The sequence below is a fragment of the Aquarana catesbeiana genome, linkage group LG02, assembly GCF_042186555.1.
Source record: "Aquarana catesbeiana isolate 2022-GZ linkage group LG02, ASM4218655v1, whole genome shotgun sequence".
Taxonomy (NCBI): Eukaryota; Metazoa; Chordata; class Amphibia; order Anura; family Ranidae; genus Aquarana; species Aquarana catesbeiana.
In genome coordinates this window covers 298787509-298931687 of record NC_133325.1, presented here as the reverse complement: position 1 = coordinate 298931687, position 144179 = coordinate 298787509, and the positions used below count along the sequence as shown (strand labels likewise).

The 144179-nt window shown below is 37.7% G+C and overlaps 1 protein-coding gene across 4 annotated transcripts; it reads left to right on the top strand.

The window, feature by feature from the left end:
• The first annotated feature begins 64514 nt into the window (after positions 1-64514).
• On the top strand, positions 64515-127156 carry LOC141127793 (short stature homeobox protein). Of its 4 annotated transcripts, none has more exons than XM_073614573.1 (6): positions 64545-65136; positions 69223-69431; positions 91526-91583; positions 94000-94088; positions 122483-122547; positions 124808-124978. In XM_073614573.1, exons 1-6 carry the CDS (start codon positions 64869-64871, stop codon positions 124827-124829), a joined length of 711 nt encoding a protein of 236 aa, XP_073470674.1. In that variant the 5' UTR covers positions 64545-64868; the 3' UTR covers positions 124830-124978. The 4 variants fall into 4 exon arrangements, with proteins under 4 accessions (XP_073470672.1, XP_073470671.1, XP_073470674.1 ...); XM_073614572.1 differs by having other exon boundaries at positions 64546-65136; positions 91526-91592; XM_073614571.1 differs by lacking the exon at positions 122483-122547 and having other exon boundaries at positions 64515-65136; positions 124808-127156.
• Positions 127157-144179: the final 17023 nt, after the last annotated feature.

Genomic DNA, 144179 nt, shown 5'->3' with positions numbered 1-144179 from the left:
TGCTGTCGCACTTTGAATGACAATTGCGCGGTCATGCTTCACTGTACCCAAACAAATTTTTTATCATTTAGTTCCCACAAATAGAGATTTACTTTGGTGGTATTTGATCACCTCTGCGATTTTTATTTTTTGCACAACAAATAAAAAAAGACCGAAAATTTTGCAAAAAAAAAGTTTTTCTTTGTTTCTGTTAATTTTTTTGTAAATAAGTATACATTTTCTTCTTCAATGACGGGCACTGATAAGGCTGCACTGACAGGCACTAATAAAGCGGCACTGATGGGCACTGATGAGGTGGCACCAATGAGGTGGCACTGATGAGGTGGCACTGATGGGCACTGATAGGCGGCACTCATGGGCACATATAGGTGGCACTGATGGGCACTGATAGGTGGCACTGGTATGCGGCACTGATGGGCACTCATAGTTGGCACTGATGGGCACTCATAAGTGGCACTAATGGCCACTCATAGGCAGCACTAATGGGTACTTATGGGTGGCACTGATGTGTACTTATGGGTGGCACTGATAGGTGGCATGGATGGGCACTGATGGGCACTGATAGGTGGGCAATGATGGGCACGGATAGTTACTGATAGGTGGCACTGATGGACACTGATGGGTGGCACTGATGACACTGATGGGTGGCATTGCTGGGCATCCCTGTTTTGTCATATAAATATGATGTGCCAGTCAGTGCCCATTTGTGGGCACTGATTGGAATATTTTGGGTATTTTTTTTACATGTGGATGGCCATGGGAGATGTACCTGGCCATCCACATGCTGGGGACTTCCCTGGTGGTCCTGGGGGCTTCCCTGGTGGTCTAGTGTGGGCACCAGAGGGGGGGCTGCGCTGATAAGCAATCAGTGCATACCCCCCTGTCAGGAGAGCCACCAATCTGCTCTCCTCTACTCGCGTCTGTCAGACGCGAGTGAGGAAGAGCCAATCAACGGCTCTTCCTATTTACATCGTGATCAGCTGTGATTAGACACTGCTGATCATGTGGTAAAAAGCCTTTGCCGGAGATCGAGATTGGTGTAGCAAGATCGGTGTAGCGGTGTGTCAAACTGACACACCGCACCACCGATCACCGCAATGCATGCCCCCACGGGTGCGTGCCAGCATGTTATCCTGCTGGACGTCATATGATGCCCAGTCAGGATAACTGAACCACCGCCCGGCCGTCATTCTGCTATAGGCCCGGGCGGGAAGTGGTTAAAGACATGCTACCATCTCTATAATCTTCTTTACAACAGGATTTAACTAATAGCATCATACATATGCAAGGTCAAAGAGAGAAATATGGGGGAAATTGCCCATAATGAGCTTGTGGATTTTCACACTGAACAACTGGATGAGCTGAGATGGCTGAAAGACAAAATTGTAGACCTATAAGATAGAAATAATATAAAAACCTTTGGAGTTCTTCTTATTGTATTGGTGGCAGTGGGCTTCAGCATTCCCTCTGGTACTATTACTTGCTTTATTCTGACAATACAATTATATGCCTAAATGTATCATGACCATAAAAATTACTTCTTTAAATGTTAAAGGTCTAATTAGCCCTTACAAACAACACCTAATGTGGAGAAAGACACTGATGCAAGGGTTCAATATCCTGTGCATTCAGGAAACACCCTTCCAAAATCATAAAGCCCCTAAATTCGCCCGTTCTAAATTGTCCCACATTATTACAGCTTCAGAAATAATTAAATAATGGTGTTTTATTAGCTTTTAGGGACTCAGTTTCTATTCACATCCTGGAGGTTTCTATGGCCCTGGGTGCCATAATATAATTATGGTGGTGGACATAGAATGTACTTATAATGCTGTCCTGTTGTATGCCTAAACGCTGTCGCCAACCACTTTTTTTTTTTACAAAGTTCTAGGGATTGCAAACTATGATCAGAAAGGTAATTATTTCACTAGATATAACCAACACCAACAGACTCCAGAATGGGGCTATAGCAGGACTCCTAAAATATGAGAATCTTTATGATGTGTGGCAATGTCAACATGCAATCTTAAAGGGCCCCACATTCCATTCACAAATTTAAACTGATATAGACTCTTTTGGTGTAATTCTACTAATAGCATTAGTGATTTTGTTTTATAGAACTCTCATAAGGCTTACATGAGGGGAATTTCACTAAAATTAGCTTCACACCAAAAAGAAAACACAGCTTCAGGCAGTGGCTGGGCTGACTTAAGAGACAAAATCTCTACAGCACCTGAATAGGTCCTGGACCACCCAAACCCCTATTAAGTGGTGTTTCAGGTCACTCCGACAGCAGTTTAGTCAAGTGTTGCTGCATCAATTTGACTCCTTAAAACACAAATTTCAGGCCAATAAAGCTGGAACACATATGGCTACATCGATTGAAAATACAGGTCTAAACCAAAAATGTCCTATTTGGTGACCAAATAAGAGTTTATAGCCAAGAGACATTTTCTAAATTAATTTAAGGAACTTTATTCCACACTGTATCTAAAACTGGACAGTCATACTCACCAGCCCATTCCTGTTTAATGGCTTTTTGCCCAAACCGCAGAACAACAATTAAATCTTTCTATATGAAATCCTAAATATTATTAAACATCTTCCCTTAGGGACATTACCTAGAGCAGACAGATTTAGCAGTAAATGTTATAAAACCTTTGAGACAGTTTGTCCCATATTTAGAAAACTGTTTCAGTTGAGCAATACTAGAGGGTAGATTTCCTACCAAGAATTTAAAGGCTATTATAGTGACAATTACCAAGCCACTTAAACCTATAAATGCTCCTGCTAATTTTCATCTTATCTCTCTCTTGAATAAGGACATTAAGCTTTATATTAAGATCCCAGTTTCACATATCTATGAACTCCTCCCACTATTGGTGAAAGAGGATCGGGTAGGCTTTAGACATGTGCATGATGAAAAAATGTGATTAGTTTCGTTTTGAATCGTTAATCTAGTTTTTTTGTTTAGTTCAATTTGGTTGATTCGTTCAATTCGTATTTGGAATACGTATTCGGAATTTGTAGTCAGAATTTTCAAATTTTCTTTGAATTTTCTTCGAATTTACCTATTTTTCAATTCAAAACGTTGAAATCGACAAATTTTCGAATCGGTCGAAATTAAAATGTTATAGTGTTTTCGATTTGAATGCAGCAAAGTAAACAAACAAAAGAAAAATCTTCATCAAATGAGTACAATGACACTTTGAATCACCTTTGGCTTAACAAAAACAGCATTATTTCGGAATCGTACTCTAATAAAACACACAGTCTTTGATTTCAGCAGCATGTGTAGTTAGACTGGAGTTCAATGTAAAATTTGTTTTGAATTTCAGTCCGAATTTCCAAAATTCAGACGAAATTCGTTACGTTATTCGGAGCATTCTGCAAAATTTGTTTATATTGTAATTCGGGTATTCGGATATATCCGAATCTCTGAATAACAAAAAATGTGTTCGAATATATTAATATATAATTCAAAACTAACTGCACATGTCTAGTAGGCTTGCTTGCAATAGATAAGCTCCTGAAGGGGCTCAATGTTTTGTAAACCTGGTACAGCACTTGGAATTGAAAAAAATCCCTTTTCTGCTCTTTGCTTTGGATGCAGAGAAGATATTCTAAAGGGTTTATTGGGGATAGTAATTATTTATCTTACAAAAATTCAGATTTACAGGTATAATAAAAAATGAAATAAGTGGTCTGGTGCCCCCCAGTGGTGCACACCCATCCCTATATGTATGAGCTCGATGTTCGGGTCGAACATATGTTCGACTCGAACATTGGGTGTTTGCACATCTGCAGAACAGCGAACATTATGGGGCATTTGCAGGAAATTTAAGCACCACGGAACACCCCATAATGCATTGCGAGCTCGCAGTGCATTTCTGTATGATGATTGGCCAAAGCATGCCAATCACAGCGCCAATATTTTGCTCTGCTGAGAGAGCCATAATTGGCCAAAGGCAAGGTGCCTTTGCCCAATCATGGCTCAGGGGGACTAATTCCACGCCCCATACTATATAAGGTTGCTTACACGGTGGTCGTGTGTAGTGCTCTTGGCATGGACAGAGAGATAGCTTGAGTTAGATTAAGAAGGCAGGTTATTCAGTTAGTGGCAGTGCATTTGATATATACAGTCAGTCTAATATATATATATATATATATATATATATATATATATATATATATATATATATATATATATCCTATTGAGCATCTGTGGGGCATCCTCAAATGGAAGGTGGAGGAGGGCAAGGTCTCTAACATCCACCAGATCCAAGATGTCGTCACGGAGAAATGGAAGAGGACTCCAGTGGCAACCTGTGAAACTCTGGTGAACTCCATGAAGGTTAAGGCAGTGCTGGGAAATAATGGTAGCCACACAAAATATTGACACTTTGGGCACAATTTGGACATTTTAACTTAGGGGTGTGCTCACTTTTTGTTACCAGCGGTTTAGACATTAATGGCTGTGAGTTATTTTGAGGGGACAGCAAATTTACACTGTTATACAAGCTGTACACTCACTACTTTACATTGTAGCAAAGTGTAATTTCTTCAGTGTTGTCACATGAAAAGATATAATATAATATTTTTAAAAATGTGAGGGGTGTACTCACTTTTGTGAGGAACTGTATATCCATAAAAACAGTATGCCCTGGGACTTTAAATGAGGTAATAGACATGGTTCACACTTTATTAACCACTAAGCCACCGCCCACCGTCATATGACGGCTGGACGAGGCTTCTGTTATTCTGGAAGGACGTCATATGACGTCCTCGCCTTCCCGAGCCACTAGGGGGCGCGCGCGCGCCATCGGCGGCGCGCGCGCCCGCCGTGTCACTCGGGACCCGGTGCACGTGCCCGGCGGCCGCGATGTCCGCCGGGCACCCGCGATTGCCGGGTAACACAGCAGGAGCGTGGATCTGTGCATGTAAACACAGATCCACGTCCTGTCAGAGAGGAGAGGAGACCGATGGCGTGTCCCTTGTACATAGGGACAGCGATCGGTCACCTCCCCCAGTCAGTCCCCTCCCCCCACAGTTAGAATCACCTCCTTAGGTAATACATTAACTCCTCGAGCGCCCCCTAGTGTTAACCCCTTCCCTGCCAGTCACATTTACACAGTAATCAATGCAATTTTATAGCATTGATCGCTGTATAAATGTGAATGGTCCCAAAAATGTGTCAAAAGTGTCCGATGTGTCCGCCGCAATATCGCAGTCACAATAAAAATTGCAGATCGCCGCCATTACTAATAAAAAATAAATAAATAATAAAAATGCTATAAATCTATCCCGTATTTTGTAGACGCTATAACTTTTGCGCAAACCAATCAATATACGCTTATCGCAATTTTTTACTACCAAAAATATGTAGAAGAATACGTATCGGCCTAAACTGAGGAAAAAATTTGTTAAAAAAAAAAAAAAAATTGGATATTTATTATAGCAAAAAGTAAAAAATATTGTGTTTTTTCAAAATTGTCCCTCTTCTTTTGTTTATAGCGCAAGAAATAAAAACCGCAGAGGTGATCAAATACCACCAAAAGAAAGCTCTATTTGTGGGAAAAAAATGATAAAAATTTAATTAAGGTGCAGTGTAACACGACCGCGCAATTGTCATTCAAAGTGCGACAGCGCTGAAAACTGAAAAATGGCTTGGGCAGGAAGGGGGTGTACGTGCCCTGTATTGAGGTGGTTAATGAATAAATACAGTTCTTGTCACATTACACGGATTAAAAATAGTTGGATATTAAGCTGATTTGTAATGATTCCATAAAAGTACATATCATCATACATAGTTAAAAGTTCAATACATCAAAACATGTTTGGATCAAAAATTGCATCTTGAAAACTCAACGTGTTTCATGAGTCAACGCTCACTTCCTCAGGAGTAAATGCAAATAATAATGAATGTTTGTAAAGTAAAACATCAGTATAAGATATATAGGACAATTGATAGAGAATAATGTAATTCAAGCCTCTGGGGCAACCGTAGGGGACCCCATACTTAAAAATCAGCTAAAGTTGGATACACACTGCAATATTTCCAATAAGTGACCTCCAGGGATGTCTGGCTCAGGAGCTGTGGAAGTCAGACCCGCGAAGAAGGTGAATACAGCATGGGTGAAAAGGAAAGTATGTCCATCCACATATATTACCCAGAGGAATCGCTATAAATAAAATATGTGCTTACTTGTTATGTAAATCTGGGTTCGAATGATATAACGTAAACAAAAATAAAGTGATAGCTCCAGGGTGATGGAGAACAAAAGTTGTGCTATTAAAACAATGCATAAATATAGGAAATAAAATAAAGAAAAATAATCCATCTTTGAACAATCAATGAAAAAAAAGGTTGTAAAGGAATATATATGTAAGTCCAATGGTGAAAGAAGAAAAAGAGAACCAAGCCACCATGTCCATAAGACAAGTAAAAAATAGATTAATTGAAAGTTGACAACAAGACCCACCATGGGTGTAACCTGATGAAACTGAGGAGCATATTGTTGCTTTGCAGTCTTTGTAGGTGGAAAAAGAAAAAAAAAGAAAAGCTGCATCCTATCCCTCCCATTTATACCCCAAAGAGGATCACAAAGCCCTCCCAACACAATGTGAGTGCAGCTCCCGAGACAGAATGAGCCCACCAGCCAGTCACAAAAATGGAAATGCCATTAAAAGCTGAATATAGGTCTAATGGTCCATATATAAACATAAATCAAGCATAAATATATTGCATCATAAAAACTTAATAAAGAACCATAAGATAACAGCAGACCACAAGTGGGCAAAGGTATCTTCCATCTAACATTAATACGGCAAAAAATAAAATAAGTGGTCTGGTGCCCCCAGTGGTGCACATCCACCCCTAATATATATTATAGGTATGATAAATACTGCAATCATGGCTCTCTATTCTATGCTTATCTTCAAGGCTTCTGGTTATCCCTCCCAACTGTTTCAGATATCTAATGACGGTCTCCACTTATTTGGGCTCTTAAGATGCAGACTTTAGCTGAGTCCATTAAAACCTATTCAGATATACATGGAATTATTGCCAACAATATAAATTCTCCCTCCAAGCTGCACAATAGGCCCTGTCGAAGGTTGCTGGTAATTATATTATAGAGTTAATTACTCTAAGGCAGTGATGGTGAACCTTGGCACACCAGATGTTTTGGAACTACATTTCCCTTAATGCTTACTACACTGCAGAGTGCATGAGCATCATCAGAAATGTAGCTCCAAAACATCTGGGGTGCCAAGGTTTGCTATCACTGCTCTAAGGTGTTGATTTACAGCAGGGCTGTTTACTTTGCAAGGGAATTAGAACTGGAGCTGACATCTGTCAACCAGTCATGTTCAAATACATTTTTTTTCCTCACAAATAATTGTGTATTTTTGCAAAGTGAAACTTTACCACATTTACTAAGCTCTGGGGCAAATTGCCTTTCAAAGTGAACAGTGTGTTTGCCTTTAGTAAATTCACCCCTATATCTCTGATATTAAATCTAGACTTTACCAATATTGTTATAAAGCAATTGAAAAATGAATTTCTGTATCATTAGGTTGGTGAGTGTGTCTTCTACCTGGGTAATAAAATTGCTTAGATGTCTAAACAATAGAGATGGGTCAAACATCCACCTGTTCGATTCACAACAGAACTCTTGAACAGAGAAAAAGTTCTGACCCGAACTGCAAACCCTATTGAAGTCTATGGGATCCGAACTTGAAAAATCAAAAGTCCCCATTTTGAAGGCTTATATGTCACGAAATGGCCATAAAAAGGATATGGGGATCCGGGTACTGCCCTGGAGGACAAGTATCAATGCAAAAAAAAGTTTTTAAAAAAGAGTGTTTTACAGGAGCAGTGATTTTAATGATGCTTAAAGTGCAACAATAAACTGCACGGGGTGATTAGGGTGTGCCCAGGCACACCTGGCACACCCCCTGTGCACACCTGTGAGTATAGGGTACATAGTACACCTACCCATTTGCAAAAAAAAGGTCAAAAAGTAATAAAAACACAGAGACTTTGGTCTGATGTGGATTTTTTTGGGGACCTCACACTTTTTTTTAGATTTTGGAGGCTTTATCTTCAAAATCCATAACAAACCCAAAGGGTATGGTATACAATTTGGTGAGAACCTCACATGTTTTTTGTTTTTTTATTTGTGTAGGATCCTCCTTAAAATTTTTACCAGACCTAAAGGGCTTGGTATGAACTATAATGTAAACCCTTTTGCCTATTTTTTTTTGGGGCCCCCATTAGCATCTTCATCAGACCCTCATCTAGGGTAAGGGTCTGGAATGGAATCCCCAGATGCTCTGGGAGCTGTAATTTTGCCAACAATTTAAACACACTTTTTCTTTGTAAAGATCAGCTTTGCTATAGTAGGTTGTGGACATTGCATAGATGCCCCACTTCACAAAAAAGGTTAAGGGCAACCCAAACATGTTATTTAAAGGAATTTCGCATTTTTAATGTTTCACTTAAGGAATTACTAAAAATTGCTACTTCCTACCAAATAAATTTACATTTTTGCTTTGGTACATGTCAACCGGGCCAGTCTCCTATTTGTTTGACAACCCCTTTCCTACTGACATAGAAAATAGCCTTTACTCTTTTTTAACAGTTGGCTCCCATTGACTTCACTGAGGTTTGGATTTGGCTCCAAATTTTAGCAATGTTCAAAGAATCTGCCCCAAACTAAATTCATGTATGTTCGGCTTAAAGTTTTTGTTTTTTTCCTTACACATATACAAGCAAAGCACATCACAAATACCTATACAGGTACCTAATACAGGTACAAATACCTATAAAAATACCTATACCTGTGTTCTGTATAGGTATTTGTGATGTGCTTTGTATATGTTCGGCTTTTCACTACTGTCAAAGACTATCTTTCCATTCGGGGGTTTTATCAGGTTAACATGATATATTTGGTTGAGATTTTTCTTTGTGGGCTAGTAGACCATATACTTAACCTGTCCTACCTTTGTTTGACTATGTCATATGGTCCCTAACGTTATGCTAAGGTTGGTTTGGACCAACCTGATCACCAGGTTAAACTCTCTTGCCTTTGGTGTACCGATTTTGCTACCTATTTGAGTTCTTGCACAGAATGCTAATGCCCCCTTATGATGGGCATCATGTCTGCCGTTTGGCCCTGTACTTGGGCAATGTGTTCCATTACGGTCTGATAGAGACTAACCTTTGTTGACACATCTTAATAAACAGATCCATTAGTCCACGGGGGTGTCTTTCATAAACCGATTCAAATGGTGAGAATCCTGTGGCTATCTTGATGGGTCACCTTCTGTATGACAAAAAATAAATTGTGAGGTACCACCAGTTGTTGAATCACTTCACCATTTTCTTAGGTTACTCTGTACAACAGATCATGATTCACAGCAAAATGGGGGAACCCCACATCTGCTTTGGGTTGCTGTGCCTCACCATTTAACACTGTGGCCTGGTCCCTGGTAGGGATCAGAGTGGGGTCCCTCATCTAAATGCTAAGAAATTTTTCTCTGGAGAATTCAAAATCAGGCAGGTTTGGCTAAGAGGAGTAGGTCTCCACTTCTAATTCTGAAAACACCTCTAGGGGACCTGGTCAGTCTCTGCAGAATCGCATTTCTCCATACATACATAAGCCGTACTTTTAAATTAAAGTGTGATATTGGTTACTTCATCAGAGGGATCCTCCTTATTAGGGGATGTCTCTGGACTCTTTGACTTGTCCATATAAGTCCCAAAATATGAGGCAATCTTACCTGATCAACAGGTCCTGTTGCAACCCATCACCCCAACCTTTAGTGAAGCTGTTCCTACTAGGGTGAACACAAGACCACAGGATAGTCTTTTACATCACCATGCATACAGATAATGCTCACTGGTTCACCAAGTATCAGCTTTCCCAAATTCCAAACCAGAGCAGGGTGACCACACTTTAAAGCCCCATACACACAATTGGATTTTCCGACGGAAAATGTTGGATGACAGGCTGTTGGCGGAAAATCCGGCCATGTGTATTCTTCATCGGACATTTGTTGTTGGACTTTCCACCAACATATGTTGACTAGCATGTCTTCAAATTTTCCGACAACACACATTTTTTTTTTTTTTTTGTGCAAGTTACCACAACACCATTATCTCCTAGTTTATAAGCTCAAAGATATAGCTATGTTGGTGTCACTTGTCAATTTTACATTGTATTTTTTAAAATGTAACTGCCTACTCCCAAACTGTCATTTGTAGTAAAACACATAGCCAAGTATTATTCTACACAATTTTTTTATTGTGCATTAAAAAAAAATTAGACATGCTATCTGCCAATAGAACTTAACCAAAAAAGTGCATTATATGCATCCAAAAATATAGAAAATATACCAAATCAAATCATTATTTAACCAAAAATGTCAAAGCAATAACTCCATGGCCAATAATAAAGAACACTTATCTTCTCCGATTCCGCAACATGTCTGGTTGACTTACGGCCGTTCAGAAACGAACTGAAAAGCACGAAATGAAAAGCGCTAAATGAAAAACACGAAAAGAAAAGCGTGAATCAACGCTCACCAAACTTCTACTAACACGAAATTAGCAGAAGGAGCCCAAAGGGTGGCGCTAAAGAGCTGAAAAGCCACGTAGTTTGTCTAATACGTCACTACGTTCGTAATTGTTGGCCAACATTTGTGTGACCGTGTGTATGCAAGACGAGTTTGAGCCAACACCCTTCGGACAAAATTTCACAGTTTTGTTGTTGGAAAATCCAATCGTGTGTACGGGGCTTTAGAGTCAAGGAGTGTGACAACCCCCTGTCCAATAACCCATATGTCCATACAGATTTAAATTTTAGCAGTACAGGCAGTATACCCATACATGGAGTGATACCAGACCAGCATATGTCACATTCCACTGCTATGCCCCATTTTAGAACTAAGCCACAAGAAGACCCAGTTGGAGGAAGGTACAACAATGAACCCCATGGGGTTCTCTATCAACTCACCAGTTCTTGGGAAGATGAAGTACTGGGGTGCTTTTGGAGGGATTATTACATGCTGTGTGGACACACTGTGGTCATTCACTTGCATCTTGGAGCTGGGGTGTCCCTCTTCCCTCTGCACTCTGGAGCAACTCTCTTATTGATAAAAGGCCTCCTAAGAAACTTCTGCACAGTAGTATCATTCTACCACAGAGGCCATCTCAACCAAGGATTGGGGTTTAAGGAAACATGCTCCACAATCTTAGTGGAGGTCAGCTCAACAGGTTGCAGCCAGCCTTACAGCAGGTGCTTCAGGCCATACATCTGTTGATAAGCAGGTTTAGCCTTGTCAAAGTGGCAGGTATGAATGCAACTCACCCTCATGGTAAGAATCACCCTCAGGTTGGCCAGTGTTTCAGGCTTCAACAGCTTGTAGTCTTGTACTGATTCTGGGGCCAAGTTAGAGTATGCCTGCTGGGGACCTGCAATGATAAAAAGATCTAGCTCATCTTCCCAGTTTGTTTCAGGTAGCCCTTCTCTAGTGGTAATCCACTGAAAAAGTGCCAAATAAGTTTCAGCACTGTCTGTGGTAGCTTATTTCATAGAACCCACTGTATGGCCTTCTGTGGGTCAACCAGGATAGCAAAGCCATCTTGGATCCTTTAAGCTTGCTGGGTCACTGCATTTTTTAGAGTCACACACGTTTTTCAGTCACTCAGCAAACAGATAGTCTTTTGTTGGGTTATTTTTTTATAATATTTAGAATATATCTCAGAGTACCTCTGAACACCAGAGACTTTTTTATCAACTTGTGTGTTTAAAAGTGTATTTACTGGCACCTGTGTCTTTCCCTTGCCTAGGATTACTTTTAAATACGCACCTCTGTTGTGCTTTCTACACATTTGCTTTGTATTTAAAAAAAAAGCAAAGTACCAAATAATATACACTTTTGCTGATAATATTTGTATCTGGACAGCTTTCTAGCTGCATTTCCTGATGAAAAAGTATATAAACTGAATAGGAACTATTTTTTTTCTGATTTCCCATTTTTTTTTAAATGTATTGCCTTTTTTTATAATTCTTGAGAGGCTGTGTGGCATAGCAGAAGCATGAGAAGCAGATAATGTGGCCATGGAACTTATTGTAATTAAATAACGTATTGAATGGAGTATTAGCAAGCAGGTAAAGGTTTACTATTATGAAACACAAATCTCCAAAATACAAAATTGTGTACTGGGAAAATGTAAAAAGGCATGAGCCTGGAGAATACCCAGTGAAAAAAATAAGAGACAACGGTATATTTCTCACTTCATTTATTTCTGCAACTAGGGCCTTATTCATGATGGGTCCAGCAATCCAAAGGAGTACAGCTTCAGCCAAAGGGATTAATTTAGTGAGTGGACCACATGAGCAGTAAGCTCAAGATGCAACCAGGATTTTTGTGCAAAGGCTAGGTGAAGTGCAAGGCAGGGCTACATGTAAAAGGGCCGTAGTTTTGTATTTATGTCTGTGGCTCCCACAGGTGGAGGTGGGGATTTAACGGACAGCTTTGCAAAATGTGAAGTTGTCCTTTAGGATATTTGCTGTTATCTAGTGAGGAATAAACCTAAACATTCCTACCTGCACAATCATCAGTGTCATCTCCAATGTTTTGCAACAATATAAGTGAAAGTTTTTAATGAAAATCTAAATTTGTCTACAAAAATAGTAAAATGTGGTACTGTCATGCTTACCCCTAATGCAGGTGGTCAGACACTGTAGCTAGCTGCTGTGTTCTTTAACTATAGCAGCCAGCTTTCCTATAAGGCAAGCAGGCCTACAGGTACTCAGTTGTCCCCAGGCTTTTTACACAACGCTATAGTTCCTGGCCACCACACTGGAATAGGTACAAACTGAGCAGCCCTCAACTATAAATTATGGGCAGACATAGTTGCAGCTGGAACTGCACAACCTGCAATAATTGATAATAATGTATATGTATGTATGGTATAAAAGGAAGTTGATCTCTTTATTACAGGGGGGAAAGCAATCTGTACCTAATATCCCACAGTGGCTGCGAAAGGGTCGATGAGCGCCATCTAATGGAAGAACTAACGTGTAGGAACAAAGGGCTAACCAGAAAATATCCTAAGACATCTGCAAAATGGTTCAAATGTAAGAATACTATATTATACTATGAAATTATTTCAGACTCCAGTGAATATTGTTTTAGAGTATGACATATCAGTTAACATTAATTATTCTTTAACCCTTTGACAGCTTTATTTATTTGTTGCAGGTTCTCTCATTTCCTTTTCTCCCTTTTTTCCTCTTTCACCCTTCCCCTTTTTCCATGGATTTTTTGTTTTCCCCCTCTTAATGTTTTTCTTTCTCTGCTATTCCCTCCATCCTCCCTTTATTTTCCCTTGAAAGGGAGGGGATGGGATTTAAACAATTTAAAATGTATGGTATGTGTTTAACCACTTGCCAACTGGCTCACGCCAATATACATCGGCAAAGTGACACGGGTGCGCAAAACAACATACCCATATGTCGCTGCGTCATCGACGGCTAGCACATCATCAGCGGCTAGCGCACCGTGGGAGCGTGCCGAGTGTCCCCCGGGTCCCGCAGACTCGATTTCTGCAGGTAGCCGCGATAGTGACACGGAGAGGCAGAATGGGGAGATGCCTATGTAAACAAGGCATTTCCCTGTTCTGCCTAGCAACATGACAGGGATCTACTGCTCCCATTGATCGGAAGCAGTGATCTCTGTCATGCTCTAGTGACCCCATCCCCCCTACAGTTAGAACACGCCCAGGGAACACACTTAACCCCTTGATCGCACCCTAGTGTTTAACCCCTTCCCTGCCAGTGATATTTACATAGTAATCAGTGCATTTTTATAGCACTGATCGCTGTATAAATGCCAATGGTCCTAAAATAGTGTCAAAAGTGTCCGATCTGTCCGCCCCAATGTTGCAGTCAGGGTAGAAATTGCAGATCGCCGCCATTACTAATAAAAAAAAAATAATAATAAAAATGCCATAAATCTAGCCCCTATTTTGTAGACGCAATAACTTTTGTGCAAATCAATCAATATATGCTTTTTGCGATTTTTTTTACCAAAAATATGTAGAAGAATACATATCGGCCTAAGCTGAGGAAGACATTTTTTTTTAATATATTTTTTGGGTATATTTATTATAGAAAAAAGTAAAAAATATTGCTTTTTTTCAAAATGTTATCATTTTTTTTGTTTATAGCGCAAAAAATAAAAACCACAGAGGTGATCAAATACCACCAAAAGAAAGCTCTATTTGTGGGAAAAAAAGGAAGTCAATTTTGTTAGGGTACAATGTCGCACAACCACACAATTGTCAGTTAAAGCAATGCAGTCCCGTATCGCAAAAAAGGGCTTGGTCGGAAAGGGGGTAAATCCTTCCGGGGTTGTAGTGGTTAAAGTCAATGTAAGTTATATTTAAGATTGGAACAGCTTGAAGTTTTAACTACACCCATTACAGGGAACAATTTTGTTTGTAATAGGAATATAGGATTTAATGCCTGTTCTGATGGTATCTATGCGACTTGACATACACTATATTGTATTGTTTTTCTATTTAAAATAGCAATAAAAATTATTAAACAAAAAAAAATAAAGATTCCCAGTCTGGAAGAACCAGCAAGGCCATAGATACTGTGTATTAGGAAGTAACAAAGTGATGGATACTGTCTACTGTAATCACAATTACAAAAGAGAATTTTTACCTGGAAAGGACATACTCCTATGCTTCCCTGCAACAAGACTGTATCCCCTCTCTCTAGCGCTAACTGTATCTAATTGCATACTACTTGTATGTGACTTTGAAAAGGTATTGATTCACACCTAGGGTTGATTTGATAAAATTGTAGAGGCTGTTTACTGACCAAAGGGGATGTTAGCGAAGGCAAACCTGTGTTTACTTTGAACATTAATTGTGTGTCAGAAAAAAAATCAGTTTTTGCATTTTCTCTCATGCATGATTGGGTACTTAAAGTAAATACGCAGTTCACCGTATTTACTAACATTCTTTTTGCAATGTTACAATATACTTCAAAATGACTGGTAATTTTGCTAGGTTGACAGTCTCTATTTCTTTAGCAAATTAACCTCATTGGCTGGGTGATATAAAGTGGCATGCCACCAACAGGTAGTAAGGTGGTACACTGGTAAAGGTCAAGGCCAGAAGATTTATGATCAAATGTTTCATTCAAGAGAACATATTAGGGATAAATATTGACATAAATATATTGATAATGATGTTGGTGGTAACATAAAAAAATAAATACATATATAAATAAAGGCTATACCAGGACTCATGTAGCAGGAGCATCCAGTACTTGAATTTTGTGTCTTGCTGCATTGGGTCTCGTCTCAGTTGTCATTTCTAATGAATGTTCCCAAAGCATGGATGTGTCCCCAGGCAAGTGTAGATATAATATTGTTTTGTTTTGCTTCATTTTATTTTGATTCATATAAGCAAAAAATATTTGAAACAAGACCCACATATTTAAATGAGATTCTCAGTACTGATGAAGGGTATTTACAGCATAACTGCACGTGTAAAATACATTAGCACATTGGCTGTATCCAAGGAAACAAAGCAGTTTTGCAAATTGTAATCTTTTACCCTTTTTTTCCTTCTTTTTGAGCTATCATTAAGGACCCAACCTTTTTTTCTTTTATCTTTGTGTCCAAATGTGGGTTATGACATAAGCTCTGTGTGTATTGAGGTACAAAAAGCAAATCATATCAGAATACCTTTGAATACAATTGTAAAGTTTGCTTACAATTGACTGGGAGAGCTCCATTGTGCTTTTCAAAGTTAGCATTTTTTACAGTCCACTGAAGGCATGTGTTGTATAGAAATAACCATTTTACTGTATGACTTCTGGCATTAGAGGCATTGAATTAACCAGGTACAGAGACCAACATAACACTCTATTTTGCATTTATTTCATAAAGCAGTTTTATTCAAAAGTTCATGCATGGAATATTAGCAATGTGGTGGTCCTAGACTTTGTCTTAGATGTTTACCATATCACTAAAGACAGCAGTCAGTATCAAATAGACAAAACCATCCTATCCAGATTTCTGCCTTCACACAGTGTCACAAAAATGTGTTGCAAGTTCTTGTTTGTATAATTTATCCAATCATATCAATTGTATAGCAGTGCTATAATAATGCTAGTTATATTGTCCCTACCTTGTTCTTACTAAGGACTTGCTTCATTATGTGAAATATTATCGTTCATTTAGGAATGAATAAGTCAATCAGATGACATGGCTGAAATTTGTGGAAGCTTTTCCTGGTTCTACTCAAATCAGGAAAAAGAAATTCTATAGTTTGTCAAAATCGAATTTGTACTATTTGATCTTTTTGACCAAATTAGCTTATCTAAAGGGTTGGGTTAGTTTAGTTTATTTTATTTTGTTTTCTTTGTATTCATGTTTGAATGTTATGTGTTGTTTTAATTTTTTTATTTTACATTTTTGTCTGTAAAAAAAATACAAGGATGAAGTTAAATTAGGGGATTTTTTTTAGAACAATAAAAGTTCTGGGATTTATGAAAATGGCTTTTCAGAGTTTTGTACCCATGACACCCTTAAAAACCAACTACCCTAACTTTCTCTTCCTCTAAGTCGCTCTCATTCCTGCTGAAAAATTAAAAAGGCAAATTTGGTTCAGTGTGTATTGTCCATGGTTCATTCTCTGTAATGGGATTGTACCAACATACCTGCTACTTCAACAGACATATACTAAATAAAAAAAACATTTGGGTCTTTCAAGGTACACAAATATCTACATCACAAAATCAAATATTTTATTTTTACATTCTGTTAAAATCATCCATAAATAATAACATATTTCAAAAGGCTGGTAGTATTTTTTACAACATTTTAGCCTTAGTGGGATTACACCCGACAGTAGTTCTTTCTCATATGTCTATAACGCAGATCCACGTAGGTTCTTTCTTGGATATTAGCGACTCACATGCATTTCATGAACAATGTTCACTTTTTCAAGAGTATAAAAAAAGAGTAGGTATCTAAAAGAAATAAACAAAGTTATTAACACGTTAACACATCTCCAGTCTTCCATGTATCATCTTATCTATCTATATATCGATATATACAGTATATATATAACTAATACATCCACAAAGTATTGGGGTACCCCTTTACATGCACATGAACTTTAATGGCTTCCCAGTCTTAGTCTGTAGGGTTCAGTACTGAGATGGCCCAACCTTTGCAGCTATAACAGCTTCAACTTTTCTGGGAAGGCTATCCACACAGTGCATTGGCATCTTATGATTGGCCAAAGCATGCACCTGACCTGCATGCTTTGGCCAATCACAGCGCACTCTGCTGAGAGAGCCATAATTGGACAAAGGCAGGGTGCCTTTGGCCAATCATGGCTCAGGGGGCTAAGTCCACACCCCACACTATATAAGGCTGCTGTTTACACGACAGCCGTATATAGTGTAATGTATAAAGAGAGATTAGGCAGCTTAGTTAGTGGCATGCAGGCAGTGTATTTAATATATATACAGTATCTCACAAAAGTGAGTACACCCCTCACATTTTTGTAAATAATTTATTATATCTTTTCATGTGACAACACTGAAGAAATGACACTTTGCTACGATGTAAAGTAGTGAGTGTACAGCTTGTATAACAGTGTAAATTTGCTGTCCCCTCTAAAAAACCCCTAAGTGAAAATGTCCAAATTGTGCCCAAAGTGTCAATATTTTGTGTGGCAACCATTATTTTCCAGCACTGCCTTAACCCTCTTGGGCATGGAGTTAACCGGAGCTTCACAGGTTGTCACTGGAGTCCTCTTCCACTCCTCCATGATGACATCACAGAGCTGGTGGATGTTAGAGACCTTGCGCTCCTCCACCTTCCATTTGAGGATTCCCCACAGATGCTCAATAAGGTTTAGGTCTAGAGACATGCTTAGCCAGTCCATCATCTTTACCCTCAACTTCTTTAGCAAGGCAGTGGTCATCTCGGAGGTGTGTTTGGGGTCATTATCTTGTTGGAATACTGCCCTGCTGCTCAGTCTTCAAAGGGAGGGATCATGCTCTGCTTCAGTATGTCGCAGCTGTTGGCATTCATGGTTCCCTCAATGAACTGTAGCTCTGCAGTGCTGGCAGCACTCATGCAGCCTCAGACCATGACACTCCCACCACCATGCTTGACTGTAGGCAAGACACACTTGACTTTGTACTCCTCACTTGGTTGCCGCCACACACACTTGACACCATCTGAACCAAATAAGTTTATCTTGGTCTCATCAGACCACAGGACATGGTTCCAGTAATCCATGTCCTTAGTCTGCTTGTCTTCAGTAAACTGGCTTTCTTGTGCATAATCTTTAGAAGAGGCTTCCTTCTAGGATGACAGCCATGCAGACCAATTTGATGCAGTGTGCGGTGTATGGTCTGAGCACTGACAGGCTTACCCCCCACCCCTTCAACCTCTGCAGCAATGCTGGCAGCACTCATACATCTATTTCCCAAAGACAACCTCTGGATAGGATGCTGAGCACATGCACTCAACTTCTTTGGTTGACCATGTCAAGGCCTGTTCTGAGTGGAACCTGTCCTGTTACACCACTGTATGGTCTTGGCCACTGTGCTGCAGCTCAGTTTCAGGGTCTTGGCAATCTTCCTATAGCTTAGGCCATCTTTATGTAGCGCAACAATTCTTTTTTTCAGATCCTCAGAGAGTTCTTTGCCATGAGGTGCCATGTTGAACTTCCAGTGACCAGTATGAGAGAGTGAGAGCGATAACACCAAATTTAACACACATTTTCCCCATTCACACCTGAGACCTTGTAACACTAATGAGTCACATGACACCGGGGAGGGAAAATGGCTAATTGGGCCCAGTTTGGACATTTTCACTTAGGGGTGTACTCACTTTTGTTGCCAGCAGTTTAAACATTAATGGCTATGTGTTGATTTATTTTGAGGGGAGAGCACATTTACACTGCTATACAAGCTGTACACTCACTACTTTACATTGTAGCAAAGTGTCATTTCTTCAGTGTTGTCACATGAAAAGATGAGGGGTGTACTCACTTTTGTGTGATAGTGTGTGTATATATATATATATATATATATATATATATATATATATATATACACTGCATTTAGTATAGATTAGATATTCAGTGTAGAATCTATATTCAGTCAGTACAGGCAGTGTATTTGATATATACACTGAGCAAAATTATAAACGCAACACTTTTGTGTTTGCCCCTACTTATGAGCTGAACTTAAAGATCTAAGACTTTTTCTATGTATACAAAAGGCCTATTTTCCTCATATATTGTTCATAAATCTGTCTAAATCTGTGTTAGTGAGCACTCACTTACCTAAGCATAACGTGTAAGAGAGTTTTTCGAGTGTTGTGTGTTCTTAAGAAATTATAAATACTCATTTTTGAGTTCACCTGTTGTTGCTGCTGAAAACCTCACACCAAAACCACTATTGCCTATGACCTGCATATCCATAAATTTCACTTTACCTAAAACAGTTGTATTCTAGTATCTAATATTTAGATCCGGTGGAAGCAGATTCCCTTATAACGTTCTTAGAAAGAAAATGTTTGTAAAATGATAACGCAAAAGATTAAAAATGAGCTTTGAGTTCACATTGAACATGAGTTTGACTCAAACTCTAGCTGTCCACAAATGAATAAGTTAGTTTGCTGCCATAGCACAACTGTGACGTGACATAGAAGAGCCAATGATGGGGGTTTTCCAATGTGCCATACCTCTCCCTATAAAAGTTAGGTTTCATATTAGCTTCTTGTCAGTGTGTGTTGGAATTGGAGTAGATAGGGACAGCTGAAAGAGTGTTTTCAAATACAGTAATAGTAAAGTTGTTTTTTTTTTTTTTTTCAAAGAGCAATGATTAGAGATTCCTTGCTTCCAGCAACATTTGTAAGTGTTGCTAAGTACAATTTCTGTTAAGGCCACAGACCATGTTAGGGGACGGTGCTTTAACATCAGAGCCAAGACATTTAACTGCACTGGGAGTGTTCAGGAATATACAACTCAGTGCATTCAAGCTCACATGCATCATTCACGGGCTCTCTGAGTGGAGGTGCTAAAGCTTTAACCCCCCCAGAAGACACATTCCATATGCATGATAAACCAGCATTCACTCTACAGTCTCCAGGCTCCTTTCTGAGAGGTTGCTTACACATTTCTAGAAAAGTTCAATGTCTTTAGATTTCTCCAACTACAGAGCAGCACCCTGTGGCAGTAATAAGATATATCAACTTTTCTTGCTATGGCCACAGTTTCACACTGGTTGTTTCCTGTTTGCCAGGTCAAAATATTTTAATCATAATGCACTTCGTGGTTAATGAACTGTAAGCTAGTTATCTGGCTTAGGGGGACCAATAAGGAGGGAATTTTTTTTCTGCCAGCCTACTCACTATAAAATGGTGGAATTTGTTACTGTGCTCTATTGCTCTAATTTGCTGTGGATTGTAGTGTGGTGTACTACATATTCTTATAACCCCCCCCCCCCCATGTTCACAGTTCAGAGACCCAACTGTCCTTTTTAAGACTACATTTTTGTATGTGTCAGCAACAACTGTAGTTGCTGTTTAGCTGGTGTCCCCCTTGCAGTTGTTTTATGTTCATCCAATTATTTTTTACATTTCTGCTAGGTTATAAAAAAATTAGATTGGGGTTTAGCGTTTCAGGATTTTTTTTTCTTTTTTTGAGGGGGGGGGTATATTTTATTTTCTTTTGTTAGGAACTTTTTTTTTCTGGGGTTCATAGCATATACTTGTTGTTGACACAAGCAAACCTGCCCTATGCATACTTGTGTGACAAAGTAGTTTGAATCAAAAAGTAACACATATTTATTCTCTCTATTGCCACAGCTGCCATTAAATGTAGGAAATCCCTTTATTAAATATTGTTGGGCAGATGATATTTCACCGTCCCTTATGATCCTGCTTTCTTTTTCCTATACCACAATTTTATACCAATTTTATACCAAAACGAACATATAAACACTCTTTGATAAGTACCTTGGTGAATACTGCTAAAGCTGGTGTTCCAGTGATGTGGTCTCAGCAAGAGCCCCCTACACTGATGCAATGGTTTGCATGGATGCAAAAAACGGATGGAAGATCTTTCTGCTACGACTGAGGCTAAGGGCAAGGAGGAAGCATTCCATCACCATCATTAGAAGGCTATTCTCTTTTCTGACTAATACATTCAACTCTTAAAATTCCTTAATCCTATGGATTTAAACAGATTAATTTCTGCCTGGAATAACCGAGACTCGAGCCTTCCTCCCCTTATTGTTTTTACAATTTTTCTACTTTCCTTAATCAAACCCTTCCACCATTGCCTTTCTTACTAATTCTTACCTTTTCTTTACTTCTCCGCTCTGGTGTTATATAGTCCACTTAAAATGATTAGAAGAGCACAAAGCTATCTTTGTCAAGGGAAGCTCAATCCACTTTTAATCCTACCTGGTTGCCTGAATTGTTTCCTATTTTATTTTCTACTTTATATTCTTAAAATGTTTTGCAATTTTGCGATTCTATCAGCTGTATTGCACATTTTGGTTTTGCCAGATTGCCTCTGGGAACAATCTGTATACTTAGCTGTTGTTTGTAAAATCTGGTTGTATATTAGTGATTTTAATTGTGACAACCATCCAGCGAAGATGAATGCTTTAGACAAATTACCTACATTATCCATGTATGAAATTGCTATTGTCCTGTATGTCATGCTTCATTGCAACTCTTAAATAACCAAAATATACAAAAAAATGTCAGGAAGGCCTAAATTCAGAGGCAAAGGTTCTTCATGTGGTGGTATTAGGGAGCAAACAGGTTTTGCAGGGCAAAAGCAGTGGTTAGGTCACACCATCTAGAAGCAAGATATATCTGCATTTTCCATCTCAGAGTGGCTATGCTATGCAGCCACAGCACATGCAGGGGTAATTGAATAGCTAACAAAGTCTTCCTCTTCTTCTTCCTCCCAGGTGCAGAGCAGCCAGTAATCTCCAACTTCTGCTATATCTAATCTAACCATAGCACCAACAAACTTGTAACAAGGAGCCAGTGGAATCATTTGATCTCACAATCACTGACTTCCTGCAGGAAGATCAGCCTGGTCATGTGCAAGCATTCCTCATTTTAGATATTGAGGATGAGGAAGATAGCACCAGGACCATAGAGAGAAGGGACATCAGACAAGAAGCAGCAGAAGCTTGTAATGTTTCAGCAGCTAGAGATTTCTACCAAGTGGGTTCCAGCAATGAGCAGGGGGTGGATGATAAGGTGGCTGAACATTTGTGGGTGCCAGGAACTGGAGAGGAGGAAAGTTCTGAAGGAGAGGCAGAAAAGTAGTGAGGGAGGATTTTTTACAGGGACAGCTGGCAGAGGACTGAAGTGAGCAGCCTTGCTAATCTATCTGGTGGCACTGCCCTACAGGAACAGGTCACTGCTATCCCAGAACTGGTCAAGACATTTATGCAGTGTGGGTCTTTTTCATTGTATGTCAAGTAGCACCATTGTGACCTGCAGCCTCTGCCTGCACTGTGCCAGCTATATTGGTACCATGTGTATGAGGAAGCACATGACTCTGTACCAGAGAGCTAGATGGGAGCATCACCTGAGTGAACAAAAGATTATAGCGCACACATACAAAAATGTCATTTAAAATCCTACATGGCTATTTAAAGCACCTAAACATAATAAGGAAATAAGCAAATATGGGGATTTGGTCTCAATATATGGCCATACAGTGCTTAAGCCCAGTACTGCGTCAAAGTACCCCATTTTCAGTGGGTCCTACACTATTCATAGAATGAAAGATCCCACTTCTCAACAATGGGAAAAATACACTCCTCTTTATGGGAGAACTAAAAGGACTCCTCCTATAACTCAGGTGGACACTGATTAGAAGTACTGGTGGGGGGTGATGGGGTGCTCCATGCCAAGGGGTCTGGTCAGGACCCATAAAACAGACAACCAAAGACTTGGGGGGCACATCCTAACTATGCATCACATTAAAGATGGTGCTGCTATAAGACCTTAAAAACAGAACAAAAGATTATAGCACACACAAAAATGTCAATAAAAACCTACAGTATATTTAAAGCACCTTAACATAATAAGCAAATATGAGGATTTGGTCACATCATATGGCCATACAGTGCTTAAGCCCACTACTGCATCAAAGTACCCCATTTTCAGCGGGTCAGCACCTCAGTAAGACACATCCGCAACAAAAGGTCCACACTTCTCTTCCATTATTGCTCACTTTCTGCATCTCCCTACTACAACAGTATCCTGCTACATCTGCTGCAACATCTGTGGCTACTAGTGACAGGGAGGAAGTCTAGGAAATTTAGGATATGCCATGCAGGGAAGGGGGTCATTGGTCTATATGGGGGAAGGTCAAGTGAAACTTGAACCTCTGCAGAATTCTCCTACATCCACCCCACCATCTCCAGTAACATCCTTCTTAAAGCAAATGTCTCTTCTGCTGGAGAAGAAGAAAAAAAATGTCCAAAAATCACCCTGATCCCCAGTATCTTATAACCAGCTTGGCAACATTACTGACTTTGCAACCTCCCTAGTTTCAGCTCATGGAATCAGCCCCAATTTGTGCATTTATGAGCTGTGTGACGCCACTGTGGAAGATACCAAACTGCCATTCCTTTGCCCAGAAGGCAATCCCTCCCCAGCATGTGGAATATGATGTGTCTGTATTGCTCTGCCATTATATCAGCAGAAGGGCACACATGACTGACACAGATCAGTAGTCTAATAAGCAAGGAAAGCATGTTACATATCCTTCATGGCACACTAGGTCAATCTTCAGGCAACTGAGAAAAATTCAGGATGAGGGACACTACTGGAGCTTGTGGTGCCACCATGTGTTGTGTTCAGTGGTGACAGCATAGTCACCTGTATCCCTTCCTTCTCATTGGCCTCATCTTTTGACTCCTTTAGAACCAGCATTCCCCCTCAAGCACCCCATATCATATGTAACATACCAGGTTTAATGCTGCCAAGCTGTGTTGCAGCTTGTATGCCTATGGGACAGGAACCACACTGGTCCAGAGCTGTTTGCAGCTCTCTAGGCCCAGACTAAGAGCTACCTGACCCCACACCATATTCAGTCAAGCAAAGTAATTTGCAACAAAGGCCTTAAAATTCTGACTGCTCTTTGCCAGCCAAACCTCAATTTCACCCATGTATTTTGCCTGGTGGGGCAGCAGCTTATCATGAAGTATCCTTGCTTCCAGGAAGAAGAGGAGAAAAATAATAAGAAGAGGGGGTTTGGGGTACTGGTAGTGAGGAAGAGGAGAAAATTGGGAAGGTTTCAAGGGGGATATTTCTTCCACACAAAGTCCAGGTGTCATACAAAGGTGAGGTGAGTTTGTTAGGGACAGTGCTGTGCTCATCAACAACGAGGACTCAAAGGTCTCTGCTGCAGGCAATTTGTGAGGAATAGTGTCTTTTATGCTCAGATGTCTGCACAAGGACCTCAGGATTTAGGTATTAGATATAGGGTCATTGGATGGCATTCTGAGGAGATGCTGCATAAGAACCTCTTTGATGCATTTCCTGTTGGTAGCAGGATCCCCTCTGATGCCACTGATCCCTCATAGATGCTTTTAAAAATTGTTTTGAACAACAATGGGCAGATATGGCTGCAGGCAGAACTCACTGGCAGCTAGTAAACCACATGAATACTTATTACATCATGTCCAGAGCTGATGCTTATACTCTCAGATCCAACCGCTGTGACCAGAATGTGATGTATTACTTTGCCTCACCCTGTGCAGAGATTTTCTGCTCTGGGACAACAATCTATGCACCAGCAGACTGAAAGTGATTGCCACTGGAGGAGCTGCTGTTACAAATATAACCTTTTACAAATATCTGTATCACTTGTTGCCATGCCCAGATATGTATGTAACCGAGTTTATGCTACAGTGGCGTCTTAGAGAGGCAAAATTATTTCATTTGTTACTGGAGCATTCAGAGATTCAGCTTAATAATGTTTAAATATTATTTTACTGAAAACAAAGAAAAATGTTTTACAAAGAAATATTTTACAAAACAGACAAAAGCAACAGTAAAATAAATGGAATTAAAAGTGAAAAATACAGCTTTTCCTGGTCTTTGGTTACCAGCAGTCCAATTTGCTTGTACAGTAGGTCCAATCTAAGGGTTTCAAGAGCCACTGGCCCTCAGAAAAAGTGACTCTCAGTATCCATGTTAGTTTTGGGAGGGGTGTAATGCAGATATGGAAGAGTGTTTTAATATAATCCAGCAGACACACCCTTTATACCAACTTTCCTAAACACATCTACATTACCGTGTTTTAATAATCCGACCATAAAAATAAATTTTTTAACAGAGTTAATTTATTTGTTAGAGATCAAACATGATATGGATCTTATACATATTTCTCTTTTGCAAGAAAGGAAAATTTATCTGTGCTTGGAAACTGAAGTACTAGCAGCTGAGCACTATACCTGCGATACTAGGCATGTGATAATGAACAAAAAGAGAGTGCAACTCTGTGCAGAATAACATAAGTGAACAAAATAAATCAATTAGTGAACCACATAAATTATGTGACAAATCAACTCATACCGATGAATAGTGATAAATTTAAAAAAATAAAATAGTTAATAAGTGTCCATAAAGAAAAGTCCCAACAGTATTCCGTGCTGAGTAAAGAGGAATCCAAGGATAGCAAATGTGACACCAAGCTTTAATCTTACTGGAGGCTTACCAAAAAGCCAGTGACCATCCTTACTTAAAAAGCGCGTGAACAGTAGCCATATCAACTGGCAATAGCTCGAATCTCCACTTTAGATGACCCCAGGCAAGAATCAGCAATGGACAGCAAACGAGTGCTCCAAGAATTCAAGCCAACAGATTCTCTCTCGTGTTCAAATATACAAAGTATATGCAAAAGACAAGGCTCCATGTAGTATAGTACTGTAAAAAGGTTGCATTTATTGTAAAAAATAATGCACTTACATAAAAACTAGTTAAAAAGGCATGCATCACATCATTGACCATAGACAGGTAGGTTTCCCATAACCAAAATTGGCAAACATCAGTTGCGCATGCGCAGTAGCGTGTGTGCATAGCTCTATCCAATGCGATTCGTCAGAGGTGACATCATCAGGGGTACGCAAACAAGCTGACGTCCACAGTATATATAACTTACCCAGGTTATGAGGGGGTTCCACAATTGGATAAAACACAAGGAATCTAATTAAGCAATTAATAAAGCGATTCACATATACTATAAGAGAAGGGCCAATGAAGGACCAGTGGAGATGATCCAAAGATAATTCTAAAACTATCGCCATTATGTGGCCAAAAACAAAACTGCATCAAAATTTAAAAATAGTAAAAAATGTTCCTACAACAAACATAGATCCATGGATGCGATTCTTTGTCACCCCAGAAAACCACATAATCGCCAAGATGCCAGAATCTCACTTAACCCCTTATTTGACAAACATAATTTAACCCTTTAATGCTTATAAAACATATTAGATTAAAAATAGATACCAATAAACTAAAACGCAACATCACAACTTATATGTGGAACAGAATTGTTATACTTCGTATATTTGAACACGACAGAGGATCTGTTGGCTTGAATTCTTGGAGCACTCCTTTGCTGTCCATTGCTAATTACTGCCTGGGGTCACCTAAAGTGGAAATTCGAGCTATTGCAAGTTGATCTGGCTACTGTTCAAGCACTTTTTGACCACCATGAGTAAGGGTGGTCGCTGGCCTTCTGTAAGCCTTCAGTAAGATTATACCCCATACATTTGGGTAACCAATCTTTATGATAGTAACTGTGTCACAGAAGATATAGAGATATATACTGTATAAAGGTTGTCTCTGGTAGTTAGAGAAAAAAAATCAGGATGTATATTCCTAAACTGTCCTGCATCACTATCCATTTATGATAGGGGCCAATTTCCTCTAACTTTTCCTGCTTTTTGAAAAATGTGCTATGGAGGTTTCACCTCCAATGTATTTAAATCTGTTTCTGTTACGGATTTACAATTTTGAGAAATTAGAGTGGCACTGTGTTCAATACAGCATCCCTTATTTCCAGACATTTTGGTGTTTGTCATACCCCACTGTCATCCAAAGGATCAAATGAACTATTGGGTTTCCAGGGTGGACCACTGGTCAGGGCTTGCACAGTATATGCTGGAGCTTCTGGATTACCCTGAAGCCATTTTTGTCTTATTTGTTTTCATAGTCAGCTGCTGTATCCCTGCTTGGTCCAAAATGCTGATAGAACTTAAGCTAATTGAGAGGGTGTTCAATGCAGCAACAGATTTTGTTATGCAAAGGCAATATGCCTGTTTAATTACCAAAGACTACAAAACCCCTGCTGCTGATGCTACAGACTAAACTTTTAATTATCATTTCATCTTAGCTGCCAAATTTCTAATGTTTACTGCAGAGTAAATCGAGTGATGTCTCAAAGTTTGTGGCCTATTCCAGTGCTCAGGCACTGTAAAAAGTGCCACACAATGTTTCTGCAGCTGGACATCAGTTACTAAATTTCTAATGTTTGCTGTAGGATAAATTCTTTTTTGTTTGGCCTATTTTGTTACTGAAGCACTGTAAAGGTGCCACACAATGATTTTACAGCTGGACCTCAGCTACCTGGTCTCCAATGTGAGATAAAAAAGTTTTAGTGAAAAAAGTGTCAAAAATAAGGTTATACCTAAGCTCTTAAAACTCCCCCAAAAAACTTATAAGCCTGCCCCACCCCCACATCATGCACATACTAACATAAACACACCATCAGGGGTGTCTTTGTACAACAATTTGGCTTGTGCTACACACAGGACATGTCACCACTTATGCTGGAGTGAGATCCATTATAAATGTATTATTCAGGATTAGCTCTAAAGCGATGATATGTAAAGATTTTAAAGCTTCACCTATGGAAAATATAGGGTACTAAAACTTGTTGTCATTTTACTACCACGTGCAATTTCAAAGCTCACCATGTTGGGTATATATTAATTTGGTGTTACCTCATCTTATATTATTTTTAAAAAGTTGGGTAATATATTGCATCTGTGTGCCCTAAAATAAACCTTACTATATTTTTCATTGAAAGTTTCTGCTTGGTAAATCTTTGCGCAAATATTGTGTGTAAAAAAAATGGTACTACCACTGTAGTATTCTCTGGGGTCTCTGCTTTCTGAAAATATATACTGTTATTGCTTTGCTAAATGTCCTTTAGGGCAGTGCACAGCTAAATGTTCCCTTTTTTTGACAAAAAATTGTCAATTTCCCTTTAACCGCTTCAGCCCCGGAAGAATTTACCCCCTTCCTGACCAGAGCACATTTCGCGATTCGGTGTCACTTTAACTGACAATTGCGCGGTTGTACAATGTTGCACTCAAACAAAATTGACATCTTTTTTTTCCCACAAATGGAGCTTTCTTTTGGTGGTATTTGATCACCTCTGTGGTTTTTATTTTTTGCACTATAAACAAAAAAAGAGCGACAGACAATTTTGAAAAAAACTCATTATTTTTTACTTTTTGCTTTAATAAATATCCCCCGAAAATATATTAAAAAAACGAATTTTTTCCTCAATTTAGACTGATATGTATTCTTCTACATATTTTTGGTAAAAAAAAATCGCAATAAGCGTATATTGATTGGTTGTCGCAAAAGTTATAGAGTCTACAAAATAGGGGATAGTTTTATGGCATTTTTATTATTAATTTTTTTTTACTGGTAATGGCGGCGATCTGCGATTTATATTGGGACTCCGACATTATGGCGGACACATCAGACAATTTTGACACATTTTTGGGACCATTGGCATTAATACAGCAATCAATGCTATAAAAATGCATTGATTACTGTAAAAATGGCACTGGCAGTGAAGGGTTTACCACTAGGGGGCGATCAAGGGGTTAATGTGTTCCCTAGTGTGTGTTCTAACTGAAGGGGGAAGGGGACTGTGCAGGGGAGATGACAGATCACTGTTCATACTGTGTTCTCCCCTCAGAGATCCGGGAAACTGTGTGTTTACACACAAAGATGCCGGTTCTCTGTGTGTCAGCGGCGATCGCGGGAGCCCTGCAGTGATCGTGACCGCCGAGCACCCACATCGGCCTTACATCGGCCACAGGGCGAAGCGATATTACATAACCTCATTTCGCCCAGCCATGCTATTCTGCCGCAGTACAACTGCGGCGGCTGGTCGGCAAGTGGTTAAAAGAGACAGACGTGAGTATCAAAATTCACCCCTATACTGCAAAAAAGTTTTTGTCTGATTTCAAACTAGATTCAATAAACCTCCCAAAAATCAAACCCAGCACGGGGAAACACCATATCTCTCTTTCTCTCTAGCTCAGTGGTCTCTAAACTGCGGCCCTTTGGTTGTTTTTATCTGGCCCTTGGGGGATTATTCCCCACACTGTTGCTGACAGTTCCTGCTACTGACACCAACAATGGGGAACTATTCCTCCCACTAACACCAATGATGGGGCACCAATCTGCCATTGACGCCAATGATGGGGCACTATTCCTCCCATTGATACTAACAATGGGACACTATTCCCCCACTAACAGCAATGATGAGGCACTATTCCTCCCACTGACACCAATGATGGTGCACTAATATGCCACTGACACCAATAATGGGGCACTACTCCTCCCATTGATACTAACAATGGGGCACTATTTCTCCCATTGATACCAATAATGGGGCATTAATCTCCAATTGATACCATTGATGGGACACTATTCCTTCCATTGATACTAACAATGGAACACTATTCCCCCCAGAATAAATAAGAGGATAGAAGCGGGACTTTGCATGAGGCATGTAGGAGAGTGTGTAAGCTCAATGGTTTGTGCTAGGATGTAATATCTAAGGCACGTCATATACATAGTTGTATCTACACAGGATTTGCAAGATAATGATGGTAAAACAGTTTAATAGCGTAGATCGTAAAACTAGTACAATCATGAATGGAGACATTGTAAGGCATAATTGAGCATATATAAACAGTGTATTAACAGACATAATTCCAAACACAAATTGTACAGTTACAAAAGGGAATACGTTATACAGTAGGTTGATATGTGCATCCATAGTTATTAACTCAACGCGTTTCTTGGCTTATAACCAATCATCAGGAGTCCGATGCAATTTAGGCTGCATTAAAACATCTACTAGTATACGGGCAGATATGTAGAGAAGGGGTACTAAGGGAATCTAAGTTTCCATGATACTCACAGATAGTGCATTGGTCGATAGCGACCTTGTAGACCCGGACCAATGCTGCATTCTAGTTGGTCGCTGTTTCATTGTTTTAATGCAGCCTAAATTGCATCGGACTCCTGATGATTGGTTATAATCCAAGAAACGCGTTGAGTTAATAACTATGGATGCACATATCAACCTACTGTATAACGTATTCCCTTTTGCAACTGTACAATTTTTGTTTGGAATTATGCCTGTTAATACACTGTTTATATATGCTCAATTATGCCTTACGATGTTTCCATTCATGATTGTACTAGTTTTACAATCTACGCTATTAAACTGTTTTACCATCATTATCTTGCAAATCCTGTGTGGATACAACTATGTATATGACGTACCTTAGATATTACATCCTAGCACAAACCATTGAGCTTACACACTCACCAACATGCCTCATGCAAAGTCCCGCTTCTATCCTCTTATTTATTCTGTACTAATTGGGATGGAGGCATGTTGGTGCATCCTTTTAAAATTGTGGGGACAGGTCAGAACCCCATTTTTAGTTATACTATTCCCCCCACTAACACCAATAATGGGGCACTATTCCTCCCACTGACACCAGTGATGGGGCACTAATATGTCATTGACACCAGTAATTGGGCACTACTCCTCCCATTGATACTAACAATGGGGCACTATTTCTCCCATTGATACTAATGATGGGGCACTATTCCTCCCCTAATACCAATCATGAAGCATTGTTTACTCCCACTGATGCCAAGGCATTTTCTTCTCCCACTTGCCATGGTGCAGCCCCCTAAAGTTTGAAGGACAGTAAATTGGCCCTTTGTTTAGAAAGTTTTGAGACCCCTGCTCTAGCATCTCCCCAACATTTTTTTTTCTCTCTCTCTCTTTCTCTTTCTTTCTCTCTTTCTTTGAATGCTTTTTCCCTACAGACAAGCAAAAGTTGCTTCTTCCCCAACTGCAGAATGCTGAACCTTTTTTTGACTACTTGATGACCTTTCTCCTTATTGGAGGATACTTTTCCTCTAATAAGAGGCTGCTGTTATGCAAATTCAAGATAGAAAAACTTTTAAAGACACCTTACACGCTGTAAAACAATTTGTGTTAATTTTTATGAAGTTAGTATTGGACTTCGAATAACAAGTCACCAAACATATCAGGGTGACTACCTAGAAGGAGAGACAATAAAGGACCATCCATGTACCACAGTTTGGTGAGTTAAGGTTCATTTCAGTAACTGATCTTTTCACTTTACAATATTGCCCCCAGGCTGCCCTTTAGAACCAAGACATCCCCTTGGGGCCCTCCAGAGATTGTAAAGGGATTGTAAGGGCACCCCACCCCATGCATGCATGCATCTCCTTTAATATTGGCAGTTGTCATGTGTCTTGTCAACTTTTGGGGAATACTTGCATGTAAAGGCTCAGTTATAGCTTGGCAGGCCAGGCAAAGATCTGATAACCAACGTCATTGTTATTTATAAGCAAGCTATGGTATCATCTCACTGTCCCATCTGCCAGATTCTATCCCCAACTTTTACTGTCTGATGATAGATGCCTGCAGCTTTTCATAAAACGTCTTTTGGCTACAAAAGAATTATGACTTTGTATTTATAAATGTTGAGTTCCTTTTTTTGTCAGATGGTGCTGATTCTATGCTGGTTCTACCACACCCTGGAAAACAAATCTATAAATTAAAGCTATTTTTGTTAATCTACTTCATATAATGCTATTTTGTTGCTGCCTTGCCCTGGAGAAAAATTAGAATAAAAATTATTTATTTTTGTCTTTTTTGTTATCATTGTCAGCTGCAGCCTCTCTGCTTGGTCCTAGATGCTGATAGAATTGAAGCTATATATCACAAATGGCAGCCCGGCAAAAGACATCTGGAAAAGGGTTACAAATGCCAACAGAAATCAGATCATATTGGAGTTATCATAAGCATCTTATGTTTTTATTATATTGCAAAAGGTTGGCACAATCTCAGGCCCAAATGTAGGAAAAAACACAGCTTCACCAAGGCTGGCCTATAGGAAGTCACTATGATGAAGTAATTACCACACAAAAAGACACAGACACAAGACAACAAATATAACAATTAAAAAGAAAACATCCGGACACCGTGTGACAACACGCAGGCAAACTGTCAGATGAAAAAAGTCATCATAAAGGTACATTCTTAAAAAAGGAGGGAGAGCCTCAATGGCTATAACAGTAAATGACAGCCCAGCCGCGTGTAGCCTCAGGGGAGACCTCAATAGAGGATAAGAATAGAAGGGCTAGTAGATATTGATATAATGTTTTAGGGAGCTTAGCCTGCTCAAATTTTCATAGTGGTTGGAGGTTTTGGTCCTGATTGGTCCGTCCAGAAAGTTGTCATGACCACCTTATATTGAGCTTAAAAAGAAAAGGGGAAATTATTTTTTTCAAAAGGAAGTCCTTGTTATATATATACACATTTGCTCATATAAGTCCCAATATCAGTATCAGATATACCCTTGATTGTACCCTTGATTCACCCTTGATTCACCAAGGCTGGCTATAGGCCAGCCTTGGTGAAGCTGTATTTTTCTACATTTGGACCTGAGATTGTGCCAACCTTTTGCAATATAATAAAAACATAAGATTTTTATGATAACTCTAATATGATTAGATTTATGTTGCCATTTGTAACCCTTTTCCCGGTGTCTTTTGCTGTCATTTGTAATATATACCTTCCTTTTGGTTACGGTAGCAGCATCCTACACAGTGAACGATCTATGAGTGACCACTTTATCTGAGTGGATATACATGTGCTAAGCCTGCATTTTGCTTTCTTTTGGAATTGAAGCTAGCATAGTACTTAAGCAGTCTGGAAAAAACAATAAAGAAATGTATTTTTTTTTCTTCTACAACATCAGTCATTATTATGTATAACCTGCCTACCCAACTGGTTATTGAAACGGGTGCTTCCTGTTCATTTGCTGTAGCTACAAATGTTGCACCAAAACTACTCAAGATGTAAACATTTTTTTTTTAAAACAGCTGATATAATGCTAAATACCATCAGAACAAGGCCCAAATTTAAGGAACCTGTCTAAACATTTATTTTACTCTGCGCAAATCATTTCATGTAATATTTATATTAAAGAATTTAAAGATGAATTTCCAAGTCAACTAAGGTGGACTTGAAAACTACAGTGCAGTACAGTATGTAGGAACTCATTCCAATAATTTTACATTTTAGAAGAGAAAGTAAAAAATTTCTGTTCACTGTGGTTGCATAGCTTTATCAAATGTATGCCCCGATCAAAAAATAAAATTAAACTTTAATATCCCCACAGGAAGGAAAACTTACATGCCAAGTATTTCATTTATTGTACCAGTTCTCCACACTCCATTTTGTCTGTAATATGGTAAACCTGGAAACACTTGCTGTTGGAACTTGCTGCCTCGCACATTAAGAAACTTTTAAAGTATACCGAAAAGGCAAAACTTTTCTTTTTTTTCCATTTTGGATATAGTAATGGAGGGTTATAACCCTGTCAGTTTTTTTTTTTTTTTTTTGGGGGGGGTTGCCATTGAGGAGATTTCCCTTCAATTCCCATTCCCATAGCCAAAACAGGAAGTGCGAGGAAAACCCTCAAAAGAGAAGAAATCCCTGGTTGTCACGATTGGAAGATTGTGCTGTGCTTAGTAATACATGGCATCAGTAGCTCACTAAATATATTTTAGTTGCCTGAAATGTATTTTTTTTAGAAGTTTCCAAACACAAATTAATCAGTTGACTCTCATGTCAGTTCTGACACTTCTCACATATATGTCATTTTTTACTAGAATATTACTTAGAACCCCAAAACATTATATATTTTCTGAAAGCAAAGGTGCTGGAGAAAAAAAAAATGTTGGTTGTTGCAATTTATTTTATTTATTTATTATCACACAATTGATTTTTAGCAGTTTTGGAAATGCATTTTTTTGGAAAAGATACACTTAAATGAAAATGATGTTGGCTCAGTAAACAGATATCTAAATAATGCTTTAAAATTGCACACACCTGTGGAATAGAAACAATGTATTGTACTTAAAAAAGATTAGACCACAGGTCTCTCCTCTTCTCTCAAAAGACATCTGATCAAACAGATTGGTTTGATCAGACGCTTTATAAGTCAGTAAAGGCTTGTAAACAAAAAAAACAAAACCCAAAGTGACAAAATCCTCATCGCTTCTGGTTTCATAGGCCATAGAGATGATTGGGAAATAGACATTCCTCCTTTATCGATATAGTGTATTGTCCCAACTGCCAGTTTTAGTCCTGGTGGAATGGGAGAGCCCAGGAAGGCAAGGGGGGATGGGGGAACCACATTCCGCCACACGCAAAAGTGATCCAGCGGCTGTATAGCCGCTCTGATCACTTTTACATTATAGAGCATTGCCAGCTGTAAAAAAGATACCAAAGTCATGACTACAGCTGCAACCAGTGAAACCCGAGGACTTATGGGTATGTTCATTAGGGCAAAGTGGTTAACTAAGGAATTTTAAATCAGTAAAGTGTTGATAAGTTAATGTATCTGTATAATAAACCACAGTGTAAAATGATTTTAGTAAATTGAACATGTTATACGGTAATTTTGGTAGAGGAATAAAATTCCGAGCACACTATGATACTAAGCAGCAAGTATAAAAGTGCAACTTAAATATGTGACAGAAAAAAAGTTGCACTAAATTTAATTATACATAATACCAGCATAGTGTCAAAATTATTCTCAAATATCAAAGTATTAGCAAACATACAAATCCTAAAAATCTAAATCAAACACAAAAATAAATGCAAATTGAAATAATAAACACCTTCCACCTGTATTTGCAAGCTGTGACAAGTGTTAAAGTGTGTATGTGACCATTAATGTTACAATCTTTCATCACACAAATGTCTTTTTTCCCCATCATTGGAGGTATGATAGCCTTACCTGGCTTTTAAAGGGGATATGTGCAACTTACTGTTAAAAAAAAAAAAAAAGGGGGGGGGGATATGTGCACAATACCTTGTTGAAAGGTTCTTTCAGGTGAGAGAATGTCCATAAGAATGTTAGTGGTATTCACTGGACAAACACTAGGGGTCTTCAAAAAGTTTCCGCACTTTTTTAAAACTATATTAAATACAAAAAAGTGCGGAAACTTTTTGAAGACCCCTAGTATTTGTGTCCAGTGAATACCACCAACATTCATATGGACATTTTTGAAGAACCCTCGTATAAGCTGGTTTCATCACTTGTGGAAGACACTAACAGATTTAGGAATATTTGGCTTTATTGTGTATTTTGGAAGTAAACATGGAAATTTGAACTATTACAAGGCAGATTAAATTAAAGGACATCTCTGTGTGATGAGAGATTGTAACGTTGCGGGTCACATCCACTTTTGACAGCTTGCACATATAGGTGGACAGTGTTTATTATTTCGTTTTGCGTTTATTTTTGTGTGTGATTTTGATTTGTATGATTTGTATGTTTGTTAATTATTTTATATCTGAGAATTATTTTTACATTATACTAGTATTATTATAGCACAGCATTCTTTTTGTCACATATTTAGGTGTTATCTTTTGCACTTTTATGCTTGCGGCTTAGTATCACAGTGTGCGTGAAATTTCATTTTGTCATTCCCCTACCATGTATAACATGTTGAATCAACTTAATCCTACAACTAAAATCGTTTTACATTAAGGTTTATTATACAGATACATTTACAAATATGTTGAAACAAGATCACTTAACAGCAAGTTACTGATTTAAAATTCCTTACTTAATTTGTGTTTGGAAACTTCTAAATAAGTAATTTCAGGCAAATGAAACATTTATCGAGCTACAGATGCTATGTAGTAAGCATAGCAACAATACACAATTATAAAGTTTACTCCATTTGCCTTTATCTGAAATCTGCAAATAAGCATGCACAAACCTATACTGTGTTAGTAGGAGTGTAATTCCAGAACTGCGTACCGTATACCTTCCTTGCTCTCTACATTAAAAGGGTAATAGGTGGCTTAACTGATCCTGGTTATGGATGTAGCACTATCCACGTAGGAATTGCAAATGTCAGGGTTCCCCACTGCTGCTCAGCCAGTCACATAGCATTTACATCCTGGTCGCTTCTTCTTCCCAGTCTACCCAACTGACAAACACTGGAGATCTCCCAGGGCAAGGCTGAAGACTTAAGCACTACACTGTCTTCAAGAGAGGCCTGCTACAGATGGCAGTCTCTCCTTTTGTCTGTCCCTGCATTGTGATGATCTATTCACTCTGTATCTCCTTGCTCCCACTGCCTCTCCGAAAAACCTCCTCCAACTTGTCCTGTGGTATCATCCTTCCAGGCCAGCCACCTGAGCCCCGGCCCGATGTAGAGCCACCAACAGACTCCCTCAGCACTGCATCTTCATCTTCCACCCAACTCCCCTCCCAGCATGACCCATATCTATTTAAGGGCTCCTTAGTCCCCTACCAGGCCCACTTACTGGGGATTGACTAAGGGCCCCTAAATATGCAGCTTGGTTAAGGGCCCCTAAATATGCAGAACAGCTCCTCCTCACCTCCGCCCACTACTTTCAGAATGTTCTCTAACTTTCCAGAGCCAGGGGAAGGTACCAGAGGGCTGTCTGTATGAGTCATGCTGGCCTAACCTCTAATAACCCTGACCCAGATTCCATGGCTCAGGCTTAGCCCTGGGTCAAACTATAGTTTACCTGTACTATCACTAGTACTACAGGCTGCTACACGGAAAAAGGTCAGATATAGGAAAATAACCAAGAAAAGAGCAAGACATGCAGGATGCCAAAGGAGAATCACATCTAGTATCAGTTTAAAAAGAATACAAGTATATGTAATGGATAAATAGAATGAGTTAAGAATCTTAGTATGTAAATACAATCCAACCTGCGCTAAATGTGCCTGTGCCTATACACTATTCCTGTTGCTGCTGTTCATTTTCTAATCAAGTTGTATACAACAAACCACAGCGCAAAGAGTACTAATTTTCACAACAAAAGACTAAAGTGCAAACAATGTGCATACAGCATAAAAATTTTAACAAAATTGAAATCAATCACTTTGTGAGTTTCAAATCAAATAAATCATAAAAGTCCAATGTTATATAAGCTAGAAAGCAGGTAGCTAGTGAAAGTCCAATATAGACTATACAAGTCTCAAAAAAACACACTTTCTTCTGTGCAAGAGTTCCTAAAGTGCTGTAGTGCTCCAAAATATCACACAGGGAACTGTGTTCCACACACCTCCTTGTGCTTTTACTCTACCAGATGGTATGGACCCCTTAGCAATACTGCATGTGAGTCTATTAAGCTTATATTGGTGAGCAGAGAGATGTATCTTCCTCTGTATCTTCTGATGTAGTCACTACTCATACATGAAGGAAAGAGAATCCATATAGTGTAGTAGGTTCTTCTTCATTATATAAAAGGTTAAAATCACACTTACAGTGTTCCAGAGATTGTTCGCTTTGTACATAAATCCTTATAGCAGGGAAGTCGGCTCACTCCAAGAACTTGCTCGGTTATCGCGACCTTGTGTGCATTCCACAGCTCACTGAATGTGACGTCACTAAGGAACCAGAATCTACGTCAACGCCTTTCGCCCCTCCCACAGGGCGTTATCAAAGGCAAAAATTCTCAGTTTCTTAGATGATTAATTAGCCATGCATGGACTTGTTCTGCTCATGTGATGAATATGTCATATCTTGTTGGGTGTACTTTGGCTTCAAAGCCATACTACGGCTGCTCACTTCCTGCTCCTACATGCTCAGTCATATCTATTTAAGAATGTATGTCTATTTAAAAATGTATGCTATCTTTTATATTGAGACACCCCCTGATAGATATTACCTACTTGTAAAAAAATGCTATACCTTGTAGAATGAAATTCAGACGGTTGGAAAAAATTGACAAAAAAGGTTTTGGGAGAATAATCAAGCAATACTAATGAAATTAAAAAACTAAAACTAAGAAATAAAATTTTTAACTTTAAGATAGACATTTGTCATATTAATGATGAAACTGTTATGGCCTTTTTAATCACCAGTTGGACAAAAAAACTAAATCAAATCTAGTTCTATATTTAACCCTTTGGGACTCCACTTGGTTTCATTTTGGGAATTACCCTTTTTTAAATTGCTTCCCCTCCAGTTTGGCACTACTCTATCTATTCCGCAAAACTTCAGTGATGTGGAGTCTTTGTTATGAACCAATCTATATTGCTTGGATAGACTATGCTTTTTATAGTGGTTCTCCCCACATACTGAAGCTTGCAAGGACATTCCAGAAGATATGTTACATGAGTACTCTCACAAGTGATGAACATGTCTTTCTTAAATGTTTTCCCTTTTACCTGAGACTCAAAATGAGTAGTTTTCCCTTTTCTATTCTTTACTGTCTTACATGCTACACATCTCCCACAGGTGAAGAAACCCACCTGGTCCAAAAATGTAATTTTTTTTTAGGGGGTTAACTACCTTTTTGCCAGCTTATTTCTCTTGTATAACTAAATTGAGGTTTTGTTGGTAGTATTTTACTTAACGTTTCATCTTTCAGAAGTATTGGCCAATGTTTCTGTACTATTTTTTTCCACTTGTTTATATTGTCTAGAAAAAGGCCAATCCATAGTTATTGACCTTTTTTTTTTATTGTCCAACATCTTATCTCTGTTCAATTTTAGGACTGCTTCTTTGATTTTAGCTAGTTCCTTGAGCCTTAATCCTTTTTCTTGGAATCGCTCTATAATAATTGCTGTCTGGCTGTCATAATCTGCTTCATCATCACAATTTCTCCTAATCCTCATCATCTGGCTTTTTGGTACCCCACTTAGCCATCTTGGATGGTGACAGCCCATAGCTAGATCGAATTCATTTACCAAAATTTCTTTCTGCTTTCTTTTTAGGTCAGTTCTTTGTAAGGCCCACACTACTGCCTCTAAGGCATAACTTTACTTGATGTTTGTATATAGCGAGTTTACATTAACGCTCATCAAAACACAATCATCTTCTACTTCTACATTTTTTAACAGATTGGTAAGCTCCTTGCTATCTCTTAGATATGCTGGAAATTGCTGGGACAATGGATGGAAAAAGCAGTCCAAAAATTCTCCCAATCTACTTAAAAGAGAATCAATGCTGCTTATAATTGGTCTATCGGGGGTTTATGAATTTGGGGTATTTGATATATAACCGGCATCCTTGGAGCATCAGGTACTAAATGCCTTGACTCTTTATTATTGATTAGATCTTCCCTCTTTTTTTACAAATTTCTTTAATTTTGCCTAATATTTATTAGTAGGGTTCTCATTTAATTTCTCATATGTATATTGGTATATCTTCTACCAATCTATTTAATTCTGCCAAATAATCAGTTTTACCTAGTTTTACCTAGGATTACCAGCCCCCCTCTTTTATATGCTAGTCATATTACAACTTCTTTGTTTCTTTCCAGCATTTTCAAACCTTCTCTATGTCTTTCTTCTACCTTCCTGGTGTGATTTTATTTATGTACAAAGCGAACAATCTCTGGAACACTGTAAGTGTGATTTTAACCTTTTGTATAATAAAGAAGAACCTACAACACTATATGGGTTCTCTTTCCTTCATGTATGAGTGGTGACAACATAGGATACATCTTCCTGCACACCAATATAGGCTTAATAGAACCACATGCAGTATTGCTAAGGGGTCCATACCATCTGGTGAGTAAAAGCACAAGGGGGTGTGGAACACAGTTCACTGGATGATATTTTGGAGCACTACAGCATACAGCACTTTAGGAACTCTTGCACAGGAGCACCTTGGAAGAAAGTGTGTTTTTTTGGGGACTTTTCTAGTCTATCTTTGACTTTCCCTAGCTACCTGCTTTCTAGCTTATATGGCATTGGACTTTTTTTATTTATTTGGTTTGAAATTCACAAAGTGATTTATTTATATTTTATTTTATTTTTTATGGTGAATGCACATTGTTTGCCATTTAGTTGTTTGTTGTAAAAATTAGTACTATTTGCACTGTGCTTTGTTGTATACAATAAGAATATTAGTGATATTCTAGAAAAATAACTTAAATTGTTAGTATACATTTATTTATTTGTCTGTGCATTTGTTTTGCAATGTTCAGTAATAAAAATCTGCCATTAGAAAAACATGAGGCCTGATTTCATTTTGAAATTGCTAGTTACCTGACTAGTGTGCTGATTCCCTAGTTTAATTCCTCCAGCATCACTAACCCAGAAGGGTATGCATATAAGGAATTTGGACTTTACCCTGGATGTGCTTGCTACATCTTTGTTGTCTGGGAGCCTCAAACAGTTTAATTTTGTAAAGGAGCAGAGACTGTTCTTTTAGCAAGATAAATAAAGTGAAGAAATTGTGTGCACTTGAATGATCCAATCACTTACAAGTAAAAAAATCATGTGTTTTTTAATTTCTCTTTGTACATGATTGGATGACTGAAGTGAACGCAGCACAAACTTGCCTTAAATTATCATTTTTTTGCTTTAGGTAACTTCAACAAAAGTGACAATAAGCATACAGTAAATCATTCTTGCACTGAGCATGCTGTAAGCGAACTGGAATTTTAAAGCCTTGTGAGAAATATATACAAAGTCCTTTTCAATCATTTTTTATGTGATCATGAACCTATATTCTTTAGTACCTAGAAGGGTTATTAGATGGCTCAATAAAACTTGCACTTATTGTACACTATAAAGGCAGACAGCTTCAAATCCAGTGGAGTCTAATCCCCACTATAATCACCAGTATATAAAACCACCTCTTCAGCATACGCTATATGCCCCGTTGCCTGTGCTGTGGTGATAATGAGGGTAGACTGAACAGTTCACTCCAACTGAACTGATAAGTATTTTCTCCTAAGCAGTAAACTTCTCTGAGTATCACCCCCTCTGTGAAAGAACGACTGCTCCCTTCTGTTTTAACTAGTTTTCAAGCAGTAAAAAAAAAACATTTTATTGCTTTCAATAATTCTCATTTAATCACTGGCCATTTCAGTGGCTAATGAACATGCTTAGCTTTTTGCATAGTGCAGAAGTAAGAAGGCTGGTGAAGGAAGGTACAGTAATGTTTAAAGTCACTAGGGTGTGCCTGTTCTTTCATTAGGACATAGAAAGGTGCCATTCAAATTGTCCTAAACAGGAAGCAGAGGAAGAGGATTCTGTAGACAGACCAGTCCCAGTAGTGTTTTCTGGTGAATTTTGCTATGCAAACATCATATTGCAGAGAGAAACCATACTTGTTAATTCTTATTAAAACACACAAATGACATTGTGTATTGTTTAGAGTCTTAGACTACTGTAGTCATATACTTGCATCACACAGAGTTCAGGCAAAATTAAGGTTGCTTACAACTGAACTTCGGGCACAATTTAATGTATATACATTACGCAACATTCACAAAGGATATCAATTGACTTTGCACTAAATGCTTTTGCAAATCCAGTTATTACCTTGAAAAAGTAGTAGTGACCTCATCACAGCGCTGCACAATAGTCTGTGCAGAGAGTAGGACTGTGCAAGATATCCAGCAGGCCCAGGAACTTCAGGCCACCTGCAGAAAACTAGAGGAGGGAGGGTGATACAAAACAAGTCCTGTTGCAGTGACCAGTCTTTATTAGAGGAAGCTCCAGCACTTGGGCAAAGTTTTGCACTTATTTTCTGTACAGATTTGGAAGAAATGCACAAAGCACACACATGCCTTGTACACACGATCCGACTTTCCGACAACAAAACTTTAACAACTAAAATTTTATCCGAAGGGCGTTGTCGCAAACTTGTCTTGCATACACACGGTCACACAAATGTTGGCCAACAATTACGAACGTAGTGATGTATTAAACAAACTACGTGTTTTTTCAGCCCCTTAGCGCCACCCTTTGGGCTCCTTCTGCTAATTTCATGTTAGTAGAAGTTTGGTGAGTGTTGATTTGTGCTTTTATTTTCGTGTTTTTCATTTAGCGCTTTTCAGTTTGTATATTTAATTTCACGCTTTTCAGTTTGTTTCTGAATGGCCATTCGTCAACCAGACATGTTACGGAATCAGGGGAGATAACATGTTATTTATTATTTGCCTTGGAGTTATAACCAAGGGACACCAACATAGTTGTATCTTTGATCTTAAAAACGAGAGGATAATGGTGTGGTAACTTGCTCAAATAAAAAAAAAAAAAAAAAAAAAAGCATAATAATATTATTCTTGATATTACTAGAAAAAAAACCTTTGAAAATTTGTTTGCAATAACTCCATCAGTACCACCAGCAAAGCAGCTTCATTATTATCCCATTAAATCCTATTGGAGATTTCATAATTTGCCACGTCACGAATGTTAATTCTCCATTACGAACACTAGTTTACAAGACCGACTGCTTCTGGCTCATCCTTGCTTCTGAGCACGCGTGTTTGTACTTTGGACTTTTGTCTGATGGACTTGTGTACACACGAATGGAAAATCCGACAACACACATTTGTTGGCGGAAAATCTGAAGACATGCTAGCCAACATTTGTTGGCGGAAAGTCTGACAACAATTGTCCGATGGAGCGTACACACGGTCGGATTGTCCACCAACAGCCTGACATCCAACATTTCCCGTCAGAAAGTCCAATCATGTCTACGGGGCTTAAGATTCAGGTAAGAATACACATTCCTCTTGTGTTTATACAGTTGTGTACTCAGAAGTTAAGATTTTAAAGATAGTTACATAGTTTAAAATGTTGAAAAAACACAAAGATCCATACAGTCCAACCTCTTTGTGTGCGTATGTGTATATGTTTGTTATTAACAATTCCCATAACAACTTCCATAGCCCAGCATATTCTAAAGATTCAGATTTGCTATGAACTTTATTTCGCAGGGAAACAAAATTTGCACATTTTTTTATTTTTTAGATTTTTTATTTTAAATCATTTTTGTACAGACAGACATCGGAGAAATATTAGCCATTGCATACCAAGAGATATAGCTAGCAAAATAAGTCATATCAAGAGTGAGCACACAAGGCACAGAAGTCATGTTCCATTTCATGAAACACCCGTTATAACAGACGCTTGAGTCTCTACAATCCTGACTGTACATCATTTTTCTTAAACACCAAATCAAGAAAGTAACAAAACAAATATATAAAGAAAGGAAACACAAGAAGAAGAAAAGAGGAAAAAAATGGGGTGGGGGGTAAGGGGAAGATAAAAGAGGGAAGGAAAAAGGGTAGGGTTTGGTCCCCCTCGACTAGTACAAAGCCATATTCCCTAGAGCAGGTGCAAAGGGACCAATAGAACAATTTTCTTACATTTCTCCTCTTTACCTCACAAGGTTGCAATAATACTCTTCATGGCGTAAATGTCATCTACTTTGGTGAGCCACAGCGAGATCGTAGGGGGGGGATTTCTGTTTCCACAGGACTGGAATGCAGACCTTAGCTGCATTTAGAAGGTGGACCAAGAATTAATTTTTGTATTTACATTTTATGAGATCCAAGTAATGGAGAAGACATCTGGCCGGGTTAGAGCCCAAGTCATAGTCAGTGAGATGCTTTATGGTGCATTGCACCTTGGACAAAAACCCCTTCAGTTTTCGGCAAGACCAGAAGATATGCAACAAGTACCCTCAGCCTCCCTGCAATGCCAACAGGTGTTCACCGCATCAGGGTAAATTTTCTTCAAGAGAGACCGGACCTTATACCAACGCGCAAGCTCTTGGTATTTACTGGCCACTGAGGAGTAATGAGCAAAAAATAGGACATGATCCCACTTCTCAATGGAAAGTGTGAGGTCCAGGTCCCTTTCCCAATTTTGGAGAAATCCAGGGACGAATCCCTCAGGAGAGAGTACTAGCAATTTATAGGCATTGGAGACCCCATGAGTAGAGGGGCCCTGTTCCAGACATACGTTTTTTGAGCGGTGTGAGGACAAAATACGCAATTTTCTATCTAAATTCACCAGAACATTTTTTTTTATGAAACTGCTTTGCATGACCTTTAAACCATGGGAGAGGAGAGGGATAGAAGACCAATTGAATAGGGAGAAGCTAGATACCTGCACTTTATTTCTATGAATTGTAGTGGTGGGTTCTTGTCCCTCCCTCCACTATATTCCTGGTTCTTCTTTTACCCAAAAAGGCTTATTCAGACTACCATCTGGATCAATAGCACTATCTCGGCAGTATCATGTTTAATTGCTAGCTCTATAACTACTTGCTGACCCGCTAGTAGTAATTTTACTGCTGGACTGTGGCTCCCACGGGCACCACTGCATTCCAGGTTTACAGGCGTCCACACACACACACACATCCACTGCCTCTTGTGCTGATTGTGGTGGCCAATCACAGCACAGATCTGTGTGTGTTAGTAAACACAACACAGAGCTGGCTAATTTTTTTTTCTCCCTAATTTCACTTACCGGTCAGAGCTGAAATCAGGAAGAAAAGACGTCTAGTCTGTAAGTGAGTAAAATCAGCACACATACTCCTGTTAGGCAAAGAGTTAACCCTTTGATTGCCGTCCCAATCACTCCTGTCACCCAGCCAGTGCTATTAGTACAGTGTCAGTGTACAGTATTTTTACTGATCACTGTATTAGTGTCACTAGCGACGTCTGATAGTGTCAGTTAGAGTGAGTTAGCGTCCCTCCCAGCCAGTGTCAGTTAGCGGCAGTCCCTGATTGCCCCTCACACTATCACGGTCACACTAAAATTGCTGTTTAGCGCCATTATTAGTATAGTGCCTGTCTGGTTTCCTTATCCTGGTCACAGTCAGAACTATACTACTAGTGTCCCCAATAGTATATTGTCCCCAAAAACAGTGTTAGCAGGATCACCCCTGATCACTAGCAGCACTTGTGACATGTAGCAGAATACATTTTGGGCTAAATGTACAAAGAAATTTTATATCTTTATAAATGACAGAAAGTAGAAAATATTGTTTTGTTTTTCAAAATTTTTGGTATTTTTTTGTTTAGATAATGAAGAATAAAAAACTCAGTGGTGATCAAATACCACCAAAAGAAAGCTCTATTTGTGTTAAAATTTTTAATAAGTTTAATTTGCGTGCAGTGTTCCATGACCAAGAAATTGTCAGTTAAAGTAGGACAGTGCTGAATAGCAAAAAATGGTCTGGTCATGAAGGGGCTGAAACCTTCCAGAGGTCAAGTAGTTAAGCACTCACCCTATTTGCCAGGATTTGTTTTTCTTTTTATTATTGTGGGCTTTTTTATTTTATTTTAATTTATGATTGATTTTAGGGCAGCAGCCACTTATATCTTCTGTCCCATCCATAAAAACGTATTGTGTGTTGATAAAGCCTTTTGATTTAAATTTGGAGTTGTCAAAGTTCAGCATTCACTTTTTGCAGTCATCTGTTCTTGAAGCTGCCTATTGTTTCCAGCACACCACTGCATTGTTTAATAGAAAAATGAAATGCAAAACCAGTGTGTACCTAAACCACCTCAAATTATATCACTCACATTTATCACACCCACCTATCCCTATAGAAAAACATAAAAGTTAGGCACACACTGGTTAGACATGACTGCTGCTGGCCAGTTTTTACAGTCCTGTATTGTCTTCATTTTTTAATAAAAACATCTGCCTGTGGCCTACATTTTGGCCTAATTTTACAAGCTAAACTATATCTTTGGTTTAATGTTCTTAAAGAGGAACTGCAGTCTGCTCACATAATTTGTAATAAAAACATCTTTGCCATTCTGAATCTTCCCTCCAACCACTTTGCATATTATTTAATATATACTGTGATTCTGTACTTGCCAAGTATGCTGCAGAAATCTCCCTCCACTGAGTCTGGCTGCAACCATTATAGCTGTGGGCAGCTGAAGCTGCTGCCTGCTCACTTCCTGGATTTACACAGACACACAGAGGCACACCTCCAGCCCTGCAGCTCTCATTGGCCCTCTTATGCCTCATCCCCCCTCCCTTCCTGTCAAACTCTCACAAGAGTGAGAGAGAGAGCTGTGCATGATGTCGTCAGCCTAGGCTTTTTACCAGAAAAGAAACAGGAATTTGGCTGTATAAGGTATTAACTGGCAGAAAAAAAAAGTTTTACTGTCAAATGTATAACAACAAGGGCAGAAGATTTACCAGATGAAAAGTTGAAAAAATGACTGAAGTTCCGCTTTAAATTTTGAAAACTTGAAACGTGTCCATTCCTTGTGTCTCTAGTACATTTCAACCAATTAAAAATGCCTTGCCACTGGCCAGTTATTATACTACTTTGTCTTCACATAGAATTGATCAATGGCAGGACAGTTTTGCAATAGCAAGAACAGGGACAGCCTCAGCGAAACCTCTGGCCAATTTCTTTCTGCTGGTCAAAACAGACCTATTACCGCTAGATGAAAAGTATGTGTCACTTATGAAACTACCAAAAAAGCACCTTTTTATAAAATTTCAATGATCAGATTGGGGTGCTACTGCTGTAGGTGAGCCAAGCAAATTGTAACATTTTTTTACCCCCACAACCCCAGTTGAGCTTTATTTTATTTATTTGTGTTTGGCTCTTCAACTTAGTTTTGGAGTAGTGAAAGGTCACTTAAAGTCTGATAGCTGGTTTCCTGTAAATTGCTTGATCTCACACACTGTCACCCAGCATCTGAGTGTGCAGTAAAATTAGGCTTCAAGTAACCTTTCTTTTCCTAATTAAAGGTTAGCTATGCTCTATGCAAGTAAATAAGGGGGCAAATATAGGTCTATCATGAGTAATCCCGTAGCTGTGTAATAATTCAGGAAAGAAAATTTAGATGCTTACATGAGCACAGTCATGATTGGTTCTTCATATTAATCTGTGATAACTGTAGAAGAGATTGGGCAGAAAACCACCATTGAATGGAACCAAAAAAATGACACTTTGGAAATAGTTAGGGAAGGCTACATTGTCTTTAGTCGTAAATACAATTTAAAAATGTAAAATTGGGAACATCTGATGGTTTGAAAGATATATATATATATATATATATATATATATATATATATATATATATATATATATGAAAAAGATATTTTGCCAAATAAACTGCTGCCAAATTTTGCCTCCTATATATGAGTAACTATGCACAAAATAAATAAATAGAGGTGCCCATACATAGCTTGACCTTGGGGCAGGTTACTTCGCCTAAATCAAAATGAACTGGTAGCTAAGCCAACTATGTAACTCAGTAGTAATTGTCTATGAGGTCATTATATGACTACCTTCATTGTCCTCCTCCAAACTCAAATATTCAGCTTGTGTACCAAATATCTTATATCAGAGCTGCCCACCTCATGCCAACATTGTGAAGGCCCCCCCCCCCTCTCATTTTCTATCTGTTTGAGGTTACAGGACATACCAGAATTCCTAATGCAAGAAAGATATTTTAGAACACAGAACAGGGCCAAAACATGACACCTAATGGGACAATTTAATTTCCAGTTTCCCAAATAGATATGAAAATAAAGAACAGATCCACCATCATAAACCAAGTACCGAAATTGTTTTGAAATATACTGACCTTTTCCCAATACGCTGTGCTTGCTATTAAATGCTGCAAACTGTTATCACTACAGAACTAAATGATATGTGGAATAACATTACCCCTACAGTAGGTTATCTGGCTATTTTAAGGCTGTATTCACAGTAGTGTGTTTTGGTAAAGCGCAATAATTTACACATTTTATTGCATGTTACATCCGAATTCTGAATGGCATGCTTAGATATAAAACATATATGAACACACCTACACTGTATTGCATCACAATGCACAGATTTAAATACACAATAAATTCATAAAAGTGTGTCTTAATACATGCAAAGGTGTAAATAGTCCCCTATTCACTGAGAAGCTTTGAGAACACAAAAATGTATTAAGGCAAACAATTGTCAAGCAGGTGTAGAATAATTTACCTGCATACATTACTTAATAAAATCAAGTTCCCTTCATATTACCAGAGCCCTTACTCATCCCAGGAAAAAAAAAACTATCATTTGCATTTAATCTAGCACTTGTATGGATGGGTGTGGCTTAATTTAAATACCAATAATTTATCAGTTAGTGTTCAGACTTGTAGATCACTTAAGCAGATATAATTTACAAGAGCAGACAAAATTACAACAACAACAATAATAATAGTAATAATATAATTATGCATAGTGTAAATTTGTACATTTATTTTTTCTGTTGTATGATGTTTAGAATATAGCTGGCACACTAGGTTACATATGTATTTTTCCACAAGGCACAAATGCATTTGTGACGATTAACACAAATAGGTCTTGTTTAGATTTAGAAGTAGATCTCCCATGGAGGGGAAAGGACGGCTGGTTCATTGAAATGTTGATCAGAGCCTATGTATAAAATATGTGGCATCTGATGGGTTGTCCTAGACTCTGTCTAATTCCACTTTGACAGGAGACAGGACGTGCCCAATAGTGAAAGGATGGGCTGTCATCAGGACACTTTGATGTCTACAGCTCCATGATAGAAGGTCAGAACATACAATGACATGTACAAAATAACACTAAGTGGGGGTAATGCTGGGGCATTTATCTGTGCCTTCTATATTTATTCCAAACGGCCCACGTTTTGTATTATTGTGTGTGAAATATATACATAAATGAAACTCAAGCTACACATGAAGTTTATGGACTATTCGCTTATTTTGTCTGCTTTGATTCTCCAATAAGACAGTGAAAATTACATTTAAAGAGATATATAAACATGAATAATAAAAAAACTGAAAATTTCTACATTTATATTTAAAAATGAAAATAACTGCAGCTACCGGGGTATTAAATGGAGTAAAAGTTCTATCATCTAAAATAAATATTTGTCATATTTTTTTTTTATATTTATCATATTTTATAACTTAAACATTGTAAGTAAATCTACATAATAAAACAACTTGATTTGCTTCATGTAATTGGAGATCATGTTGAAAGACATATAGAATTTATCAGACCTTTGTCTATAGTAGAATTATATCGGGTCTGTTTTAATGCACAGTGGTAAGGTTGTATATAATTGTATCTCCATGGCTTGTAAGCTGTCAGGTGGGGAACGTACAATCCAGGGCAGACTGCAATATAAGCATTATATAGAGAAGTCAGACTAATTAGGACCACTGCCCACTCCTGATTTGGATGTCAAATAGTGCAAGAGGTGCAATCCTTTGCAGCAAGGTGGGAGGCTGCTTTTGCCCAGCTATGTCCAAGCGGATCTTAGCTTTGAGCCTTGCCTGGGGCTAAAAAGCTAAGCACTGGCTTAAAATGGCCAGAATAAGCAGCCAGGCTACTCCTTCCCAATCTCCATCACCCATATCTACTGAACAAGCCAGAAGAACGGATTGCTCCATGAACGCCCATCAACCTTCACTTACATACTAACATTTAAAATAAAAAAAGTAAAAAAAAAAAAAAAAAAAAGATTGATACTCGTTTAATCGGCTGCAAATAGCTACTTAGAGGGTTAGTCCAAATGACTTATCCTCTTTGTTACTTCTTTCTAAAATATTTGCCCTTTTGTATCCTTTTGTATTATTGTCACAGACTTTTTTTGCTGGTAAATTGAATATGTTATCAAATAATGTGATTTGTTTTAAAACCTAGGTGTAAACAGAGTAGTTACATTTAGGTTAATCAAGTCGCTTTTTTTTTTAAATAGACGCATATATTACTTTTTAAAGTCCCATAGTGTGTGTGTTAAATGATCGTTCATTTCTCTGCCTACCTCAGTCTATTCGTTTGCCTGGCTGGCCAAGGCTTGGTTTATGTGATGTGATATATGGCTTGTTGAACACTGTTAATAAAACTAAGGAAATGTACACTGCCTATAGTGACAAAGTATTTCCTATTGCTACATCTCATTAGTGTACCTCCTTTAAGCCCAGCTTCGACTTGGTCCGTGGAAATAGTTTTATTTTTATTGTTTTGTTTAACTATTTTGTTATTTTGAAACTTTAATATTGGATTGTGTCTAAGAATTGAGCTATGGCATTGATTTTTATATATTTGTGAAGAGAAAACTTTGCAGAAGATTTGAGCTGCAAGTAAAAGGCGTGAGGAGTGCATATGGGGAAATCAAGTCAGCCCTCTAATGAATAATGTGAGTATAGGCATATAGTATGAGTATAGGCATATAGCATTACTGTTAGTAAACGCCAGCCCTTGTGTAAATCTCGCTTGTGCGTTGGAAAAATACAGCACTTCATTGATAGGGGTCTTAACAATTGTCTCAGTATATAACAGCTCATTTCTAGGCTGCTTCTCTTTTTTTTTTTTTTTTTCAGGCTTCCCGCTGCTAATTCTATGCATGTGTGTAAATTTCTTTTTTTTTTTACAACTTGTACATAATATTCCCCTGAGTTGTACATTCCTCGGAAAGTAGATGGCACTGGGACAAATGAAACATCATAAACCACCTCCTCTGTATCTCCCATTTACAAACGTTATCTTCCTGAATGATTAAAACTCGTCCTAGCCCAATTACATCTAATAACTTGTATGGTGTCGCAGTCTTGCATGTCCCTGGTTACCAATTGCTTCAATTAGATCTTCTTGTCTGCTGCAAAGCAACAGGGACGAGCTTCAAACTTTAGAACATGTTAAACTAGTTCAAATGAGCATTTTACAATTAAAAAGAGAGTGAGAGAGAGAGAATGGTCGCTTTGTATTTGTTGCTTTGGTCTAATAATATTACAGTATTGAACAATATATATTGTTCATATATATAGATATATATATCATCCTATTACTGTTTAAAATTTGTAGAATAAAATCTAAATAATATGTTTAATTATATTGTGACATCAATTTTCATTTATTATAGACGGATTGAATTGTATTATGTATGTGCTTGTGTATCTGTAAGTTAAATATATATATATATATATATATATATATATATATATATATATATATATATATATATATATATATATATATATATATATATACAGTATACTGTTTATATAAAGAGAGGCAAAGAGTGTGTGTGTGTATTTTTATTCCTAATTTCTATATATTGAGATAGATAGATAGATAGATAGATAGATAGATAGATAGATAGACAGACAGATAGACAGATAGATAGATAGATAGATAGATAGATAGATAGATAGATAGATAGATAGATAGATAGATAGATAGATAGATAGATAGATAGATAGATAGATAGATAGATAGATTGATAGATAGACACGTGTTTACTTTAAATATAAATAAGGCATAAAGTGTGATTTTATTGACATTGTTGCCACTAGATCATTGAAGCACTTAAAAGTAAATTAAATCTCTCTCTCTCTCTCTCTCTCTCCACATATATATATATATATATATATATATATTATATGTATAGTATACAGTATAAATATATATATTTAGAAAATATATATATATATATTAAAAATAGATATAACTCTCTCTCTCTCTCTCTCTCTATATATATATATATATATATATATATATATATAGTGTATATGTATAGTATACAGTGTACATATATATATTTAAATATGTATAATTATATTTATATACATTAAAGAAAAAAAAAAAAATATATATATATATATATATATATATATATATATATATATATATATATATATATATAAAATGTATATATAAAGATAGGTAGATTGCCTTATTGCCTTGTTATACCAGTTCTTTGTAGCCCTTAAAAGTAAGATTTCCTAAAAGGGACTTGCTATAAATTAGTGCTGGTAAGATACAATACAGTCCCCTAGTTGTTAATAACAGGCGCTTCTAACTGAGAGGAAACGTAGGTAGGAAATAAATGAAGTTTGTGTGATTAAAAGAATCCGGTCTAATTATGAAAATGTCATTTATTTGGGTGACGGAAACGTTCAGGATCAATCAGCTTCAATTAGGATTAAAGTGAGTCCATTCAGTGAAATCTATTAGCTTCTCATTTTAGACACGGATTCAGCGCATAAATCAATAAACAGCAGAAAAGAGAGACCAGTGGCAAAACACAGAAAAAAAAAAAACTATTACAACCCAAAGACTTGTAAAGAGGCATCTGTAAAATTCTGAACCCTTTTGATCAATACGATGAATATTTAATAGTTAAAAGAGGAAGATTGAAATCTATTAACACCATCTCCTCCCTTCTTATTAGGACTACACCATGCCCTGAGACTTGCTTGATTTTGGAGCTCCAGAAAACGACATGGGCAGTCTTGTCTTAAACCTCTATTAAATACCTTTCGTTCTTCCTGGCTCCATCAGAGATTTTTCTAACACGCCAATGTTCACCAGCCAGCCTCAAAAAGTCTTTAAGTCTTTTTTTTTTTTTTTTTTTAGAGAACTTCCAGTGTGACGTCAGGGACAGCTAGGAAACAAACTTTAATGTGCAAATTGTAGATCACACAAAAGTGACCTCTTCAATAACGTTGGACAGACCTCAAGTTCAATGCCATCGCCTGATTTTGTAGAAAAAAAAATCATTTGAAATTCAAATTGTTTTTTTTTTTTGTTTTTTTTTGCACTATGACACGATCCTCCATTCATGTGGTTGGTCTGGATGCAATAGCCGGTGTGTGTGGCTGTATTTTTTTAAACTTTCGTATTTTGCTTAAATACACTAGCCTATTGATACTTGTATGACAGCCAAACATGGCAGAAAAAAAAATCCTGTGTGCCTGAATCGGAGAAGTATTTCAAGCCCCTGTGTCTAGATTAATATTTATATGCTACTATGTCATTTAAACCAAGCCATTACCCCAATTAATGGAATTACAGAAACATACATCATTGACCCTATGCAGGCATGTAGTTAATTATGCCCCCCTAACAGTTTTCTACTCGTTATCTGTGAAATAACAGGGATCTGAACGTCCAGATTATATGACCTATAGCACTTGTACCAAGAAAGGAGTGTTGTTCCTGGGTCTGATGTTTAATTACTTTTATTTCCCCCCTTTTATTCCATGCAAAAGCTGAAAATGATTTAGAAGTCAAAATAGACGTTAGATCCAAAGGGGTGAAGGGTTCTTGCTAACTAAATTATACTAGCAGTGGAGTAGAACTTTGCAAATCCCATTTCAACCTTTCCCCCTGCACCCACCCACAGAGAAGATTATATTTTACGAATTATGTATAGGAGCATATGGGTAGAGCTGTTTGTTCGTGTTCTGAAGCCTATGTGGGAGGTCTGAGAATTATAAAATATATATGGAAAGCTAGAGGGCCAGGAAAATGAAGGTGCTTGAAGTGCAGTTTATTTATGAGGGAGATACACTATGGCTTGTGTATGTGAAGGGGGTTGTGTTTTTGTCTGCTGGTAGCAGGGCCTTGCTGGTTTGTGGCTACTCTGCAGCTTGTAGGTTCAATATGCTTTGCTATGATTTCAGGAACAATTAAGCCTTTTTATTAAACTATTATTTCCTCTTGGAGTCCCTTTTCCAAAGAAAAAAAAGCCTATTTTTAAACATGTAGGGCAGGGGGTCTCCAAACTTTCTAAACAAAGGGCCAGTATATTGTCCTTCAGACTTAAGGGGGGCTCAGACTGTGGTCAGCAGGAGTGGAAATTTAACTGGCATCAGTAGGAGTAAACATTGTCACATTTAGTATTAGGGGAGGAATAGTGCCCATTTGTTGTTACCATTGGGAAGAATAGCGCCTCATTGCTGGTATCATTGGGAAGAATAGTGTCCCATCATTTGTATCATAGGGAGGAATAGTACACCACTACTGGTATCATTGGGAGGAATAGTGCCCCATTTTTGGTGTCAGTAGGAGAAATGGTGCCCCATAGTTTGTGTCAGTAGGAGAAATGGTGTCCCATAGTTGATGTCAGTTGGCAGAATAGTGTCTCGTATCAGTAGGAGGAATAGTGCTCCAAGGGACTAAACCCTAAATAACACTGATGTAGGGCCTAAACCCTACATTTAGATATGGCGATATCCATTAAAGCTAAACTCCAAACAAGCAGCTAAATATATAAATGAGAGCTGTCTTACCTGCCAAGGAATTATACTTTTATCCATCCAGACCTGAGATAGATGTCATATCCAGTTTCTTTTCCTGCCCCTGCTCTTTGATTGGACAGTAAAGGAGCAGCAACATGCTTATAAAGTCATCCCTCTGCTTTCTTCTCCTTTAGGCTTATTTCTTCTCTTCAAATGTGACTATAGGACACCTGATTGGCTGAAAGTGTTGACCCTACCTCTTCTAATGTAAAACCTCTTTCATACTGAGGCAGTTTTCAGGCATTTTAACCACTTGAGGTCCGGGCCATAGCCGAATGACGGCTACAGCGCGGACCTCAATCTCCGGGAGGACGTCATATGACGTCCTCCCCTATGCACGCGCACCACGCGCACCCTGCAGGGCGCGGCATGCGCGCTGTGATCACCGAGTCACGGAGACTCGGATGATCACAGATCCGAGTAAGGGGCGGTTCCTGGCCCCTTACCATGTGATCAGCTGTCAGCCAATGACAGCTGGTCACATGATGTAAACAAAAGCTCAGTGATCGGTTTCGTTTTCTCCTCACGCTGACAACGTGAGGAGGAAAAAAAAGCCGATCACCGGCTCATGTCAAAGGGACATCGGTCCCGAAGAGGAAGGAGGCACAGATGCCTCATCTGTGCCTCCAAGTGCCATCTGCCAGTGCCCACAGTGCCCACAAGTGCCACATATTAAAACCCACAAGTGCCACCTATTAAAACCCACAAGTGCCACCTATTAAAACCCACAAGTGCCACCTATTAAAGCCCACAAGTGCCACCTATCAATGCCCACAAGTGCCACCTATTAGTGCCATCTAGCAGTGCTGCCATCAGTCAGTGCCCATTCAGTGCCCAACACTGCCACCCATCAGTGCCCATAACCGCCACCCATCAGTGCCCATCACTGCCACCTATCGGTGCCCATCAGTGCCGCCCCATCAGCGTACATCAACGAAGGAGAAAAATTAACTGTTTGCAAAAATTGATAACAAAATATAAAAAAATATATAATTTTTTTTCAAAAATTCTGTCTTTTAAAATTTTTTTAACAAAAAATAAAAACCGTAGAGGTGATCAAATACCATCAAAAGAAAGCTCTATTTGTGGGAAAAAAATGATAAAAATTTCATTTGGGTACCGTGTTGTATGACCGCGCAATTGTCATTCAAAGTGCGACAGCACTGAAAGCTGAAAATTGGTCTGGACAGGAGGGGGGTTTAAGTGCCCAGTAAGCAAGTGGTTAATGCTAGAAATAGTGCCGGTAAAGCGACTGAAAACTGCCTCCCATGCCGCGTGAATGTGAAAGCCCGAGTGCTTTCACACTGGGGCGGTGCGCTTGCGGGACGTTAGAAAAATTCCTGCAAGCAGCATCTTTGGGCTGTTTTGGAAGCCCCTGCCCATTGCAATGAATGGGCAGCGCTTCCAAAGCACCTGAAAAGTGATTCAGAAACGTCAAAACATGGGCATTTTAACCCCCTTCTTCGGCAACTAGCGGAGGTTAAAAGCACCCCAATAGCAGTCGAAAATCACCACTTAAACAGCGCTAAAGCTCCGCTAAAAAGAACGGTGCTTTACCGCTAACGCACGGGCAGCCCCAGTGTGAAAGGGGTCTTAATACTGCTGTACAAGAGGGTAGAAATACCATCAAATGCAGGTATTTATACTAGCTACTTTTTAAAAACATTTTTTATTTTAAGTACATACACAACAGCATTTATTGGTGTGTTTAATATCTAACTGGAGTTCAACTTTACCATCTGTTGGGATAGGGAAACCACAGATTTTTGCCAGTTTTATGGAGGGCCATGATATAGGAATTGTTTTCTTGGATGATCTATGCCTAATTTGAAAAGCAAACCCAAGTGTCTACAGACAAATGCTTTATATGTTCAGTTTGTTCATAAAGTAAGGATATTTAAAGCAATATTAAAAAAATAAAAACTGAATACATTGTAGCCTAACAATACTTAGATGTGATAGCTACATTTGTTTTCTTTTTTTTAATTTGGCTTGTTTCCCTTTATTTTCACCTGATGATTCTGACAGTAAAACGCTATGGGGTTAATTTACTAAAACCGGAGAGTGCAAAATCTGGTGCAGCTGCACATGGTAGTCAATCAGCGTCTAACAACTGTACTTTTATTTTCTTCATCAGAACTGCTCATTCCCCACAGTTATTACCTTTTGTATCCCTCTGATTCCTCCCGTATTGAATTGTATTGTAACTGTACTGTCTACCCTAACATTGTAAAGCGCTGTGCAAACTGTTGGCGCTATATAAATCCTATACTTTAGCTTGCTCAATAAAGCTTTGACAAAAAAAAAAAAAAAAACTGAAGTTGATTGGTTTCTTTGCAGAGCTGCACCAGATTTTGCACTCTCCAGTAGTAAATCAATCCCTTATATCTTAAAGTGGAGTTCCACCCAAAAGTGGAACTTCCGCTGCTCATTATACTCCTTTCCCCCTCCGGTGCCACATTTGGCACCTTTCGGGGGGGAGGGGGGACAGGATATCTGTCTTTCACAGGTATCCTGTCCCCACTTCTGGGAGCCTCAGCCACAGATATTTGCATCACCACTCAGGCTCCCTCCTCCTTCCCCGGCCGCGGGGCCAGTAGGTGAGATGAGCTGAGCCTCACGCATGCGCAGTAGGGTTCCCGACATGAAGCCGTAAGGCTACACTGCTGGGTTCCCTTACTCGCAATGGAGGTGGCATACACCAGGCAGCTGACATCGCTGGACTCCAGGACAGGTAAGTGTCCGATTATTAAAAGCCAGCATATGCAATATGTGCAGCTGCTGGCATTTAATTTTTGCAGCAGTGGGCAGACCTCTGCTTTAAGGCGTTTCCAGCCTTGATGGAAGAGCAATGGAGTCACCCTTGGGCAGCAGCATTGCCAATCAGGGTAGAGGATAGTGCAGATGCACTAGCAGAGATGGACTTGACTTAAAGGTGTCCGTTTATGAAGCAGTGATCAGCAGTGATCCCGAGGATGATCACAGTCCATAAACAGTTTATGAAACAGTTATAATGGGGGGGAGAAGTGTTTGAACTTGTTCTCCCGCTGATTATCTCTACACATGGAGAATCCTCATTGAATGACACAGTAACGGCCAGTTTATGAAGTGGTGATCTCACCGCTTCACTGGCGATCTGAGTCAGAATTCACACTCCCCGATTCACCAGCTCAGAGGTGGTGAATCCGGGAGTGAAGAGAGAATCCCGGGGGATCTGAGGGGGAAGGAGGAAGATTTTGAACTTCCTTATGCCTCGTTCAGACCCCCCAACACTGTAAGCATGTCCCCATGTCATATTTATGTATATATATATATATATATATATATATATATATATATATATATATATATATATATAATGTGTATATGTATATATATATATATATATATATATATATAATGTGTGTGTATATACATGTATATATAATATGTGTGTGTGTATACATATGTATATAATATAGGGGGACTCGTTATTTTATTAACATTAATCCATGCCGTCTGTCCGTGTATTGAGCGGTGATAATTTATCACTGCTTAATAAACAGACACCTTGGTGTTTCTGTGAATTTCTGGTACTGTAATCTCATAAAGTCTCAGGAGATTCCAGTATCAGGGGCCTTTCTCCACTGTTGGAAGCGTTTGTAGATCGCTTCACTCCTCCAAGGGTGAAGCGATCTACAAAGCTTCATAAACTGGCACACAGAGGAGAAAGATCTTCACTGTGAATGCCGGAGAACGAAGCAGTGAATAGATTTCACTGCTTCATAAATGGACACCAAAGGGATTATAAAGGATCTTTTTTTTGTTTTTTTTAAATAACAAACATGTCATACTTACCTCCACTGTGCAGCTAATTTTGCACAGAGTGGCCCCAAACATCCTCTCCTGGGGTCCCCTGGAGGCTCTCGCGGCTCCTCCCCGCATCAGATAATACCCCTAGTAGAAGCACTCTCTCGAAGGGGTTACCTTTTGGGCGCTCTCCCGAGTCCAGCATTTGCTCCACAGACACGAATGCCGGGCTTGGCTCCACCCCCGGTGCCCACGTCATTGGATTTGATTGACAGCAGCGGGAGCCAATGGCTGCATTGCTATCAATCTATCCAATCAAGAGCCTAGAACCCTGTGGAGAGAGGGACAGTGCGACCCCGCCAAATAGATGAAGGGGCTCAGGTAAGTAAAACTGGGGGGGGGGGGGCTCGGAGGCCGGTGACTGCCAAGTGTTTTTTCACCTTAATGCATAGGATGCATTAAGGTGAAAAAACATGAGGGTTTACAACCACTTTAACAATTACATTAAGCCTAAAGTTGAACTCTATACTCCATGCACACTGGGTTTAAAAAAAGTCAGTTCCCTTGGCAGAAGTATATAGTTTAAGCGAGTTTAGGAAAGTTCTACGTTTTTTTTCTGCCCGAAATCTCCAATCAGAAACGCAAACCAGAAAGGTTTTTTTTTTTCTGCCTCCTAAGGCGTAATGTACACGGGACGTTTTACAACCTCTCCTGAATGATTTAACTTGACAGATAGTAACCGTCATTTAAAAACATCAGTTTTTACATTTTTACGTTCTTTTTCAAATAGTCAAAAATGAAAAACGTCTGTAAACAAAACGCTGTTAAGCGTGTACAGCGTTTAGCAGCGTTTACAGGCTGTTACAGGTATTTGCCGTTTCCAATGCCTCTTAACATTCGTCCTGAACGCATTTTTTTGTTTTCCAAAAAATGCTTCTAAACTCAACTGCCTAGAAACGACTATAAACGACCCTGTGTACGTGTACTGATAAGATAACATAGAGGAGAGTTCAGGGGCAGCTGAAAAAAATGCCCAACTGCTCCTAAATGTCCGTTTACCAGCAGCAGCAGTGTACATGAGGCCTAACTCAAAATATGCCTAATGTCCTAATGTGCATGGACACATAGAATGACATTGAGCTGCTTCTACAGCCAAAACGCAAAACTGTAGAAGCAGCAATTTTTAAGCCAGTGTGCTAAGCAGTTTTTGTTTCCTTTTGGGATAAATGTCTTAAATAAATGAATACAAGCTGATTGTAAGGGCTCATGCACACAGAACGTTTTAAAAACACATTTTCACGCATTTTCCGGTGTTATAGTTTTTGGACTTTTTTTTTTATTGAAAACACTCTCTATAATGTAAAAACGTCAAACATGGCTAAACGCGGCTAAATGCAGCTTGATGTGTTTAGGCGCATTTAGTCATGTTTTTTGGCATTTTTGGGTTTTACAGCTCATTTTTACTGCTCCTGGAAGCACAGACTGGCTGTTTTGTGTGTGTGTGTGTGTGTTTTTTTTTTTGTTTACTCCCACAAACACTTATGCCTACAAATGCCTCTGACGGTTTATGTGTGCATGGACACATAGGCTAACATGGAGGGGCTTTTAGAGGCAGTTAAAAAAAAAACGTCAAATGCCCCTAGCAGCAGCTGTAGAAATATCCTGTGTGCATGAGCCCTAAGTGGTAATTGGTTAGTCTCACCCCTCTAACTGACACTTTTGCTGAGCAGCTTGGTCTGTTAAAGGAAGTTGAAAAATAACAGACTTGACAGGATCACCAAGTTAAAATAAAGGGGAAAAGCATAAAAAAAGAAAACTAATGCAGCCACCATATCTATATTGGTATTGCAAAATTTTAAATATTTATTCATAAACAATAAGTACAGCTGTTTTATCAGTGGTTCCTGATGCTTATTAAGACAAGGTAAATTAAGCAGAGTCCTAGGACAGAGCCCAGCCATTCAATGAAGGCACAGGAGACCAGAGATTCTAGGAGTTCTGTTACTATGGAAACGCTGGAAGTGAAATAAATCTCCATACCAAGCATGATACAACCTCCATCGAACATAACTGGGATGTTATAGTCTTGCTATGTGAACCTGATCACTGCCACCCTCACTTTTTTGAAGGGCTGCAGTGCAATGTCAACCCCAGCACGTGGCTTGGCTTCATTACTACTTTGATGTTGCAAACCTCCCTGTCCTAAACCCAGCATTTAATTAGGGTAATCAAGTGTTTATTTTATCCCTGTTCATTTATTGAATGCTAGAACTTTCTTGTGATATGCTAAGCTATACAAGAAAAAATATTGCAATGCAAAACTAATATATATATATATATATATATATATATATATATATATATATATATATATATATATATATATATATATAAATCTTGATGGCTCTCTGATACATGTAACAAGCTCTTTTGCATAAAGATTAATAGGATCTAAGTGGTAGTGCTTAGGGAGCCTTCCTCTAAGACAGTATGGAGTTTAATAGGCGATGGATGAGAGATGAAGCTTCTTGTAGAGACACACTTTGCCTGATGCTTATCAATGTCAATTGCAAGCTGCCATATTGCTCAGTCTCCTGGGAAAGTGGAGCGCTACTTGTGGCTTTTGACAAGGCTCAGGGTATTTTTAGAACCTTTGCCCTCGTTCTGTCTTCAGCACCATTGGTAATACAGAGTGGTACCAGACTTCATATTCTATAGCTATGATAGAAGTTTGTGTCTATTTTTTCTGATTTCTAGGAGGTCGGTGATCACACTGACCTCCCAATATCGGTATAGCTTCACTCTTAGCTTTTCATTCTTTGCAGAGGTTAATACATCCCTGCAGCAGGGTCATGTCAAACCCAACACTCTAATGTATACATGTGTGTTCTAAGCAATGCTCAGGCGTGGGCTCTTTCCAAAAAATAAATGTATAGAAATAATAATTACAGCTATTCCTGTGATCACTGGAAATAATTAAAGCTAGGCGTGTACTTGGCATTCACATCTTCCATCCCCCTGATTAAAAGTCAACTTCTATTAAATATGTGTGTCTGTGCATGCTCTCTGGAGCTGATGGCTGAAATATGGAGATTAGACTTTAAGAGTCTCAAAAATCCAGAGTATTTATATCAGCTTACCTGTGCTTAGATGTGGTGGCTGCATTCGTTTTTTTCTGCACTTTTTTCCCTTTATTTTAACCTGGCATTAACTCACTTTCTGTCCTAGGGTGACAACCAGTGTTATCCCCCCTAGGGCAGGGAGTGAGTTAGGACCACATAACACTCCTCAGAACCACATAACACTCCTTAGGACCACATAACACCTCTCTTTTCTCCATAACAGTTATGTAGTCCACATACTGTATGTAGAAGGGAATAATACTCCAGAGGCAGAGGGGTTGAGTTACTAAAGGCACTTTGCAAGGAAATTTGCACTTTGCAAGGGAATTTGCCCCAGAGCTTAGTGAATGAGCTGACTTTCATCATACAATTATTTGCAAGCATGCAGTTTTTTACCCCCCTTGCGAGTAATTGAATATTTTTATGCAAAGTGTCACCACATTCACTAAGCTCTGGGGCAAATACACTTGCAAAGTGAACAGCCTATTTGCCTTTAGTAAAAATCAACCCCAGAGAGCACAAGAAGATACCAGCTCACAAGACTACTATAGGAATGAACAGCGATTTTTTTTTGTACTTTGGTTTAAACGCTTTCAATGGTAAATTTAGCAAACCAAAAGGGGGCAAATAAGAGAAATTTATTGTTAGGGCTTACATTCAGTTTAATATATAGTAATATTTAATTTGGAAATAACCAGTGGGCACATATAACATTACATTAGACACACTCGCCATAAAGAAAGCAGCTAGTATAGGGAACCTAAGCTGAATATTTTAGCAGCGACTATAACATTATATACCATGTGTCATGAGATCACTATGGTAGTACATCAATAATGATTTTGCGCTGATTTCAAGAAAGCATGTGGAGACTCTTTTTCTAATACTACAATACTACTACTAATAATATAAATAAATAATAATAAATACATTATATATATATATATATATATATATATATATATATATATATATATATATATATATATATATAATATATATATATATATATATATAATACATATAATATAATATTATATATATATATATATATATATATATATATATATATATTTTTTTTTTTTTTTTTTTTAGGTAAATCAGGTAGCAGTAGGGAGGATATAAACGTCTGCCTGTCTGTTGCAATCATCAAGGCTATCTAGTGTCACCTTGGTGGGTGACCTTGTCCCATGGACTTGAGACCAGACCCTAGACACGACCAGCACTCAATCCTAGCACAAATTGACTGAACAGAAGAGATCAATGGCCACAATGACTCTTGAGTCGCCTATTCCCAGTCCGCCTTGTACCTTACCTTGTTCAGCCGAGCAAAGCAACACTACAAGGGGAAATATTGTTTGCAAGTGCAGATGTTGCGGTCACATAGCATTCATTGAATCCATCATGTCCTTTGAAATATGGATAAAGCAGGATGTGAAGCTATTCCCCCAGCCAGGCCCCTGATCACATTAGACACCATTCTAGCAATCCATCAGTACCACTGTAAACTTAATGCTATTTAGAGTTAATGCTCGCTGTAATTATTTTTGCCTTGTAAATATGTTAATTCGCTTTAATATTGACGATAAACTGACATTTACAGTAGACATTAATTTATAATCTATATTACCACCGCATAATTTAATAGAGCAGGGTTGGCTGATACGTCTCTTGATATTTGGCTGAGACAAGTTTCTTACATTGGAGAAGATCAGACTTTTTATAAAAAAAATGGTCACTGATCGCGTTAAATGGACTTAAATCAGGACTAATATAGATTTAGATTGTGGCATGATGAAGAAGGCTGGCGGCTACATCCAGGAGCTGAGTAGTTGTCCTGCAACCCATCCTCTAAGTGAGGCCCTGGCATTCCTATAAACTTGGTGTGAGCCCTTTTTTTCCAGGATTTTCCTAATTGAACACGTTCTCCAAGTATATTGTTAAAGGAGCACTGCAATTAGACACTTCCCCTGGAAAGGAAACAATTGCATCTAGTGCATGGGCAAGCATCTCATTGACAGCGATCTCACGCAGGCTTTGGGTGGAATTAATTATGTAATGTGATTAAATAATGAAGGCGAGGATGAAATCATGGAAAGCTAACCCGTTATGAAATGACATTCAACGCTGCAGACACTTGTAGGGGATCATTTACAGTTTTTCTTTCTTTCTTATTTTTATTTCAACTTTTATTTTAGATTCATCAATGTATCTGCACAGTCAACGTAAATGAGGATATTTTGATGTATTTTAGTAGAGTTAGATAGTCTGATTTACTAATGGAGCTTAGAACATTCATATTCACACAAATTGATTTAGTAAAGGAGCTTGGAACATTCGTATTCACACAAAAAGGAGCTGGAAACATTCATATTCATACAAAATAGAGCTGGGAACATTCATATTCACACAAATTGTTACCCCAAAGGAGCTGGGGACATTCGTATTCACACAAAAGGGAGCTGGGAACATTCATATCCACACAAATTGATGTACTAAAGGAGCTAGGAACATTCATATTCACACAAAAAGGAGCTGAGAACATTCATATTCACACAAAAAGGAGCTGGGAACATTCATATTCACACAAAAAAAGGAGCTGGCAACATTCATATTCACACAAATTATGCGAATATTATCCAGTGGTGTGCAGATGAAATAGAGATATGCTTTTCACATGGGTATTTCTAGTGAATCTTCACATACTTGTTTGAGCATTCTCAGACCCTTTAGTAAATCATCCTCTACATTTTCCCAAAAGGAAGGTTGTCTGCTAGCAACATAGCACCTAACACACTCTATAATACACATGTCCAAAAACTGAAACAAAACTGGTATTGGTTCTGGCTGGAATGTCCATTATTAATTCACTGAAGAACTGTGGTCATAATACTGCCCAAGTACATGATGAGTATCCTAAAACATTTTTTTTTCTGATGAGTCCAGAATCTGTTTCCTAGGCACCAGCCAAGTCTACAAATCTGACCATAAATGAACCCTTTCAGTAGTTATTTACTAACAAACAGTTGACACAAGGCGATCGCGAAGATCTCCAGGTTCTTTTTGCTCAGTGGTCCTCAACAATGACAAAATAGTCTTTTCTTTTCTTGCACTTGGTTTTGGCCATTGTACATTAAGCTAGCTTGCATTAGCCCTGTTTCCATATTTGTCTTTTTTTTTTCTTAGGAATATTTTTTTTTTAATATTTTTAGTTGTGTGTTGCTGGTTTTCTATACAAAAGTCAAGGTGCACTGATGCCAAGCAGTGATGAAATAAGAAGAAAGCCAATTGCTGGACTGAGGTGGGGGGGATAGCTGCTAGGAATCCGCCTGCAACTGTGGAGAAGTCAGTAATTGCTGGAGACAGGGAGAGCTGGGAGGGGGGGTTGGGCTGAACTATCCATGTATAAATAGTGTGATCTCAAATTGAAAGGCATAAATAACAGCAGGAGTGATCTAACCCTATGCAGTTCATCCTCGTCGTGAAAAAAAAAAAGAAAAAAAAAAAAAAAAAGGGAAGGAGAAACAATAAAAAGCTTCCAGGGGACGTGTAGATCTCCTACTGAAAAAACCGAGTGGATCTCTGTGGGTAGGTGCTACAAGATCACAGGGCAGCCATGGAAGAACTTACAGCTTTTGTATCGAAATCGTTTGACCAAAAAAGCAAGGAGAGCAGCGGCGGTGGCAGCAGCAAGAAGGAGACCATCACCTACAGGGAAGTTTTGGAGACGGGCTTGGCTCGGGCCAGGGAGCTGGGGAACTCTGATAGCAACCTCCAGGACATTACAGAGAACAGCAATCACTGCCCGCTCCATCTCTACAAAGAACACACAGACATTGACAAGGACAAGCTCAAAGATTACAGCACCAGCAGGATCTCTGAAGGTAAGTATGTGCATGGACACAAGGCTTGCTTGCCTGCCTACCTGCCTGCCTGCCTGCTTGCTTGCTTGGACTGGATCAGTGCTGCTGTGCTTTTGGTTGAGGTCAGCAAAAGTTCCAGCCGTATCCACACTGATCTGTACTGATTCAGCTTTTAACAGCTGTATTGTTGCATGTTTGTCCTTCTATCCCTCCTATACATGGGTTAATTCTTACTGGCTGCCCATGAATTCCATCCGATCATTGAGTTTTAAAGAACATCTGGTTTTTGTGTAATGCATGTTGTCTGTTAGCCTATTGCTTTTCTTCTTCTTCTTTTTTTTTACTATTTGAAAAAATCAGGATTTTTTAAAGAAGAGAGGTAAACCCTGCCCTATGCTGGTGTTCCTTTGTTATGTAGAAAAGAGACATGGCGTGTATTCTAGGCTGTGAAATAAAGTTTGCACAAGTTACATTGTGATTGTTAGAAAGTGTTTTATTTTTATACTTTTCCAATGGGGCCCAGCGACAACCTATTCTGCACTCACTCACATCAAACAGCAACGTTGTCCCTCTATCTCTCAATCAAAGCCATCAAGTGGCCGGACACAAAGGCCACATCGGTTAAATTGTTTCTGACCCGGGCAAACAGGTGTCCTTTCTTTCAAACAGGACTATTCCATTGGAAAAAAAAAAGACATATTGCAACCAGCCTGCAAAACATGTGGCTCAACTAGGGGGTGGGGGAAAGCCTAAAACGTTTTCATCTGGTGTGACTCAAGGTGAAACTAAATTAAAAACAAGACAAGTGAGAGAGCAGGATAAGAGGACATGAGTGATTTTCTATTTTACTTTGAGCTGGGTGACACAGAAAGGAATATTCCTATATTGAGCATTAAGCATCATTTACTAAAGGATTTGAGAATCTTTATACAATATATATATTTAAAATAAAAGTAACATGCAAATATGTGAAAAGAATATTCCTATAGACCTATGCCATCTGCTATGATTATGCATGCGATTTGCTAATTAAAGTGAATATTCATTTAATTTATTAGGTGTTCATTTTCAACTCCTTTAGTAAATGAGCGTAATGCTGTCTGCAATATCCCCTTCTTTTGCCTGCTGCTATTATAAACCACAGTTTTCCTCCATCACATGCAGGCTTTAACATTGATCGAACAAGTGTTTATTGTCTTGCCAGCAACAAGCACACGACACAAATAAATATCCTGTTACCATTTGCAACATGCAAAACTGCAGTTCCCCTAAACATATTTAATATTTAATACCCTGTCATATGTCAACACGTGGGCCTTTTAGATTTTAGAAATACTTGGGATCCTCTAACAATAATTAAAAAAAAAAGAGTCACTATTGTGCCTAAAAAAAAAAAAAAAAAATGTCAGCTGTGGCCTTCTAACACTCACAGCCCCAACAGAAAATGTAATAAAAGTTTAAGTGGACCGCAAGAACAAAAAAGGATTATAAGATGATTAAAACTGCGTACAAGTACTCTATAAACACGTGGAAACAATTACACGCCCATTTTCTTTACAACCTTTGCAAAGTTAATTTTATATAATGGATTACACCAAACTGAGAGAAGTTTTGGCAGGAGGTTCCAATAAAGAGCAATTTTACAATTTAGAATTTAGCTGCTCATCTAACATTCTGTAATATCTATCTATCTATAAAGCATTATATATATATATATATATATATATATATATATATATATATATATATATATATATATATATATATATATATATATATTTAATGCTGCCTAATAGCTGTTTTGTACTGCAACAGCGTGAGTGTTTATAGATAAATTATAAGGGAAAGCCTTGACACTTGACTATCATATTTCTAATTGAGGCTCCATTAACCACCTCCAGAGCCACTTTCTTGCCTTGTTGATTGAAGAATCATTGATAAAAGCTACACTGACTGTTCCCTGCATTCTGTACAGCACAGTTCTGTGTTAATGACAGACGAGCCTACTGAGAGGCATTTTATCCTCAAACTACCGAATACATGATTGCTACAAGTTCTATCAAATATACTATAACTATATATACAGCTGATGTCAGCTAAAGTGGTTGCTGCATGTGCTGTGAAATATACACTAATATACACTATAACTAAATGACAGCTAATTTACCTCTGGCTGCTATATTAGCAAACGAATGCACTATAATCTATAACTACATAATTTCAACTAAATTATCTATGGCTGTTATATATGCTGTAGAATACACTATAACTTTTTATACATTTAAAAGTCAAATAATTGATCTGTGGCTGCTATACGTGCAAAGGAATGCACTACTTAATATGTAAATGTAAAATGTCAACGACATTGCTGCTATATGTGTAATGGAATGCTTTAAAACGATCAACTAAATAACCTTATGCTGCTATATGTGCAAATGATTTACTATATGTAAATGTTAGCTCATTCATCTCTTGCTGCCATTTGTACAACTATAGAATTATACAGGCATTTATTGCCAATTCATTTAACTATGGATGCTATGTGTGCAAAGGAATACACTTATCTCTGGCTGCCATATGTACACCTGTATAATTATATATGCAATTGTTGCCAATTCATTTAAATATGGGTGCTATATGTGCAAAGGAGTACACTACATACATTAATGTCAGCTAATTTATCTCTGGCTGCCATATGTACAACTATATAACTATATTTGCATTTATTGCAAATTAATTTAACTATGTGTGCTATATGTGCAAAGGAATACTCTATACATTAATGTCAGCTAATTTATCTCTGGCTGCCATATGTACAACTATATAACTTTATATGCATTTATTGGCAATTAATTTAACTATGGTTGCTATATGTGCAAATGAATACACTTACACTCTCTGGCTGCCATTTGTACAACTATATAACTATCTATGCATTAACTGTCAACTAATTTACCTATGGGTGCTATATGCAAAGAAATACACTATATACATTCATGTCAGCTAATTTATTTTTTATCTCTGGCTGCCATTTGTACAACTTTCTAACTATATTTATTGTCAACTAATTTAACTTTTGGGGCTATATGTGCAAAGGAATACAATATATATATATATATATATATATATATATATATATATATATATATATATATATATATACATTATTGTCAGCTAATTAATCTATGGCTCCTGCAAAGGACATGGAGTACACTATTATTTTTTCTATTCTTCTCTGTTCTGTTTTTATTTTGTATTATTATATTCTCTTCTGTTCTTTTTATGTTCCATTCTATTCCTTTTTATTTATTTATTTTTTCAGTTTATTCTGTTCCATTCTCTGCACATCTGTGTCTATCTATGGATTTTCTGCATGCACTCCTGTCATTAATATACTTTGTAAACTTTGGAATGCATGTTGTAGGTGTCTAGGAATTGTAGGTGTGTTAGGTGTAAGCCCTGGCTGTACAGTGACTCCAGTGTTCTTCTATAAACCCAGGAGAGTGGGTAATGTAACATTTGCTGATAATCTATTTATTGTGTGTAATGAAGCAACAGAGCCGAATGTGCAGGGCCACTGACTGGATTCATTATCATTATTAAATGATATTAAATAGATACAAATCCTTGGTCCCATTGTATTTGCATTCGATGTGTCTCCAATTGATTTCTGTGCCTGTGTTCTCTACACCGCTTTTGGACTAATATAAATCGATTGAGAATACATTAGAAGGTATCTGCTAGAGCGGGTTAGTTCATGAAATACATGGCGGATAAAGAGTAATTATTAAGATTACTGGCTTCTTCCTACTGAAGGGAAATCAAATTGCATCGATCTTTTTTTTTTTTTTTTTTTTGCTAGGGCAAAAGAATAAAAAATGAGAATACACACAATTGTTAATTGAAGATCGTGTATGAGGTCATTTATCAAAAGAGGGTTCGCTAGTTATTGTGAACACAAATGGGGGGAGGAGGGGGGTGCAGAGATATCAAAGGACAGGCCTTTTGAAGTATTAGGGGGATTTAAGTCCATAACTGTTGCTGAAGCTCAGAGGCCCCAGCCAGGCTTTGATAACATGCTGACACCTTTCACTTACTTTCTGGCAGGCATCTATGAGTGCAAAGACAAGAGGGACGATGTGAAATCCGAGGATGAGGATGGGCAAACCAAGCTGAAACAGAGGAGAAGCAGGACGAATTTTACATTGGAGCAGTTAAATGAACTTGAAAGACTGTTTGATGAGACTCACTACCCTGATGCTTTTATGAGGGAAGAACTGAGCCAAAGGCTGGGACTCTCTGAGGCCAGGGTGCAGGTAAGTGCTAACGCTTCTATAGGTGCTGAAAAAATGGTAGATCCAACGGTAAATGTTACTGCTAGTATTTTGTAAAGAAAAGAAAAAAGAAAAAAAAAAGCACAGTAAATAAATTTGTATTAGTATTATTATTTCTAATGATAATAATAGTAATAATAATGATGATGCAATTAATAATAATTAATGTTACTGTAAACCTCAGCAAGTATTTAGTAAAAAAAAAAACAAAAAGCACAGAAAATAAATATTATTATTATTTCTAATGATGTTAATAATAATAGTAATAATAATGATGAGTAATTTAATAATAATAATAACAATAATAATAATAATAATATTAGAAATAATAATATTAATAGGGAAGGCGATTATTACAATGATGATAGTAATAATAATAAAAATAGTAATAATAATAATAAAAATAAATGATGATAATGATGATGATAAAAGATAAAAATATTATTATTATCATCAACATCATCAAGATATTATTATTATTATTATTATTGTTAATATCATCATCATCATTATTAATTTTGTTATCATCAGCATAATTGTTATTATTGTTATAAAAAATAATGATAATATAATTATTATTATTATTATTATTATTATTATTATTATCATCATCATTAATATTGTTATCATCAGCATAATTTTTATTATTGTTATTAAAAAATATATAATAATACAATTATTATTATTATCATCATCATGATTATCTATATCATCATTAATATTATTATCATCATTATTATTATTAATATTATTTATATTATATTCATCATCATCATTATCATTTATATTATTATTGGTATTATTATTCAGGACTGACATATATAGAATAGACGCCTATTTTGCATCCAATCAGCATGGCCACGTTGTGTACATCCATGGAGCTGTATCCAGGCACAATTTGGCACCACATGCACATCTAACCCTATTAGTTTTCAGCCCAATTTTCCACCTTATGTCGTTGCCACCACCGAATAAAATAGGCCTCTTTAAAGGTTATTTGGCTGCTTTGGGGCTGGATTATCATGAGCCGGGGGGTAAGGGTGCCCCAGCTGACCTACTTGACAGGCATATGGATTTATGACATCCAAGTCTACCCCATCTGCTCACTGGCTGCTTTGAAAGCGCTGGAAACACAATCCTGAAAATGATTATTTAGTCAGTAAAACGTATTTACGAGCTTTTAGCTGAGCGTTCAACGTTTATGACAGGACGCATTGAATTAAATCTCTATTTAGGCATAAGTTTTCCTGTCCCAGCAGCAATCGATAAAGAGAAAATAAGTCAAAGCTTAGAAATAATTGCGATTTAAAAGCGAAGTGTAAATTCAAGCATGTTGTATGCAGAAATGCCAGATCCACAAGTATAGTTAGTACAATGGAGATGGGGAGAAATCTTGGATAGTTCTTTGCTTCCACTCTTCATTCGGACTAGAGAAGTAAATAGGATTAAAAGTGGCGACGGTACATGTTATGAATAGTGACTATAAAGAAACGGAATATCTACATTTGGGGAAATATTTTTTATATTTTTTTGCATTGCTTCCTGTATGAAATGGTTATTGTATTGTTTATTGTATAGTAGTGATAATCGCTTATTTGTGGGGTTTCAGTCTCACAACCACAGTCCATATTGATTTTTATATTGCTGACTTACAAAGTGACCCCGCAGTCCTCAGTGTTGCTTATATCTTTGCTTTACAATGTGACCACACAATCCCTCAGTGCTGATTATATTGTTGCCCTACAAAGTGATTTCGCAGTCCTCGGTGCTGCTTATATTGCTGCCTTGTAAAGATCCCACCTCAAAGTCCCCATTGACGTTCATACTAGGGACCGCACCCTTACTACTGGGTGCTTACATTGCTCCCTTTTACACGTTGACCACACAGTCCCCCAGTAATTGCTCCTTATGTTCTGTCTGATACAAAATGGGCGAGCGGTCCCTATTGCTGCTTATATTACAGTGACCACACAGTCTTCAGTACTTGCTGCATTTACTGTTATCTTACACAGTGACCACATTGTCCCTAGTACTTGCTGCATACATTGTTTTGCACAGTGATTACAGTCCCAATTGCCTATACTACTGCTTTTCACAGAGACCGCACATTTCTCAGTATACTTGATGCTTATATTGTAGTCTTACATGGTAAGCACACCGTCCCCAGTACCTGCTGCTTATATTGTTGTCATACACATTGACCACACAATCCCCAGTGCTTGATGCTTATGTTGTTATCCTATATAGGGACCACACAGTCCCCAGTACCTGCTGCTTATATTGTTGTCAAACACAGTGACCACACAATCACCAGTGCGTGATGCTTACACTGTTGTCCTACATAGTGACCACACAGTCTCCAGTACTTGTTGCTTATATTGTTGTCCTGCACAGTGACCACAAAGTCCCCAGTACTTGTTGATGCTTATATTGTTGTCCTACACAGTGACCACACAGTCCCCAGTACTTGTTGATGCTTATATTTTTGTCCCACACAGTGGTCACACAGTCCCCAGTACTTGAAGCTTATATTGTTGTCCCACACAGTGATCACACAGTCCCCAGTACTTGAAGCTTATATTGTTGTCCCACACAGTGATCACACAGTCCCCAGTACTTGAAGCTTATATTGTTGTCCTACACAGTGACCACACAGTCCCCAGTATTTGAAGTACTTGCTGCGTTGTCCTACACAATGGTCACACAGTCCTCAGTACTTGATGCTTATATTGTAGCCCTGCAGAATGACTACAACGTCCTCAGTACTTGCTTTATGGTTGTCCTACATAGTGACCACAAAGTTCTCAGTACTTGCTCTACTGTTGTCCTACACAGTGACCACACAGTTCCCAGTACTTGATGCTTATATTGTTGTCCTACGTAGTGACCACACAGTCCTCTGTACTTGATATTTTTATTGTTGTCCTACATGGTGATCACACAATCCTCAGTACTTGCTTTATGATTGTCCTACACAGTGACCATACAGTCATCAAGTAGTTGCTTTATGATTGTCCTACACAGTGACCATACAGTCCTCAGTACTCGCTGCATATACTGTTATTACTTTTACTGACCATGCATCGTATTCCCGGCAGTTTTGTTTCTTCTTTCCCCAGGCCTGAGAACAAAATCATTCTAATGTGATGTTTTTTTGTACATAAGCATTCCCATACTAAACACTTCCTTTCCCTCTGTCCTAAGTAAAGTGTGGGATTATAGGGTCCCAGCACAGTTCAGAGCATGTTTGTGCTAGGCTCAGTTCACGTGAAGGATTGATCTGACTGTCCTAACCCAGCGAATACAAAATAGAAAAAAAAAGTATTTTTTATTTAGCTAAAGGGGATGTCATTGCCAGTTCTCACGTTCTAGAGCTGTAATATCTCCTTTTACCTTGATGTACTGTTTCTATAAAAAAAAAAAAAAAAAAAAAAGACTTTTAATGGAATTCTGCACTGCCTCCTCTTAGTACTTTATTAGAGAGCAGCACCTTAACAGGATGTTCAAAGCTGCACAAAATCATATTCTCAGCCAAAAAAAGTCTATATTGATTCAGGTGGAGGGAATGTAAAAAAAAAAAAGGAAACAAAAGTGATTGCTTTAAAAATAGCTGTATATACTAAAAAAATGAAGCAAACGATGAAATAAAAAAAAAAAAAAGAAGAAAGGGTATATAAAAAAAGAAACGAATGATTACAAATGAAAATAATGGAGGGGTGTTTAGATACAGGAGTAGAAGTCACAGGGGCATTTTAATACTTGCTGGCTTGTAGTAAAAGCCATTCTATCAGCACACCCTGTCCTTGTTGTTAGAAGATCCAGTTTCAATTTAGAGTGGAAATTTGCTGTAAATAAATTGATGCTCCTATGTCTTGCTGGTCCTTATTAACCTTTTATTTTTAGCGTGTCCTGGAACCCCATACCACCCAGCTGTCAGGGTTATAATTGAAAGTTATGAGACCATGGTGAGGAGCAGGCAGTAATTCAATTACAAGGAATATCTCTTGGTTTATGGTGCACAGCTAAATTAAATGTCATTATTCACTGTCTCTAATGGAAATCAAAAGGAAATCAGATTAGGGTATTTGTGAAAGGAATCATTGAGTGATGCTTAATGAAGAAATAACTGTCTAAAACAGTATGCTAAGCTTTACTTGGAGTATTCCTGTCTAATTGGAACTGGTTGCAAATCGCCACACACTGATTCGTTATTGCTTAACCTACTGGCTAATTTATAACTTTTATTTATCATAAGCTGTTTTTTTCCCTTCATTTGATGTCTCCCATGGAGAAAATCTCCTTATTTCTGCAGCCTCCCTATTTGCAGAGGTCCCTAGCTAATGCGCCAGGAGCTATCCAAGAGATGACACCAGCTCAAATCACATTACACACTGATTGCACATATGCACTCCTCTTTGTTCACAACTACATCCACAATACATAGATTTTCAGGACCAGCAGCCTTCTAAAATATTCCTTGGATTAAAATGTAGTGGGGTGAAGGGTGGGGGTAGTAGTTTGTTATGATGAACAATCTTCAAATTTCATTTCCATGTCAAATTTGCTGAATTAGCCTAAAATGACACCTTTAGTATATTCATTTCATAAGGATTTTTTTAAATTTTTTATTTAAATGCATTATTAAGGCTACTTGACATCTAAAGCCAATGCCATATTATAAGAGGATTTTTTTTCTTTTTCCTTAGACTGTATTAGCTTAGCAGAAATAAATATTCCTAACCTGAGATTGTCCTTTAAAATAAATGACAGCTGGCAATAATTATGTCATCTACACTGAGCCTCTTTTTACACTGAGGTTCCAGCACCATGTAAAGTAAGAGCAGAATGTGCAGGACATGCAGGCACATCCAGAGAGCACAGTGTAACATTACTGAGAGCACAGTGATAAATGCCTCCCGACTCTCTTCTCACTAATTACTGCCTTGTAAATGACCGTCATTAAGGCAATTGAATAAAGCTTGAAGGGAAATGCAATGTAGAAAGTGCAGCTAGTAATAATTAAACAGGGAGTCGTTTGACAGGCAATTGCACGTCCCATGTTTACATTACTGCACTTTATAATGGCTGTAGGAACTTTTTCTAAGTACTGCGAAGTAGATTACACCTATGCTGCTCAATGATCCCCATATTCCTCCTAATATAGAGAATCTGGAAATGACTTTACAAGGGATGTGTGTGCAGAGAAAAAAAATCAAATAAAATGTTACCATCTTATATCTGAATGTAGAGATAGATGCTTTAGTGCTGCTAGGCAATGGTGACAATATTAAATTACCATCTTGTGCATGTTATAGAAAATCAGAGAATTTTGGTGTAGCACATTGGGGAACTCTGGATCCATGGGTAGTTGCTGAGCGCTCCTGACTGTAGGGATGACTTTTGTTACCCTGCACTCTGGGAAAGGCTGATATAAAGACTTCTAAGATAACACTGAGCTGCTTCAGACGAGAGAAGTTGCAGATCAGAGAAAGAGTGCACACGTCTAATACCTAGAAGGGTTCCCTTCAACTGATTCAGCTTTTGAAGAAAATGTAATAAAGTCACACTGTACTAAATAGCCATCCTTTGTAAAAAAAAAGACTATACCATGTACCACTGCTAGAGAAAGTAGAAAAAATATATATACACATTGTAAAGAGCTTTAGCACAAAGGAGTACAGAAATATGGCATATTAGAGAATTGAGTAATATATTATTAAAAGCGTATATATATATATATATATATATATATATATGTATATATATATATATATATATATATATATATATTCCTTTACTGTATATGTGTAATTTGTGTGTGTGTATATATAGTTACTATGTAAATATATATATATATATATATATATATATATATATATATATATATATATATATTTTTTTTTTTTTTTACTCAATTGCCTAATATGCTATATTTCTGTACTCCTTTGTGCTAAAGCTCTTTACAGGCTCAGTACACTATATCCTTTAGTTAGTAACACAGCTATATAATGTTAGGGTTGGATATACCGTCCCTCTTAAGCTGGCCATGTGTTATACAATCTTCTTATTCAATTTCCTTTAAATTCACCTTGAACTATGTAGGTGCAAGGGCCTTCCTGATTGCATACACATTGAAAGCGTTTAGGTTTGACCTCACATTATATGATTTTGATCAATTCTAAAGGAAAATTGTACAAGACAATTGTATAATGTATGGCCAGCCTTAGATTGTAGGCTCTAATGAGCAGGGCCCTCTGATTCCTCCTGTATTGAACTATATTGCAGCTGTGCTGTCTTCCCTCATGTTGTAAAGTGCTGCGCAAACTGTTGGAGCTATATAAATCTTGCATAATAATAATACTATATTTGTTAGTCCCTTTCACTAAATAGTTGTTGGCAAATCACAATAGTGATATATATATATATATATATATATATATATATATATATATATATATATATATATATATATATATATATTTATATATATGTCAAAATGTAAGGCAGGACCATGGTATTGCAGTGCATATTCACACACTTCAAAAATGACTCTTGGTATAAACTCATGCTGCCATTGCCAACTAGCCAGCAGTAGAAAATGAATAATTTGAATGCCCTTAATTTATTTAAATCTCTCTAACTATCAGCTGCAAAAGACCTGTATAGCACTGCACCTCTTGATTCAGTTCTAAGCCATGGGTGCTGCAGAGTTTTTTTTCAACATGGCTTTTCCTAGACTACAGTTTATAATGCACTATAGCATTCATTCGGGAACTGGCAAACACAGGGAAAATTTGCAACTTTGTATTGTCTATATTTCTTAATTTCCAAGCATAGGTGACAGATTAATTTGAAATATTTCCACTGGGGAAGTGATAGTACACACGCTTAACAATGTACCAGAAAAAATAGTCAAATAGTCTATATATATATATATATATATATATATATATATATATATATATATATATATATATATATATATATATATATTTTTTTTTTATATAATGTATTTAATTACTTTTTCTTAAAGCATCTTAAATATTACCAGGCAATTTATTATGTTACATGAGCGGGCTTTTAAGGCAGTACACAGTGCAATTGCAAGTACAAAATGCAGCTAACCTAACAACCAGTATGGGTTAAGTGTGCTGTAGGATGAAATGAAATATCTTATGTGATTGGTAGGTTTAGGCCACTAGGCTACTAACAGAACAGAGTTGGGGAGATTTACAAAAACCGAGCACTCAGAATCTGGTGCAGCTGTGCATGGTAGCCAATCAACTTCTTACTTCAGCTTGTTCAATTAGGCTTTCACAATTAAACCTGGAAGCTGATTGGTTTCCTTGCAGAGCTGTACCAGATTTTGCATGCTCTAGTTTTAATAAATCTCCCTTACTCATTGCTTTTCTATTTCATCATTATAGAGATTCATAAATGTTATTATCACCTATATAATTTTTGAGCAATTATAAAACACATATGTTACAAATGAAACATTGCAGAAGGACAGACTAAAAGGGTTTTCACTTTTAATTTCATATTGTCATTGTTGAGCAATCCATAGTGCAAAATCAGTGGAGTTTTCTTTTTCTTTTTGCACCTGTTATTTAAATGTAAGGCTTTATAGCAGAACTTTGCCTGGGAGGACAGAGAATTGCTCTGTGCTTAGACGCTACAGATAACAACTCAAAATAGCTGCATTCATTAATTTAAATTAATTTGAATGCTGATAAACTCTGTGGAAATGTACTGCTTTGTCTAATTAGCGAACCGTGTTTGAGTTCCCTTCTTGGTGATTGACTACCTTAAAATATTATATAGTTGTTTTAATGGAGATCTCATATGGTTTTGTAGCAGTATGTATACAAGTGCAGAGTTTTCTGAAGGTGATGAAAGAGGTAACCCTGGCATCCTTAGCATTATAGTATCACTGTAAATGTTTGTCTTTAATTATTTAGCATTTAATGGAAAAGTATGATGTATTCCATAATATATAGACATTTCCAGGTTAACCACTAGAGGGAGATCTGCATTTCCTGGTAAAGTGGCAATCACTGCCACCCTGCAATTTTTGAAATAAGATATCAGCCCATTTAGAGAGTGCATACATTTCTAAAGATCAGCAGGCCTGTTTTTGATTTACTAAAATATTATGGAATGTTCACTTAGCAAAGTAAATGTTTATTGAGCTTATTGAATGAGGGGAATCAATGTTCACTTTATTCACCCAGTTTTACAAGCAACATTTATTTTTTTGTATTTCTTTTGCAAATGATTGAGTATAAAAAGTGAACATACTGTAGGTTCACATTATTTACTACACTAAGCGAACAATCTTTACTGTTTTAAAAAATAAACCCTGTTGACTTCCATTATGAGAACAAGCAGTAAAGCACAACAGTTGCACACTGAAAAGCAGGAAATAAGGCTGATGTAAATGCCCATTTAGTCACCATACTGAAAGGCATCACAAGCTCCTTTAACTCCTTTCTTTCAAAACTCCTTTTGGAAGAAAGGAGTGGAAAAGTTTCTCAACTCCCCTCCTTTAGCAGCTCAGAGAAGCCATGCCCGATGAGGCAGAGTTAGCTGAGTAAATTATCTGCAGCTAGGTGAGAGTCAAAGGCTAAAAGTATGCAGCTTCTCTGGAAGACCCAACTACTGTTGGGAGCACCCCCATAATTTCTACTAGAGTACTCCAGTTCCATCGGGGTGCCCCTTTGTACCTGGGCCTTGAAACCCTACAGCTTATTGGCAGGTGTAGTACCTACTCCATCCAGCAGGTGGTGTCTTGCTGCTGAAAGTGGAGACTCGGATGGATGTTTTTCCTCTGTGGCCTCTGTAGGAGTCATGGGACAGGAGTCTATGATAGGACACTGTGATCCCTGGTGACCTTCTCTGGCCATCTTTGTTGGAGCAGCCCTTTTAACTAGAGGGCCCAGCTGAGGTTTGGTGCTCATTTTACGAGTGGTTAGTGGAGGGCTCTGTCAGGGAAGGAGATTGAGTGTTAGGAAAATGTTCCACTGCGAGGGGCGCAAGTGTAGGGATATTGCTACACACCCTCAAGACACCGGTCTCCATGGTTGCTAATACAGACTTTCCAATCTCCTCTAAGGGCCGCCAGTGCATTCTGCCCTGCCAGCCAGCCACCCCTCCAGCAAATGCTCTTCTGGTAAAGTAGGCCTTACCTGTGCAGTGATATATTGTGCCTGAAGATATATTACTTCCTAGCTGTGCTCTGGTGCTGTGACATTCTGGTTCAAGACAATTTACCTGCACCATTTATCTTCACCTGTGCCATTAGGAACTGTCCAAGCAGTCTACTGCCTGTTGCAGCAAGTTTTATTGCATCTGTTATTGCAAGTGTTGCTGTACCTGTACTGCAAGTGTTCTCTACCTGTTGCCATCAGTGATTATACTAGTGTTAACTACTGTGTTCTACAAGCATCTTTGTTAGGCTCCATTTACACTTGTACGACTCCAAAGTTCCGGTGACTTTGGAGTGCAACTTTGACGCAACTTTGGATGGGTGCAATCTGGATATGACTTTGTCTTTGACCAGTGATAATAGACAACACAACCTCTGTTGCAGTATATAACATTCAGGTATGACTTACATGCAACTTTTGAGGGTTAACATTGAAGTCTATGGCTCTCAAGTTGCATGAAAGTCAGACCAAAGTAGTGCATGAACTGCTTTGAAGTTACTGCAACTTTAAGTCACACATATATGAATGGTTATCATTGAAAAACATGGGGAATGACTTGTCATGTGACTTTGATGTCTAAAGTTGCATGACAAGTCGCGCAAGTGTGAATGGAGCCTTAGTCTTCAGCCTGCATACTTCTAAATACAAAAACCATTGACTCTTTGTAGACTCTGTGTGCGCTGCTTCCTTACATTGGGTACCCTACTCCTGGCCCTGCCCTCAAGCTGTTTGCATTTGTTACCAGAGCTACCCCAGACTTCAATGAAAGAGGACACTGTTTATAAAGATAGCCACAAGTAGCTGTGTTCTGAGCGGTTTAAGTGTATTAGTGATTTTCAGTTTGACTTTCTTTTGTTATAGAGTCTTTAAAAAAGTATGTCATGCAGCCACATGGCCCCCTTTTTGAGACAGCAACATTATTATTGTTATTATTATTATACAGGATTTATACATTCCTGTGAAACATCCATGTTTGTGCAGCTTTCATTATTCTACAGTGTGTGTATGTTCTTTGCCACCCTGAAACTGTTTTGCATTATTGCCTCTAACTATGCACCTGTTTAGCAAATTGCATTTACAATTACTCTCTGTCTGATAATTCAAGTGATTACCCATTCTGGTAAATATGAAGTATACTGAGCGAATTAGGCTGCCCCCATGTACTGCACATGTAACAGCAAGGTTTTTAAAACATTAACAGACAGAGATAAGAATATTTTCCAGCAAGCCATCCCCTTTCACATGTACAGTAAATGTAAACTAGACCATACATTGCAGATATACATGTACAAAAGATCGGCTTGATGTAAATGGTCTTATTAATGTAAGTAAGTATTAAAAAAAAGATTGCTTCTATGTATACATTTTTAATTTCATACATATGCAGACACAGCTTCCGGTTTAGTAGTGCTGAGAGATTGATTGCGCGTTACTGCAGTTGGCCTGCTCACTGAAAACAGTACACTACTCAGGCCATTGCTGCTAACACAGTAAATTAGTTAGGTAGGATAAGACTACTATTAAGTGTTAAACAAAGAAAAAATGTTTTGGCACTACATCCCAACAATTGGATATCGTAAAATAGAAAAAAGTGGGGACTTTAAAGGTACAAATGGACACACAAAAATTAAAAAATTATCATTATTTATTAGAAGTCAAGAAAATTCATCTTGTAAAACAGATATTTTCAACAGATACATATATCATATTGAATAAAATATGATTCTTCCATGCGACATGTTTTGCCACGAGGGAGCTAACAGACTGAGACAAGTAACATAATCTGATAATGCCCATAATCCATGTGTGTTGGACAATATACCCAAAAATTAAATAGAGTCTCAACATGCTCTTGGGGTTCACTTAGGAATCCAAGATTCCTTCTTGGGCCTTATACCCTCTCTATGGCTGTCTAACTAGCTGTTCAAACCATTTCTATGTGGTGTGTCAACTACCATTGAAACTATAAAACAATATCTGACACAATTTACAGATTGATGCATATACTCCTGAAGAAGCTGTGTAAATATTCGGCGAAACATGTGGAAACATAATTTTTTATTCAATATGATATATGTATCTGTTGAAAATATCTGTTTTACAAGATGAATTTTATTGACTTATAATAAATAATGATGATTTTTAATTATTGTGTGTCCATTTGCACCTTTAAAGTACCCACTTTTTTCTATTTTTTAATAGTTAGGTAGGGTAGCCTCAGTAGCTAACCTATCTGCCTCTTGTGACTAGTCTACAGATCTCTGCATTTAAAGCCAATCTCCAGGATGTGTACTTGAGGAATGTGTATTCTTACGTGAATCTTGGTGTCCTTCATGTATTACTTCCAGAAATGCGCAGTAATCCTAGTTTAAAACCTTACCTATGTACAGGAGATTCATGTAATAAAGACCAGTAGCTGCTGCTCTAGCTCCTACAGGGTGACTGGTCTTATAGCCGCCCCCTCCTGTTGTTTCCTGCAGACAGGATGTAGTGGGCGTAGCCTGCTGGGTCACTTCCTTAGCTATGCTCTCTGCACGTGCACTGTAGCACAGTGATGATGTAATTTTTTTACAAGGTAGTAACTGGGTTTTGAAGGCATTTAGTGCACACAAAGTGGATTTATATCCTTTGTGGCTGTCGAGGAGAATATTTAATTGCAAGCTTTTGTGCCAGAAGTTAAGAAGTTTAAAGCTGCAGGGTAAACGCATCTTAATTGATTAGAAATCCCTCCAAAGTTAGAGATGGCAGTCATCAGAACAAGCGTTTCCATTGTAATATTTCCTTTCCATTTCCGTTCTGGTGACAAATTTAAAATCTGAATTTTCCCTCACTTTAGCAGTGAATATAGGAACTAAATCTCCATTATTTTTTTTATTATTATCTAAACTTTATTTGATTTTCAGAATACATTTTTTAAAATACATGATCACATCTATCGAATATACATTCAGCCCATGTCCCCTCTACCCCCCTCCTACTCCCTCCCGCTTACATCCCTCTTCTTCCTTTATTGCGCCTCCTCTTCTTCCCGACTCTCCACCTCTCTGCCTCCCCCCACTACTTACTCTGCCCATATCTCTGCATATTTCCTAGTTTCTTTAAATTCTGTCCATTTTTCCAAGATGTTTGAGAATCTCTCTCTATGCTTTTCCGCTCTACTGCTAAGATTAATTGGAATTTGGGTAAATCTCCCTTATAACAATAAAACCTGAAGGGTTCTAACTCCACACCACTCTATCAAAAAGCAAAACAATAAAAACCCCTGGGAATATAGTATACTTTTCCTTTAAAATATTTCCACATATGTGGTTCAGCAACTGTTCAGTACTGTTCAGTACTGTTCAGTGACACTAGAAGTAAGCATCTACAGAGTTACAGAGAGAGAAGTGCAATTGGCATAGAGACCATCAGTTTCTATGACAAATGTTGCTGACTGTTCACTTACCACCATAATACATAACCAACGTCAGTCAGTTGTTACATGAATAAGTATTATCTCTGAAAGACACATTTTGAGGCCGTCAGCAAATATCCAGTTTTACATTTTTGCTTAACTATCTATATTATATATTTAATGATTATAAGCTACATTTTCTAAATTTTATACTCTAGCAGCATTTTAATGACTTTTGCTTTCCAGATTTACTGTAGCTTTACTGTAGCTTCGAGGAACATATACAGTCGATTTTTACTGTACCCTTAACTCCGCCAGTATCCAGATTCAATTTTAAATGTAATGCCAAAGTCAATGTCAACATGGCCATTTTTGTATTTGTTATTTGTTTTTCTTTGGTCCAGGTACAACGCAATGTGAAAAGCAAGACTCCAGGCAGATTTCTAGAATGGAGTTTAAAATGTAAGGAGAACAGGGACAAAATATGTATTTAGTCTAAGTGCTCTGAACCTGAAGAGTGTGTTTCTTTCCCCCCAGACCTACTTTCTGGCTGTCTACTAAGCGGATGCATATGGTCAGTGTACAGATATAGAGAATAATGGCTGTTCTGAGCATAATAAAGTATGACCATTAATCTCTACACCTGTGCAATACTTCCCTGACTCCTCTTTCAGATTACTGTCTGTATGAGAGGTCTGTATAATATTTACCAAGTTTGAGTAGGAGGGTAGGCTAGTTAAAACATTTGTTAAAATTATTCTTTCAATTGCTGTTGAAATTCAGTAATATATATTATACATTGGAGGTGATTGTTCATTAATGTAGAGAAAATAAATTTAACAAAACTGTATTTACTTCATTCATACAATCATGTATAGGCAAGTTAGTGTTTTTTTTTTAAATACCCCTGCAAATGACTTGGGTAATCAAAGTGAACACAGCTTTCCTTTTGCTAGCTTAATATTCCTTTGGTAAATCAACCACATTGTTTCAAGATGTATAACACCTCTAACACTCTAACATCCATAACCTGCGCAATTATTGCAATGCATAAATAGGTGATTATAGGTGATTATACCAGCTGCAGCCATGATCCTGATACTGTTTATTGGTGTCAGTGTTCAGCTTTACTTGTAAAAGTGATCATTTTTACAGTGCTACAGGACCCCCCACCTCCCCACTGGCATCTGCCGTCAATTTCAGGCTCACCCATTCCACCAGGGAGCCCAGGACTGTAGGTTGCGTCAGCTGCCCATGGAGAAACATTCATTCCCGATCTACTCTGTGATGAATAAAGCCAGACACAACGAGGATTTCATCACTTTAGATGTCAGAGCTGTCTTTCCCAGGCCATTACAGCCAGGGAAGTAGCTGATCAAACAGATCTGCATTTGATCAGAAGTCTTGGAAGGCAGAGGAGGCATCAGGGGTTTAATAGATCCCTGATGTCTCCCTAAAAACTACCTGTCACTGCCCAAAGCTATCACAAAGGGTCTTGTTCACCCCTTGTGACAGCAATAAATTTAAATGAAAAAGATGTAAAAAATAAAAAAATTGTAATGAAAAATAATAAAAAAGGAAAGCACCCTCATCCCACCGTGCTCATTTGAAAATGCAAACATGCATATATAAACAGTGATTTCACATGTGAAGTATCACTGTGAACATCAGAATGAAAGGATTAATTATAGCGCCATAGCTCTAAAGGCTTTTAAAGTGTCACCTAGGGACCATTTTAGGTACCATAGTTTGTAGCACAGGTGAGCACAATTTAAAATCTTGACACGTGTGGTATTTACTTGATGCACCATCATATTTTATATATATAATTTTTAAAATGGGTATTATATTGTGTTTGTGTGCACTAAAATTCATTGAAGTGTACTTTTTCCTGAATATTTGAGCTTGTGCCAATAGCATGTGACATAAAAAAATCAACCATTTTATTCTCCAAAGCGTCTGCTTTGTTTTTGTTTTTTTTTGTTTTGTTTAGGGGTTTTATGTAATTTTGTAACAAACAATGCTGATTTTAAACATGTATGTGAAAAATATCCAATTTTCCCTCGTGCACAAGCAGTAAAATTAATATGAAATCTGACATGGTAGTTAAATCATACAAGCTGCACAGTTTAGTCTAGTAGAATTCTGAGGTCTTCCAAGCCTGCCTGTGCATGCCCCATACTATAGTAAACATGCCATATCCGTATGTTCATTCCAGGACTTAACCCTGATGCTTTCAGCTTTACCTCTCACACTCGTGTTTTCATTATTTACATAAAGCACACAAGGCTTTCTTATTCTACATTACAGTATTGTTGGTGATAAAAGTTTTCACTTACATACCATAGCTGCCTATGTTTAAAACTAGGAGGGACACATTGATGGGGTTGAGAAAAAAATGGCACATGTGGAGCTACCCAGACACATGTGGGTATAGCAAAAATGTGGGCACGGCCAATAAAGTAGATGTGGTTTCATGATATATGACTTAACGTTCTGCACCTTTCCATTAGGGTTTGCTAGGCACATTTAGCAATGCTAATTTAGAAGATTTTGTTATAATTTACAACTTTTCCTTTTACTCTATACCTAGGACTTCACATATACTTTTCTACATAACAGGTATGACATGCATCCCCCATATGCATGCCCATGCCTATCAGAATATTATAATGTATTGTTTCCTATGTTGAGATGTAGCTGTGCAGTATTTTTCACTTTACTTCATATTTGGGGGGTGCGTTTGCCCACATCTATTTCTATCACATGATATTCCTATTTTTGGATTAAAAAATACCCATGAAGTTTATGTACTATATCCTGCCAGAGGGCAAAATCAAAGAGATTCCCCCTATATTATTGATAAGGAGCTACTTAATATGCACTGTCTGTATAATATGTCTCCTAGGTCATATATGCCATATAGATCATATATCGGATAATAATCTGATAGACATGGTCATGCTTATGGGATTTGTGTCATACCTGTTATGCAGAAAAGTGCTGTATTGAATTGTATTATAACTGTACTGTCTACCCTCAAGTTGTAAAGCGCTGCGCAAACTGTTGGCGCTATATAATTCCTGTATAACAATAATTAAATATAAATATATATATATATATATATATATATATATATATATATATATATATATACACACACATTAGGGCCTAGGGTACATTGGGGAGGATGTGGTGGTAAAAAAGTCCCATATAATTGTTGCCGCTAAAATAAAGAAGTGCCATCATTAATCTCAGTGGGATGAAATAGGCCCCATTGCTGGTGTCTGTGGGATACAATTAGCTCAGTTGTTATTTAACTGGGATTAAAGCCCACTATCATTGGTATTACTGAGATTTAATAAGTCCCATATTGTTGGTGTCACTGGGATAAAATGTCTCATATTGTTGATGTCAATGAGATAAAAAAAGCCCCATATCATTGGTGCAACTGGGATAAAATAAGTCCCATTTTGTTGGTGTCAGTCTGAGCAGTGAGTTTCTATGTTTGCATTGAAGTTCCTTGGTTACTAACCTCATGACACGCTCCCTTGCTAGTGCTCTATGTTTCTCCTTCTGTCATGCCAGTACTATGCTGTCACTGTTGGGCATTCTGCCTGGAAGTGCCAGCATAACCGCAGTGTTAAAACCCAGAAAACAGTCAGTAGGTATTCTTAACAATAATTATTAAATTGTCTAATTTGACTCTTATAATAGATGGAAAATATTACTTTATTTGTCAAAATACCTCAGCCGATGCATACATAGAATGCTAATCTTGTTAACTACCTTGGCACAATCCTCCCCTATAGACTACTATAAAGTGGCTGGGTAACAGTATGGGTCATAGCATTCCATATCCTATATTTTGCCAGGGTTCGCATATGCCACTTGAGTCTACAATTGTATGGCATCCTGGAACTGTTTTCATCCTTCCTCCTTCAAACCAGTTTCTTCCTTGCCTTCTGCCTGACTATTTATGTGCCTAAATTTACAGCTTCCATAGATGCCTTATCTACAGCTTCCATAGATGCCACCAGCACCTGTAACATGCATTATGACAATGTGTGTAGTACGCATGTACTTTATGTGTGTGTGTGTGATGTGTGTATGTAAGTGTCGGAGGGTGGGATGTAACAGAAACATCTAAGGGGCGGAAGAGGTTAAAGTAAATCCATATGGAGTAAAATACAGAGGTTGCCATTGCTATGCTCCTTTTGAAAATCCTAGTTGCCAGGTCCCAGGAGTCATTTGGATGATTTACTAATGGAATAAAGACTGTTTATTTTGAAAAGTGAATTTGCACATTGTATATTCCCTTTGCTTTCTGAATAAGGTAAAGCTGTGTTCAATTCAGTCATCCAATCATGTACAAATAAAAATCCTGTTTTTTCCCTTGCACATGTTTTGGGTATTTAAAGTAAATGCAGCTTCCCCTTATTTACTAAACTATATGAAAATACACTTTGCAAAGTGAACTACTTCTAATCTTTTTGTAAGTTATCTCCATTGACCCAGAAACAACAGGTAGTATCCGTATCTGTATACTCATTCTAGGTCATTGATTTAGGAAGTATTAAAACACTTGGAAGCCCCCAATGATGTTATTTGTGATGAAATGCATAGGGCGGACCCAGACGTTTTGATGTCATCACACACGCAGAAGTGTACCGATCGGGTTCTGATTCATTGTGGATACATAGCACTATTACCTTTTAACTGTGTGAGTTTTTTTAAACGTTTTTCTTTTTAATAAAAACTTACTTTGAATTTACACTATTGGAAGCACTTGGCCCTCCCTTCTCTTTTACCTATACATATGAGTTTTTGTGGAGATATAAATGAGATATGGTAGAAGCCACTATCCAAATAGATCCCAATATGGTTATAATGTGTTATTTGACCACTCATTAAATGGTGGTTATGACTCTCTGATAAGCCTTTAGGTATTGCACAGTGGTGGAGTGCAGCTTGTATTGCTGGGCCCATTTGAAGATTGCTGCTTTTCATATTGTGAAACAGGAAGATTTTGTGATTATTTTACAGACTGTTCTTTCACATTTTATTGGCACAAACATTCACTAATTATTCATGCACTTGACTGTTTACTGTATGTGCTTAGATTAATGTTGTACTTGTCTGTTGATTTAATGTTTATTGATATGATATATCACATATTGTGTAAGCAGCTATTCTTATATTAGCATGGTTTCAGTTTTGTTTTCCAAGCGTTTGGATTAACACAACAGCCAGGATATTCAAAAGCAGAATTCAGCAATGGCATCCTGCATATTTTCTCAACATAAATTTCCTTTTAACAAATGGCTAAAACTAATGGATATAATGTTGTGAGAAGACATCAGGCACTACTTTCCAAGTATTGTTTGTAGGATAAATGATTGGCCATTTTGGAAAAACTTGATCACTTTTCCTTTTATGTGGACCTTCCTGACAATATTGCTATTCTCCAACCTTTGACTGTGATGATTTGTGACTGCTTCCCACGTGGAAATGCTATTCAATGCAATGTTTTCTTAGTATAAATACAGCATCTGGCTCTTCAACCCCAATATTCTGTGCCTATCTAGATAAGTAACAGCTACACAACTGATTATAAATGTCTTCTTGCAGACATGTATTACAGAATAATGGAAGGGCATGTCTGACCAGATCTGGTACTGGTGCTGATTACTGCATGTACTGGGTCTAGCTATGGTGGCTATTATAATGCACAGTCGTGTTTAAACACTCTGAATAACAAGTTTAACAGGAAAGTGGAGGAGGTATAATTATAAAAATGAATGTTATTACTAAAATGTCCATCTGAATGCATATTGATTTCTTTTATTTGGTTGGGCTTTAAAAGATACAATTCAGCTTCATGAATTGTATCTTTTAAAGCCCATGCAAATGACATAAGCCTGAGGATGGCGGATTGTGTCTGTATGTACTACTTCTCTCTTCTCACAGGATAGGTAATTCCTTCCTATATATACAGTATTAGGTCAAGGTAGATTGCCTTAAATAGTCAGTTCAAAAGAATTTGGAAGCAATTGTGTGCAGCTTAGAACTAAGTACTTGGACACACAAGAGTGTTATAGCCGATTTTCACCCTCCCCCCTCATATTTTATTTTAACAACTACTGCTTACCTGATGTTGTGCTTAGCCTATTTCAGATACTTACCCACTCAATGGATCCAGTGCTGTCTAGCTCAGATCCTCTTCTCTTCTGGCACTTCTTGGTCCTGCAACGCCATGTTTTGCTGTGATATCATCGAGAGGCTGCCGACTGTTCCAGGTTCAGCTGGAGCGCCTCTCAATGACACCCTGCTAGGCCTGCCACCTCCATCTTTACTGAATGAAAGGCTTTGGCTCCTGGCATACAGTATCTCACAAAAGTGAGTACACCCCTCACATTTTTTGTAAATATTTTATTATATCTTTTCGTATGACGACACTAAAGAAATTACACTTTGTTACAATGTAAAGTAGTGACTGAACAGCTTGTACAACAGTGTAAGTTTGCTGTTCCCTCAAAATAACTCAACACACAGCCATTAATGTCTAAACCGCAGGCAAAAAAAATGAGTACACCCCTAAGTGGAAATGTTTTTTGTGGCCATCATTATTTTCCAGCACTGCCGTAACCCTCTTGGGCATGGAGTTCACCAGAGCTTCACAGGTTGCAACTAGAGTCCTCTTGCACTCCTCCATGACCACATCACGGAGCTGGTGGATGTTAGGTGCGCTCCTCCACCTTCCATTTGAGGATGCCCCACAGATGCTCAATAGTTTTTAGATGCCCCACCTTCAGCTTCTTTAGCAAGGCAGTGGTCGTCTTGAAGGTGTGTTTGGGGTGGTAATCATGTTGGAATACTGCTCTGCGGCCCAGTCTCCGTAGGCTGGGGATCATGCTCTGCTTCAGTATGTCACAGTACATGTTAGCATTCATGGTCCCCTAATGAACTGTAGCTCCACAGTGCCGGAAGCCCTCATGCAGCCCCAGACCATGACACTCCCACCACCATACTTGACTGTAGGCCAGAGACACACTTGTCTTTGTACTCCTCACCTGGTTGCCACCACACATGCTTGACACCATCTGAACCAAATAAGTTTATCTTGGTCTCATCAGACCACAGGACATGGTTCCAGTAATCCATGTCCTTAGCCTGCTTGTCTTCAGCAAACTGCGGGCTTTCTTGTGCATCATCTTAAGAAGAGGCTTCCTTCTGGGATGACAGCTATACAGACCAATTTGATGCATTGTGCAGCATATGGTCTGAGCACTGACAGGCTGACTCCCTACCCCTTCAACCTCTGCAGCAATGCTGGCAGCACTCATACATCTATTTCCCAAAGACAACCTCTGGATATGATGCTGAACACGTGCACTTAGCTTCTTTGGTCGACCATGGCGAGGCCTGTTCTGAGTGGAACCTGCCCTGGTAAACCGCTGTATGGTCTTGGCCACCATGCTGCAGCTCAGTTTCAGGGTCTTGGCAATCTTCTTTTTTTGTTGTAAAAGTTTTTATTGAAAGTATAAATGATACAACAGAAAATAAGCAAATGCGGATGCAGCAGCTATGAAGATCACAGATATAAGACAGTACAATAGGTTAGTGAGTCATATGGATCATATAACAGAAAACATTTCTTATTAAACTATGCCAAGTAATAGCAGGAATCACGTAGAAGATAAAGGCAAAGGTTTTGCAGGTAGCATGTGTGAGATATGTGTGTGTTTATAGTGATAGTTTAATCAGTCCTTAATAGACTGTAGAGGGACTGTAGAGGTGTTTTGTAGCAGTAGGTATCATTGAGGGTTGAGTAGTCTTTGAGTAGCTTGACAATCTTCTTATAGCCTAGGTCATCTTTATGTAGAGCAACAATTCTTTTTTTCAGATCCTCAGAGAGTTCTTTGCCATGATTTGCCATACTGAACTTCCAGTGACCAGTATGAGAGAGTGAGAGAGATAACACCAAATTTAACATGCCTGCTCCCCATTCACACCTGAGACCTTTTAACACTATTGAGTCACATGACACCGTGGAGGGAAAATGTCTAATTGGGCCAAATTTGGACATTTTCACTTAAGAGTGTACTCACTTTTGTTGCCAGTGGTTTAGACATTAATGGCTGTGTGTTCAGTTATTTTGAGGGGACAGCAAATTTGCACTGTTATACAAGCTGTACACTCACTACTTTACATTGTAGCAAAGTGTCATTTCTTCAGTGTTGTCACTGAAAGAGATATAATAAAATATTTACAAAAATGTGAGGGGTGTACTCAATTTTGTGAGATACTGTATGTGACATGCATATCCCTGGAGGCAAAGAGGGGGAGCAAGGCATGTCATTCACCTAGGTGAATGATGTGCAGGGGGCAGACAATTTCCTTAAAAAAAGGATAAAAAATATAAATAAGACTGCTATCCATGCACAGGACTGTAGGAGGGTTGGAGAGGAGGGACCATGCTGCAGAGGCTGAAGATCTACATTAAACACAATTTTTGGACCTGTGTCCTGTATAACAGAAAATCTTTCATTATTGGTTAAGGATTGCTTGATCAGTTTCAATAACATATTTTCCCCTCTAATTCACATAGCTATAGTTTGTTGGGAGGAGGTTTGGTGTGATTGATTGCAGCAATCCACAACCCAGTGTATTTTTGTGGTCTTAAAAACATACCCAAAAATAAAAATCTTTACAAACTTTCGAATACCAGTGTTAGAATTACACTTTGAGCATTCTTGGTTTGCTATTTGACAGATAAAATCTTTATTGTAACTGAATATACACTTTTTGTTCCCCATAGCAATACACTGAATGGATGTGTTCTATTATTGCCATGTCTGGCAGTCTGTCTGGCAGTGGCAATATTACTTTAAAATTCTGATTCTTTGTTAAGTATACCTTATTTAAACTTGGAAATCACAGCCTCCTCAATTTGTAGCAGTGTTTCTCAGTTCTGTTCATCAATGAATATCAACGAGTCATTTTTTTCAGATCTCTCTTCAGAATCAACTGTGAAATCATCTGTGTGTTTCCTATAAGCTGCTACTAATCTACATAGTGGAGGTTCTAGCAGAAAGCAAGGAAACGTGATTTGTTAGCAATTATTGATGCCCTGTGCTTAGAAAACTAGTCTGTTGCAATATATTCAAAAAAACAATAATCAGTATAGAAATAAAGCAATAGTTAACAAGCAAAACAAGGACTTTAAAGATACACATTTCACATTTGCCACTAAATGGTCTGTAATATTTTACTGATGATAACAGGACTATTTATACCTTGACAAATACTGATATAATTATAAAAGACAGCAATGTTATTTTTATAAAATAATTGTTACTTAAGATATACATTCCTACTGATGATTGAAGATCTGTAACCTACTTTTGTTTAAATGATACTGGATATAATTATGATGGATGCAGAACACTAATCCTCTGTGTGTTTTATAGGTATGGTTTCAGAACCGAAGAGCAAAATGCAGAAAACAAGAAAACCAAATGCATAAAGGTGGGTATGGTGAGTAACATGATCAATTTTTCCTTTTTTCAAGATGCACACACACACACACACACACACAATTAGCCATCTCTTTCTAGACATTACCTCAAAAGCAGCCTTCTGCCATTTTTCCATTAGGTAAAGTAACATTTTCTGCAAGTGGTAGCAATTACCATTCCTGCACAACTGATACTTAACCAACTCTTAACTGTAAAATGTACAGTAACCTAGAGAAGACGGAAAGCTTTGGCTTCACTATGCACTAGGGCAAGAGACTCCTCAGCAGTCACTTTCTGGTTTTGGGGCATAGACAAACTCCACTAATTTTTCCCACAGTGAAATGAGCTTGAGCAGCCTATCACTGGGCCCAAGTATTGTCTTGCAAGACAACTGAAACTGAAAATTCTGTAGTACTGTAAATAAGTACTGTAAATAAACTTACATTAAAAACCTAAATTACTTTAACAAAGCATTAAGCTAAGATTATGCCCATATATTGTAACATCTGTATCATGTGTAATAATACTTAAAGTGTGTGTGTGGGCAAAAATCCTAACTAGCAAAGCACCACCAATACATGCACTTTCCCCATACGGTGTCTCTTTAAAAAAGTTATGAAAATATTTGCCAGAAATGCGGTCATTTCCTAACATCTTGTATAGGGCTGTCAACATTGCCCTGCTATACTATCCTACACTGATATACAATAGTTCAGCAGAGAAGAAATTTGGCAGGGCTGACAGCGCTGCTGGGAATCTTAGTGCAGCGTCGCCAGTGCTGGCAGCCCAATACAGAAAACTAGGAGCTCACTGCATTCCTGGCAGGATTATCAGGCATTTTTCAGTACTTGCAATGTTTTTAAATAGACATAACACAGGGAAATGTGCATAAATTGCACTTAATAAGTAGTGTAACAAAGATTTTGATAAATATATATAGTGCTAATTGGGAGTATGTTTATACTACGTATGTACATTTGGTAATGGGTGTATGAGGTCTTCTATTTTTGTTTTTCATTTTTTTATTACTTAAAAGGTACTTTTTTTGTATATTTTATTTGTCTCATATAGGAGACGTCTTGAGTCACTGTCACAGTGCCTTGGCTCTTTGAATGATCCAGGGAGTGACCAGGTGACCACCATTTTAATCTTTTTACTCTCTGCTGAGATTTTCACTGTTTGAGAGCTAGCATATGCTCAAGCTTGGGCTCTTGCACAAAATATTTGGAGATAGGTCTATTTTAGGAGACCATTGAATAGACCATGTTGGCTGCCTTAAAAAGGGGCTAAGAATGCTCATTAACTCCTCACCTGGCTCTTGATGCTAGGAGTCTGATCTTAAGCATCCAAGTGCTTTGTCTTGAGCACTTTAGGGTCATTCAACACAGAGGCTGCTTGTCAGAGCTCCTGCATTATTCAGAGAACCCACAATCCTCAATCTTCTAGAGAAATATACTGTAACAAGTAAGTAATGAAGCAATATATGTAATTAGCTGCTAAGGGTAAAATTTTGCTCCAGTTCTTTAAATCAGCCCATATTTTAACTCTTTGGTTTTGTCAAGTCAAACCCAACATAAGGAAGCCCCACAGAGCAACATGTGTAGTCCAATTATCAAGTATAAAATAGTGAAGCCACAATATAGACATCCACCTTTTTTGTTATTTTGCTGACTTAAAGCGCAGTTCTGCAAAAAAAAAAAGTCAGCAGTTACAAATACTGCAGCTGCTGACGTTTAACAATTTGTCCTGGAGTCCAGCGATGCTGTGGAGCGAAGCCCCGCTCCTCTCCCCCTCCTCTCTGCGGCACCGGCATTGTAAGTGTGGGTGCCTGGCTGTGGCTTCACAGCCGAGCACCCACTGCACATGCGCGGGCCGTGTCGAGTGCTGTGACTGGCCAGGCAATCATCTGGGACCTGTGACGTGTCCCAGATGATTGCCGAGAGGGAGAGGGGAGAGGTGATCTCCCTTCTGGTGTCGCGGTGCGCCGGGAGGAAGTGGGAGCTGGGACCCTCTGGAAAGAGGGTACCGGCTCCCCCCCTAAAAAAATGACATGCCAAATGTGGCATGTCAGGGGGTCACCTCCCTTAAAGCGGTAGTTCCATTTTTGGGTGGAATTCTGCTTTAACACTTCTGGTTCAGTAGTAATTTGCACAAAGGGTGAATTGTCCTATTTATGCTTTATATTAATATGAAAGTGAACCAGAATCATAATGCCCAAGATAAGGCAGTGAGGTGCCTGCTATTATAATTAATAGTTAGAAAATACTTTTTTGCGCTTTTCTTTGTTCCCAGATTTTCTGGGTTGGCATGGCTTGCTGATTACTTATTCCTAAAAGATTGTAACCTGTCCTTTTAGTTTAGAGAAGGGATTACATCTATTAGTCCAATACAAATGTATGCAGCACTGACTTATATTTCTATTTCAGGTGTGATTCTGGGAACAGCAAGTCATTTAGAAACATGTAGGGTTGCACCATATGTGAACATGGGAGCGTTGAGGATGCCTTTCCAACAGGTAGCAAATTTTTGCATTTGCTGGGGAAAAATATATGAGTGTGACTATAAAGCCCAATACCTGGAAATGTACTTCTTTAAATTTTTTAGACAACAATCATAATCATTACAGGTAAAAAAAGAGGAGCTACCTAAAGCTATCAGTCAAATTGTCTGGTACAAACAATAACATAAAACTAACCTGTGATTGATATGGGCATCTGGACAGCTTTTTCTTTCAGCTATTTTTGTTTTATAGATGTTGGACATAGATTACATGTTTTCTAACTGCCAGGTCCTCATGTAAGGTAATTACAGCTTAACACTGTTGTAACATTGGTAACAGTCCTGGGCCAGCACAGTTGTTCATACAGAAGAATGAAAATCTGATCCATCTCTGCATTACATTGTAAATTGTTTTGAGGGATTGTTCTACAGATAATTTCATAGTTACCGATAACAGCAGTTAGTAATGGCATGGTAATATTGGATGTCTTTAGAATGCTTGCTAAATGCTAGTTGGATTAGATTGCAATTCATATCAAATAAAAAGAAAATATTGAACAATTAAAAAGGCAAAGCACCCTTTTCATTTGCCCTCCTTTATTTAGCAAATATATTTTTAACTAATTCAGTATTAGAGATGTTCCCCGTTTTCACCATTAGGTGCCAGAGTGGTTTATTTTTAGTATTGGAGATGTCTCAGTTTTGTATCATATAATGTTTAGCTTTTCTAGTCTACCCTAACATATGCATCTTTTAATTCACTACAGGCTTTAATTTGGTAGTGGATATGAATACATACATTGTATCTTCCTGTTTTAATTAGGAAGAAATATGACAGTGAAAGCCTTTCAACTAATATGATATCACATGAATGTGATTTTTTTTTACTTAAATACAAGTTTTTTTTCTTAAATTTAGAAGGACTTTTTTCTCCTTTCACCATTATATTGCAACATGCATGGGAACAAGCAATACAAATCTGCTTGTGGAAACTTAGGTTTGGACAGAAATGAGCATGAAGGCAACATTTTCATAAGTTTGGGAGCTCTAAAATCCTTATTGACTTTTATGCCCACTGACTTATGTCAGTGTTTGACACTCACACAGTAATGCAAAATGCCATCCAGTGTATCCATTCTGGGGATTAATGGGATGGGGAGAGGATTTTTGTTTTTTTTTAGTTTGTATTTATTTATTTATTTGTCTTATTGGTTAGCAATTTATCAATTTTCTTTTTTTTACACTTTTTTCTTTAGGGAGCTGAGGAAAGACTTGATTCTGCCCCTCCCCCATGCTCCTTTGCAGCAAACGATCACTTATGTTAGTGATCTATTTGATCCCTTTTATTGTAGTGAATTGTTGCTGTAGGGGTAGGCAGGGCAGTTGGAGCAGTTCTGCCCTGTTCAAAGATGGCTGTGTGAGCACACAGGAAGTCCTGTTGGGACCACAGATCACTTCACAGGGCAAACAAATGAGACCCGGGGCTTAAGTAATTAATACAAAAAAATTAAAATATACATTTTGAATATTAATATAAAAATAGAGCACATATTTAACTGCGTTTAGCAATGTATGCAATACTGTCATATGATTTTCAATATTAATGTCTTACTCTCTAGAAGATAACCAGAATATCGTTTTTGATACATCATGTCTTTATTGGAAAATAAATTGATAAAGATAGAGCAGAAGGCATTTCTATATCTAATCGGTATCTTAGTATTTGGCATAAATTACAAAAGAAGGAAAATTTAAAAAAGATAGATGTAAGCAATGCGTATAAAGTTAGTTTAGAAATATACCCCATATTTGTTACAATTTTTCTTTATATCATGCTTTGGTTTTGTACCAGAGTGACCAATGTGATTTAGCAAGAAGTAGCGTAGCCTTTTTTTATATTGTTTTATAGCAGCCCTGAATATCTCTTATTATAGAACTATGGTAGCAGAAGGTGTGTTGTACTATCGCATGCTTAGATGCTTAGAAGGTAAACCAGTTAGCATAGATTTTTTTTATTAAAAGGGACACAGACATATTTTAAACTGACCTTCATGGTGTTTCATTTAAAATGAACACTTTATGTACAATTGTAGGGTTTACGTACATGTAAAATCTATACCCGTTTCCCTTCCTTTAAATATTTTAATGAATAGATCTAACTGCCATTACCATGCAGGCCTGTTAACAATACTATCCAAAAAATAAATAAATTTGAAACTAGGGAACTTAGGGCATCCATATTCACTTTTTCAATTTCAAACAACAAGTCACTTGTGAGGTATTAAAAAAGTTCCTTGCATGTAGCTGAATGTTTAGCTCAAGGACAATTCACTAATCTAGTAATAACAGTTATAAAATATGTTTTGTACATTTTATTTCTAAAGGTAAAAATATAGTATAGAACATTTGTCATCACAAAGCGTGTTAATAAGCTATTTTACATATTGTTCCAATGAAGCCATTTACAGATTATTTGAACATGCAGGAGGAAAAGCATTTGTTATAAAAATGAAACATGAGAAATTGTTAGTATTGGAATTTTTCCTTGTCTGCAAATGTATATTGGAAAACACATGATTAATGATGATGAATGATTAATCAAAATCAAATGTATGAGCGTTCAACTTGTAGTACTCATTGAGACCCTCTGAATATGCAGAAGAATATGGGTAATAAATACATTTTATTTTGGCCAGTGGCTACATTAACACCTTTTCTATTATCTTTGCCATTTACCTACATTTGATGTGTCATAACACTTTTCAAGATATGCCATATGGGTGTTAATTTGCTCCTACAGTTTGAGAACAATTTGATATTGTGTGTGCTTTTTTTTTTTTTGTGGCAAGACTTCAGTCCAAGTTATATTAATTTCCAGGTGTGAATTTTCTAAATTTTTTGATGATGTGGGGAAAAAGCATTTAAACCAGTCTACGTGTAAGTGCCACTGTGTGGTAACCAAGTGCTTCCTAAAAATGGCTCATATTTATTAATGAACTTTTCAGAAAAACAAAAATGGCAAATAGTGCGTGTGTCTAGCTTATGAAAGCTGTTTTTTACTCTCTGTGAAACAGATAAGTACTGTCGCTCATTTTTACAATACAGTGGGGACTTTATGAGATGGTTGGCCACCTGAAGTTGTATTGACTAACTGATGTTTGTATGGAGAAAGTGGCAAACTTCGAGCATACATGTGGTTGCTGGACAGATGTCCAAAACAAACGTTTTCAGTCAAATTCATTTTTTGCTGGCCATTTCAGCTAGATTTTTATGGTACAAAATGAAGACAAACATGAGTACCTTATAACAAATTTACACTGTGCCACACAGAACCTTAGAACGAGCTGAAAATATATTTCATTTTCTCTGCTGGTGATGATAGGCAGTCTTCTAGTGGCGTGAATTTATTTGTGGTATTGGTGGGCTAAAGGAAAGATATGTTACATTCATTTTTTGCTTTGGTTTCTCTATTCAGTTACTGCAAATGTGTAATTTACTCTCAATTTAGTTGAACAATTGTAACTTTAGATAAATATTTTAGTCCACCATATATATGCCAATAATCTATAACAAAAAAGGAAATAAGTAAAAGAAAATAAATTCTTCTGTTATACTCCTCTTTTAAAACATTTGTCTTTCTAATATTCAATTTTGTTTCAGAAAGGTACAGGGCCATGAGAAACTTAAAAAAGGAAGGTTATACCAATGGTAGTTAATGCAGTCATTAGGAATTTTTTTACTTAGCTCAGAGGAGCCTGCTACTCAATGCAGCTCTGCCGTATCCAGTCTTTTTCTTGTTAATATTAATATAAATATTGTGCCAGCATGTATGCCATAGTAACCTATTCACTTACAGCAACTGATTTTTAAGCTCAAATGTTCTCTAGCATGTAAAAGGGCAGATTTACTAAAAGAATTGAGAATTCTCACTCAAAAAATGGTGGATATTCACTTTTATTATCTTTTTCATCTGATTTGAATAATTAAAAAGAATATTCACACGCTTTTCTTTTTTTGCCTTAATAAATCAGCCTCACCATATTAAGCAGCTCCAGTTGTTTATGTGATGTATTGCACACATTCACATGGCTTGTTGATTTTGCGCAGAATGATCCAGCTCTATTACCTACTTTTTTTTCTTAAATGAGTAAGAGTTCAATTGTGGATTGCTTTAGTTAGCTTCCAGGGGGCTTATATATGACATATTTTGTGTTGTGCAAGTGTGTACAGAGAATGTCATGAGGTATGCTAATGAGGTTTGAGTTTATTATAACTTTTACGCTTTAGTTTGAGTGTACTATAATTATAGTATGGAAGAGAATATACATAAAACACATTCTCCCTGATCATAGTTTTAAGTTCAAGAAGAGGTAGATTATTATGTCTATACTGTAATTCCTATAATGTCATATCAATGACATTTCTTTTAATACTAGAACGGCCGTATGGGCAAACTACATATAAAGGATCATTTACCCCTCCTCACACTGCGCTGCAAGACATGCATTTTTTTGATGTGTTGAGATACATTGTGTCATTTTAAAATTAATGGGCTGCAATGCATGAAAATGATGTTGTTTTTCAGTGCACCACATTGGGGAAATTCAATAAGGCATTTGCAACACATTTCTAGAGGTGTGTATGTAGTTGAAAGCCTTGCACCAAATTCATGAAAACTCCTTTTATTTGCAACACTTTCACTGTACGGTGCTATTGTTACAACAGATCCATAAAGAAATCCCACCATATTGATTGGAAGGAAAGTGGAGGCAAATAGGATCTTTTCCATGTTGGAGTAAATTGTTGATTGTGCCACACATTTAATTATTGTGTTTAATTCTCCAACAAAAATTGATCTTTAAGTTCTGATAGTTGATACATTTCCATTACTCTCCCAACTTCTCCAAATAGCTTTTCTGCCTGTATAACTCCACCACTTTGCATTGGTGCTTGTGGTAGTTCTTCCAGAGTTGCAACAGATTCATATATACGGCTTAAGGACATATATATGAATCTGAAGCAAGCTCTGTCATTTGCTGCACTACCACAACACAATTTATAAACAGTATCTATGACATTAATTATGAATTCCAAGGATTGTGTGTTGTGCTTTGTGGTACATTGCAATGCATAGCCATTATGTCAGGATGGTATTAAAAATTAATAGGGACGCAACACACCAATGCATGTATGGTCTGCTACCATGCAATGCGGTAACATGCGAGTTACTTCAACATGAAGGTGTGAATAAGCCCTCTGATGTTTATTTTTGAACTTATTCAACAAACACATGGATATGCATACACTATTATAAATGATTGGGGGAAAAAAGTGTTCTTTTTAGTGTTGTAATTGTTATGGAAGACAATTTTTAATTCCAGGCTTAGCAGGTCATTTTTTTTTAATTGGATGATTTAAGTTAATACAGCTTCTCTGAGCAAAGTGTAAACAAACACATTTAGTAAATCAACCTCAGTTTATTGACATATGGTTAGAGGCCTAGAAAAGTCTTGTTATTGGATTGGATCCATTGGATTTTTCCATGTTAGGGATTTTGTGATCAGTAGTTTAGCAGTTTATAGGGTGTAAAGTATTACATATTGATTCACAATTTCAGAAATATGTTAAAATAAGCTCATTGTAGCAATTTTCACTCTTTACGATTCATACTATATGTACTAGATGATGTAACTGTGGGACACCAATGCTGGGTGAAAAACTGAGGCCTTATTCAATAATACTGAAGACAGACCAGTAAAAGGGTATTGGTTGCTATAAACTATTGAATAAGAATAGGAACGCTTTATTGAATACCATTGGACATGCATGTCTCCTAATTTTTCCTACAGACAAGCAAATATAAGATTGGTACTGATTTCCCCAGCTCATATGTCCAGCTTGTATGATGCTCAGCAGGAAGTATGTAAATATTAAGTATATAGATCATATTTCCTAGGACAAAAACAAACATCTCATGCCTAGGCATATTTCCACTGTATGATTTACTTTTGCTTCATTTAGTTAATGCTATATTTTCCTCACAATTAGGGAAGTAAGTTTTAAACTTTAGAAAGACTGAGTTTCTTAAGGAACAATTTTTATGCTGACTTGGCAACCTTGTGTGTAATTCAGTCATCAAATACATTTCAGAAAGATATCTCTATTATATAATGTCCTCTTAACTGATTAGGTAATTTGAAATAAATAAAAGATAATTACATCTACATAAAACAGACATAAAATGCTTTTTAAATGATAGAAAATAAAATAATCAGATTCCTACAGTAAATCTAAAGCCATCACTTTTTCAGTTTTGCATAGAGCAGGGAATCCCTGTTTTATTTTGTTGCCTCCATCCATCGTGGAGCGTTGCCTTTACTTTCTGTTCCATAGACACAACAGGCAGTGAAAGAAAATCTCTCCAAAATAACAGAAAGTTCATCTTAGACAGCTGTCACTGGAACAAGTGTCCCTATTTAAAGTCCCCACTGGAACATTTCCCTTCTATTCCTGTCAAAATTTTGGATTTTCCCTCAATTTCAACGATAATGGTAAAGAGCCCATAAAAAAAAAGGATGAACTTTGCCATTAGGGTCAACAATAATCACCTCACAGAGGTTCAAATCCTTCCCTACTCTAACCAAAACAACAAAAAAAGTTGGCTTTAGACACACTTAAGTAACTGATGTGAAGATTATTAAGATATATTTATAGCCAAAACTTTGTAGAGGGGTTAAAATTCCTGTTACACTTTTTTTTTACAGTTTATATCCCATTGTTGTGATTTTTCTTTACTTCCTGTCATGGAGACACAAAAGGAGGTAAGAATAAATTTCTCTGAAGTGAGGGAAAATCACTATTAGTCACCCATTAAATCTGCACCATTTTCATATTTTTTTGTTTTTTTTGTTAAAACGGAGTTCCACCCAAAAATGGAACTTCCACTTTAAGGGAAGGTGACCCCCTGACATGCCACATTTGGCATGTCATTTTTTTTGGGGGGGGGAGCGGAAACCTTCTTTTTAGAGGGCTTCAGCTCCCACTTCCTCCTGACACTCCACGGCACCTGAAGGGAGATCACCTCTCCCCCTTCCTCTCGGCACTCATCTGGGACACGTCACAGGTCCCAGATAATTGCCCGGCCAGTCACAGCACTCAATGCGGATCACGCATGCACAGTGCGTGCCCGGCTGTGAAGGCACAGCCGGTCGCCCACAGTGAAAATGCCGGCGCCGCAGAGAGAAGGGGGGGACAAGTGGGGCTTCATTTCCCCGCATTGCTGGACCGTGGGACAGGTAAGTGTCCCATTATTAGTATTGGACACTTAGTATTAGTATTTGTAGCTGCTGACTTTTAATTAATTATTTTTTTAATTGGAACCCCGCTTTAAAGTGTAACTTTACCCTAAACAACTTGATAAAAAATAATGTTGTGTGTGCTGTAAATTGCCTCTAGCATTGCTCCTGTTTCTTCTTGTTGGAGGCTGCCATTTTGCTGAAGCACAGAGCCCCAGCACATCAGTGAATCATAAAGCAGAACTAAACTCATCAATTTAATGGTTTCAAAAAACAGTTACATTCCTGGAATGCCAGGAGTGCTAACTGTCCATTTGCTTGTGTCTTCAACCAAACTGTCAAACCATCAAATGGCTGGTATCATAACTGATCACATGCAGCACCATGGCAGTTGCAGATCAAACAGAAGCAGCTTCTGTGGCTGTAAAGGATAGGAGGGTTTGATTCCACATTAAGGCTGTCAGCAGATCAGCCTCTACAAATTCGGCAGTGCCTAAAAGTGCCTAAAAATAGAGAGCAACTGAGCATGTGCAGAGAAGGGAGAGACAGTGTCTAACTGGATTTTAAATGGTATAGGCACTTTTTTTATGTTTTACATAGCTATACCTGCAAAAGGGGCCAGCCTGAAGTGATCTAGCAGGACTTAATCTTCTGACTTTAACTTTTTGTCTGAGTATAGTTTGTCCCAAGCATATTTGAATCAACTTACTGTTGACTGACTCGCTACCTCTGCTGGAAGTCTATTCCCAGAACCAATTACTCTTTTGCTAAAATAATACTTTCTAAGATTAGTGTTGAACTTTCCTCCTGCTTGTTTGAGGTCCTGAGGATGAATATCCTTAACTAGGATATAGCTGTGTGACAGAAGGTCTAACCCTTTCACATTCACAAACCCTTATGTTAGGATTTTTAAATATGTTTTGCTGTTCCTTAGGATCAATCAGTAAAGAACCTCAAGGTGTAGAGTAAAAGTAATACCCAAAATGTTTATTTACTAAGATCTGCCAACTTTTTCTAAAATGTTTACTTCAAAAAGCTGAATATATTATAAGGGATTTTCCATTTTCTTCTGTAAAGTTCAAAAGTCTTACATCTGTTGGACGTTGAGGAATGATAGGTGTTACTTTGAATCATCTGTTTCTTGTGTGAAAATAGCAATCTCAAGGCTGCTAGAACGCGTAAAGCTCCCTGACCCTTTTCAGTGCAAAGCAGTTCTAGCCTGGCTGGAAAATTAAATGAAAGACTGGAGCACCATCACTTTAAAAATGTCATAGTCTAATATAAAAACAGCAAAGCCTTACCATTTTGAATAAGCAAAGGGGTTTCTAGTTAATCACTGAAAATCCTTTTGAGGGATTGTTTTTTTGACTGTTTTATTATTTTTGTTAAAGACCCAGTTTGTCTTATAGACATGCAAAATCTATTTTATTCATTTAGTCTGACTTGACCTGTAGACTTACATTATAAGAGAGAAGCAGTGAAGTACAGTCACTGTGCAGTAGAAATAAGTATGACAGAAAGTCAGTTATTTTCTCATGTTTGGCAGTGAAAGTGTTGAAACTAATGGGATGAGCTTGGGGTTCAGAAAATGAACACAAACAACAGTGACAGCGCTCGGTGCCCTCAGTGCACACTATTGAGGTCATGTGTATACCGAGGACACCCAACGCTGTCATTGTTGTTTGTGTTCATTTTCTGAACCCCAAGCTCATCCCATTAGTTTTGTTTTGCACTACACTACAATATAAGTGTATATTGACAGCAGCATAGGGCAGCCCTGGGTCATCCCATTCTCACTCACATTCACTTATGATCTATTGCTATAAGTGCTCAGAGTACATGGTTGTTCTTGGTTCAAACAAATTGGCCATATTTGGCAGGTTTACCTGCCAAGCCCCAGGCTCATGTTTTTGTTATGTCATTATTTTGTACTAGCACTACTGCAACAAAATGAATGATCCCTGTAGACTCGTGACTACTATATTTGGCCAATGATGCCAGGATCCCCATTGGCTTGTCAACATATAGAAGCTGGTGAAGATCTGTCATTTGCTACAGGAGTTGCAAGTAGCATGGCAGGTCATTATGATTGACTTTGGTCTACATTGCATGATTATGTTATTGACATTGAATTTACATCAGGGAACATTGTTTATTTTTTATTTCTAATAAAAATTCTGATAGACCCCCTCAGTAGAACTCAACATCCCTTTTGAGAGACGGGATGTGGGGATGAGGTCCTTCTCGTCATAAACTTGAGGACATTTTGCCTTGTAAGGCAACAAAGCTTCACTCCTTGCAAGGTGCAGTCCCAATATTGAGGACAGGTGGTGTGGTATGGTTCAGGATAGGGGTGTGCACTCACTGCCACCTTTTTCTGGCCACCCAAGGTTCATGTTTGATTAAGGTTGATTTATGCAATATCAGGGGCGCGCCATGTCCTTTTTTTGGAAGTGACAGTAAACATTTTTGTAAACAGTGTGTATTGTCCCTTCAAAAAAAAAAAACTTTTAATGTTGACTTGAAAAATGCCAGAAAAGTGAAAATATTCAACTCCTATAGACTTAAATAGAGTTCAGTGCTGTGTTTAGCAGATTTGTTGCTAGTTTTGTTGAACCTCCAGAGATATACCAATGGTGTAAACTCAACCTCAGTTTAATAAATTAATATTTTCAGTCTTATTCTTTTTCCTTAATGTTCTACCCTTTGTAGCTAACCAATGTACTGAATGAAATAAAATCGACTGTTCTAGTAAATCATTCTCCAAAATTGAGATATGAACGCTGATTTGCTAAAGGAGTAGTGAATGTGAAGAAGTTGTGCAAACTTCAGTCACCCAATCATGTGCAAAGAAAAATGCCTGTTTTACTTCCTTTTATGTGATTGGGCATTCCACGCAAAGTGAACTTTATCCATATTCACTAAATGAAGTAACTAATCCTTTGCAAAGGGAACACTTTCTACCCCTTTAAGAAATCGTGGTCATGGTGTGCCAGTTGAGGGCCATGTGCTTCTTTACCATTTTAAAAACCTGTAAAATAATCTGCAGGCAGCATTATCTATGACCAGGGTTGGTGTGGAAGAAAATTGAAGCTATCTCATTTATTTTTTAGGAACATTTACATTTTCATAGTGTATATACTAAACTTACGGATTTCCTGTTCTGCACATAGGATGTGGTCTCTGGGCTTTCTTAGTGCTAATTTATGTCCTTGCTTTCTAAAATTTGCACTCAGCTGCCTTCTGCTCCATGAAATTGTTTGAGTTATAAAAGCCAGATATATTAGTATGAAATCCACAACTGTACAAATGGTTCATTCAGGTCTCATTTATGCTTCCAATTATATTTATAAATCACTTTTCAAACTGTATACACAGCATATTCAGAGAATAAAATTTGTTTAGTATGTACAGTAAACACATTTTCACTTAGCTGTGGCACCATATTTCTATTTATATAATTATTTATAAAATGTTGTACAGGGCAGATTGTAGAGAAGTATACTGGGCAATAATAATCTTACAAAAATGACAGCAAGTATAATGTGTTCAAGGTTAGTCTCAAAACTTAATTTGGATGATTTTCATGTTTCTAGACATTATCATAAAGCTAATAGAGGGTCACAATTTTAACACCAAACTTTCTCAGCAAAGCAGTTTCATATCAATTCTATATGGTCCTAATTTAGTAGCTAATAGTATTTGCCAAATAATTATCCACAATGTTATTTGCTCTTTAACTCCCCTAGCGGTATTCCCGAGCCTGGCTCGGGGTGGATTTTCAATACCAAAAGCGGTATCCCCGATCCAGACTCGGGATCGCATCGCAGGATCCTTGTGGAGGTTACTTACCTTGTCCCCTGGATCCTGCGATGTCTCCCTGCTGTGATCTGCGAGCCGCCTTGTCTTGCTCGATTCACAGTGCCGAGCTTAATTCTCTGCGAGCGTTGCGATGCACGGGGACGGAGTTCGGCGCCAAATTCAAAAAGTAAAACACACAGTATAGATACAGTATACTGTAATCTTACAGATTACAGTACTGTATTAAATAATTACTCATCCCTTTTGTCCCTAGTGGTCTGCCCAGTGTCCTGCATGCAGTTTTACATTATAAAAACTGTTCTTTCTGCCTGGAAACTGGAGATTGTCCATAGCAACCAAAACTGTCCCTTTACATCAAAAGTGGCTTTAGACCAGCTAGAAAACAGCGATAATAAATTAGAATCACTTGCAGAATTGAGTGATAGTGATTTGTGGAGAAATCCGTCGTCAAACACTAAAAGTAACGAAAGCGACAATTCTGCAACTGAGCAATTTCAGTGTTTTTGATTTGATTACATTATTGAATAATTTTTATTATTATTATATTATTATCTGGTATAATTATTTATAGTTATTTATTATATTATAATTTTTTATTTTGTTTTTCAAACTTTATCATACCCGGGATGTCTACTAGACTCTTGTTTGGACAGATTTAAGTGAATTATTCCTAAGAATTACAGGCCTATAATATAAAATGCCAAATGTCTGTGCAAAATAATCGTACCGCTTTCAGCACCTAAAATCTGAAATAATCATACCGCCAGGGAGGTTAATGTCAGTGTTTTTTTATGGAAATGTTCTTTTAAACTTTGGTGTTGATTTTCTAAAGCAGTAGAGTATATTTACTTTATAAGAGAATTTTCACTTATCTTAGACTAAGCAGTCACATGCAGGGAAATTAAAAAAAAAAACACAAAAAACAGGATTTTTTTTTGCATGTGAATGAGTGATTGAAGTCAGCATACCTTCACCTCATTCAGCTAATTGAAATTACCATGCAAAAAAATAAAGTATTTTTCAGCTGCCATAGCTTTTATCAGTTGAAGCCAAAAATCTTATTCTTTTAACAACCTTACTATGTTTTAGATATTTAGTATCTGCTTTTGTATTTCTAAGTGAAAAAAAGGCCATTTTATTATAACTTTAAAAGTTAGTTTTAATGCAGCCATGCTTGAATTTGCACATGTATTTAATATAAATATATTAAAAATGTAAAGGTAAAAACAAACATAAAAATGTCATGTGCATTGTTGGGTTCCAATAGGCATTAGAATACAGTATGCTTATGTAATACTAAAACCCACTCATTATCTAAAAGTTAAATTAGTTCAACAACAGTGACAGAAATAATGTCAGTTGAGGTATTCACCTGCTCTAACTAAAATGTAAAAAAGTTAAATAACACTTTTTTTTAAACTGAGATATATAGACGGATTTCAAGTCAGTTTTCTCACTGGCAGAAAACAGCATACACATGGAACAGTTGTTAAAGGAGAGATTTTGACCTATGTGCTGTCTTTATTTTGAATACCCAAGTAGGTTTAGAGAAAATGTATTTTGTTTAAATTTCCAATGACTAAGATTAGGTATTTAGGCTGAAAGCAGGCATCTGCTTTACTTTTAAAACAGCCCCATAATCCTATGAATTTTTTTTTATTTAATAGCTCCACTGATTAGTAGTTCTACAAAAAACAGTAGTTACCTACAATCATCTATAGCCTTACATATTGACAAATTAATTATGGATCTACATCATATATATACACATTTAAAGTTATGTTTCATGTTACTTTTAGTATTAGTACTAGTATTAGTATTAGTACTAACACTTTTACATCAAAAAGCAAAATGTGAAAAACAGTTTTACATATAACATTTCACATTCATCATTTTTTTTACAACCTATAAATATAAATGGCTCTAATGAGTATTAGACTAGAATGCATTCACCAAGTTTAAACTGATAAATTTGGTTATCTCCTATGGGAGGTTTTTGCTGGATCCAAAAATGCTTTTTTGCTTATTTTCACTAGGAAACTCATAAATGGTGTGGTTAACTCCCTGTCGTCACTAAAATAATGCTCTGGCTTCCTTAATTTTAATGTCCAACTTCACTACTGCTTTTTCCTACTATTTCTTTTAAATAAGGAGACTTTAAAATTTAAACTGGGTCATAGTTAAGAGACAAGTTAATTTCCTAAAAATGGACATGTATTGTTTAGAGGTAATCTATCACATACAAGAGAACAGTTGGTCACTAAAGTTATATGTTTCTTTCTGTGAGTACTTGACATATTACATATACAGTATAAAATATATTCAGAGTTTAGCCATATGGAATAATTTACTGAAGTGTGCAGGCTCAGAGCAATGTTAAGAAGTCTGACTTTATCTGTAAAAAGCTTTCTATAGAAATGTCATAGAGTTAAATATAATGTAAAAAAAAACAAAAAACAGTGACCTGCCACTGCTGGTTACTCAGCAGTGGTAGCATGAGCTTATATATAAGATATGTTTGTAACATTTACTGCTCTCTACTGTCTTGCTTTCTAATTACCCTTTTAAAGGCTTGATTTACTAAGTTCATAAGCATGATTAGTCATCAGCCTGAGGCAATGCAGCATAAATTCCTTACCCTGATTTACTAATACTCAGTGTACATGTCTGTATGTGTGAAATGCATGCACCAAGACAAGTTGGGATTTTAGATGAAATAAAATGACTTTTACAATTTTATATTGAAGTTTTAGTATTTTTATTACCGTAACAATTTACTTAATCTTGAGCGAATTGCTAAAAAAAATTACTATCTTATATTTCATTTTAATTGATCTCTGTTACCATTTTAACTTTTATAACATTCCTTAAGTAACATTTTTGCAAGAAAGCATTCATGCTATGCTATTTGCAAATATCGCTATAGATTTATACAGCAATATATTTCTTTTTATATTTTATAATTGTAATGATAAAGCATGAAATTACATTGGATGGATCATTATGATCAATACAGAGAGAGTCTCACACTGACCAAGGTGTGCACTTGAAGATACACATAGATGATCTTTCAGTCCACATCAAAGTCAATGAGCATGAAAACACCCAACCTAGGTATGGAAGTATTTGTAGAAAAATGTGGGGGATAGTTTGCAAATATGTGCAGATGCACTTTCCAAAACCTTGATTGATTAAAATCAAAGAACAGGGCAGCAGACACTCAAATCAATGACAAATGTTATGATTAGTTTACAGTTTGTTAGTGTACCGATCCATACCCACTCATTCAAGCAATATGTATATTTATAACTGACCATGGAGCATTAAAATAAAAAAATATGTAACACAGTAGCCAAAAGTGAAAATACAGATTATGCATTATGCTGGCTAACTGAAGATAATAATACTGATATATACTGTGTATATATATATATATATATATATACATATATAAAGATTTTTCTTATTAGATTTATTCACAAAAGTAGATTTGTACAATGTTGTTTGATGTTCTACATGTGGTATTCCCCTTTTTTTGTACTGGAGAATATTTAGAATTAAACTGTTGCACTATGTTTTTATCAGTAATAGTTGTGATCAGTTATAGTCAGCTATAGTGCATCCTAGGTGTTGAGTACGTTCTGTTCATGTGCACATACACAGGGCTGTGTGAGCAAGTGAACATTTGTTTGCCAGTGAGTGAAGACTGTTCCCTGACAGTGCAAGCTTAATTTAGCAATTCAGGCCCTAACTCTGTGTGGTGCAAACACATCAATCTGGATAACGGGCAGAATAATCAAGGTTAAAATGTTACTGTACAAGGTGGAGCATGATGTTTTTATGATTTTACCTGACATTTAGATAATAAATTATTTCCTCTGGTTTCTTAGATTAATAAAAATATATATATAGAGTTTATCAATTAAATAGTGTTACTGGAATTATGTTTTGAATTATACTCTTTTTTAATGTTTTTGTCTTAGTTTGTAAAAATATAAATGCAGGTTAACAAATTACATTATAAGAGACCCAAAAGATTCATTTTGTTTAAAAAAAAAGATACTTGCAGGAAGGCCTACTATCCCTTTTATATGTGTTAGCATACATGAAAATGTTTTCCTATAACATAAATATGCTCATATATAATGTCCCACGTGTACATGTACTACATGTACAATGAGTGCATATTGTTCTGTGATTTATGTAAATCCCTACATTGTATAGCACATCTTTGTTACTGCTACATCAAATAACTCTTTATACTTCTGTCCTGCTAGGTTGTTTTTAACACTGGGGATGACTTACTAAAGGAGTAATATTTGCTCTTCTGCTAGGGAACATACTTTCCATCGAGCAATCAATTATGTGTGGGGATTTAAGAAAACAGGAATTTAAATGGATATTTTATTTATGTATCAGTTGCAAAAAGTTGCACATTAAAAATAATTACAGCAACTTCAGCAGTCATCTCAAATGTGATGCTTTCTTTTGTGCAGTATTTACAATAAAATATTAAACAGCTTTGATAACAGTTACAGTTTTAGAAATGAAAGATCCTGATAAGGTACTATATAGTGTTAAAATGTAACTTTTTAAATGAAAAGTTTTTTGTTAAGAAATAGAGAAAGACACTATTTGACACAGCTTAAAGGGGTTCAACACACCAGATATTCTGTGTGTTTCAAATACCCAAGCATGCTAGGCAACTTAGCAATTAAATCTAAATTTGTTTTAGCTTTATCATATATTTTGTTTATTTTCCTTATATTCCTACAAATGATATAAACAAATAACCCCCTAAAAATGTAGTTATTAATTTTCACAATTACATTTCTCATTAAAATAGAAAAGACTGCTGTAGCAATAAACACTGAACATATTTATATGCTTGATATTTTTTAAAATATGTAACTATGCAAGTTTTTCCATAAGCACAGACAGATCTTTACTTATGAATAGATTGCTATGATGCATGTCAGAAAAGGTATATCAGTTAAATTTCCGTTTTGTGGACTGTGAAAAATTTCTATACCACATTCATACAGGAAATTTTTCCCATTTTGGGAATATTGGGATTTTCTAATTTAATCATGCTATAGCAGCACTTTACACTGCTATTCAAGATTCACACATTTTTTAATCTTTATTATAAGAAATTGTTAAAAGGATTATTGCACAAGTTTGTGGGATACTTCTCAGTACATTCTGCAGACATTTGCCATCAACTGGGCTTTTTTGTTTAGTCTTTGGCACATTACTTTGCTGGCATACTGATGCCTTCTAATATACTTTAGGATGCTTTAAATGTTCCAACAGAAATATAAACCACTTGTGTTTAATGAAAAGTTATGAAGTAAGAAATTTAAGAAAGCAATAAAGGAGGCAAACAAATTCACCAGTAGTGTATACATTTGTGGGTATGTATAGTCCCATTCTTCTACATCTCAGAAGGAAGAAATCATATTTTGCAGTTCTTAATTATAGTACTGTTTAATTTAAATAATTTTTCATTGTCATTATGCATCCCTTCACAGTAAACCATAAAATAACTAATTGAAAGTATGTAGATATATCCAGTCTTTCATCTTTACATACATATTTATATATGTGTGTGTATGTGTGTCTTTATGTATGTATGCATGCACTGACAGAGACTTATTTTAGAAGCTCTGTTTAGATAAGAATATGACAATGTAATACGACCTACTACCTCTAATTATTATTACTTTCACTACTACCGCTACAGTATGCTTTTATAATCAATACCATTACATTTTTAAATATTTTATAATGTGTAGTAGTATGTATGTAGTAATAGCACAATTTTTAACATGAGCTATTTGTATTAAATAGTGAGGTTAAGGGATCTCTAAATATCTTTTTGCAGGTAATTTTTATGTTATGTATATTTTTTGTTCATCTGTGTTGATATTTGTGAGTGAGAGACCTAGCTTCTGTAATCAAATCCAATTATACAAAGCAGGGTGGTCATATGCAGCAACTTGAGTTACAAGTTGACCATTACATTGGTGTAGTATGGTCTCATATGATTAGGCCTAAATGATTATCATTTCAGAAAAACATGTTATAAAATACCATTCTGATATGGTAAAACCAGCCTTTTGTTTTATATACAGTATTGTGTAGCATGACACATGTTGGATGTGTAAACTGATCTCATGATTACAAAGCTAAATAGTTCCAGTTTATTGAATCCGATTTACTAAGGACTTGTTTCTACTCACAAAACATTGTGGATACTCATTTAAATTATTCAATCGTGTAAAAAAAGTGAACTCCTGCTCACTTTGAATACTCAATCATGTGCAGATGCTTTTCAAGTGATTGAATAATTAAAGTAAATATTTACACAGTTTTTTTTAGCTTCTTTAGTAAATCAGTCCAATTGTTTGCACAGTCTAATAATATTTTCTATGTATGCTGTGCTATTTTTCACATAGTAAGTTAATTATTGCATGCTTTATTATAGTAATAGTTCAATGTTATGCAAGTAATTTTGCCATTAAAGAGCAGGTTACTTTGCTCAAGGGCTGTTATACTGATTTTGGTTTCTCTGCTCACAGACCTAAAATAGGCATGCGACCACTGAATCCTGAACTTTCATACTGCAAACATTGTGATTTTTTGGCCACACTGGCAGCTTGGAGTCTGTGCCCTTAACCTCCCTGGCAGTTTTCCCGAGTGTGGCTCGGGGTTAAATTTCAGCACCATTAGCGGTAACCTCAAGCCACACTCGGGATTGCATTGCAGGATCCTGGTGCGGTATACTTACCTTGTCCCCAGGATCCTGCGATGTCCCCCACCCGCTGTGTCCATGGGCTCTGTCCTCCACCCGATGCCTCTGTGTGCCAGGCTCCGTTCCCTGCGAGCGTCGCAACGCACGGGGCGGAGCCCAGCAGCAAATACAAAAAAGTGAAAAATCATAATACATAGAGTACACCGTAATCTTACAGATTACATTACTGTATGAAATTATTTCACATCCCTTTTGTCCCCAGTGCTTTGTCCAATGTCCTGCATGCAGTTTTATATTATATATACTGTTCTTTCTGCCTGGAAAGTTGAGAAACTTGTCCATAGGAACCAAAAAGTGTCCCTTTACATCAAAAGTGGTTTTAGACCAGCTAGAAAACAGCAATAGTAAATTAGAACACTTGCAGAATTGAGCGATAGTGATTTGTGGGGAAATTAATTTTATATTATTATTTTTTATAATTATTTATATTTATTTATTATATTATAATTTATGATTTTGTGTTTCAAACTTCATCATACCCAGGATATCTACTAGACTCTTGGTGGACAGATTTAAGTGTGTTATTGCTAAGAATTACAGGCCTACAATATAAAACGCCAAATTTCCAAGCAAAATAATTGTACCGCTTTGAGACGCAAAAATCTGACATAATCATACCGCCAGGGAGGCTACAATCAAGTCAGTAATGGAAACTATAATATATTTCTATTGTGCCATATTCACACACAATTCAGAATCAAATAAATCTTTAACAAAGAAAGAGTGCTTTCACTTTTAGCAGCTCACTAAATGGATAATGAGCAATGCTTTTATAAATATGGGAATGTCTGAAATAATATTACAAGGTAACATTTTAGTTGTGGGTCTGCAAATGTTCTAGATGTACAGCCTAAAACATTTTGATTTGGTGTTCATAATAATAAATTAGGCCAGCCTCCTTTGACTAAGAACTCACATACTGTTTTACATTGTGATATCTTCATTAAAATGAAGATCTTCCATTCCCTAAGCATGCAAACATAGTGGTAACTTTGTAATCCGCTGCATCAACTTTTGCACTCCTTTCCCCAAAATCATTACTGTTACTGAAATGCAAATTACACAGTTACATAAACACAAGACACAAGTCCATCTAGTTCAACCAAAAGAAAAAAAAATAAATAGAAAACCTTCATATACAAGATCATATACCCACAGTTGACCCAGAGGAAGGCAAAGACAAAACCCATTATGAAGCATGGTCCAGTTTGTTCCCCCAGGGGAAAAATTATTTCCGGATTCCCCAGGAGGTGATTGGATACTCTCTGGATCAACAATATCGCCTGTTATAACCTATAAATGTTATTTTCAAGTTATATTTTGTGCATTTATGAATGCTTCCAAATCTAATGATCTGGCCAGAACTAGTTCTTGATTGAGTCTTTTCCACATTTTCACAACTCCTACTGTCAAGAACCTTTTTCACATGTGGAGGTTAAATCTCCTTTCCTCCAGATGTAAAGAGTGGCCCCTTGTCCTATGTAATGACCTCAAAGTGAATAACTCTACACCTAGTTCACAATATGTAAAAAGCAAATGAATCAGCGCAAAAAATACTAACATCAAACAGCAGCTGAACACTGAGGGTCAAAATATCAAATCCCAAAATGTCAATATAGTAAAAAGGCAGTGCAGTGCATGAACAAACAGAAAACTTAATAAATCTAAAATAATGATAGGAAAGTCCATAGAGTTAATATTCAGAAAAAAACACCATCAAGTGTCCAAAATGGTGATTCTATGGATGATAAACAAGGTGATCGTGCAACAGCCTCCACCAGCAGTGAATCCTAGCCGCTCACTTCAGAGTGTGGACCCCTGAGTATATTAGTCAGGTCACACAGGCAGTCCCTTTACAAGGGTATATAAGCTGGGCCACTCGATGAGAGAATCGCTGGAGATGAGTGCATATTAGTAGTATGAGATCCTTTGTATCCTGACCATAGACTCTGATATATTCATACATGGAATGACAGCAATACAATATAGTGCTCTCTATTTGGTATATAAAAAGCATTTAATATAAAAACATTTACACTTACAAGTATGGCACTGTTCCTCAGTGCTAAGGTGATAAGGCGAACAGCAACAGTTTTCCAAGAGGTTCAACGAAAGATGCGGGTGACGTAACGCAAGTCACATGGTTACATACGTGTTACGTCCCAGGGGGCGGGACTTTCATCAGCGATGACGGAATGATGTGCAGCACCCGCTATATATACCATGGCCTGACACCTCTGATCATTAGAGGTATTGCACATGGAAAGTAACTATAGAAACACTACTAACAGCTAATGCTGACACCTCAGGTCATCAAAGGTATTACACACGGTAAATCACCATAGTAACCTTATATACAACCAGGTGAAGCCTGGATGTAATAGAACACCTGGAACCAGACAGAGAATACTTGGCATATAAAATGTGCGTCACCGAGTATATCCATGCAGCAAAAAGGCACAAACTAACCCCCCAGATAGTTATCAAAACCAAATGGGAGAATAGTTGTGCTATAATTTTGTCTTAAAGCAGACATAAAAACATACACTTATAGACATAGTCTATTATGTGATTAATAACCATTTAAAAATGTATATGAAAATCATCCAAAAGAATGATAATAAAAAATATAAACCTGCGTCTTCATTGATCCTCATATATAACATATATACAAATATAAACATAATTTGCATAAACTTAACGATCAGAAATGAAACAATTTACGTTAAACTCAACATTCAGGCCTGTTGGTACTAAAACCTTTGTCTCATATATCCAGTAAGATTCTCTACGCTGAGTTGGTGTATGCCTTGTGACTCTTTCAATCCCCCAAAACTTCAAACCCCTAGGGTTCTGATTATGAACTAATTTAAAATGCCTGGATACATTATGAGTCTTGAGTCCATTTTTGATGTTGTTTACATGCTCACCTAATCTAACATGGAGAGGTCTAGAGGTCCTACTGATATATTGTAGGCCATACTCACACTCGAGCATGTAAACAACACCAACAGAGGCACACGCAATCAATTGCTGAATCTTGTATACTTTATTGGTTACTGAAGACACAATATTTTTCCGCTTTTTAATATTACATTTAGAATGCTTGCAGGCGGTACACCTCTGCAAGCACAATATGGTCCACCTATGTATTTATACATGTAAATATATACCCCCTTAATCGCCTCTTGCCAAGAGAGAATACATTTACTTCAGCTAACATTTTCTCATAGCTAAGCTCTTCTGTGCCTCTGATCAGTTTGGCTGCCCTTCTCCAATATCATATTTGTAAACTTGTGCCCAAAACTGAATTGCATTATCCAGATGTGATGTGATTTGTACAAAATGATGCCCCTTCTCTGGAGTCTATTCCCCTTTAAATAATTTGAAAAGATTTTGCTAACTTTAGAAACTGCAGCTTGGCATTGCATTCTATTATTAAGTCTATGAACTATCAAAATACCCAGGTCCCTCTCTACCATTAAATCCTCTGGCTGTTCTCCTCCTAGAATGCATGATGCATGTATGTTTTAAGCCCCCAAATGCATACCTTTACATTTATCAACATTAAACATCATTTGCTATATAGTTGCCCAATTAAATAGTGCATTGAGGCTGGCTTATAAATTGGAGACATCCTGTAAGAACATTATTCCATTACATATCGTGGGTCATCTGCAAATACTGAAATTGTCCTTTTTAAACACACTGGGGTTTTTTTACGAAAGGCAAATCCACTTTGCACTACAAGTACACTTTAAATCTGAGGGGGACATGCAAGGAAAATAAAAAACAGCATTTTAGCTTGCACATGATTGGATGATAAAATCAGCAGAGTTTCCCCTCATTTCAGATCTACCCCTCAAATTTACAGCGACTGCACTTCCAAGTGCACTTTCAAGTGCATTTGCAGTGCACTTGTAGTGCAAAGTGGATTTGCCTTTCATAAATAACCCCCTATGTAATTTCTAAATATGTGTAAAAAGAAAGATAAATATGTTAAAAAGTAAGGGTCCCAACATGGAACCTCGGGATATACCAATAATAACCTTAAACCATTCAGAGCATGAAATATTAATCACTACTCTCTGAATATGGTCTTTTAACCAGTTTTCTATCCTTTAACAAAATCCAAATATACCATATCCACAGCCACTCCTTTGTCTAAATGTTTTGCTCAATGCATTCTAAAAAGGAATTTAGATTTGTTTGACAACTTTGGTCTTTTGTGAATCCATGCTGACTATTGCTTAAAATATTGTTTTATAGCAAAAAATCTTCAATGTGGTCTTTTATAAAACACTCAAGTATCTTCCCAAATACAGAAGTTAAACTAACCGTAGTTTCTTATGATTATTTTGTTCCAAAATCATCAGCAAAGCCTTCATTTCCTTATGTAAATACACACCATGGGCAGGGGCATATGATGGTGTCTCTGAATGACAATCTTGCTTTACTTTCTCCATGGTAAGAATCAAAATGGCAGGAGTGAGTATAGTAACAATTGGGTTTCTTGGAACAGACTGCAGCAAAGTACTTGCTCATGTATTGTGCAGCAGTTGGTTGTTAATGAGCTGAATAGTTAATATTCCACAATGATCCCTGTAAACATCAGCAGAGGGAGTCTGCTTTCATTAAATTGTTTAGCAAATCAAGATCATTTATGGAAAAATACTGTGAACTTCTAGGTAAATGGTATCATAAAAAATGTAACTCAAGTCCAGTACAGGCATACCCCACTTTTAAGTACACAATGGGGTTTAAATTACTATAGTTGGAAAGTGCAAAATCAGGCTCATTCTGCAGAGAAACCAATGAGCTTCTAACCTCAGCTTGTTCAATTAAGCTTTGGTAATAAAACCTGGAAGCTCATTGGTTTCTATGCAGAAGTGAGCCTGGTTTTGCACTTTCCAGCTTTAGTAAATAAAGCCCATTGTGTATTTAAAAGTGGGGTATGCCTGTACTATAACTAATGAGTCAGTTTCTCTAATTAATTCATATGTGGGTTGATTTCCCTTACACCGTTGATTTCTATAATATTTTCACATGGTTTTGTTTACCTGTTCTTCACAACAGATTTCAGCCCATCATGGTCCTGCCCAAGGATGGTTTATAGTGGAGGAGTTTTTAATGCCTTTAAGACTAGAAATGGTTTTGAATGGATTTAAAATACTCAGGTTTCCATTAGTAAAGCACATATTGCTTATCTCCTTGTAATTCAGAATTCTACAAAGATCCATACACTGGCATGCTGTGCAGCCCTCAAACAGGTGTCAGAGAAAGTATCAGTTCATGCTCTTTAGGCATTTCACAACATGATCGTGTAGTATATAATACTGGTGAACTAACAGCAGATTAAACCATAGGTCTCCAAAAAATTGCCAGGCTCAATTTTGCTGAAAACAACCCTATATTTTACTCATGGAAAAAAATGATATGTTCAGATCACTCCTTTGTTAAACTTTTTGGTAAAAGCATACAGCATTACATTTGAAGAAAAAAAACAATTGCATAACAAATAAGCCTTGTTCTATTTATATAGCATAGTGAAAAGTGTTTGGCTGCCTCTGGGCCAGGGGAGCTTGCAGTCACTGAAGCCACCAATGACTCAGTGACTTGATAACATCGGCATACTCAAAAACAGGTCATGCAAACCGATGAAGATCAAGACAAATCACCACACACAAGTGCAAAAGCTGGTGCACTTTGCATAATAACCAACCAGCTTTCAGGTTTTTTGTCAAAGCTTATTTGAACAAACTGAATTTAGAAGCTGATTGTCTACCAGGCACAGCTGCACCAGATTTTGCACTCTCCAGTTTCAGTAAATCAACCTTACAGTGTCTCAGAGAGAAGGAGTTTTGTTTAGAATAATGGGTAAAATATTTCATAATTACAACACAACTAAACACACCTTTGGTTGAAGCTATTCTAATAAAGGAGAGTCCACCAGTTACCAGATATTACCAGATATGTTTCCCATCAATCAGCTTGATTGTTTAAAGCAGATAGGGCAATGTAAAATATGTGTTGTCTGATAAATAGAACAGCAGTCAGTCCACTCAAACTGATTTATCAGGTTTTCATGGATGTTGAAAATGTTGTTTTAACTTTTGGGGACTCATTGGTCTACACATCTGCTGTGGCCATTATGAAGTATTACTGAATTATGCAAAAGTGGAAAGCAACACTCAAAACACCCAGGTGGACAGGAAAATATTTATGAATTAAAGTAACCCTAAATTCTGATTTAAAAAAAAATACTACCCAAATATGTATTGTTAACAGAAAAATACATTCTATTTTCTTTTACCTCCTCCAAATCTCAGGCAGTGATTACATTCATCCCTCATGGTCCCACTTTATATAAGAACATAGCCAGTCTCTCTTGCTCACTCCCAAGATGTACTAGGGACTGTGGACTATGTACAATGGAATGTGAAGTGTTCATAGAGCAGTGCACATGACCACAACTAATATGCATTGCTCATTCCAGTTAAATGAAAGTGAAGGGGAAAGAAACAGTTTGGGAGCTCATGGAGGGCATTACAACAAGGCACAAAAACATAGTAAGTAACTATTTTATAAAACATAGAATACAGGGCCATTAAGTGTATGGATTATTTTAGAGAATAAGGATAAGAATAACAATACTTTTCATGTCACTCTAAGCCAGGGAGATCGCACTGTTGGACACTGCCAGACATATAATAAATCAGGGACTGACTCAGGTCACCAAGCTTTACCTACAGTATACCTAAAATATCATATCTTAGATAGAACTGAACCTGTGTTTTGAATTAGATATTGATCAGAGAACATTTTATGAACCTTTCACGGACAAACTCCCAAAACCCAGACTAATTTATTATAATATGTAAAGGCTACTTTTTTTGCTTCTAATTACCTGGAATTGATAGCATACATTTGATAATGTAAATGCTATTTTGGTGTCTGTTTATGAAGCAGTGAAAAAATTTCACTGCTTCATTCTCCAGCATTCTCAGAGGAGACCGTTCTCCTCTGGATGCCAGTTTATGAAGCTCTGTAGATCACTTCTCCTTTGGAGATGTCAGTTTATTAAGCAGTGATTAATTGTGACTGCTCAATACACGGACAGACAGCATGGTTATTGCTAATAAAATAGAGTCCCCCTATATTATATATATATATATATATATATATATATATATATATATATATATATATATATATATATATATATATATATATAATATGTATACACATAAATATGAGAGGGGGCATGGTTACTGTCTTGGGGGAACAGGGTATACGGAAGTGAATAATCTTCCTCTCCTATAATAATAATCTTTCCTCCTCTCCTTCCTTTCCTTTCCATTCTCTCTTCACTCCCCAATTCTCCACCTTTGAGCAGGTGAATCGGTGAGTGTGAATTCTGACACAGATCGTCAGTGAAGCACTGAGATCACAGCTTCTAAACTGGCCATTTCTGTGTCAGTCAATGACAGATTCTCAGTGTGCGGAGATCATTGGCAGGAGAACATGTTTAAACAAGTTCTTCCCCAATTATCTCTGTTTCATAAACTGTTTATGGACTGTGATCAGTGGTGATCCTCGGGATCACCGCTGTTAACTGCTTCATAAATGGACACCTTTATGTTGGTTGCTCTCTATCTCTTCATGGTTCTGTCTCATATGTGACCTTGTTTATCAATAAGATTTTTAGGATCACTCTCTATCTCTAAGTATTTATCACCCATAGACTCATACATTTTTAACATCCTTCCAACCACTTTAGATTTATTACAGGACATAGTGTTCATAGCACTGTCCAGATGTATGTGTAAACTGGGTTAGCTGTGACTGTCTGAGGGGAAGTGCATAATACTCAACAAACTGTTTGAAAACAAGTTAACTTTTTTTTGGAGGGGAGGTGGTTATTTAATAAAGTGGTAGAGAATGTTCATTCAGCTTTGTAAATAAAGTAAAGCTGTGTTCATTTTAATCATACACATCAGGTGCATGCAAAAATCCTGTAGTTTTTTTTTTAAGTTTCATTGTACATTTTAGAGTGAAAACAGCTTCCCTTCATTCTTCAGCCTTTTGGAAAATTAAACCCAATACTTGCCAGTAAACATGAAAATGACATCATATTATCACAATGAATTTCCTTGATTTTTGTCAGGGCAATAGAAGTGCAAGTGAAATTCTGGTAGGCTAGCCCATACCAATTAAATTATCAGTCAGATACAATGCTGATGTAATAGAAACTCACAAGTAAAATCATATTAGATCCTCGAGTAATCATCTTATAAATTCAACAAGCAGAGGCAACTCACCAAAACCTTCCTCTCAATAAAACTGTTTGTGTGTCAATGGAATATTATAAAACATGCTACATTTGAAAATGCACACTGCACATAATATTGCATTAAAATCGGTTGAAAGTGGTTGTAAGGGTAGAATTTTTTTCCCCTAATTCATTGTATGCATTAAGGTAAAAAACCTTCTGTATGTAGCTCCCTTCCTTCCCCCCTTATACTTACCTGAGTCCGACCCAGGACTGTGCCTGAGAGCAGCGACTCTCTCCATCCTAACAGGGCAGATTGATAGCAGTGGGAGCCATTGGCTCTGGCTGCTGTCAATCAAATCCTGTGATGAGGGAGCAGGGGACAGGGCTGAGCCTCACTGTCTATGTCAATAGACATACACTGCACAACTCAGGATGGAGCCTGGAGGTGGGCCACCATCCAAACTGGCTTCCTATGGTGGCACACCAAGAAGAGGAAAAGTCAAGAGAGCGGGGGGGACTTGAGAAGTGGAGGAATTGGGGCTGCTCTATGTAAAAGCAATCACTTTAACTATCACACATTTTAAGTAGAAACAAGTGTTAATTATGTACTTAATTAAAGTGGATGTAAACCTTATTCATGAAATTTGAGCTGGGCACATACTGTATATCTGTAGTGTTTTCCTATCTCTCTCCCATGTGTTCCTTCTGTTTGGTAGTTCTGTTATCAACCTGATAACTTCTGACAAGTTCTCTGAGACGGCAGATAAAAGCAGCCTGAAGTTTGTGTCGTAGAAGGGTGCTATAAATAGATTAGCACAGAGCTAAATTATTCACAGCAGAGCTCTGCACATTACTTCCTTCCTTTGCCTATGAGGAGTGGGGGTGTGTGCCTTTCCTCCAATCAGCTGTCTTGGCTGTATGCCAATAATCCACTCCCAGTGCTGAACAGGAAGACAAAATCTCTAACATAATGTGCACTCTCCAAAGGATATATAAAGCTGGAGACAGCAGATATACATGTAAAACTTATGTAGGGAGATTTGTTTCATCCGAGGCTGTTCACTTCACTGGGTATATGTGAGGGTTTACATCCACTTTAAGATTATTCTAATTTAAGTAAGTATCTAGGAGTACTGGATATAAAAATAAATAATAGTTCTAATATTGCTGCACAGCTTTCAGCATATTTTCCTTATGATATTATGTTTTCTGCTTACAGTACATTATTCATCAAACGTATAGTATTTTTACCCTAGAATACAGTTTTCCTGAAGATTTATGGTTGTTAGGGGTTAGGTTTTAAGTTAAGTTTAGGTTTATGGTCGGTTTGGGATAAGGGTTAAGTTTAGAGGTTAATTGTAGGTTAATTGTAAATGTATGTGCTAAAACACAAAATTCTCAGAAGCCAGTGTCTGTACTGTAAAATAATTATGGCAGAATTCAGGGAACCTCCCTGTGCAATGAATTAAAATGTATTGATTTATATGTACTGCAAAAACAAATGAAAAAAAAAAACAAACAAACTAGGGTATACCAAAGGGTTGAGGTGTTAGCCTTTATTCACATCTGTACAGTAGGTGTGTTGAGTTACATAGAGTTCAAATCTAACAAACATAAAGCTTACAAAACATGTAACATGTTTTCAGAGAATGCTTGTTTATATTTAATTAGTGTTCCTGGGTGTCAACAGGGTAATCAGAACTAGTGTCCCTATTTGGGTTTTGTCGACCCAAGATTTGTGATTTTCCTTTACTTTCTCTTTCGATGATAATAGTAAACAGGACAATAGAGAGGATGAATCTCCCTAACAGGAGCACAGACAGTAAAAAAAAAACTGACAGGGGTTCAAATCCTTCTCCACGTTATCCAAAACTGAAAAAAAATTGCATTTAATTACACTTTAAAATATATGGTAAGGTGAATAATTTGATAACAATATAATGTGAATTATTTCTTAGATCTGAAACACACCTTTTCAAAAAGGTATGCAGTAACGTGTGTGTTACCATAACATATGGTAATGCATGACACAGGCATTGGGGCATTACAGTGCTATTCATTTTGAATGACAATTACACTCACTAAAGCATGTATTATGTACAACAAAACACATGTTCGTGTATGTGCAATAATGCAACATAAAACAGCAAAGTGTAAATCCAGCCTTAATGGAATCCTGGATATTTATATTTATACCACAGGTGATCATAACTTCTTTTCCAAATTCCTCCAGTCATCGCTGGCAAGAATGCTGCATATCACTATGGTGAGTGGTCTGCAGCTGCCATTCCTTTTTATAAGTCATCATAAGCCATCTCTTTATATATTGAATTACTGCTGGCTTGTCGTAGTCTTTTCTTTAAGGTGTTTTTCTATGTTATAATACTGAGGGCAGGTGTTCAACTGAAAGTGAAATTAAAGGTATAAGTTATAGTGATTGTAAAGTCTCATTTTTTTTCTATAAAAATAACAAACATGTTATACTTACTTGCTCTGTTGCAGTTGGTTTTGCACAGAGCAGCCTCGATCCTTCTCTTCTCAGCTCCCTCTTCAGTGCTCCTGGCCCCTCCCTCCTGTTGAGTGCCCCCCACAGCAAGCAGCTTGTTATGGGGCACCCGAGCCACAGTTCCTTGTGTGCATTCAGACACAGAGCCGTGGTTTGGCCCCACCCCCTCTCTCCCCTCAGTGGCTGACTGACTTTGATTAACAGCAGTGGGAGCCAATGGCACTACTGCTGTGTCTCTGCCAATCAGGAGAGATAAAAATAACTTTCTGCCTTTATAATCACCTTAAGAAAAAGATAAAATCCATACAAAATGTTTTAATAGTTATTATATGTAAGGAATTATGTTTTAAATTCAGGTGCCCAGTTTCGCAAAGGTGCACCAGCATAGTGAACTTTTTTCAAGGTGAGAGGAACTGACATAAGTAGAACATTTTCCTTATGTTGATTTGCTTTTTGAAACAAAAGCAAGATTATTAAATCAGCCCCATATAGTTTTGGAAGTGGAATATTCAAATGGTAATTGCTAGCGCATGAGCCTAGGCATTAGGCATGAAGTAACATGTAGTCAGCTAATCTATATGCAAATTATACAAATATGTCTGATTCTTTGTTGTTTGCTTTGTAAGAAAAGGCAGCATTAACATGCAGAATCTATGGCCATGGTCAAAATGATGACTCCCAAAGGATGCAACAGCTGTCTCTTGAATTAATTCAATGGCTTTGTTGATCTTCTGCCAGTTCTAGGTTTTCTAAGGCTAAATAATGAAGCTTTAAACTCGGACCAATTTACAAAAAATCTTTATGTATAGCCAGCTTTGACACTTAGCTATTTATAGTTTTAAAACACAGTTTTTTTTTTGTGATAGAACAATTAAAATAGAACAATTATAAGATAATTTAAATTGGTGCACCTTAACTAATTTTGAGAAACCATACCATATATAGTATGGTTAATTACAGGGAACACATTATTACCCAAAAGGGGTGCATATAATATATAAAATATGCTTAAATCCATGTACAGTGTATCAATCTGATAGCACAACTATTGTAAACACTGACGCTTTTAAGTAAAGTTATATTGTACATAGTGGTACTGCTTGTGAACTAATTTTTTCTCACTGAGTTATACAGTGGATCATATATTACTGTTATACAAAGCTTGCTGTAACATATGCATCATCCTAACTGTCTCTATAAGGCCCCTTTCACATGGGTGGACCAATAGGGTCCGCTTGTAAGTTTTTCAAGTCAACCTGATTGGACCATCCATTGCCCTCTATGGAACAGCAGATGTAAACAGGCATGGGTCCGTTTACACCACTAAAAACAGATGGATTGGGGATTTGTTCCCCATCTGGCAGACCAGATGACAGTAAGATGTAAATGCACAGGTGGTCTGTTTACATGTTTACATCCAATCAACCATAGAGGAAAGTGGACTGTGTCCACTCTGCATCAGCGGAGTTGACCTGGACCTGTCATCCACCTGCTCAGCGGGGATCAGCGGACAGATTCTACATTAAACAGGCGGATCTACTTGCGGAGTGGGCCCATGTAAAAGGGTCCTAATTTAAATATAAGTTAACTTAAATACATTTGTACCCAGCCCCAAAAACATAGGATTTCTTTATATGTCTAACAGTACTAAAGCTCAGTTTTCTTTCCTTCATTTTTTACTGAATGGTTTTTCAGACTCTTAAAAGTAGAAACAGATTTGCTTGCTTAAGAGTAAAATATCCTTTAATACCCTATTTCAATATCCCCCAATTGTAGTAGCTAGGTTGCAATAAACTTTGAAAGCTGTGGAGGTAAATTTAGCTAGGTACAATATTTGACTGTTTGAATAAGAATTGAGGTTTTCTGTGCTTATGGGATGACATTTTCTTAATATCAGATTACAGTTGATGTTATCTTGGGGACTGTCCTAAATCTCTAGTGTGCAATAACTATGTAGTGTTCATGAATACATCACTTGTAAAAAACACTTGATGTGACCTGTTTTTTTTCTTTCTTCTAGGTCCAAGCTCAGTTACAGTTAGAAGGTGTAGCTCACGCACATCCCCATCTTCATCCACATCTGGCTGCCCACGCTCCCTATCTGATGTTTCCTCCTCCCCCCTTTGGACTTCCAATTGCATCATTGGCAGACACAGCCTCTGCTGCAGCTGTGGTTGCAGCAGCTGCTAAAAGCAACAGCAAAAACTCTAGTATTGCTGACTTGCGACTCAAAGCCAGGAAACATGCAGAGGCTTTGGGGCTTTGACAATTTAGCCATTGGTTAAACATTAACTGACTTCTTGATTCTCTTTTCTGCCATTATATGACTCTTCAAACGCCAAATGGGTTGGTAAAAATACTTTGCAAGTGTGCTAGAACAATTAAAGGGCCTATACCTGCCTCTGTAGAAGATCAACAAGGATTATTTATCAAAGGCATCATTTGGTTTAGTTAATTAAACTCACAATAAGCTTGAATGAAATACCATGAAATTTGAACAATGTTTGCAACCACAGTGATTCTGAAACTGGAGACAGATGAAGACAGATAAGAACATAGCCTTACATAATTTGGACAATTGTGGAATTTTGAAGAGGATTTTTTTTTTCTTTACCCTTGACAAAAAAAGGAACTTGAGCATAACACCATTGGCTGCTTTCAGTTTCTCTTCTGCATGTTTCCGAGGAAAACAACATGGATAATTCATATACATAGATCAATATATTGTAGATAACAAATCACTGGGGCTGGTCTCCATTAAAAATGGCATCTCTTTGTTGCCAATGGTATTACTCACTTCCATAAAACTCTTCCTTTGTAGACACAGTCTCCTGAATACACATGGAGTTTTGGATATAGAGAAAGCAAGAATCACCATTCATTATGTGCAGCAGCCTGCTCACAAAATAGGCAGCAATAATTTATTTTCATTTTTTCCAAAGATCACATTTGGAAAAAAATATATACAATACACCAATTGTTGGTGCTTTCAATACCTGAAAATAAAAATATTTACCACAAAGACATTATACTTTTTAATATAATGCAGTATCATGTGCTCTGTGCCATTTACCTGTAAGCTGTCACCATGTCCAAAATTCAGAAGTAATTAGACTTGGAAATCCCGGAGGTATTTACTGTAAGGAGGAAGAAGGTGGAATGGTGGTGTCAGAAAGTAATATTAATACAAAATTAATGTTAGTAAGATGCAATTAAAGTGCAGTAAAGTGCAATACTGTAAATAGTATAGGTTTACGAAATAAAATCTTGAGATATCAATAATTAAATTTGCATTCACCTACGCAAAGCCTTTGGGGCTTAACTTGGGTGTTGCAGTTAATTTGCCAAATGAGTGTATTCCATGAGAATGGATAAAATAATATTGTCTTCTTCCTTGAATGAAGAAAGTTGTTATGGTTGTTAATAGTCCGTGTGCCATATTTTAATGAAATCAGCTGAAAATCTGGCATGGTGGTTTTAGTATTGATTTGACATTTTTAATACACAATTTAAATTGGACACATCTATGATCAGGGCATTGTCAACTGGGTGATGTATACATCAAAAAAGTAAATATTCATATTAAAATAGATACCAAAGTGTTCGCTTTTTTATTTTAATGCAAATTCCTTCTGCCTAAGGAACTTGGATAACATGCATACAATTTCCTGTTTACCTCTACAAGAAAACATAAATATTTCATCATTTTAGTTTGGCATTTGTGTTAGGTACATCCAAGACAGGCAAACCTTTCTGTTTCTTTGTAAAGATGTAAGTGGATGTTTTATTTATTATTTTGTTTGAAATTTTATAAATGTGTAATATTTTAAATATGTTGAGTGTAAATTTGACAATGCTTTGCATTTATTTTTATATTTTGGAATTTTGTTGCTTTTGCAAAATGTTGTAGGCATTTAGCCTAAAGTTTTTTTTGGCATTGGCTTTACCCACACAAATGTAGCCCTTTTGATTGTAGCCTGGAGACATAGCCATGTGTGATAAATAAAGCACTTTCGTATAGGGCATGTTACATTCTGGCATGATCTGCAAAATCCTGCTAAAAATTTCCTAGCATCATGTCAACTAGTACAATTAGTTGGGCTGCATATATACATTTTGTATGTCTGGATTATCAGACATTTCAGGGATTGTAGATAGGAAGATTTCAAGCCTGTCAAAAAGCAAACTGGTCTTAAAATCTGTCATACTGCATCATTTTACATTTCCATATCCAAGCTTCAACACCAGCATGCTTCAACACCGATTCACTAAATCATTTTATGTTCAGTTTGAGAGTGTATTTTGGTAAATCACAAGGTATGAATGTACATCTCAAACACGTGGAATATTAATAAACTTATAAATATTTGCATTTGTGAGTTTATATGACTTAAACGGTTTTATAAAAGATTGTCATTTGTTACCGAGGCCCAAGTTAACAAAAGCAGAGTAGACTTCAAACTTGGAGGGAAGAGAGGAATAATACCTGAATTTTACATATACAAAACAGTTTTTTTCTTTCTAGGAGACATAGACATTAAAAAAAGGCTTTAAGTATAGATCATTCCCTACAAATAGCATTCACATTTGTTTGATTCCAAGTGGAGTAAACAATAATCATTGGACTGGATTAGATGCCTTAGCTTAGTAGTATAACTGTCTATAAAATTATATTAGTAAATGACTGGTGCATGTAGCAGTAAAGATGCTAATAGTCCCTTACAAGTGCTTTAGGTGCTTTTTGGTTGTGTTTTACACTTTTTTTTGCATTTTGGTATATTTTATTGCACATACTTTTAAACACATCTATAATAATACTTATACATTCCAAAATGCATATAAAATGTGTCAAAACAGGCTCACAAAGGCATGCTAGAACACATGCATTTTTAAAACATTAGTTGACTTGTCTTTATGAAATAAAATCTATAAATCTATAATGGACTGTAAAATTCAAAGGTTATACAGGTTCCCAAAAATGGTTTGAATGTCATATAACTTAAAGCTGAGCTTGCAGCCAAACTTCTAAATAAACAGATGAATTACATACAATGTGACCTGTATTGTTTACCAGCCAACATATGTGTCATAGCCAAAACAAGAGATGACAAGCGCCAATCATCTTAACATTTTTAAAACTGGCTTTTAAAAGTAAGGTGTACATGGTAAGGACATTACAGAAAAAAATAGGGCTAAAATGTAGTCTGCTACATGTCTTTGGTAAAAAAAATCCCAATAAGTGTATATTTATTGGTTTGCGCGAAAGTTATAGCATCTACAAACTTATATAAATATACTGTATTTTTTTTATACTAGTAATGGCAGTGATAAGCGATCTATAGTGGGACTGTGATAGTTCAGTGGGAAATTTGACACTAACTGACACTGGGTGGGAACTGACACTGACATCACCAGTGGCACAAATACAGTGATCAGTGATAATATTATGCACTATCACAGTACTAATGACACTGGCTGGAAAGGGGCTAAATTTTTGGGGTAATCAAGGGATTAAGCGGTGCCTAACAGGTGTAATATGTATGTTATGTGCTGCTTTTTACAAAAAAAGTTCCCTCTGTACAGAGCCCTGTGTTGTTTGTCAACACATGGCTCTGGGCTGTGATTGAACGCAGCCAATCAGCAATGATTCATGGCCAGGACCTGCTGACAAAATCCAGCTGTGATTAGTCGGTGGGAAGGGGGGGAGACGCATGCACGCCCTGTACCTGGAAGAGGATAGCAATGTACAGGTAAATTCCTGTGCATGTAGGAGCTGTCTGTCCACAGTACAATGTGGGTGGTCCCAAAAAGGTGAAATTTATTAGAGCGGTTGCCAATTTTTTTTTTTTGCTTGCTAGATTTGGCACAGGGGCACACTGGAGGTCTTCAACTTCCATTGTGCTGTGCTTCTGGCATGTCGCCTGCATCTTAAAGGAGAAATAGGCTGGCTCCAGGCAGACTTGTCCTTAATTTATTCATTGCTATATTTGTTCCAAAATAGAGGCTTTCATAAATTCAGAGACCGCACTTTACAGAGGTGATTTGACAGGCAGCGTGGCTTATTATTATTTTTATTATACAGGATTTATATAGCGCCAACAGTTTGCGCAGCGCTTTACAAAATGAAGGCAGACATTACAGTTACAATACAATTTGGTACAAGAGGAATCAGAGGGCCCCTGCTTACAAAATAATAGAGGCAAGGTCAGTTGATACAAAAGCTAATAGCTGTTGGGGATGAGCTGATGGAGAAAGTAAAAAACAGTATATTAGTTAGAAGCAGGATAGCCTGCTTTAAAGAGAAGGGTTTTCATGGATTGTCTAAAGATGGATAGATTAGGAGTCAGTCAGAAAGATTGGGGTAGGGAGTTCCAAAGGATGGGAGAAATTCTGGAGAAATCCTAGAGGTGAGCATGGGAGGAGGTGACCCAGGAGCTAGAGAGCAGGGGGTCTTGGGAGGACTGACGAGAGCGGCTTGGTTGATATTTTGAGACCAGGCTAGTGATGTTGCTGGGGGGAGAATTGTAAATGGTTTTGGAAGTTATTGTTAGTACTTTGAATTTTATTCGTTGGGTGAGTGGAAGCCAGTGGAGGGACTGGCAGAGAGGGGTGGAGGACACCGAACGGTTGGTAAGGATGAGTCTTGCAACAGCATTCATGATGGACTGAAGCGGGGATAGCATATGTAAAGTAATCCAATGAGGAGGGAGTTGCAGTAGTCGAGGCGGGAGACAACCAGAGAATGAATTAGAAGCTTGGTGGTGTCACTGGTTGAAAAGGGGCATATTCTGAGATGTTACGGTGGTTAAGGAGGCATGATTTGGACAGGGATTGGATGTGGGCCTGAAAGGACAGCTCAGAGTCCAGGGTTACCCCTAGCACCCTGGCATGTGGGGACGGACTGACAGTTGTGCCATTGATCTTGACAGATAAGTCATGGAAAGGGAAACATGGGGGAGGAAATACTATGAGCTTGGTTTTTGATTGAGTTTTGGGAAGTGATATGACATCCAGTCAGATACCGTGCTTTGAAAAAGTATTCATACCCCTTGACATTTTCCACATTTTGTCATGTTATAACCAAAAACGTAAATGTATTTTATTGGGATTTTATGTGATAGACCAACACAAAGTGGCACATAATTCTGAAGTGGAAGGAAAATGTTAAATGGTTTTCAAAATGTTTAACAAATAAATATCTGAAAAGTGTGTAGTGCATTTGTATCCAGCCCCCTTGAGTACTTTGTAGGACCACCTTTCACTGCAATTACAGCTGCAAGTTTTTTTTTGGGTATGTCTCTACCAGCTTTGCACAGGTTTTATTTATATGTATCTGGAGTTTGGTTTTAAGTATTATGAACATGATGAAGAACTAAAAGTGAGTGTTACTATTACTCTATGCATTAGAGACTGAGATTGGGCTAAGCTGATCCTGTAGTGTCCATTTTTTGAGTGCAACCTTGTTCGGCAGCATTTTTTGCCAAAATGCAACATATAGCTTTCTGACCACTTGCACCAGATCACACTGCAGGAATATACTAAATAAACTTTAAACGTTGAAAAATCCAAGCCACAGAAATCAACATATACGGTATTTTGTGTATGTATGTATACTATACAATATATATATATATTTATATACAGTAAATATATATAGGTATATATAGATATATAGATATATATATATCTATATATACCTATATATACCTATATATACTGTATATATACAGTACAGTGCAAATGTTTTAGGCTGGTATGAAGAAATGCTGTAGAGTAAGTTTAACAAAAATATAGAGTTTAACTGTTAATTTTGATCAATTTACAACATGTAAAGTGAGTGAACAGATGAAAAATCTAAATCAAATCAATATTTGGGGTAACTACACTTTGGCTTCAAACCAGCATCCATTCTTATACTTGCACACTTTGTACACTTGCACAAAGTCAAGGATTTTCTAGGATTAGAGTCAGGTGTATGATTAACCAATTATACCAGGCAGGTGCTAATGATCATCAATTTCACATATAGATTGAAACACTGGGGTTGATTTACTAAAACTGGAGAGTGCAATATCTGTTGCAGCTCTGAATAGAAACCAATCAGCTTCCAGGATTTTTTTGTCAAAACTTTACTGTACAAGCTGAAGTTAGAAGCTGATTGGGCTACCATGCACAGCTGCACCAGATTTTGCCCCCTCCAGTGTTAGTAAATCAACCTTACAGTCAATAAATGAAGCAGAAATAACTGTGTAGGAGCCTTAAAACTGAGTGAGGAACACCCTACTAAGGTGAGCATGTGGAAGATAGTTTCATATCACAGGTCATACACCATAGCGAGATTCAGCACATTAACAACACACAAGGTAATTATACTGCAGTGCATTAGCAAGGTCTCTCCCAGGCAAAGATTTCAAAACAGACAGGGGTTTTAAGATGTGCTGTTCAATTTCTCTTGAAGAAGCACAAAGAAAATAGCACCATTGAGGACAGTAGACACAGTGGCCAGCCAAGGGAACTTAATGCAGCAGATGAAAGACACATCATGCTTACTTCCCTTCAACATCGGAAGATATCCAGTAGTCATTAGCACAGAACTAGCAGAAAACAGTGGGACCCAGGCACATCTATCTAATGTCTGAAGAAGTCTAGCCAAAAGTGGTTGCCATGGACCTCAAATATACAGCCAATGTCATTAAGAACTATCTTTAGCATAAAGAAGAACAAGGAGTCCTGGATGTGATGGTTTGGCCCCCAAAGATCCCTGATCTCAACATCATGAAGTCTGTCTGGGATTACATGACGAAACAGAAGGATTTGAGGCATCCTACATCCACAGAAAGTCTGTAGTTAGTTCTCCAAGATGCTTTGAACCACCTAGCTGCTGAGTTCCTTCAAAAACTGTGCTAGTATATATAGAAGAATTGAAGAATTGATGCTGTTTTGAAGGCAAAAGGGTGGCCACACCAAATATTGACTTGATTTAAATTTCTCTTCTGTTTTTTTACTTTTCAAAACAAACACACTATTAACACGTCTAATTCTGAAAGTATTCTGACTTTGTTTGCACAGTAATATATATATATTGCCAAAAGTATTTGGATGCCGGCCTTTATATGCACATGAACTTTAATAGCATCCCAGTCTGAGTTCGTAGGGTTCAATATTGCGTTGTCCCACCCTTTGCAGCTATAACAGCTTCAACTCTCCTGGGAAGGCTTTCCACAGGGTTTAGGAGTGTGTCTATGAGATTGTTTGACCATTCTTCCAGAAGCGCATTTGTGAGGTCAGGCACTGATGTTGGATGGGCATGCCTGACTCACAGTCTCCACTCTAATTCATCCCAAAGGTATTCTATCTGGGTTGAGGTCAGGACTCTGTGTAGGCCAGTCAAGTTTTTCCACCCCAAACACTCATCCATGTCTTTATAGACCTTGCTTTGTGCACTGGTCCAAATCATTTGTTGGAGGGGGTTTATGTTGTGGGGTTGTTTTTTAGGGGTTGGGCTTGGCACTTTAGTTCCAGTAAAATGAACTCTTAAGGCGTCGGCATACCAATACATTTTGGACAATTTCATGTTCCCAACTTTGTGAGAACAATTTGGGGATGGTCCATTCCTCTTCCAGCATGACTGTGCATCAGCACACAAAGCAAGATAAATAAAGACATGGATGAGTGAATTTGGGGTGGAGGAACTTGCCTGACCTGCACAGAGTCCTGACCTCAACCTAATAGAACACCCTTGGGATGAATTAGAGCAGAGACTGAGAGCGAGGCATTCTGGTCCAACATCAGTGCCTGACCTCACAAATGCGCTTTTGGAAGAATGGTCAGACGAAAGAAGCTGTTATAGCTGTATAGGCATCCCAATACTTTTGGCAATATAGTGTAAATTAATTATATATATATATATATATATATATATATATATATATATATATATATAAAAAAACTTCGGGTGGGTTACTGCCTTTTCTTTATTTTCTTTATCCTGGTTTAAGCTGGAACATTGTCACGACGAATATCAGTTTAAAAGACGACAAAGGGACATGTTCTCCAATTGCAATTACTTTACTGTATCTTCAAATCATTGAGTTATAAAGTCATATAAAGCAGCAGTAGATACCGTATACAGTTGCTAGCATCCCTGCTCTTCCTCAGGCTGTCTGGCTTTGTGTGTGTGTATATATATTATTTTTTTAAAACATTTAAAGAAAAAGGTTGTGTTTGTGCAGGTGTGTGAATAAATGTTTTAGGAGGATATTTCCTGGAATACATTATTAGATAAGCACTTAAGATTTTGAGGTATTTTATATGGAACTTTGTTTTAGCTAATACAGAGATTTTTATGATTTTACCTTTTTTTATAACAGATTTTTTAAATCACTTTATACATTTTATAATCATCTATTTTATTTCATATTGGTACAGTGATTGCACGTAATGTAGCATAAACTGTTGCACAGTAAAACTATTATAACTCCTATGTCACAAAGCCTTCTAAAGAACATCTGTGACACATTTAGTTTCTCTAAACCAGAGAAGATGAAATTCTAGCCCATCCTTTAACCTATTAATCCTCCAAGGTGCTTCGCTTAGGGAAGGCAAAAAAAGGTGTTTGCATTACCGTAAGCTAGCCCCCCCCCCCCCCCCCACATTGCCCTTTAGTAGCTTTCAAGTCTGTGTGACATTATAAATAATTTACTTTCAGTATAGGAAGTGATGGAAAATCTTGTTGGTGTGAACACAAAGCTTTACCCAGTAAAATGGAGAAGGGTTAGAACTGCTGTTAGATTATTATTTACAGTGTCTCAAAAAAGTGAGTACACCCTTCACATTTTTGTAAATATTTAATTATATTGTTTCATGTGAAAACACTGAAGAAATGATACTTCGCTACAATATAGTGAGTGTACAGCTTGTAAAACAGTGTAAATTTGCTGTCCCCTCAAAATAGCTCAACACACAGCCATTAATGTCTAAACGACTGGCAACAAAAGTGAGTAAACCCCTAAGGGAAAATGTCCAATATGGGCCCAAAGTGTCAATATTTTGTATGACCACCATTATTTTCCAGCACTGCCTTAACCTTCTTGGGCATGGAGTTCACCAGAGCTTCACAGGTTGCCACTGGTGTCCTCTTTCACTCCTCCATGATGACATCATGGAGCTGGTGGATGTTAGAGACCTTGTGCTCCTCCAACTTCCATTTGAGGATGACCCACAGATGCTCAATAGGGTTTAGGTATGGAGACATGCCTGGACAGTCCATCACCTTTACCCTGAGCGTCTTTAGCAAGGCAGTGGTCATCTTCGAGATGTGTTTGGGGTCATTATTATGTTGGAATACAACCATGCGGCCCAATCTCCATAGGGAGGGGATCAAGCTCTGCTTCAGTATGTCACAGTACATGTTGGCATTCATTGTTCCCTCAATGAACTGTAGCTCCCCAGTGCAAGCAGCACTCATGCAGCCCCAGTCCATGACACTCCTACCACTATGATTGACTGTAGGCAAGACACACTTGTCTTTGTACTCCTTATCTTGTTGCCGCCACACATGCTTGATACCATCTGAATCAAATAAGTTTATCTTGGTCTCATCAGACCACATGACATGGTTCCAGTAATCCATGTCCTTAGTCTGCTTGTCTTCAGCAAACTGTTTGCAGGCTTTTTTGTCCATCATCTTTAGAAGAGGCTTCCTTCTGGGATGACAGCCATGCAGACCAATTGGATGCAGTGTGCGGCATATGGTCTGAGCACTGACAGGCTGACCCCCACACCCCCTCAACCTCTGCAGCAATGCTGGCAGCACGCATATGTCTATTTCCCAAAGATAACCTCTGGATATGAAGCTGAGCACGTGCACTCAACTTCTTTGGTTGACCATGGCAAGACCTGTTCTGAGTAGAACCTGTCCTGTTAAACTGCTGTATGGTCTTGGCCATCGTGCTGCAGCTCAGTTTCAGGGCCTTGGCAATCTTCTTATAGCCTAGGTCATCTTTATGTAGAGCAACAGTTCTTTTTTTCAGATCCTCAGAGAGTTCTTTTCCATGAGGTTCCATGTTGAACTTCCAGTGACCAGTATGAGAGAGTGAGAGCAATAACACCAAATTTAACACACCTGCTTCCCATTCACACCTGTCACCTTGTAACACTAACGAATCACATGAAACCGGGGAGGGAAAATGTCTAATTGGGCCCAATTTGGACATTTTCACTTAGGGGTGTACTCACTTTTGTTGCCAGCGGTTTAGACATTAATGGCTGGGTGTTGAGTTATTTTGAGGGGACAGCAAATTTACACTGTTATACAAGCTGTACACTCACTACTTTACATTGTAGCAAAGTGTCATTTCTTCAGTGTTTTCCCATGAAAAGATATAATAAAATATTTACAAAAATGTGAGGGGTGTACTCACTTTTGTGAGACACTGTATATATATCATAAGTGTGCACAGCCTATTGCATTAGGGTGTGCACCCCAAAGCTCAAATACACATGCATGTGTGTGTGTATATATACAGTATCTCACAAAAGTATATAATAAAAATATTTACAAAAATGTGAGGGGTGTACTCACTTTTGTGAGATACTGTATTTATGAGTCTTCATATCCTTGTGAAATCTGCTTTGCTCATTTTTGATTGCTTATGTACACAGGAAGTATACTGAAATCTTCCCATTACGGTCACAAACAACAACAAAGCTGAAATGTCTACTGCTTTCAAATCTTTAAAAACAAAAATATCCTCAAATATGCTGACAGATTCAGCGAGGATTGCATTCCTAAAGGGCCGTACACAGGGGCTGAATATTTGGTGGTATTGGCCAGTTAGAAACCAGCTGACATTTGGCTTGTGTGTACGGCTGCCAGTCTGACAGAAGGCGGCCAACAGAAGTTCGACCAGCTTCTGTCAAAGGGGCGTGGCAAAAAAAGGTCTGCCGATTGGCACATGATTGGCACCCTTAGCGCTGGCTTGAATGAAAAAAAAAAACTACTAGTGTGTACCAGAAAATATTTTTTACTTTGCAAAAAAGTAAATTTTTTCTAGATTATTGAAAAAGGTATCGCTGCATTGATTTCAATCATCCAGTAAAGTGTAAGGAAAAGTCCTCTTCTTGTATTTCTCCGTTCATGTGTGGGTAGTTAAAGAGCTGAGAGCTACGCATTTAGTAAATCATCCCAAGATATAAAATAAACAAAAGTGTTTTCAGCACCCTGACACTATGCAGCCTGAAACTTAATTTACACCATTTGCAAAATTGCGAATTTGCCCACACCACACAAAAAGGTGCTGCCCTTTTTCAGACATGTGCTGGTGCCATTAATTCGTAGTTATTATTGGCGCCCTTATATATCTAGTAAATGCTTGTGTTTTTGCACCAAACAAAAAGTGCATGGTACCGCAGTGCCATGCATCTTGGTGCGGAGCAATTTAAAAAATCATGTCAGCAAATTTTTTAAATATTAATATTAATAAACACACATAGGGCAGCCCTTTGAAGTTAAATGCTAAGTTTAGACAGAATCTCTCCTTCAGATCTATCATCCACTATGTAGTACAGGTGCCAGTTTGTTTTGAAACAAATTGAATGGATTGTTCACATCAGGTTCTCCTATTACATAGTTTTGGTAAATATAAAGGGAATTTTACAGAGATTGTACAATCAGATTGAATAGTGTATGGCCAGCTTTATATAGGTACATGGGAGGGAGACATTCAGCTGCCAATTTTCTTGTAATCCAGGTCCAGCTGAGGGAGAAGGTGTAAACACACCAATTTCACTTTTCAGGTCCCATTCACACAGCCTTGTGGTTTTTTGGTTTGATTTTTCCCACAATGCGCGTAGGGCAGCCCATTGATTTCAATGACCTGTCCTACGCATGACAAACACAGCAAAGTAACTGATAGAGCATTTTGGCTCCTTGGTGTTTACACAGTTTTTACGGCACGTTTTTCACACATTGTTGGTACTCAACAAAATGCTTGTTTGCTTCCATGCTGTTGACAATTTAAGGCACAGAAAGCACAACTAGTTCATTTTAGATGTATAAAAGTGACCATGCACTATACCATCTGATTGTACAATCATTTTAGATTTACCAAAACTATACAATAGGAGGACCCACTTATCTATCCCATCACTCTGTATCCAACCAGAAAGGCCCTTGTATTACATAGTTGATGGTAGATTTAAAGGGGTGTATTGCTATTGTTACAATATGATTTTTTTTTATTTAATCAGACTTACAATACATGGGACATAACATTACACAATAGTGGTTGGTCATAGAGATATTGTCAGTTTTTGGCTTGAGTAGATTTCTCAAACAAATGCTGTTTTATACAATGGGGGTAAATATCATTGTAGTATTCAATTGACAGTTCAATTAACAGGCTATTGTCTCTATTGGTACAGTACACAAGAAAAAGATTTAGTTGTTTGAGGTCTTTTTCAGCTCTCAAACTGAAAGAATGACTGTTAGATTACTGTCAGGTGTTGGTTTGATTAGACAATGGGTACGTAGATGCATTTTTCAACAGTCCATTGTTTCTACAGCTACAGTAAACAGATATGTTTTCTGTCGTTTGGTAACTATGGTAAACAGCCTGACACATAAAAGGGGTGAGTAGAGACAGGGACACACACAGACACACACACACCATCATGCTTTGAAGATCAGAAGCTGCCACTCATGATACAAGAACACTGCCTGGCATCCAAGAAGCATCGTTGCCAATGGAGATCACGAACATACAGTAACAGAAGATAAGTAACTTTTAAGTGTATTTGTACTGATATAGACTATAGGCTGTTCATTTGATAGGCATTTTGCTTGTTATAGATATCTGTCAGTCTTGTATTGTATTCCTAAGATTGTAATAGTTTTGTATGTACAGCATCTTTGTATAGTAAAAAGCACATTTACACACTGCAGAAATCTCAGCTTCCTTACTTATACCACAGAGTAACCTTGCTAGATAGACGCAAGCAAAACAAGGGGGTTGTACAATAAGGTTGTAGCGTGTATAGTGAGCTTTACAGACTTTCAGGGACACACTTGTCCTGTTTTCAGTACACATCTGCTCCACATTGGCTGGCATGTGATTTCTTAGCTCCTGCACACACTTTCAAATGAACAATCTATGCAATAAAAAGGTAAGGTACAAAACGAGAAAGACCCTGGCTGTGTTGTATTCGGTGAGAACAGTGGTGACAGCCTGCATTGGATAAGCATGTAATGACAGAGGTGGGTGACAGCAATCTCTTTGGGGGGGTGGGGGTGGGCAGGCGCAGAGTGTGTGTTAATTAAATCAGCTGCTGATCTACTTCCTTAGTTCATTACCAGTTTTTCTGTCCCAAATACCAAATACCTGAACAGAGCAGGAAGTAATGCAAGAGTTTTCTATAGGAGACGCTGGAGGCTGAGGCTTGTCCTGAAACATAAAAAAAGCTTTTTCTTTTCTTCAACTGGCCCTGAAACTATATGTTAAAGGCTAAGTTCACTTTTGTTCAACTTTTTTTTCGAAATGCCAGCTCCCCTACATACCAATATAGCATTAATGTACTTATTTAGCAAAAATAAAACTGCTTTCCATTAATTCTACACAGGCTAACCTAACTCTCTTCATAGCTGTTTAAACACACTGCTTGATTAGTTTTGATTGACTTCCTGGTCAGACTTTAGGTCATGACACAGGAAGGAGTTGACCAGCTGATCTCATTAGCACACACCCTCCATCATCTACCCTCAGCTGGCTCCCACCGATTGCCGCTTCTTCTCGATGACAACTGTTATATAGTTGAGGATGGGGGGCCACCCGGTGATGTAAACGAGTGACCCTGCCCCCTCTCTGATGCCACGTGACGTCTGAGGAAGGCGGGGTTGCCCGTTTACATCACTGAGTGGCCCCGCCCTCAGCTATATAACAGCTGTCATCGAGAAGAAGCATCACTCGGCGGGAGCCTCCCATGGAGGTGGAGCTGTTTGCGATTTTTTTTCTTTTTTTGGCTCGTTTGGGACATTTTTATGTGTCTCCTGTCTTTTTTACTATTTTTGACACTTTTTTGTTAAATGGTAGGGGTAAAATGTACCCGTTACCAATTCACATGGGGGGTCCTCTTGTTAACCTTTATTTTAAGCTGGTGATCCTTCTAATAACACACTTCCCATCCCTGGGTAAAAACACTTACTCACTGCACAAACACCTTCATCTCTCCTCCTGTTTCTTGCATTGAGAGGATTGGTTGTGCAGTTCACAGTAGATAGCCGTAAAACTGAAACCATTGTTTAGGATTTCAGATCAGTCCATAGGCAGTTACAAGCGTAGCACTGACCCCCGAAGGAGCTGTTGTATTTTAATTGGGCCTGTACTCTGCTTCGTTACCCTTTTGATTTCTCTCAGTCCCCCTGACACAGCTGTGGTGTAATATAGTGTGCAGTAAAAACCCTAAAGACAATTTCACAATATACAATGTAATATACCTTTTTATATTTACCTTTAGTCTCCAGTCTCCACCTGGTCATTAATAATAAAAAGGAAAACAACACTCCACACAATGATACTTAACCAGTTGCCGACCGCCGCACGACTATGTACGACTGTGTCGGCAGAATGGCATTCGATCGGACCCCCCGGTGCCTGCGGCGGTCGGCAAATCTTCCCCAGCAATCGGAGGTGAGGGGGAGGCCATCCATTCGTGGCCCCCCTCGCAATCGCTCCCAGCCAATGGGATCATTTCCCTGCCTCTGTATTGTACACAGAGGCAGAGGAAATGATGTCATCTCTCCTCGGCTCGGCATTTTCCATTCCGGGGCCGAGGAGAGAAGACTGTAATGTGAGTGCACAACACACACACATACAGTAGAACATGCCAGGCACACATTACACCCCCGATCCCCCCCAGTCACCCCTCCCCCCCTGTCACACTGACACCAAGCAGTTTTTTTTCTGATTACTGCATGGTGTCAGTTTGTGACAGTTATGCCCCGTACACACGGTCGGATTTTCCGATGGAGAATGTTTGATCGGAGCGTGTTGTCGGAAATTCCGACCGTGTGTGGGCTCCATCGGACATTTTCCATCGGATTTTCCGACACACAAAGTTGGAGAGCAGGAGATAAAATTTTCCGACAACAAAATCCGTTGTCGGAAATTCCGATCGTGTGTACACAAATCCGACGGACAAAGTGCCACGCATGCTCAGAATAAATAAAGAGATGAAAGCTATTGGCCACTGCCTCGTTTATAGTCCCGACGTACATGTTTTACGTCACCGCGTTAAGAACGATCGGATTTTCCGACAACTTTGTGTGACCGTGTGTATGCAAGACAAGTTTGAGCTAACATCCGTCGGAAAAAATCCTAGGATTTTGTTGTCGGAATGTCCGAACAAAGTCCGACCGTGTGTACGGGGCATTAGTGTGGTAGGGCAATTAGTGTTAGCCCCCTTTAGGTCTAGGGTACCCCCCTAACACCCCCTAATAAAGTTTTAACCCCTTGATCACCCCCTGTCACCATTGTCGCTAAGCAATCATTTTTCTGATCGCTGTATTAGTGTCACTGGTGACGCTAGTTAGGGAGGTAAATATTTAGGTTTGCCGTCAGCATTTTATAGCGACAGGGACCCCCATATACTATCTAATAAATGTTTTAACCCCTTGATTACCCCCTAGTTAACCCTTTCACCACTGATCGCTGTATAAATGTTACGGGTGACGCTGGTTAGTTCATTTATTTTTTATAGTGTCAGGGAACCCGCCGTTTATTACCGAATAAAGGTTTAGCCCCCTGATCACCCGGCGGTGATATGCGTCGCTCCAGGCAGCGTCAGATTAGCGCCAGTACCGCTAACACCCACGCACGCAGCATACGCCTCCCTTAGTGGTATAGTATCTGAACGGATCAATATCTGATCCGATCAGATCTATACTAGCATCCCCAGCAGTTTAGGGTTCCCAAAAACGCAGTGTTAGCGGGATCAGCCCAGATACCTGCTAGCACCTGTTTTTTGCCCCTCCGCCCAGCCCACCCAAGTGCAGTATCGATCGATCACTGTCACTTACAAAACACTAAACGCATAACTGCAGCGTTCACAGAGTCAGGCCTGATCCCTGCGATCGCTAACAGTTTTTCTGGTAGCGTTTTGATGAACTGGCAAGCACCAGCCCCAGGCAGCGTCAGGTTAGCGCCAGTACCGTTAACACCCACGCACGCACCGTACACCTCCCTTAGTGGTATAGTATCTGATCGGATCAATATCTGATCCGATCAGATCTATACTAGCATCCCCAGCAGTTTAGGGTTCCCAAAAACGCAGTGTTAGGGGGATCAGCCCAGATACCTGCTAGCACCTGTTTTTTGCCCCTCCGCCCAGCCCACCCAAGTGCAGTATCGATCGATCACTGTCACTTACAAAACACTAAACACATAACTGCAGCATTCGCAGAGTCAGGCCTGATCCCTGCAATCGCTAACAGTTTTTTTGGTAGCGTTTTAGTGAACTGGCAAGCACCAGTGGCCTAGTACACCCCGGTCGTAGTCAAACCAGCACTGCAGTAACACTTGGTGACGTGGCAAGTCCCATAAGTGCAGTTCAAGCTGGTGAGGTGGCAAGCACATGTAGTGTCCCGCTGCCACCAAGAAGACAAACACAGGCCCATCGTGCCCATAGTGCCCTTCCTGCTGCATTCACCAATCCTAATAATTGGGAACCCACCACTTCTGCAGCGCCCGTACTTCCCCCATTCACATCCCCAACCAAATGCAGTCGGCTGCATGAGAGGCATTTTCTTTATGTCCTCCAAAGTACCCCTACCCAACGAACCCCCCAAAAAAGATGTTGTGTCTGCAGCAAGCGCGGATATAGGCGTGACACCCGCTATTATTGTCCCTCCTGTCCTGACAATCCTGGTCTTTGCATTGGTGAATGTTTTGAACGCTACCATTCACTAGTTGAGTATTAGCGTAGTGTACAGCATTGCACAGACTAGGCACACTTTCACAGGGTCTCCCAAGATGCCATCGCATTTTGAGAGACCCAAACCTGGAACCGGTTACAGTTATAAAAGTTAGTTACAAAAAAAGTGTAAAAAAAAAAAAAATTGTTGTCGTTTTATTGTTCTCTCTCTCTCTATTCTCTCTCTATTGTTCTGCTCTTTTTTACTGTATTCTATTCTGCAATGTTTTATTGTTATTATGTTTTATCATGTTTGCTTTTCAGGTATGCAATTTTTTATACTTTACCGTTTACTGTGTTTTATTGTTAACCATTTTTTTGTCTTCAGGTACGCCATTCACGACTTTGAGTGGTTATACCAGAATGATGCCTGCAGGTTTAGGTATCATCTTGGTATCATTCTTTTCAGCCAGCGGTCGGCTTTCTTGTAAAAGCAATCCTAGCGGCTGATTAGCCTCTAGACTGCTTTTACAAGCAGTGGGAGGGAATGCCCCCCCCAACCGTCTTCCGTGTTTTTCTCTGGCTCTCCTGTCTCAACAGGGAACCTGAGAATGCAGCCGGTGATTCAGCCAGCTGACCATAGAGCTGATCAAAGACCAGAGTGGCTCCAAACATCTCTATGGCCTAAGAAACTGAAAGCTACGAGCATTTCATGACTTAGATTTCGCCGGATGTAAACAGCGCCATTGCGAAATTGGGAAAGCATTTTATCACACCGATCTTGGTGTGGTCAGATGCTTTGAGGGCAGAGGAGAGATCTAAGGTCTAATAGACCCCAATTTTTTCAAAAAAGAGTACCTGTCACTACCTATTGCTATCATAGGGGATATTTACATTCCCTGAGATAACAATAAAAATGATTTTAAAAAAATGAAAGGAACAGTTTAAAAATAAGATAAAAAAGCAAAAAAATAATAAAGAAAAAAAAAAAAAAAAGCACCCCTGTCCCCCCCTGCTCTCGCGCTAAAGCGAACGCAAGCGTTGGTTTGGCGTCAAATGTAAACAGCAATTGCACCATGCATGTGAGGTATCACCGCGAAGGTCAGATCGAGGGCAGTAATTTTAGCAGTAGACCTCCTCTGTAAATCTAAAGTGGTAACCTGTAAAGGCTTTTAAAGGCTTTTAAAAATGTATTTATTTTTTTGCCACTGCACGTTTGTGCGCAATTTTAAAGCATGTCATGTTTGGTATCCATGTACTCAGCCTAAGATCATCTTTTTTATTTCATCAAACATTTGGGCAATATAGTGTGTTTTAGTGCATTCAAATTTAAAAAAGTGTGTTTTTTCCCCGAAAAATGCGTTTGAAAAATCGCTGCGCAAATACTATGTGAAAAAAAAATGAAACACCCACCATTTTAATCTGTAGGGCATTTGCTTTAAAAAAATATATAATGTTTTGGGGTTCAAAATAATTTTCTTGCAAAAAAAATAATTTTTTCATGTAAACAAAAAGTGTCAGAAAGGGCTTTGTCTTCAAGTGGTTAGAAGAGTGGGTGATGTGTGACATAAGCTTCTAAATGTTGTGCATAAAATGCCAGGACAGTTCAAAACATCCCCCCAAATGACCCCATTTTGGAAAGTAGACACCCCAAGCTATTTGCTGAGAGGCATGTTGAGTCCATGGAATATTTTATATTGTGACACAAGTTGCGGGAAAGAGACAATTTTTTTTTTTTGCACAAAGTTGTAACTAAATGATATATTGCTCAAACATGCCATGGGAATATGTGAAATTACACCCCAAAATACATTCTGTTGCTTCTCCTGAGTACGGGGATACCACATGTGTGAGACTTTTTGGGAGCCTAGCCGCATACGGGACCCCGAAAACCAAGCACTGCCTTCAGGCTTTCTAAGGGCGTAAATGTTTGATTTCACTCTTCATTTGGGGTCATTTGGGGGGGTTTGTGCCACCTGGGCATTCCATGGCCTCCGAAACTGTGATAGGTAGTGAAGAGTGAAATCAAAAATTTACACCCTTAGGAATCCTGAAGGCAGAGAGGTTTTCGGGGCCCTCTAGGCGGCTAGGCTCCCAAAAAGTCCCACACATGTGGTATCCCCATACTCAGGAGAAGCAGCTAAATTTATTTTAGGGTGCAATTCCACATATGCCCATGGTCTGTGTGAGCAATATATCATTTAGTGACAACATTGTGCAAAAAAAAAAAAAAAATTGTCACTTGTGTCAAAATATAAAATATTCCATGGACTCAACATGCCTCTCAGCAAATAGCTTGGGGTGTCTACTTTCCAAAATGGGGTCATTTGCGGGGGTTTGTGCCATCTGGGCATTTTATGGCCTTCAAAACTGTGATAGGTAGTGAGGAGTGAAATAAAAAATTCACACCCTTAGAAATCCTGAAGGCGGTGATTGGTTTTCGGGGCCCCGTACGCGGCTAGGCTCCTAAAAAGTCCCACACATGT

Coding starts and splice junctions, on each gene's coding strand:
- LOC141127793 (XM_073614570.1), top strand. CDS start 64,869: ATGGAAGAACTTACAGCTTTTGTATCGAAATCGTTTGACCAAAAAAGC. Junction 65,137..69,222: donor CACCAGCAGGATCTCTGAAG/GTAAGTATGTGC, acceptor ACTTTCTGGCAG/GCATCTATGAGTGCAAAGAC. Junction 91,593..93,999: donor AATGCATAAAGGTGGGTATG/GTGAGTAACATG, acceptor TTTCTATTTCAG/GTGTGATTCTGGGAACAGCA.